The sequence below is a fragment of the Acipenser ruthenus genome, chromosome 24, assembly GCF_902713425.1.
Source record: "Acipenser ruthenus chromosome 24, fAciRut3.2 maternal haplotype, whole genome shotgun sequence".
NCBI lineage: Eukaryota > Metazoa > Chordata > Actinopteri > Acipenseriformes > Acipenseridae > Acipenser > Acipenser ruthenus.
The window spans coordinates 1,635,499-1,769,995 of NC_081212.1; the positions used below are offsets into that span (position 1 = coordinate 1,635,499).

A 134,497-nucleotide genomic window follows, 5' to 3' on the forward strand; every position below is an offset into this window, starting at 1 on the left:
ATGGCCCCCCCAATATTACAAATGTCAATATAAAAGCTTTGCAGGGCTAAGGGGGCCAGGGAAAGGCAGGACAGTCAGTGCATTATTTATTCAGAGCACTGAGAGGAAGCATTGTACCAGGGCTTGGAGGATTTCATTTAGACAGTACTGCAGTGACCTGAGGGTGTGAGGGAAACGCAGTGAGAACTCGACTTACATGTTTAAAGACAAGGGAACTTTATTAAAAACAAGCAAAACATCTGTCCCTGTTCAAAACCCCAGCCTGGCTCTCCCTATTCTGTACAGGGGTTAGTCCAGAACTGTGGGGAGCCCTGGCGCTAGTGAATACAACTATCATAAAAAATGAATAGGCTGTATCGATCAGAGGGTACTGACCCTGTGCCTGCTCCGTCCACAGCCTGTGAGGTTGTGGTTGATCACAGAGATAGAGAGAGCAGCACATTTACATTTTCTCTTTGGAAAAGGCTCCAACGCCACTGAAGGTCTGGGAGTCTAGCTTTCCGACCCTCACAATGTACAACGACAGTATCATAAACCTTGAAAAGACAAGAAGGGTTATAACTCCCCGTTGAAAAGGCTCTGGCCAAATCTGTAACTCCAGGAGAATGTACACATTTACTTTGACATCACTAACAGACTCAGGCTCGTTGCTGTAAGCCTCCGAATGATCCCGGGGGAGCAGCGTCCCAGTTAGGCTACGGCTTCATTGATTAACATTGGAGCAGAAAAATATTGATACTGCATCTGAGAATCGAGGAAAGGAAACAGGTAGCTACATTCACAAGTCAAGACTGGGTTATGAAAACATTGAAACATTTAATTCCAGGAGCCTCCTGAGGAAACAGTGCACTGTTTATACCCAGGAGTGCTGTAGATGGGTTCAGTTTGGGTGCAGAGAATCCTGGATCTAATTTAGAGAGCTTTGCAGCTGCAGGTCATTTCTCTCTCAGCACTGAGTAACGTTAAAGAGCCACTACCCCAGGGTAACTAACTGCTAAATAAATAAGAATGGGCATTGATATATACGCAGCAGTGCAGTGTATCAGATTAGATGAAATGGACACTCAACCTTGGAATCAGGTTAGGAGGTTTAACCAGTTGCAGAAGCCTTGATTCCTCGCCACCTGCTTGTGCTTGGCATGCAAACCCTGCGCTTTCGTTTTCGGGTTCAAAAGAGTCGAATGAAGGCTCAATGTGGGTCACTGCGGTCTTATTAAAAGTGTGTGTTGACTAGCTCACACTTCTCTTGCAATGCATATGAACGTCACTTCAATTCGAATTCTAAAAGAGCTGTGCTTCTTTTCGCTCATCTGTAGCCTTGTCTTTCTGCCACCTGCCAAAGCATGCCTCTTCCATTATGTTCTGCAACCTGGATTATAGAATCTAATTCAATTCAGCATCGAAGTGTACTGTAGAGAACTGCTGTTTGCAAGCAGTTGAAATACCATGTTAGATTAATCCTATTGGGGTTTATGTTGTCTCGAGGGATTGCTAGTAAAAAAATAAAACTACATTTGGAGGTTGATTTGATCAACCTATAGCCAGCCAGATTAAGCCACGGGTGGATTTTTTAGAGCATTTTACAGCACTGTGGTTTGCCACAGTATTTTAGCATTTTGACCATGTTTTTTCCATGGTTGTATTATGCATTTACCATAGTTTAGCCTGATTTGCCATGTTTTTTGCCTTACCATACCTGTCTGTGCTTTGCAATGCTTACCCATGCTTCACTATGCTTTCACTGAGGGATACTTTTATAAGAGGCAGGTTGATCAAAGCTTCCCTTTAATCTGGCAGACAAACAATGTCATAGAAAAATATGTGGAAGAAATAATGGGGACTAGGGCCCTAGACAGTGATGCTGGCTGGCAGGTGAGCATTATAACAAGCTCTGCCCGCCACTGCTCTTTATCCATTAGAAAACTAAATGGGCTTTAAGAAGCTTTGTTGAGCAGACTGTCACAGAAATGCAAAGATGAACAGAAAAAAACGCCTACCTTTCAGAAGGGCTTTCGCTTCAACGAGAGAAGATCTGCCCTCGCAAAAGACGGCACGGTGCCATTTACAATGCATTAAAACTGACTGAAAAAAATGTCTGACTCTAATTTAAAACAGCACTTGTTTCAAGCCTGTGTTTATCTGTGCAAAATAAACCAACAGTGATTGCTGAAGTGTGTTACATGGTCATTTACAAGACAAACCGGAATCTGGGGAGGTCATGCCATCCTAACCCACAAGGAGGCCTACATACCAAGCAATCCCACAGATAGCATCAGGGAAGCAGGGTAATGTAGAAATCCAGCTGGGGGAAAAGATATCTTTTGAATAGAGTCAAAGTAGCTTGATAGACTAATTACTGTTAAAGAAAACTTAATTAAAAACCTTTCAAGGGGCTTGGGTTTATGAGTCGGCACTAAATATAGAGTGAGGAATCGTGCGTGGTTACATTTTAATAAAGAGACGGGGGGGGGGGGGGGGGGGGGGCTCGCTCTGGGGCAATAGCTCTCCTACAAGAATGAGAAACAAGAACTCCAATCCAGATTAAAGTAAGTGCTGCATTGCTGGAACCCGTAACGGCTGTGTATCACACAACACTGTCTGTTACACTGGAGTCCACGGGAACAGGAACACTCACCTAGCACACACAGAAGGGGTTACTTGCATTTTTGAATGGTCCTCTACTGGAATACGTACTGTGTAACCAAGCCAGAGAAGAGGAGAGCTGCGGGCGGCTTCCTGATTAAAGTGTCAACGCAACTCCCCATTTATTTAAAAAACAACGGGGGCTGCTGTTAGCAGCAGCTGCTGGTGGCACGCCTAATGAAGGCCCAGGGGGACTCTGAGCCGAGGCGCAGTTAATTCTCTGATCCCCGACAATTAAAATGATTCATGGAACTTAGCCGAAGCACCGCTGTGCGCCGAGGGAAGCAATAAAAACAGAAGCCCTGATCCCAGCACAAAGTTTTGCCAACAGTGTTGAATACGGCTGCTTTTTCAATCTCCAGCATAACAAATAAATAAAATAAAAACTCAATTAAAAAAACAGATAACGGCGAACGCCTTCGAAAGGTTCTCTCGCTGAGCGGCGGCATTACTCTGGTTCTTCTTTTTCGCTTGTGTTTCGAATCGTACGTGGTCAGCCTGTGCAGTTCTTTCTCATTTTCAGCTAGTATTCTTTACTTTGCATCCACTTTTTTAACGTGAGCGCCGTCTTTTGATTTTCATCTCATCTTACAATGCTAAGCAACACACATCTCTCTGCAAACGTTCTTACAGATCACTGTCCTTCCAAGGCAAGTCCCAAGTAGTGCATTAAACCCAGACCATTTATTTTACCAAAGTCTCCAGCAAACTACCTTCCCGTCTACCGAGCACGGCTGAACGTTGCATAATTGAGTAAGCGAGGGGCCATACTTAAATCTATAAAAGCCTTGAATAGCCAGGAGACGAGGTCATCGACAGAAGGAAGCATTAGCCCCATGATTATTGCAGGATGTCCTCATTCTGAACTGCATTCACCTCCACTTTTACTGTTTTAACTAGAATACGAAAGCGGAGCCCACTTATGTTCAGCAAGGATCTGATGCGATTTCAGATGTACTGCAGATTATCAGTCTTTCAATCTTTTACATCGTAGGGGTGACAGGACATGACCTCCACGTGGTGTATTCTGTTTAGTATAAACGGCTGAGTGTTTTATATATAGTACAGGCAGTAGAGGTTGGGAATTCACTTTCTTGCTGCTGGGTAATAAATGATGTACCACACACTTCTGCAGAGGAATATGGAATGTGACATGATGCTCAGTCCTGCACACTTCTGCAGAGGAATATGGAATGTGACATGATGCTCAGTCCTGCACACTTCTGCAGAGGAATATGGAATGTGACATGATGCTCAGTCCTGCACACTTCTGCAGAGGAATATGGAATGTGTCATGGTGCTCAGTCCTGCACACTTCTGCAGAGGAATATGGAATGTGTCATGGTGCTCAGTCCTGCACACTTCTGCAGAGGAATATGGAATGTGACGTGGTGCTCAGTCCTGCACACTTCTGCAGAGGAATATGGAATGTGACATGATGCTCAGTCCTGCACACTTCTGCAGAGGAATATGGAATGTGACGTGGTGCTCAGTCCTGCACACTTCTGCAGAGGAATATGGAATGTGACATGATGCTCAGTCCTGCACACTTCTGCAGAGGAATATGGAATGTGACATGATGCTCAGTCCTGCACACTTCTGCAGAGGAATATGGAATGTGACATGCTGCTCAGTCCTGCGCTGAGCTTTGGCACAAAACAAATCTACCACTAAAAGGTTGCAGTACAGCTGCTCAGTATATTCACGTTCAGTACAGCTGCTCAGTATATTCACGTTCAGTACAGCTGCTCAGTATATTCACGTTCAGCTGTTCATTATATTCACGTTTTAGAAGTGTAGGCTGTGATACAGGGGAGGGATCATGGGGACTTGCTTCTCTGAATGATCCCCCCCTCCCTACCTGTTTTAAAGCTCAGAGAAACTCACCTGGCCCTTGCTAATGCAAACCCAATCCTCCCCCTCCCCAGCCTGCACTTAATTACCTCAATAGGGTTGGGGGGGGGGCTGCGTAGCTTCATCAGGGTCCACCCTGCTCACCTGGCCTCATCAGATCAGTTTCTCTTTCATGTCTGTTCTTGAGTTCCCATGCTAGGAGAATGCTGTGCCTTCCACAGTGTCATTGGTGGGATCTCTTTACCTGAACATCCCTTTCACACAAGAGAGCAATGCCACCTACTGGCTGCTTTCAGAATTGTCAATTAATATCAAAGTATGTTTTATACACTGTCCTGATCTACACACAGTTCACAAAAACGGGGAATGTTTTAAATAAACCCAAACCATGCAGTTTGATATTCAAGATATTCAAGAAAGAGATGCTGTTTCAATCTTCTGCATATGAGAAACCGCCCACCCCAACAACTTCTGCATTATTATTATTATTATTATTATTATTAAGTTTTTTTTTTTTATCCAGTGCCCATCTTTATGCAGGTAGAAATGGGAGCCATATAACCAGATCCATGTTATAAACCCTTATAAAAGTTTACCACAGTAACTGTAAACAGTGATCCTGCGGTGTTCCTATGCTTTACTGTGGTTTCCCATGTCTTTTAACATGCTTTACCATACATCCCAGGGCTCAGCAATGCTTACCTATGCTTTGCCATGCCTTCACTGTGCGTTAGCACACTTCGCTTTGCTTTTACTATGGGAAACTTTAATAAGGGACCACTTGAACAAACTGTGCACTATGCAGCACTATTACCCACTCCTGCTGTTTGTAACCAACGTGTCCTTGTTTATACAGCAGGTCAGTGTGTTACAAGCACCTCCCACTAATACAGATTTCCCTTCCAGTCTGCAGCCCTGTTGTTTGTAAAAAAAAAATCAATTTCTCTCCGGGTCTGTCTTTCTACTTTAAACTGTGTTTATTGCTGTGCTGCTAATACTGATTAAAACACAGAACTACTGACTAATATATTGACTTTCCTTCTACATGACAAAACAAGCCTCGCTTTCTACTGATGTGCAAAATGGATTTTCTATTGATTTCCCAGCCCAGTAATTTGTTTTGTTTTTCACGCTCTGGAGGTTTTGTTCATGCACAAAGCCACACGGCTGGGCTGAAGCTGCAAACCGTTTTGAAAAGTAAGGTTGAGAAACTCCAAACTCAGATTAATGTGAAGGAAATACTGGAGAAACGGTGGTGTGTACATCGTTGTCATTAAAAAAAAAACCTGTACCCTGTATATTAATATAGAGTTCTGATAGGGTAGAATACAGGTGTGACAGAAGGGACCTTACCCAACATTCCTCAGGTACGTGCTGTGCTGGTTCTGGCACACAGAATTTGAAACACTGCCACCTTGTGGCTGTTCCGTGTAGGGCTTTGTTTTAAGTTCTAGAGAACAATGTATCATCCGGTGGTTCTTCAGTAGATTTTATTGAACCCTTTCACAGTCCTGAATTCTTTTTTTGTCGAGCTGAAGAATCCGAAATTAAGTTATATTATTGAATATATGTATAGACTACCTCAGACTGGGACCTAACAGTCCCGTGAGGTTCCAATGTGATTTCCGAGGGCATACTGTATGTTAACATACCGGGACCTTGAGGTCCCTGCCAGGACTGAAAGGGTTCATAATTCTGTTTCTGCAAGAAAACTAAAAAACCTAGCAAGCCTGCATGGGAATTACCTGCAACACTCTTCATTACTGTACTTGTATTATCTCACTGCTTACATTAGGAAAAGCCCATTGATTTCATTAGTACTAAGAATGCCTTGAGCCCCTCTACAGTTCTGCTAAGATCTCTTACTCGTGACTACAGCTAATGTATTGAATTGCATTGGGAGTTGCTATTCATTGCCGTTCCTTACTTTCACATCACTAAGAGGTCATTGCAGAATGGAGAAAATATTTATTGGATTTCTTTAAAACTTGATTTTATTTGCCTTTTAAGCACCGGTAGGTACAAATAAAACGATACAGGAAACAATTTGAATAACAGGATTTATTTGTACTATATTAAAATGGTCTGGCAATCAACTTTTGTAACAAGCATCTTCCAAAAATGTTTATGTGTATATATATTATACACACACACACACACACACGTTGCACATAAATACTGAACAGTACATTTTGTTCCAAGACATATTTCCAGAAGTATAAACACTGTTTGTCTGTAACACTGGTGTGACTTACTGCCATAAATACTGCGCGGGTTTCTTAAACAACCTCCAATACTGTTCAGATATACTGACACTTTACACAAAAACACTTCCTAATTTTACCTTTAAAAGTCAAGGGAAATCAAGTAAAAGGTTTGCAGTGTGTCATTTTTCTTCAGGGTTAAAATAAAGATAAAAAGCGAGGGTAAAGCTAAGCCCTGCACGGTGTCCTTCGGTAGTGTACACTGCCAGTCACAGGCAACCACAGTCTTTGAGCGCGCGCACTTTACTTTATATTATCAAGCACACAGGACACTATTCAATTGCTTTTAACAGCAGCAGGTCTAAAGGTTGCTGTGATTACTGTTTATGAAAACCTGCATCAAACAGTCTCTTTAGTTTCTTTAAAAGCATGTAAAATGCCATGGAGGAGGAGCTCCATTTTCTAATAAGAGACTGTGAAGTAACTGCCCAGACGCTCAAACTGCCTTCAGACAAAACCTCGGGAACCTGGCATCGCAGCGTGCTTCTGTTTAAACCCCAGCCCCTCTTTGTTTAAGAATGCAGTGTGGTTTTTGACAGGGACGTCGGTTTAGAATCGCACTGCAATGGGATGTTCCGAAGGCAGTCTGGTTCTCTGACGACAGTTTGGTGCGTTGGGGCAGGCTCGGTGACTTCCGGAGCAAATCCCCCAGTTGATTTATTAATGGTATCACAAAAATCCAAAGTGTTTAATTGTGTTTAGAAAGAAAGCCGACTGATAGAATGTGAATCGAGAGTTATTCTGTAACACTTGCCAATGCTAGCTATTGAAACCCCTCCCCAGAACCATGTCAGCATCTGTTAAGACATAAAAGGACGTACAATAGTGGAACACCACGGCCTAGTGGGTACAATGTGAAAAGAGTAACATCCGAACTCTCAATCAAGGTGTTAAATCTGTTTCTTACAACCACCTAAAGGTTGGAATAGAATCAATTTTGTTGCAGTGGACTGCAGGGTTGGCCGCCTCTCCCTGCAGTGCAGATCGGCCGCGTTAGTGTTTTTACCAGATCAATCACAGCTCGTTGTGCAGCTGTGCACTGCTCGTCCTCAGCTGTTGCAAGCTGGGCTTCATGAAGATCCCCTCCATGACTCTCCAGAAGTTGTGCTGACTGGCTTGAGGCATGGCGTGGACCTCCCGCTGCCCGTTGATGGGCCGGCCGTACTGCTCGCCGGTCACTGAGAGCAGGGCGTCAGTGGCAGTGTGTCTGAGCCGGACCGCCTCCTCTCGCTCCCACACCTCCCCTGCGCACAGCACCGTCCAGTCGTCCAGCAGGTCCCCCTCGCCCTCGTCCCCAAACGCACTCACCTCCTGAAAAGGGACTCCGCAGTGAGAATGGGAGCAAGCTTAGGAGACAGGCGAGAAGCGGGTTTGACGCATTCACTAAGTTCTCCGCAAGCACTCGCCTCCAGTAACCCAACAAACAAGTCTGCTTTTTGCCTTTTGATATCTTTTAAAACACTAAGCCAATTGAAAAGGGGCGTACATATACAAAGAAAAAAATGCTAAGCAGGTTATCTCAACCCCTTAGCTTAAAAAAAAAAAGCATGTTACTGTAGCTTTCAAAAATAGCAAAAATGACTTACAAGACTGGATTTACTGCAGATCTTAAAATGCACATTTTAACGCTGCAGTGTCCCACTGTAATGTTAAGTCGTAGGATTATTAGCACATAGTTTGGGCAATTAGGCAAAACAAACAAACATATTAATCCACTAATGAAAAATGGATCAGGCATTGTCTAAATGAAGCCATCAATCTACATGGCTATTGCGGATTGCAGTGATCGTAATATGAATTTACAAGCATCACAGACCAGTAGAAGTGGAGCTCTCTTTTAATGAGTTTCTCTCCCAAAGGGGGTAGCCCGCCAATTGTTTTTTTCTTCCTCCTGCACCTCTCTTGACAAGATGAAATTGCTCAATAAGCACCGAGCATTTGCCTCTGGCATCAGCAAATGCAGAGACACCATTTCTCTTCGCTGTTACTGCTGGGGTCTGACATGTTGAAAAACAATGGTGAGGTTTTTAAACTGCCTTAAGTTGCCTGCGGTGCCATTCTGGTCAATATAACTTATTTCCTCTCGACTGAAAGAAATCCCAGAAGCACCGAAACACCCTCTCCACATAAAAGGTCAGCAGATAAACTGTTATCTCTCTTTTTTTTGCTATGCTTTTTTTCTGTCATTAGTAAAGAAAACGCACAGGGACTTTGTTGTATTTTTAGGGATTCCTTTCCTGAAATTGGTTTTAAAAGGAAATCAGAAGCTCATTGAAATGAACGCGTTTAAAACTACGAGAGAGGTCAAGGGGAGTAACTGGGAAAATATTTATATTCAGAAACGGAAAGTGCATTAGTTAGATAAACCGCTGCATGTACCTTCCACACCAAGTACAGATTTATCACTTTAGTCTTGAAAATAATAATTGTGTGAAAACAGGACTGATACATTATAGTTATGAATCAGTTAAACTAGGAAGAATTCACTGGTGGTGTGCTCTGTTAACAGTGTCTAGTGATTAGTGAGCAATATGAAAACATCACGTTTTTTAAGTCATTTTCTGACCCTTAAAGTTGAGGGAACACGGAGCCACTTTGCGGCTTGTAACTTGTTTTCAAGAGACTAGGTTTCAGGCCACTGCAGGGCACACCAGGGGAGACTTGGGGTTTGGTACAGCAACCTCAGACTAGTTCTCCCGGTCTCCTGGAACCAGGTTTCAAGCCGCTCTTCCTGAAAACGTGGCTTTGTGTTCCCTCAGGTTATGCGCTCCACACATCGCTGATCTTCAACTACGACTCCTCCCATTCTCCTAAAAAATGCTTCTGAATCTCTCTTCTGTGCGTCTCAAATGCATTTCTCTCGCACCGCTCGCCTTTCTGTTTCTTGTTTTATTTCTGCAACAGCGGTTTTAGGGAGAACCGTCTGAGACGCTTATCAGCAGGTTCTCAAATGAGATTCTGAAGCATTTCTCCTAGAAGTAAGTGCGCGAAGAGGCATATATTAAAAGCCCCTGATGTGGGGGCTGTGCGATTGGACACTGTGGTCGTGAGCAGACCCTTTTTTCTGCCTCTAACCCTGTCGTGTTTTTAGGGCGTTCATTTACCGCACCTGGTTGGAAGATAACGGGGATGAGAAGCGGTGGCTGTGCAGGTTGCGCCCGGTGTTGACGTGTGTGAGCCGGATGGTCTGTCCGCATTTAACCGCAGCTCCTCGCTGGCACACCGTGTTGCTCTTCCCCCGGACAGTCCAGTAGCTGTTGCTGTCGTCCACGGTGGTCACTCCCGTCACTGACTGCTGACCACTCCCTGGAATAAAGAGAGACGCAGATCCATTATCAGGTGATTAGGAAATGAGAACTAATTGATTCGCAGTTTGTGGAGAATTCGGGACAGGGATGATCGCGTTACCAACATGTCTATGTGTGGATGGAGTTCAGAAGAGAACAGATTATTAATATTAATAATAATAATAATAATAATAATAATAATAATAATGCATTCGCTCACAAGTGGTCTTTATAATTGCATGTTTTACTTACCAGAACCGTATCTGACGTCATGTGAATGCAACCTGACGTTATGCCTGCTGTTCAATAATTTCACAACGGAACCGCAAGTCACGAATCTGAGTTCTGTACCCCGAGACAAAGTACAAAAACAACACAATATGAGCGCGCTGAATACGAAACGGATTTGATTTATAGTACAATCCATCACGCTGTACCGCACCGCACTCACTGACCCGCTAAACTAAAGCGACTACAGTAACGCCAACGTCACCGGGGAGAAGCTTTGACAGCCGAGAAGGCGATGAAACTCGCTGTGTTTTAAACAGCGCCACCTCCTGGTCCGGCATACTCAACTGCACACCACCTAGGGTCTGTTTTTTTAAATTGCATATTTTGAAGTTTGTCCAAGTACATATTTTAATGGTACGTGTGGTTCCCTGTAAACCTAGGTTTTTTGTTTTTTTTATATACTTTTTTACCAAAACTATATTTTGTTTACGCGATAGTTTCACGGACGACTGCCTCACCAAAAATTGCCATTATGTAGTCCGAGATTATACACGACCAACCAAAGCATGTTTAACCCTTCCGCTCCTGTCCTATTTTCGGATTTTTTTGGTTTGCTTTCTAAGAAATCAAAACCCTGCGCTGTGGACGCCTGCCACCAGGTGGCGCGTCCGGCTTCTTTTCCAGCGTGAGGGTCCAGGTGCCGGAAGTTCCGTTCAGCTCCCTGAATAAACTCGTCCTGCTGAAGCTGGCAGACATTTTTTTCTTTAATATCTGTGTCGGTGGTGCGGGGCTGTCGCTTCTGAAATCGCTTTGCGATTTATAGTTTGATTTCCACGAGCAAGCCGTCGCACGCAAGGTAAATACAACACGATTTTTTTGTGTGATACAGCTAGTTGAAATCCACGTTTTTTTTAGACTCACAAGGTGGACAACGCTTTTAAATCCTGCGGTATTTGGTAATGTGGTGGTCTTGTTTTCAAACGTGTGTGTGCATTGCGAAAGTCAGGCCTCGTTGTTTGTGCTGGTGATGGAGGTGAAAAAACTGAATTGTTTTAGTAGCAGGCCGTGCTGTGCGCATTTAATAGGTCGACGCAGGTTTCTGTTCATTATTTAATGTCTAGACTACACCGCTAAACCCGATAGCTTGTATAGAAAATCAACCGCATTGATCGTGCTAGGTATTTATTGTGAATGCTGTGTCCTTTCTCGCTGTAAAAATCAGAGATCGGGATCTTATTAAATACTGGTTGCGCAGTTCTTTCGGGTTGTGATGTTATTGTTACATCATCCAACACACACCTCATCATGTTTGTGAAGCCCGAACTTCAATTCTGATCGCTTGACACGGGCAGGGTATATTTGTGCATCACCCCCGTAGTTGTTGGGTTATTTTTTAAAAAAAACACAACGTAATTAATATGCGGGTCTGATTCTCCCTATTGTATTGTCACTGCGGCACAGCTGAAATTAAATGTGTCATTACATATTTGCGCTTTTTTGCAGACTCATTTTTACCCTTCAAGAACACTAATGTTGCCAAAACTTAACAATTAACGTGGGTCATATCAGACTCCAGCGATTGACTGATAACACACTTATTTTACAGCTGATCTACCGTATTTTCCAATAACCTTAGGGTTAAGTGCATGCGAGACAGCATTTTGTGGTATCTTACATAGTTCAGTAAATACAAGGATGGAAATAAGACTCCTACTGCATAGCAGTTGCAAACATTCCAGGTTTTAATACAAGCTTGATTAGCCACAGTGTATAGGTAGCAAGCTTAGGTGTGTCTTATTAAACTTGTAGTGAAACCAGGAACGGATCACACTGCTATGCAATGGGAGTCTTATTTCCACCCCTGAACTAATTTGTCTTGGATGTGTACAGTCACAGTGTCAAACGTAGGCTTTACTGTTGTTGGAAAGACTTCCCATTTTATAACTGAGGTGTGATAGCAAGTCACAGCTGTGTGCTTGCAGTTTTGCAAAAAAAAAAAAAACCTCACGCACAGGTCTTCCATTCCTCAGCACCCGCCAGCATGTCAGCCTTCGTAGAGAGCGAGGCTGAGGAGTCCGAGGAGGAGTACGACGAGGAGGGCGACGTTCAGCCCAGGAGGACCAAGAAGTTTGCAGGAGTCCAGGGTAAGATTGTACTGAGCACTGTGACTTGGGAGCTGAACTGTGTGTGTTGAGAGTCCTGATGTAACGCAAAACATGTGTTGAAAGTCCTGATGTTACTCTGACCCATGTTTGTCCTCTTCAGAAGAGGAGGAGGAAGAGGAGGAGGAGGAAGAGAACCCAGAAGATCAGGACGAGCACGGGAACCTGCGGGGGCTGATCGACGATGACGTCGTGGATGATGATGAGGAGGAGGAAGAGGAGGAGGAGGATGAAGGAGCCAGCGACTCTGCGGAGGAGGTCGGGCATCGGAAGAGAAAACGCAGTACGTACCTCTGCCAGGCTCCGCTGGGCACGCGCTGAAAACGCAGTACGTACCTCTGCCAGGCTCCGCTGGGCACGCGCTGAAAACGCAGTACGTACCTCTGCCAGGCTCCGCTGGGCACGCGCTGAAAACGCAGTACGTACCTCTGCCAGGCTCCGCTGGGCACGTGCTGAAAACGCAGTACGTACCTCTGCCAGGCTCCGCTGGGCACGTGCTGAAAAGCTGTCAGAGTATCTGCTGGCAGCACAAGCGACCCGTTGACTGGCTCATCCAGGATTTGTGCAAACCCAGTTCTGTGAAACCAGACGTGTTTTCAACACGTGTTGCAAATAGAGTTTTCATTCATTCCTAAACCCCTTTCCCAGAAAAAGAAAAGCGCTGCCTGTATCGTCGTCTTATATATGTTTTAAATTATTTTTCTTTTTAGGTTTTGATCGCCTGGATGATGATGATCTTGACCTCATTGAGGAAAATTTGGGAGTTAAAGTGAAAAGGGTAAGAAGACATTGTATTTTGACACATTGGTTACTGAGGGACCATACATCTTTTACTGTTGCATTCATTGTATGTGTTTCTAATGCCAAGTAGTTTCCAGTAAGATTTCCTATAGTTTTTATACGCAGTTGGATAAGGGAGTGGTGTAGGTATTTCAAATTGGAATAATAGTGCAGTCCACACTGTAGAGCTCAGAACAGCAGTGCATTGGCAGGTTTATCTAACTTGAATTTATAAACAGCTGTGGATTATGTAACAGCTCAAGCAAGGGCACATTGAAAATCCTGAAGGAAGCATGGCTTGTGAATACAGCCCAGACACGTCCTCTCAACCAACGCCCTGGGATTCTATATGAAAATGATGTACGGGGGGGGGTGGGGGGTTGTGTCAGATTTGTTTTTTTTCTAGCTGAGTTGCATAGCCCTGCCGTACATTCTGACTGCATAGTATTAGAAATATTTGCATGAAAGGGACAACACAGTATTGCAGGTGTAGAGCATGACCAGTGCTTGAGCAGCCCTGCACCCAGCCCCTTTCCTTGAACAGATCACAGCCATCCATACAGGGATGTTTTATACCTGAGGTTGTAGGTTTACTAATAGGAGTCGTTCATGCAGCTATAAGGGTGGAACAGCTTAACATCAAACTCCCTGATCGTTTTAGTAATGTGTACGAGTCCTGAGGCCGGGGTTAGTTTCAGGCCGTTGTGTCCAGCCAGGAAGCGCTTGCTGATCTCCTGTTGCTTCTTGGCTCCTCGTGCAGCAAAAGTTCCGGCGTGTGCGCAAGATGTCTGACGATGAGGATGAGGAGGAAGACGAGGTTCGCGAGGGCCACGAGAAGGACCTGATCGCAGAGGAGATCTTCCAAGGGACGGAGGGGGAGGAGGGGGAGGTGATCGAGGGGCCCATCCACGGACACGAAGAGGATGAGGAGGAGGAAGACGAGGAATCCGGTACAGCGTCAATTTAGGAGAAATCCCCTTTGATCGCGATTTACATTACATTCTTAGAAATTTGAAAACAGTTTGTGTGAATGGACTTCTAGAAGTTAACCTGCCATTTGTTTAAAAAAAATATATATGCATTATAAAATGGATACATAGATAGGAAACTTAATGTGGTCCAATTGTGCACACAGTGACTGAAGGGCATATATTTACATTACTTTGCAGCATAGTTTGCAAAATGTTAGTTGTTGTCAATCATCTTGCATCACGTTTTGCTTATCGGTGAAAACGTTTCTACCTTTTGTGTTTTCAGATATTGATGACTTCATTGTGGATGATGATGGGCAGCCCCTAAAGAAGCCAAAATGGAGAAAGAAACTGCCAGGATACACAGACGCGTAAGTACAAATGACTTTTACTGCTTTAGATTTCAGTGACGTGCCTGCTTTGCGCCCCTTGTATGCAGTGCTGTAACTACACTTTTAAGCCGCTCAAGAGTATTGTTATTCATTCGTGTTGCCTGGAAGCCCTTCATAACGTCCTCTATGTGTGTGTGTGTGTGAGAGTGAGTCCAGCACTAGCCTGGCAGCAGCAGCAGTTTTCTGAGATGCTCGTCTCTGTGCAGGGCTCTTCAAGAGGCCCAGGAGATCTTCGGCGGGGACTTTGATTTCGCAGAGTTTGAGCACGAGGGCTATGACGATGTGGAGGAGGAAGAGGAAGAGCCAGAGGATGAGACGTGGGACCGGCCCAAGAAACAGACCAAGAAGAGGGTGGGCCGCCGCAGCATCTTCGAGATCTACGAGCCCAGCGAGCTGGAGAGCAGCCACCTGACTGACCAGGACAACGAGATCCGCTCGACAGACATGCCGGAGCGCTTCCAGGTGGGTGTGTCTGTGCGCTCGGGAGCTTGTGTCAGGGAGCCGTCACGTCGTGGCTTTCTGCATTGAGGTTATCAGTATTTGATCTCCCTTTACCTTCGTCTTCTCCAACTGCTCACAGACTAGTGTGCAATGAGGGAAAAGCCTTGCTGTGTTTTGAACAGACAGTTCATACTTGTGAATCTAAATGCATACTTCAGCTATAACGCACGCTTCCCTGCATTTTTATAATTGGAGGTGGTTTCTTTCCCAGCTGCGAACGATACCAGTGAAACCAGCAGAAGATGACGAGCTGGAGGTAGAAGCTGATTGGATCTACAGGAATGCCTTTTCCACACTTACCATCTCCATTCAGGTAATGGCCAGATACTCTTTACTGGGTCCAGAGTAACTTGCTGCTATGTAGCACCTGTGTTAATTGTGAACCATTGTCTTGAATGTTGAGCACATTCGTGTTGAGTGTTCTTGGAGTCTCTCTGTTCATTTCATTCTGGATCTTGTTTTCTGTATTACAGGAGAGCTCGGATTACTTGGATCGTGGCACAACCAGTAGCTTCAGTAGGAAAGGCCCCAGCACTATCCAGAAAATCAAAGAGGCCCTCAACTTCATGAGGAACCAGCACTTTGAGGTATGCCTGTCCCCAGCCACCATCTTTCTGGACGTTCAGTGAACTTTTCAGCTAGGTGGGGGGGGGGGGGGGGTTTATTGCAGTAACTGAGCTGCTGATGGAAACGTGCTCTGCTTTTGTTCAGAATGTATACTCTCGTGCACATTGCAAAACGCCTCTGCAAAATCTACAGGTCTTAATACAAGCTTGATTAGCCACAAGCTCAGGTGTGTCTTATTAAAGGCTCATGGCTTTATCTGTGCGGATCCTTATATCCTGTAATATTTATCTTGTTGTGCTGCACCTGCTTTGTTAGAGGCTTGGTTCAGACACGCACATAGCCATGTGCTTTCCTCAAGAGCTGTCTCGTTATTTTGTGGTGATGCTGGGACTGGTTATTTCGATCAGGGCTGGCTCACATTCTGCTTAAAGGCATGTCAAGTGCTGGAGCTTTGAAAATACCCCCCAGCAGGCTAAAGTTTTATGATCTGGTCCCGGCACGTTTATCGTGCCTTTTTAAAATTAAATGTTTTAAAGGCTCGAGTTTAAACCAGCCTTGCCCTGGTTTTGTTTCCCTTCGCTAGGTCCCGTTTATTGCGTTCTACAGAAAGGAGTATGTGGAACCGGAGCTCAATATCAACGATCTGTGGAAAGTTTGGCAGTGGGATGAAAAGGTAACTAAAACTGCGTGAAAACCCACGAGTTCAGCCACCCGCCCAAACCCACACCTGCGTGACGGAACCAGAATATCTCCTGCTTGCTTTTCACAGTGGACTCAGCTGAAGACCCGCAAGCAGAACCTGACCCGCCTGTTCCAGAAGATGCAGGCGTTCCAGTTCGAGCAGATCTCCGCTGATCCAGACAAACCGCTGGCAGATGGGATCAGACCTCTCGACACTGCAGACTTGGAGAGGTAAACAGGGACTGTTACTGCTGACGGGGCCACAGCTGAGAACCCCTGACGCCTCGGTAGCCGTGTCACTGTAGGCATGTGTTCCTGGATGGTATTTTACCTGTTGTGGATGTGATCCTGGAGTCAGTATAAAATATCAGATATACTGTGTGTGTATGTGTATCTCCCGCAGTGTGCTGTTTACAGCCTCTGCTAGTGTATCTGAATCCGTACTATTGGGTCTATATCTTACAGTAGATCGACTTTCATTTTCTCCCAGATTAAAAGATGTCCAGTCCATTGATGAGCTGAGAGACGTCTACAACCACTTCCTCCTGTACTATGGTCGTGACATTCCCAAGATGCAGAATGCAGCGAAAGCCAGTAAAAAGAAACTGAAGAAAATCAAGGAAGTTTCCGAAGAGGATGGTAAGCATCCTTTTGAATTGGTTCTGTTTCCATGCAGTCGTGTTCATGATGTTAAAAGGGATTCCTCTCTACAGGTGAGCAGGATGCTGAGGTAGAGGAGGAGGAGGAAGAGGAGGAGGAAGAGGGACGGAAAGGACCTGATCTGAAGCTGGCTTCTCGCAGAGACATGTACTCGATCTGTCAGACTGCAGGGCTGGGTAAGTCCCCACCTCTCTGTTTCTATCTTGGAAACCTATACTTCATTTTATTTATTTTGTATTCATGCGGCCGATTTTGTTTTGCGCAGACGGTCTTGCCAAAAAGTTTGGTCTGACTCCGGAGCAGTTTGGTGAGAACCTGCGAGACAGCTACCAGCGGCACGAGACTGAGCAGTTCCCAGCTGAGCCGCTGGAGCTGGCTAAGGATTACGTTTGCAGGTAAGGTTGCAGTGTACTGTACACTGAACTGCCCTCGCAAAAAAGATTGGATTTTGAGGGGTGTTTAACTCTAGTTACTGTGTATTGATTCAACCAAACACTAAAGACCCCGATCTCAGCAATAATTTAACATTAGCCAGTCCGTGATCAGTGCTGATCGTGGTCTGTGAAACCAGCTCGAGTTGGCAATATCTCCTATTGCATAGCAGTTTCACCCATTCCAGGTTTTATTAAAAGCTTGATTAGCCACAGTGTATAGGGTAACAAGCTCAGGTGTGTCTTTTTAATAAACTCCCAGTAAAAACAGGAATCGCTCAAATTTTTATGCAGTTTGAGTCTTATTTCCATCCCTGCAGCTGTAGGTCGTTTAAAATCTTCACTGCTGAGACTGAGTAAGCAAAGGCAATTTCAGAGCAGAACTCTTTCCAAACTTGCCTCTGTGGGTTCTGGTTTCTAACAAACCCCTGGGCTGTTACTGGCGGTTCAGCCCTGCTTCCTCGTGTACTTCGGTACAGTATCCTGTCAGTCTGACCGCCAGTGCCTTGCTCCTCCAGTCAGTTCTCGAGCCCGGAGGCCGTGCTGGAGGGGGCGCGCTACATGGTGGCCATGCAGATCGCACGGGAGCCGCTGGTCAGACACGTACTGCGACAGACCTTCCAGGAGAGAGCCAAGATCAACATCAAGCCCACGAAGAAGGGCAAGAAGGTAAGAGCTCTCAGGTTAAACATGCTGACAGTGATTTCTATTTGCAATCGCAGCTTAATCACAATCCTGGCAGAGAGAGTGCAGGCACGGCGTTTCTTTAAAAGGACGGGAGCTGAATTTATGGGCTGGACTGAGTAGAGCCATTTGTATGAAGAATCCTGTTTACAGTTTGAACCCTTTTTTTAATTGTAGGAAGTGGATGAAGCCCACTATGCTTATTCATTCAAATACCTGAAGAACAAGCCCGTGAAGGAGCTGAGTGGAGACCAGTTTCTCAAGATGTGCCTGGCAGAAGAGGAAACGTTGCTGGCCATAGACATCTGCATTGATATGAAGGGGGTAAAAGGGTAGGCATGTCGTTAAGCTGCAATGCAAACGAGCTTGCTGTTTTATAATGACGCTTGCAAATGAGATGCTAATCACTTCAAGGCTTTTGCCAGAGCAGTGCCCTGCTGTTGCTTTATAAATGATTTTTCCACTGTGCTTTTTTAGGTACAGCGAGCAGACGTATTTCGACGAGATCAAGCAGTTCTATTACCGTGATGAGTTCAGTCACCAGGTCCAGGAGTGGAACAGGCAGAGAACCCTGGCCATTGAGAGAGCACTGAAGCAGTTCATCTACCCGCAGATGGCCAAAGAACTCAAGAACAAGCTGATCTCCGAGGCTAAAGAGAACATCATCAAGGTACCCTTAATAAATGCGTTTGGAAGTACAGGGTTAAGAATACTCTAACGGCTTAAACAGAAACTCTTGAGCTGCTAATACAGGGATGGGAAGTAAGACTCCCATTGCATAGCAGTTTGCTCCATTCCTGTTTATTATTGGGAGTTTATTAGGACACACATATACCTAATCCAGCTGGTAATAAAACCTGGAATGGGTGAAACTGCTATGCAATCTGACCCTTATTTAGTCCCCTGTAATAGACAGTAACCCCTCTCTCCTGACTCCCAGGGCTGCAGCAGAAAGCTGTATAACTGGTTGAAAGTGGCTCCGTACCGTCCGGATCAGCAGGTGGAAGAAGACGAGGATTTCATGGACGACAATCCGGGCAAAGGAATGAGAGTGATGGGAGTGGCCTTCGCTCCAGGCAGGTCGGTTAAGCTGTCGATGCAAGCTTGCATGTCTGAATTGCTGGAGCTGCTGTATATAAACGCTGGTAACATCCGTCTACCCCCTCTGCAGGGATACCCCCGTGTTCTGCTCCCTCATTAACGGAGAAGGAGAAGCCACTGACTTCCTGCGCTTGCCGTACTTTCTGAAGAGGAGGAACGCGTGGCGCGAAGATGAAAGGGAAAAAAAGGTGAACGTTGCTTTTAATTGCATTGCCTTGCCCTGGGAAGTTGGGCTTGTGTGATCGGCAGGTCTGTTTTAAATGTGTTTTTCTGTTGCAGTATCTTTCGAAAGAGGCTCATGTGTTTATAATGTGTTTTTTTTTTTTTGTGCTTCCCAGTTGCAAGACCTAGAAACCTTGAAAAAGTTCCTGTTGAGCAAGAAACCGCACGTGGTTGCTGTTGCAGGAGAAAATAGGTAAGTACAAATGTAAATCTGTACATGCAATTCAGAAGTGTCTGTATGGAAAGAAGTGCAAAGTTTGTCATACGTTTTGGGCTGCAGCCTGTTCATTTGAATGCTTCATGCTCATCTGTATCAATCCCTAGGGATGCCCATATGATCATGGAAGATATCAAACGAACAGTCAACGAGCTGGAGCAGGAGCAGCAGATTCCCACCATCGGCGTGGAGCTGGTCGACAGTGAACTGGCTGTGCTGTACATGAACAGCAAGAAATCAGAGGTGAGCGAGCAGGCTGTGTAACACCAGGCTTAAAGAGGGTGGCTTTGAAACCGACGCCATTGTGGATCCAGCATTGCCTGCATAGTCTATTAAGCTGTGGAGCCATTTGAGCCACATGGAGTGCATAGGGATCTGCCATATATCCAGTCACAACACTGCAGGGAATACTGATGAAATGCTTTTTTTTTTTTTTTTTTTCATGCAGGATTATAATTGCCCCCCCTGTGAGTTTTTTAGGGGCCCAGTACATGTCTTGACATGTATACAGGCGGTGCATGTAGCAGCTTTTTAATTCAGTTTTTTAATTAAGCATTCCTGTGAAAGAGTGCTTGTATGCTTTCATAAAGCTGCTGCCGCCGCAGCTTCGGCAGCTCGCAACGGCGGCATTACGAGAGGTTTCCTCGTGATCGACAGCTAGCTTTGAGATCTTCTCGCTTGCTGTCGAATTGTGTTCTGTGATTCCTGGGGTCACGTTCTCTTACGGGTCTCCTGTTCACATGGTTTTAACCATCAGCCAATCAGTGACAGTGTCATCACATCTGGTACGCTGCTGTGTGTTACAATTCTCTTCATAACCGTGTTTCATAATAGACCAGTTTGTGGTCATATCTCAAAACGTTTATGGTTTTAAGGCTCCACCTTTTGTTGCGTTCTATATAAATATCTCCTGGAAAAATGTAGCTAACAGCTGTTCAGCAATGCACCGCACACAAGTCCTAGATCTTTCTGTGTGTTCTAGAATGACTTCAGAGACTACCCTCCATTGCTGCGACAGGCAGTATCGATCGCTCGAAAGATCCAGGATCCTCTGGTGGAGTACGCCCAGGTCTGCAGCTCGGATGATGATATTCTGTGTTTGAAGCTACACCCTCTTCAGGTAACTATTGGTTTTATTAATAATGATTATTACTTTTGATAAGCAGTAGGAGTTGTAATCTGATGCATTTGACGTTAATCTAACAAGTGATTTTGCATCAGTGTTTTAATGTATATGGGGAAAACGCACGGTACAGTATGTATTGAATATACACAGGATAGTTGTAAATTTCTCAAAAAACTGATTCTCAGGATATTTTTTTTTTCGGGGCAGGATTCCTGTACATTATTTTGCATGTTTAACATGTTTTTAAATGCCTGTTTTTTTTCATGGTCCTCTAGGAACATGTGGTGAAGGAGGACCTTCTGAGCGCTCTGTACTGTGAATTTATAAACCGAGTCAACGAGGTGGGAGTGGATGTGAACAGGGCTATAGCTCACCCATACACGCAGAGCCTGGTCCAGTATGTGTGCGGGCTGGGGTCTCGCAAAGGGTCTCATCTGATCAAGGTGAGGACCAGCTAACGAGGAGGAGTCTTAAAGCAGCGCTGCCCTAGGAAGAGTACAGTCCACTGCATGGTCTCTACCCGTTGATCTCACCTGCTTCATGTCTGTTTGCAGATCCTGAAGCAGAATAACACCAGACTGGAGAACAGGACCCAGCTCGTCACAATGTGTCACATGGGACCGAAAGTATTCATCAACTGTGCTGGCTTTATCAAAATTGATACAGCGTCTCTAGGGGACAGGTGAGGGTTGTTTTAACTGTCATATAAAACAGACCATGGGATTATGCACTGTCACAACCTTGTAAAAATATTGTGTGGCTGATGTCAACTTGTTCGCTTGAAAACCTGAAGATGAAAAATGCATTTACGTTATTAAGCCACTTTGTCTCCAAGCTAACATTTTGCATTCGCTGTAAGGAAAATCTGGTTTCCATCTCGTGACCTGCCAATCGTAGCTTCCAGCAATGTCAAATAGAGCAGTAGAGCACAAGGCAGGACCATGAGACTGTGTGCAGTCCCAGCTCTGCTCTCATTGGCTCCTGTCCCCGCAGCACTGACTCGTACATCGAGGTGCTGGACGGCTCGCGGGTGCACCCCGAGACCTACGAGTGGGCACGGAAGATGGCGGTGGACGCGCTGGAGTACGACGAGTCCGCGGAGGATGCCAATCCCGCCGGGGCCCTGGAGGAGATCCTGGAAAACCCAGAGAGGCTGAAGGATCTGGACCTGGATGCCTTCGCGGAGGAGCTGGAGAGGCAGGTTAGTGTCGGGCCGGAGTTCAGCTTTAATGCAGCGCCGTTTCTGAAGTCCGCTTTGTGTTGACTTCACCCCACGTTGCAGGGCTTGATGATTCGCACTAGCCCTGCACCCAACCCCGTGTTTCTACCCTTTAGCAGAGCCCTCAATTCTCAAACTCCTGCCCCTAGTCATGACATGAATACTCCTAGTTAAGGGAGGCTCTGAAACCCAGGACTGGGTGCAAGCCCTGCATGGCTGCTTTAAAGCAAGCTAGACAGGTTGAATATACAGTGTGTGCTGACAGTGGTTAATCTGTTTCATATTCTAACTGCACTCTTTATCAACAGGGCTATGGGAACAAGGGTATAACACTGTATGATATCCGCGCTGAGCTAAGCTGCAGGTACAAGGATCTAAGAGCCACCTACCGGCCTCCTAACACAGAGGAGATCTTTAACTTGCTGACTAAGGAAACGCCAGAGACCTTCTATATAGGTAAGAGAAACCGTTCAGTATTGATGTGTTTATACAATATGTGTTTTATAGCCAATTTGAAGCTAGATCAGATATGTTGGAACAAGAGAGTATTTAATAACTGTAGCGTTTTCTTTTCAGAGTTAATTTTAAACATTTCTCCCCGCTTTTTCTTTTTCAACACCTTGTGTAATTTGACTTTTTTTTAGCTTGTGGATACGATTGTAAATCCACACATGCGCCTTATATTCCTATAGCTAAACTCTGTTGAAACAAACACAAAGCATCACTCTTGTCATTTTGGTGTTTACCCTTTTTGCTCGCTGGCTCCCCCTGCAGGTAAACTCATCACCAGTATTGTGACAGGGATAGCTCACAGGCGACCCCAGGGCGAGAGCTATGACCAGGCTATCAGAAACGATGAGACGGGCCTGTGGCAGTGCCCCTTCTGTCAGCAGGATAACTTCCCTGAGCTCAGTGAGGTGAGGCCGACGCAGCTCTTATGGGAGACCTGCAGGAATTTGACTCCTGCAGTGATGTTTTCTGCGCCCCTGCGTCTCACCTTTTTCTGTTCTGCAGGTCTGGAATCACTTTGACAGTGGGTCCTGTCCTGGCCAGGCTATTGGAGTGAGGTCGCGAATGGATAATGGCGTTGCAGGGTTTATACCAACCAAATTCCTCAGTGACAAAGTGGTTAAACACCCCGAGGAAAGAGTCAAGGTAAGGAATGAACACGCAGCATTTAAACCCAGTTTGTAAGCAGCGCTGATTTGTATAAATCCCTGGATAAAATCATTATTTTTTAAATGTATGAAAGCAAGCGCTAAGGCTGCTGTTTTTGTGCCGCGTAGGTGGGAATGACTGTGCACTGCAGGATAATGAAGATAGACATTGAGAAGTTCAGCGTGGACCTGACGTGCCGGACATCCGACTTGATGGACAAGAGCAACGAGTGGAAGCTGCCCAAAGACACGTACTACGACTTCGACGCCGAGGCAGAGGATCTGAAGCTGGAAGAGGACGCCAAGAAGAAACAGCAGCGCACAAGTGAGTCAGGATCATTGCAGCAGCAGGGATGGGAATAAACCCGCGGCATAGCCAGGATTCACTGCCAACGTAATGAGGGAAACCCCTAAGCTGAGGGCTGGCTTAATTACAATCCGAATAAAACCCAGACCTGCTCCTTGTGTTAGTCTCCTCTCAATCTGTTACATTGTGGATAATAAGAAGAACCGATGTGACTGTGTCACTTTTGACGCTTGAACTGTGTAGTAGGGCTTATCCGTGTATTGTACAGGTATCCCTAACGTCTTGCCTGTATTTCTGCAGCCTACATAAAGAGAGTGATCGCTCACCCATCATTCCACAACATCAACTTCAAACAGGCGGAGAAGATGATGGAGACCATGGACCAGGGTGATGTCATCATCCGACCCAGCAGCAAGGGGGAGAACCACCTGACCATCACCTGGAAGGTGGGGGAAGGCATTTACCAGCACGTGGACGTCCGGGAGGAGGGCAAGGAGAACGCCTTCAGCTTGGGGCACACGCTCTGGATAAACAACGAGGTGAGCTTCCCATCCGTTACCTTGCGTTGGCCCCTCCTTCAGATCTCGCGGAAGCACACAGAGAATCGATTTGACCTGGCTTATCCGTCTTCTTGCAGGAGTTCGAGGATCTCGATGAGATCACGGCTCGTTACGTGCAGCCCATGGCCTCGTTTGCACGTGATCTTCTAAATCACAAATATTTCCACGATTGCAATGGTGGAGAGAGAAAGGTAAGGCATTTACTTAACGGGGGTAATGCTTAAAGGTACCATGCTGCGTATTTGATGTCAAAGATTTGAGCAGTTTTGGGTTTATGTATTTTGGTTGGGCAGATTTGTTGGTGATTTATTTACAGTTTTGTGTTTGGTTTCTTTTGTAGAAAATGGAGGAGCTTCTAATAAAAACCAAAAAGGAGAAGCCTGCGTTTATCCCTTACTATATGTCTGCGTGTAGAGAGCTGCCTGGGAAATTCTTGCTGGGATACCAGCCTCGTGGGAAACCTAGGTGAGTTACTGCATCTCTGTACGGCGCACAGAAGTGACACTGTCGATCCTTTTGTCTGTGAAAGTGTCTCCTCGGTGGATGGCTGATTGAATGAATGGCTGTGTGTCACTGTCTCGCTGCAGGATAGAGTTTGTAACCGTCACACCTGAAGGATACCGGTACAGGTCACAGGTATTCCCCTCTGTGAACGGACTCTTCCGCTGGTTCAAAGATCACTACCAGGACCCTGTACCAGGTCAGTGCAGACTTCATTGAAAATCAACTCCTAAGAGGCAGGACACTGCAGCAAAATTGCATTACATGTTGGTGGCACAAGTCTGCCATTCACGTCAGTACAAATTGATAATAATTTCATATCCTTTGCAACGCTATGATGGTGCTGCATGTTCTCTACACCACATGTGTGTTCACATGTTTGTTTATTTATTTATTTATTTATTTTGCAAACTCCTGCAGGTATTACTCCAAGCAGTAGCAGCAGAACTCGAACCCCAGCCTCCATGGGCACCACTCCAGCCAACATTAACATAGCAGGCAAGTAACCCACAACTGAGTTTTTTATATAGCTCTAGGAAGACCTTTCTGAACCTGATATTGCTGTTGAAGTGAAAACGAGGCTGACTGGCCATTTGAGAGATCTGGAATCTCTTCCAAGGAAAGCATGGAAAAGTTTTTGATGGGATTTTAGTTCACATATCCTTGTCTTATCCCAAACTCTCCAAACAGCAGCTTCATATTTCTGTTTTCAACCTTTTTTGTTTTAAGTAAGATTTTTCCATCCATAACTTCAAGCACTGAATCACGCCCGTCCTCAATTTTAATAATAAGGAACGTCCTTGTTTTTGTTCCTCCTCCAGACCTGACCCGTGCTGTGAACGCGCTCCCCCAGAACATGACGTCTCAGATGTTCAGCGCGATCGCGGCGGTCACGGGGCAGAGTCAGAACCCCAACGCCACGCCGGCGCAGTGGTCCTCCAGTCAGTACGGGTACAGCGGCAGCGGAGGGGGCAGCGCCGGAGGGGGCAGCAGTGCCTACCACGTACGCCACTTTCACTTGCTTCCTCTTCTGTGTGGTTTATCATGTAGAGTTATGAATGCACGGTTTTACATGCTTTCAATTCAGGTTGCAATTTCAGTACAAAAGCAATCCTGTTTGTTTGTTTTTTTATGCATTTTCTTTAGTTTTTCTATATTTTAACATAGATCCCTATAGAGCTTCCAGATTGCATGTGGTTATCTAAACTATACAGATATTCACAAAGTCCTATTAATGATCCTCTGTGTTCATTCGCTGGTTATTGCCTGATCCTCTGTTTGTTGTGTTTTCGGCAGGTGTTTGCCACTCCAGCACAGCAGCCTGTGGCGACCCCCTTGATGACCCCCAGCTACTCGTACACCACCCCCAGCCAGCAGACTATCACCACCCCCCAGTACCCCAGCAACTCCACCCCCCAGTCCTCCCACGGTCCCCCCTCCTCCTCCTCATCGTCCTCCTCCAGGCACAGGCAGCAGGCAAAGTGAGTCCTTGGAGCAGGCGTGGACAAAGTGGGCTCTTCCACTCCTCGTCCTTGTTCAGAATGAAACCTCCAGCCAGACCCTGAAGTCGTTCATTTAGATCATTTTACCTGTTAAACCTGGAGTGCACTGGCCCCTTTTCATTCAGTAAGCGTGTCATTTAGAACAGAGTAGAGTTACAATGTAGATTTAGCATGTATCCTTCATTGGAAGGGGAGAGGGATTGATGCAAAAATTTATAAAATCAATATTTTGAAGCAATATTTTAGAATATGAAAACACACAGTAGTGGTATTGCTCCAGTGTTTTTATTGCTAATCATAATCACTGAACCCCCTTTGATTTGTAGTAAGTTACAAAGGCAAAGTTTTACAAATTAGTATTTTTAAAATGGGAGCAGATCTGAAAGAATTGTTAAGTACCAATTAATTTATTTTTTATTTATTTCCCAGACAAAACTCTCATACTGCCGTGGACTGGGGTAAGATGGCAGAACAGTGGCTGCAAGAGAAGGAGGCGGAGAAGAGGAAACAGAAAACGAGGGTGACCCCACGGCCGTCTCCCAGCCCCATGATCGAGAGCACGCCCATGTCCATCGCTGGGGACGCCACGCCTCTGCTGGACGAGATGGACCGGTAGAGAGGAGCCGAGGGGAGACAAGACTCGCCATCGCGATGGACTGCTTCCTCAGGACTAAAGCGGCTTTATTTTGTGAGAGTGGTCAGCAATTAACTGAGGTTCTGATCCTTAAACACTTTGCAGAATATGTGAAATCATCAGTGACCAACAAGCACTGGCTTCTGTCAACGGACCTCTTATAGTGTGTCACTGAAATATGGTTTGCTTAGTTTTTTATTTTAAGGGAGAGAATATTACAACTTTTTTTTTAAAAATAAGAATGGAATTGCTGAAGAATTTACATATATTGTACATGAAGCAAGCTAATGCTGAATTGCAGTATAATATCTCGTTTGTTCCTAATCAGTGTCACCTCGAGCTATATAGAAATGTGCCGAAACAACAGCAAAACCACAACCTGTGCGCTTCGCCGAAAAGAGGCAGAACATGTCTTGGGATCTGTGTGCATGCATCATCAAAAACAATAATAAAAGAATTTCAGTACACGTTCATCGCGGGACTTTGCTTGTCGTAATAACACCCATTTTAAGACACTGAAAACGGGAGTGAATGGTTTTATTAAGTTAGTTACGTCTTTTGACAGCTGATTTCTAGTTCCGGCTCATCACTTGAACATTTTAATTTATAAAACTTTGCTGCATCTCGGTTGAGTCTCGGTTTTGGGCAGATCTCCCTGCATCAGTAGTAAAGGACGCTTAGCAGCTTTTTGCCTTTACAAACTCGTATTTTTTTTATTGTTTTCACTGTATGAAGTAGACATGCTTTTAAAAATGACAAGGCTGTTTTCTTTGGGGTTTTTTGAGCAACAAAAGTTTTCAAAGTCGTCTTCTTTCACCCTGTGGGTTGTACAATATCAGAAATGTGTTTTCCTTGCATTGAAAAAAAAAAGTCTATATAACACTTGTGAGTATTTAAGTTAAAGGAGATTTGCATTGTTGCGTTGTTCTTTATCAATGCAATAGAACATCTGAAAGTTGAAGCTTTAACGTCCTGTTCAGAATTCGTATCTGAAATTTAGTTTACTCAACAAAACCCTAATGTGGAACGACCTAGAGTGGCATATGAATTGTTCATGCTGTCTGTGCCGAGGTTCTCTCAGTTTGTGTTCTCATGTTAATCACATGTGCTGTAAGCTTGTCGTTCTCAGTAACGCAGGAACCGCTGCCTGCATGTGGTGCAGGTAGAAATCTTGAGACCCGGTTTGTGGTATATTACTGCCGTCATATTGTTTTGTTTGTTTTCCCCCTTGATGATAAAAGTAAAAATTCTACTTTTCAAAATAGTCTCCCGGCCTCCCCTTCTTCAACCTGTACTTGCAATGTGTTTCCATACAACGGTCTAAAGCAGGCGTGTCCAATCCCGGTCCTGGAGGGCTGTTCCACTCCAGGGTTAACAGCTCATTGGATTAGCTACTTCAGTCTCTAGATGCAGGTTTAACTGGTTCAGTTAAACAATTTAGAACAGGGTTGGAACAAAGGAGTGGAAGAACCGGCTTTGGGCAGCCCTGGGCTAAAGCAAACCCTGGAGTGAAATAGCCCAACCGTTTCAGATTTCTATTCATTTGTGTCTAAGGTACAATGTGGAATATATTAACATAGAGATGATCACAAACCAGTACAGAAGGGTTGTATGCATTCAAGTGGCCCTGGCAGTAATGCAACTGTGGGTAATTCAAAGGTTTTACTATTTAACCTAATGTTGATCACTCTTGCGTGATCGTTTTGAAGTCCAAGAACCCACTGTAATTACGTGTTAATGTTACCAGCCTCAGCGTACCAAAACCTTAACCTTGACTTACTACTCTTTATTACAATGTCTGCAGTCTGTTTCACTTCAGCATACAGTGATGCAGGGTGTATATTTCTCAATGAATAAAGCCATTAAGCATGACTGATTTATTTTTTTCTTAAGTATTCTTTGTAAAGGGCACAATGGTCTTGCTTTACAATAAAGGATCTATACCTTATTTTTCCCACCATTGACCACAATGAATGATTGTTCATTGTCTTCTACCCTGGGAAAATATGTGCACAGTGCTGGCATTCATTGAATTCATTCTACATGTAGCTGTATAAAGCCCTTCATACAGATTTCTGAATGAATGTATTTCAGCTGCTTTTTTCCATACTGCCAAGTCCTTACTGTGCCTAAAATACGTTTAATTGCATTATTTAAAGACATGGCAAAAGAAAAGGGATGGACCGTACATCCTAATGTGATCCCTGCTGGATAGGTAACAATGGTGCACTTCCATATGTGAAGCATTGTGTGCTATTAGACCCCTTTTTAAATGACTTGTTTATGCAGAAAAGGGGTCTCCAACCCTGGTCCAGGAGAGCCCCTATCCATCATCAGTGGCTAAGGATCTGGAACTCCTGTTCATCTTGACTAATTAAGCCAATAATTGGTTCAATTAAGTAACAGAATGGTTGAAACGAAAACCAGCAGTCCCAGTAGCTCTCCAAGACCAGGGTTGGAGACCCCTGATCTAGAACCTTGCTGTTCCTCCAGAACCTAGAGCACAGCAAACCTCAAGAAGCCATGCAATGGCAAGACATGGCCTTAAAGGGAGTGTATTGCTGAAACAGCGTGTGAGGATCCGGTGATTCTGGGTTTAAATACAGCTTGCTGCAGGAAGCTGGTTTTTATTTTTATTTTTTTCTTTGGTGCCTTGTGTTAGGAAATGCAAGTCAAACTGGAATTCATGTCCAGCATGGGGATTATCCTTCATTAAGGAATGTGTCAATGTTGTTGACCTTATGGGATAATCCCATTGCAGGTATGTGTGGTAAAGGGACTTTGACGCCCTTTTTGGGAGAAACAGTTACAACAATATATATATTGGTAATAATAATCTGACTTGTTGGTGAGTGATCATTTGTGCGTAAGATTGTTACTTAAAGCTGTCGGGCACAAGACCAATGGCATGTGTCTGGTTTACACCCTTTATTTTCACATGAAGGGAATGTAATCGTAGTGCCTTGTGTCTGCTGCTGCCTGTATGAAGAATTGTACTGAAGAGCACGTGTAGCAGGACCGCTCCCCATGCAGATGTCAAGACCAGTGTAGAGGCTACTTCCTTTATAAAAATACATCAAAACAAATGCAATCCAACTTATTTATATGCAATGCTGTTTTTATTATTGTTTGCAGAAGATAATAAATGTCATTAACTACCGGAAAAAAAAGAACAACTAGAGATCGCCGGTATCTCAGTTTACTCTTCAAGAACGCCTCAGTACATGACTAGCTGTCGTGACATCATAGCAGTCTTCCAAGGGAAACCAAGCTACCGCGGGCTCATTGCGCCTAGATAAGGGACATATATACCCGGGTAGGGTTTCCAAAAGCGGAGTGGCGTGTGGGTGGAGGAAGAACTCGGGTTTTGACTCTCTTTCTACCTTTCCGCCCGAGCCTCTTCCTTTTTACTGGCTCGGAAGCAGGCTCGGTGCGCGGCTCTGACCTGAAGTTGTTTTTAACTTTGACCACCCCTTCCTTGTGATCCGGGGCGGTGGTCTCTGCTGCCTTCGGGGGCTCGTCGTTCAACACCTCATTAAAGGGGTCTGGTTTCCCACCCAGGTCCAACTCGCTCCCTGCCAGTTCATTTGCGAGGTCTGTGTTGAAGTTTCCCTTGTCCTCTCCCACAAAGATGTCGACTCTTCCAAGTTTCACCTCTCCCACCGCGCTAGGGGTAACTGCCACGGCTTCCTGGTTTCCAAAACGATTCTGAAGTTTGTTCTTCCTTTTCAGTCCCTTCCCTTTATTTTTCTTGTTTTTCTTTGCTTTCTTCTTCTTTTTCTTTGTCTTCTTGTCAGCCTTAGCCGTGTCTTTCTTGGCAGGCTCAGTTGAGCTTGTGTGGGAGGTGGAAACGGTGGCCAGCACTTTGATAAAGTCTTCCGCTGCTGTGACAACGTTGCCTAGCGATGGCTGTTCCGGCGTCTCCGTGCTGGTGCTTGGCCTGGTTGGGCCAGCGTTCTTCGTGTTCACAGTGGTACTAGCGGTGGGTGAGTCTGGTGTGCTGTGTTTTGTATTTTCTTCATATTTCCCTTGCACCGGAGGTGGCAGTGTAAGTTCGTCGATCACGTCAACGCTGCCGAAGTCGTAGGGAACTGATGACTTCGGTTCTGCAACCGGCACCAAGTCGTATTTATTACACCTTAAAAAAAAAAAAAAAAACAGGCAGCTAGAAACTGTTAACTAGAAATGGATTACAAGCATTGCACGTGAGTGCGCACGGGCGGGTTGTTTGGAGGTATCAGGATCTAGGTGGATTGATATGTTAGGAAAACATTACATCATACATTGCAATCTACATCATGTCCCCTTATGGTGAGCATGGGAGAGTCTGTCAGTCATGAGCCTGGGAGAGTCTGTCTGAGAGAATCTGTCAGTCATGCATCTGGGAGAGTCTGTCTGAGAGAATCTGTTAGTCATGCATCTGGGAGAGTCTGTCTGAGAGAATCTGTCAGTCATGAGTCTGGGAGAAAGTGGGTAGGTTATCACCTAATTTAAATAGGTAGGTAGATAGTTGGAGCAATAAATTGATGAGATGGGTTTGTGTACAGATTTATAGGTGTTGATATAGATGTCGATAGGCAGATATATAGCCAGAGAGAGAATACTCACCATCCATACCACACGCGTTCGACACACTGCTCTTCGTATCTGAATACAAAGCATGGCACCTCAATCACGTTAAAGAAAGCCTGGCCAACCACTCTGGAGGCGGTGTCATTGACTTCCTTCAAGCATTCCTTCAGCCTGTGGGAAAACAAACAGTACAGCACATACTGCAGCTATGGACACAGTGCCGCCTACAAAGGGAGGAGGTTTGGGCTTAATTCATGCTAAACATCTGTAGACTAATCATCTACTGATTTGATATATTATCTCTCTCGAGATAGATAGATAGATAGATCAATTATTGTATTCAAATACAAATGTAATCAAATGCAGCATCCACTAAAAACTGAAATAAGGTTTCATATTTGCCGCGTGTGTAACCCTACCCCTAACCCTACAGCCACACCTTGGACGCTCCCAGGTGTAAATGGGTTGGAAACTCACGCGTTGTCGCAGTCACAGTGGCAGATCATGTACCACCTGTAGTTCCTGTAGCCATAGTTGGAGGTAAAAGGCTGGATGGTGTGCTGGCAGTGGTCGTGCACGCGGCAGCACTTGTCCGTTTCTGCAAACTCACCTGAGAATGCAAAGAACAAAACAGTTTTTTTTTTGTACAGCTGGTATTGCCGCAGCCAATTTGCAAACCGGGTGTGCGCTTTTTAAAACACGCATTCGTTTTGCAAAGGTGTGTAATTTGCATGCACATTAAAGGAACCTGCTGTTTCTACACACACACCCACACAGACACACACACAAACACAACTATAGATGCAAACCATATTCAGATTCTTTCGCACAGTAGGTATCTTACAATATGTTATTTTGCTACATGAATTACAATTCAACGTTTCATTAAAAGGCGTAATTAACTTTCGATTAGTTAGATTTTAAATAAAATATTTCAAATAAAATGCAGATTGTTTTGATGAAGTGATGCTCGTTTGGATACTAAAACCCTGATGTTTACACGCAAAAAAAAAACATTCAATCAAAGCGTGTGTCGCCTGCTATACTTAGGGGTGGAATCGAGAAAGCGTCCCTACACATTGTAGAGCAGCGCCCGTCTTTATGGCTTCATTTTTAGATGACTTACCCAAATCATCATAGTGCTCGGCGTTGTTACCAGCTCCGCACCACAGAGTACCCGGGTAGGTGAAACCCCGTTTCGTCCGGTGGAGGCTCTTGCCGGGCTCCTTCTCTTCATTTACATGTCCTTCTGTCCCTTTGTCCTTTTCTTGCAGGGGCGGAGGGGATGTGTTTGGGCTTTTGCGCCTGCCTTTGACCTGGAGCAATGCCAGACAATCCGATTTGGCTGTGGCAACATCAACGGAACTCGCCTCTTCCTCCGCTTCGTCCCCGGGTCTTCTGCTGTGCCTCTGACCGCTGAGTCCGAGCCTGCACAGGTGCATGAACGACTTCACCTCGATCTGGTTGCGGATGATCGAGCAGTCGACCAGCACGCCCTCCCGGTCGCGCACGGACCTGACCTCTTCAACGCCGTCAGACACCTCGTGCAGCTGCATAAACCCGTCCGCGGACTCAATGCTGGACCGCTTTGTGCAGAAAGTACCGTTGAGCATGTAATATAACCCGTTGCTGTCCTTCTCCGCTGCTGCGAGAAAGGGGCTGAGGAATTCGCCTCTCACAAAGTTTCTGTCCAGGTAGGACAGGAAGACGAACAATACTGACCACATGACTGCACCGCGCTTTCAGCACCACGAGCCACGGACAGTACCCCTAAACCGGCGGCGAGAGCCCGTGCGCTCCGGGTCCTTTATAAAGCACCTCTTCTGGTGGTCCGATTATTTAATACAGTCACATTTCACATGGGAGTGGTTTATTTGAAAATTAACCCTTTACTTACCGACCCACGCGTCGACTGGGCTGTGTTTCGGACCCCACGTGTTTTAATGTTCATAATATAAGACTTAACGCATTTTTTTTTAATTATTTTTGTCCATGGCATATGTAAATAAATACATATAGCCCGCAAAGAAAATTAAATATATATTTAAAAAAAAATAAAAAATAATACACTCAATACCAATCAGTATCAAAATATTACCGGCAAAGAAATGGTTAAATATGATGGAAATGATCTCCTTTCGGGTCATATGACCGCTAGTTACCTCTCGAGCCCCCCCCCCCCCACCCCCCACCCCCCACCCCCCCCCGTCCCCCCCGTCCAAACTCAAGATTTAGTTCGGTGACGTCCCAAGGAGGCGGGACTGCGGCGCTTTCCATGGTAACAAGAGATGGGGTGATCCTAAGGACCCACGAGATTGGGCATCTTTCGGGAGATTTGTTGTGCAGCGCGGGGCATTATCAGGTCGACTTTTAAAATGTTCTCCAATTTTCTTTCATTCTCTTTCAGTTTGAAATAATTCTAACCAATATGAGAACATTCCTTTGGTGCCACGGGCGGGTGACGTCTTTCAAACGTTCACGCCGAACAAAGGGCACTCCTGATTGAGACATTCGTCTAAACGGAAAAGCTCGCATATTCAAGAGCTGTAAACTGTGGCACTGGTCGCGTATGAATATGTCCTTTCGATAGCTTCTGTAAAATGCCATTTAACTTTCCTAACCAAGATGGTAATTAGATGAAGGCTGTGACACCCAAATATAATTCGATCTTCACATGTGGAAAATTTGCTGGAAAATGTCCCTTAAATCTGGTTGCTTAGAAAGCAATTTATAGACGGAGTGAGATGTCTCATTTAAAATGCAATTCTATTCAAATTTCTCAAAGTGTAATGCTTCACAGAAATGTGTTGGTTGTTGTGCCAAAACTATTTCTGTACGTTCTTTTTTTTTAAATTGATAATTATTCACCTTGGAAAATGAAAACTAATAACGAATTCAAGTCCTCAAAAATAACGTCACCCTAATTTAGTTCTATCTTGAGAATCGCTAATTGTGAAGAGACTTGGTACGGGCGTTCCTTGGCAAAGATTCCAAAAGACTATCTGTCAATTTCTTACCTTATTCCACGTGCTGTAAATATATGGGCCGTGGCTGGTAAGCTACCCTGACCCTGATATGGATGAGCTACTGAAGGCTATATCTCGGGGAGCACTTCTCACATCAGGAAGCTGTGATGACCTGTATCCTTCGCTCACGCCGTTCATCCTGCTCTTCCTGTGGTGTAATGCCTGCTTGTCATGCATTCAGCCCGCCCCCCTCACTGCACACGCTCAGCCCTTCCTTTCTTTGTCTTGTGGGATCCCTTTTGTGTTCTGCTAGGAGGCTGGGAATGCTGCTCTCAGCACCCAGGCATTGCCAGAGGGACGGGAAAGAACAGGGGGTGATGCAAAATCATCCGATGTAGCAGGCGATCGGGACTTCCCTATAGCAAACGGGGGATTAGAAAAGAAAAGAAGAAAGGGAAGAAAAACTGCCCGAAAGAACCCCAGAGCAATGCTCTTAACCCCCTGTTGGGATCTGAAATTGAGTCCCGCAGTAGCTGGGAGCTTTCTTTCTGTCTTTCCTGTGTTCAGAGTATCAACCAAAAGCACTTCTTAACTGTATATCAGCGAGGCAATGATAGCCAATATACTATGCATTGAGATCACTTTATTAAGCAGGCAAGCAAGCAAAATGTGCTTGTGCTTCGCAAGAGCCTTCAAATCCAACTGACAATATGTGTGCGTGTGTTAGTATACGTGTTTATGTAATAATACATGCATTTGAGAAAAAACAATAACTGTACACTCTGCAAGAAAGCCGTCAAATCCCCATGGAAACACGCCTGTTCTAGTTAAGTAATCAGGGTGATTAATCCATCAATTAATGCTCAATTCAGGCTGGTAAAATAAAAGCCATCATAATCCATAATCGGAATCTATTCATTGTTGCATCACTCCTGTCTTTCTTTCTTTCTTTAATCAAATCTATTTTCCCTATGCTTTATTGATGTTGTTGTTTTCTGAATGGTAGGCTGGCATGTGAAAATAGTTTCCCTTTGAGCTTCCATTAAGGAATCCTGTCTCTTTAACAGGGACTGTGGTTTAATTCCAGACAGCTTTTCTTTTTTTTTTTTTTTTTTTTTTTTTGCACTCTTTACAATAAGGCTGCCTGCTGGTGCCAGGGATTACTTGAGTTCATTGGCCTATTAAACAATGCACAGTGATTTTTATTACCTTTTGTGTTCAAGCAGGACGCCCAAGCGAATCACATTTACAATTCAAACATCAGCCCGCTGAACAAACCAGCAAAGGACAGGAGTGCAGCTGAGCTATTGTGTCTGACGCGGGTGCGAGGCTAGCACAGTCATCTGGAACGTTACATACACCAGAAGCAGCCGTGATGGCTGGCCCACTTCAATTCATTAGATCTGCCACTTCAGTTTCCTCTTTTGATTTGCTGGCATTACACTGCTGTGCACTAGATGGCGCTGACGTTTACGTGTTTATGGCAGGCAGCTAGAATTGAAGAGCGGCTTCTAAACTCATTGTCAAATCAGTAAATGATTAATTGGAATTAGTATAACTCGGAATGGTAAATGTCTTCAGAAGCCTACTCTTTAGGTTAAATGTCCCAGTTTAATGGACATAGCAAAAGGCATGTGATCATATAGAACATTCGCAGTTGTGTTGCCATGGAGAGCCTTCTAGCTTGCTGTTGTGACATCAGAGCACTAGGGGAGCTCACAGTAGAGTGGAGAGGAACCTTCAGCATGCTTGTGCTTGTGTGAGTGTTCTAATAGTCTTGCTCTAGCACGGGGAGGGATTTCATCACAAGGTGTACCTATGCAGACGTTTTTAAACCCCACCTATACGTCCTATTCCCGTTGCTTTATGGGATGTGGCCCTTCAGCACTGCAAAGCAAACCGAGACCTTTTTCACTCTTCCAAACGCTGAGCAGAGTGGAGGAGTTGCGCTTGATAAGGGATTCTCCCAAAAGATTTAAGAGAAGGTCTTCTGTGGTAAGTAAATCACGCACACAAACACTGCTACCTACAGACTGCTCTGTATACAGCATGGACATGCAGGGCCACGCTTCAGCAGTTCATCCATTCCTAATATTCACACACAAGCTTAGTGGTGCAGTGGCGCTTGCTTATCAGCATGGGGACTGCATCGCTTTCAAAGCAATCTGAAACCAGTCTCCCTGTCATTGCCTGGCTTCCATAGATACCAACAGCAGATGACAGCGTGCAGAACAGCATGAGACCGGCCCACAGCCTTCATCAGAGGAGACAGAGGAGTCTGCCTTCTTGTCCAGTAGGGGTCGTTAGGGCGCTTCGTTGATTTGCAAAGGCTGGATTGCGTTTTCCACCTGCTTCGTTGTCATTTGCTTTTTTTTGTTTTTTTAACATCTCCAACACATTTTCCTTTTTGGTTAGAAAATACAGCTGCTTCAAAGGTGGGGAATCTACAGATCTTGTGATGTGCGCGGACTTCTGAAAATAGCAGCATTGCGCAGGCTTCAGTGCGCAGTGGCACGGCAATGTGCTTCCCCACCTATGAGGCTATGAGGAGTCTTTCCAGAAGCGGTTCATTCTGGAATCTTCCCTCCCCAGGCGCCATCGTACCGGACTATCCACGAGCACCCCGACGAGGAGAATGACATGCCCGAGAAGCACGCGCTGTCCACTCTCTACTCCAGCCAGCCCGTCCCACAGCTACAAACACAGAGCAACGCTGCAGCGGGACAATAGCAGCAGCAGCAGCACGGTCTGCTGCGGCACACGTTTGGTTTTGCAGACGCAAACCTCCACGGACACGTTCAACATTGTGTTCCCTGATGCAGCATCATCATCACATAAGCACCCATACCCAAATGACAAACTAAGTGAGGTTTCCTTGTCTATCTATAAATAAATCTGCAAAGCACAAGTCTGACGTGTCTGTCATGGCATGATGATAAAACCAGCGAGACATTCTCTTAACATTGCTCCTGGGAATCACACACAGACCGAATCAGAAAGAAATAAGATGTTATTGTTTATTAGATCCTTTGTGATAACTAAGACATTTCTGCAACAGCAACACGTCTCAGGTGTCCTTTCCTCTCTTGGTTCTTGACTCGTTTAGTTTTCTTTAATGCAGAGTTTTTTGTTTGTTTGTTTTTTTAAAGTTAGTAAAAAGATGAAGTGCTGCTTCCAGAACCTACTCATGTCCTGTAAGCAACGTTCCACCTGTTTTCAGATCATGTGACCTACAGCACAGGAAATGATTGAGTACCAGGATGCAGCAGTAACTTTTTCTTATAATGAAAAGAAAAATCATTTAGCTAATGTTGATAAGGGGTGAGAGAATGGATTTTAGAGGAGGCTGTGTGGTCCAGTGGTTAAAGAAAAGGACTTGTAACCAAAAGGTCCCCGGTTTAAATCCCACCTGCGCCACAGGAGTCATTGTGTGACTGTGAGCAAGTCATTTAACCACCTTGTGCTCCGTCTTTCGGGTGAGACGTAGTTGTACGTGACTCTGCAGCTGATGCATAGTTCACACATCCTAGTCTCTGTAAGTCGCCTTGGATAAAGGCGTCTGCTAAATAAACAAATAATAATAATAATTTTAAACCCTTGCCTAGAAGTTCTTTACTTCTACCGGGTAAGTGATATTTACTGGCCTGCTTGTTTCTTTAAATATCCAGAGCGGTCCTGATTTCAGACGGGGGTGGATGGGTACCCCAGCTGCACGACACCTATTTTAGGGCTTCATGGAGTCCTGGCATGTGGTTGGCATGCCACTCGAGTGTCGAGTTCATGTCGTTTGCTATGAACTCACTGACAGCAAGCAGGCTGCAGGCTCGCTACCAGCGCAGGAGTTTGCAAACCTCCTTCTCGATCATTCGCCCTGACCAGAGCTCTCAAAAAACAACCGTAAGTGTCTTTGCCTATTCTGTTAGTTTAACTACGCAGCTGTCCGCTATTATGCTTTTTTTTATTAGCGTCACTATTTTGCTATCTGATTTTACACAGCAACGAAAGTATAGTTTGTTTTACTGTCAGCATGGCTAATGAGCCGAATGAGTGAACAAAGTGGAACAGCGCTTCTAATACGTGTTATCATCTGGTACCTCCAGTGTAACTGGAGTCAATTAACGTGCCTGGGTTTTTTCAGTATGACTGTGTTTTGTGTTATTGGCGTGAATGCCTCTTCAATACAGACACTCACAAGCCGTGTGAGGGGGGAAGTGCATTCGGCTCTTAATTAGTGAGATTAAAAGAAAACACACTGAGCTGATTTTAAATCCCTCACGGCTACGGGTCTGACACTGTAATCCTTTTCATATTTAAAAAGGCTTTGTGTTCCTGCACGCCAGGGTAGCTTTTTCAAGCGTCGTTACAGCAAACTTTAACACTGCTTCTGGAGAGGAATATTTCCTTTTTAGAAATGAAAAGTTATTAAACTACAAAACGGGGATGGAAATAAGACTCCCATCACATAGCACTTACTAGGCGTTTAATAAGACACAGCTGAGCTTGCTACCTACACACTGTGGCTAATCAAGCTCGTAGTAAAACCTGGAATGGGTGAAACTGCTATGCAACAGTAGTCTTATTTCCATCCCTGCAAAATGATACAGGAGACAGTGATAATGTTACTGGAGCTAATTAGGGTAGCTATAACTAATACCTTTTAGTAAATTGGCAGCTAAACCTTCTCTCATGAGTCCTGTTAGCTCCACCAGTGTTCTTTGACAATGATTGACAATGCGTTGCCAATGACAAGTGACCTAAGTGCTGAGTAACTAGGGGCACTGTAGGTTACACAAACAGACAGCTGCCCATCGCTCTGTCCACTCCTCATTCGAGATAGATAAATATACATCTGCCTTCTGATTGCGCTGTGTGGACACACAGCAGCCAGCCTGAAAAATAGCGACAGGCCTTTTAAACGTTGCTTAGGCTGCTGTGCTCTGCATAACGTAGAATAACCACAGCAATGACTCCATGTTACATAATAATAGAATGATATATTCCATGGATACTATAATCATATATTCCATGGGTGTGTTTTATTTGGGAGCAGGGCTCACCCTGAATGCAGTCCGAGTGTCTCAGTGTGTGTGTGCGTTCGTGTGTGTGTGTGTGTGTTTGTGTGTGTGCGTGTGTGTGTTTTATTTCGGAGCAGGGCTCACCCTGTGATGGATGTGTGGACAGTGCCTGAAAAGCGGCAGAAAGGCTGGTACTTGGACCTTATGGCACCGAATGTGAAGGGACCTAAATACGCCTGGCTCGATCCCTCCAGACTGTACTGTAACAAACAGGTACGGAGCCAGCATGACACACTGGGCTGGCTTCACTCACCCTGATCAGCACTAATCCTGGACTATCTTACCTGCATTAAAACCGGGCAGACCTAGACCACTGCTTCATCCATGGGCAGCAGTGTTGGAGTAGTGGTTAGGGCACTGGACTCTTGACCGGAGGGTTGTGGGTTGTGGGTTCAATCCCCAGTGGAGGACACTGCTGTTGTACCCATGAGCAAGGTACTTTACCTAGATTGCTCCAGTAAAAACCCAACTGTATAAATGGGCAATTGTATGTAAAAATAATGTGATAACTGTATAATGTGAAATAATGTATAATGTGATATCTTGTAACAATTGTAAGTCGCCCTGGATAAGGGCGTCTGCTAAGAAATAAATAATAATAATAATAATAATAATAATCACCCTGATTACTTAACTAGAACAGGCGTGTTTCCATGGGGATTTGACAGCTTTCTTGCAGAGTGTACAGTTATTGTTTTTTTCTCAATTGCATGTATTATAAGGGCGTCTGCTAAGAAATGAATAATAATAATAATAATAATAATCCAGTTCTGCACTGGCGCTTCTAGCATTTGAGTTATCCAGTCATTTTGTAGTTTGCTGTTCTTTTCCTATGCTTATATCCTGTACTATTTGTGCCAAGTATTTATCTTAGTTAACAAGTAATACCATGTCTGGTTGACTAGTGCAAAACATGAAGGGAAATGAGAAGATTGCATGCATTTGTACCCCCCTCCCCGATTCCTACAACCTAAGCTCCTTTTCTATGTAAGGGTTTGCAAGACTGCATTGAAGACCTGCTTGAACCGTTCCAAGGAGAAACCATCGACCTGGTGGCTGGGATTGATGCCATGGGATTCATTCTAGGTAAAGACAAGGACAGGAGGATATCAGGTTTGAGACGGAATGGGAGGAGAAGATTCAAACACTATGGCGAGACGTGAACCGATAGGATCCACGTAACCTGGTTTTTGAACGGGATCCATTTACTTTGCTATTTCTCTGTGGGTTCGCAGGCTCTGCCATTGCCACCTCTCTTGGTAAAGGGTTCCTCGCTATTCGGAAGTCAGGGCACCTGTGCGTGAAGACCCACTCCCAGGACTACACTGACTACTCGGGCAGGGAGAAGGCCATGGAGGTCCGCACTGACGTCTTAAAAGCAGGTGAAGGTTTGCAGGAGTTACCATTATCTACCAGGTCATGCTATAGGTGAACGTTCCCTGTCACTTATCCAAGCATCCATTTAGAAGATATCTACAGCTGATTAACAGACCGCATCTATCTAAGACAGGCACCAGTACAGCAGGTAGTCCAAGATTCGTGCTAATCAGGGTCTGTGAAAAACCAGCCGTAGGTGTTTTTAAAGATCCTGACTAAAAGGAAGAACAGTTTGTTGCAATAGCATTTGAACGGGACTTTGCTGGTGTAAAGCTTTTCGTTTTGTTACAGAGCATTTATAAGGTTCTTATAACACTGTTATTGCGAGAGTCTGTTCGAGAATATTCTCAAGAGAGATTTGGTGTAAATAGGTTGCCTATTCTTTTATTTGCAAACAGTTCAACTTTTCGATCTGCGTTTTTTAGAGAACGTGTTTTCAAAAATCTGCAATGAAACCGAAGCACTGCCCACGTGCCTGCACTGGGCCACACGAAGCGCTCCGGCAATGATATCCTCTGTCTGTTGGGCAACAGCAGCTGCAAGTCTGACCAGAGCAGGTCAGGTTCTCTTTGACTCAACTGAGAACCACACACCAAGTCGTCTTTACAGTCAGGCAGTGCGTCATCTTTAACACTTCTTCTGCCTTGGAGTAACAGCTTCTATTCAGTGCGACGATCAGCATGTAAAAACCGCCCCACCTTCCCTAAGAACGGTCTTGTTTCCCGGCTGCAGGGGTACGTGTCCTGATCGTGGACCAATGGGTAGAGACAGGAGGGACAATGAAGGCAGCGATCAAACTGGTGGAGCAGCAAGGTGCAGTGGTAGTAGGTGAGTGAGCTGCTTTGCAGTGAAGTAACGTGCACACACAACATCCAGCCCACGTCTGTGCAGTTAACTCCACGAGGTGGAGCAATTAAAGATAAGAAAACTGTGTACAATTGAAACAATTCTCACAAAACAAATCTAGCAATTCTACATGTACTTTTAACCCCTTAAGGTACAGAGGAGGAAACTGACCGTTTGGATGACCAGATCCAACCCCGTCTCGTGCACCGACCTCATTGCAAAAATAAGAAAGTTAGCATCATTTCTTTTTATTTGTGGGACACATATGTTCCTTCTGCAGGTGTTGCTGCTGTCTGCATTGAGAACAGCGAGGGAGGGCACTGGATCAGGGAGAGATACAAACACTCCCACTGCGTGCCTTCTCACTTGCAGCCCCAGTTCGACCAGCAGAGCCTGCACTTTCAAAGCCTTCCAGAGCATCGAGAGCCTCTGAACGCTGCCGGGGAGAAGCATCGAGGCAGATCCACGGGGAAGTGATGGATCAGTCTTTATTACACACAGAGAGAGAGAGACAGTGGCTTGTGCTTTACTGGAGGTGTCTCTGCTCCCCACGGGGGAAAGCCGATGCAATAATAGGTCAGATTCACAAACTTAATCAATTTAAAAAAAAATGAATGACTGTTCTAATCAGCAGTAATGTTGCACTGCCCTTTTTGTTAACTGAGTAAGACTTTTTCCTGCTAATCAAGGGCTATGAAACCAGCAGTATCAGAAACTCACAAGTCAAAGCTTTGCAAATAAGGACCTAAGCTGCCCTTTAATGAACATACAAAGTGTCACTTATCTGTATGGAAGAACCACGGTATTACTACAAGCATGCAACTTCTCGTACTGTGGCCACAACATCACTCTGCTTAAGGCTGCTTACATTGCATGTAATAGATTTAAAATGCGGCAATAGCGACATCTGGTGGTCGAATATTGTAATTATTTTAAAGATAATTTCTATTTTCTATATTGTTTGTGCACGCAGGCAGGGAATGGCATGTTAATCTTAATGCATCGCTTTTCAAGCTAATTTTACATTATAATATTTGAACCCCCCCGTTTTTAATAAAGCTCATTTGTATTTATTTATGTATCTGTGTTGTCACTTAAGGGATTCCCTCAAGACGGATTCAGTTTTTGCAAATTAGAGAAACTAAAAACTTAATTTTTATTTTAAGAGTTTGTTTTAAAATATGGAGAATCACAGCCCTGCATTGACAGCAGCCTGCCTGGGGTTGAAACACTCACACAAAACAATTCAGGGCAGTCCCAGTGAAATTACAATACAAGAGAAAGCAGACACGTTCCACTAACCTCTAAACCAGACACGAGTCTACAGGACAGCCACTGAAAGCTGCATTTTAAATTTGAAGGCTGCTGTAGAAAAAACACAGATTTTATCAATGTAAAAAAAAAGGTAGAACACTACGATCACATTTCTTTGATCAACTTTCAGGACCAGCTGAAACAATCAATTCAAATCACTGCTCCTAATTCCATCCAGATTCTATCGCTGTTCGGAATGTTCCGATCGGGTTGCTCCTTGATTCTGGAGTGGTGATCGATTCTTTGGTACCAAATCAGCCCAGTGCAATATAACCCACCCCCCACCCCGCGTGTCTCTTCACTGGCAACAGTTGGGTTTTTTCTTCTTGGAAGTCGCATACAGGTTGTCAGAATTGCTATTAATCCCTGTGGGAGAGGAATGCAAACACACATGAGTATGACAAGCATTTGTAATACTTCAAACTAAATATGAGGGGCAAACTGTCTAAGCACGGGCATCCGCACAGCATTGCAAAACAATACATGCATTACTACTAGCTGCCAGGAGATGGCGCTCACAGGCCTTAAACAAACCCTGTAGAGAGGATTCTTGCACCCAAAAGGAGTCTAGTTGCAGTTAGCCAGGCACAGCACGTGAGGATACGCAGTTAGCTGAAATACTCACGGATGACTTCTCCAATCTTTCTGGAGTTGGTCTTCTCCAGCTCGGACAGGACGCTGGCCTCGAAAGCCAGAGACGCCACCCTGAAGAAGAAGGAGTTGACGTTCTCGCCTGCAGCAAAGACAGACGGACTCAGCAACACACTGGACTACTCTGCTACAAATCACAACACTTACGAGTTTTTCAATACTAATAAGAAGCAATCCGAATACGTTTAAGTTATCGAGGAGTGAATGGTGAAATGAATAATTCCATCTCGATCTTTTCAGCCCCGATATCAGCCAGCCAGCCCCCCTGCCCCTCCCCTCTCACCTGTCAGTGAAGACACCACCCAATACTCAGCTTTGATTTCCTTCGCCAGCTGGATAGCATCTTCCTCAATCCGAGAGTACTGGGCAGGAGACTGCGGGAAACAGATTTAAACCGAGTCTTATTCTGTCTCGGGGATGGAAAGAAGACTCCCATTGCATTGCAGTTTGATCCATTCCTGGTTTTAATAAGACACACCTGAGCTTGTTACCTGTACACACTGCGGCTGATCAAGCTTGTATTAAAACCTGAAATGGGTGAAACTGCTCTGCAATGGGAGTCTTATTTCCATCCCGGCATCTGTACTAAATCGTTTTTGATGTGGTTGCAACACTAATACACTTACACTTAAATCTTTTTTTGTACCAACCAGAAACAGCAGCACAGAACTCGGATCATTTTCTTTAAGTGCATCTTCAAGCCACTGCCTAAAGTAAAAAAAAAAAAAATACAAATAAAATCAAATTAATCATCAAGACAACTTTATTCAAAACCATTTCGTTTTCAAGTTTGTGTGACTTCTATAGACTAAAGGGCATTCTGGAGGAGAGCCAGCCAATCCGGTGGACATCAGGCAAGTTGAAACATTGGATTCTTTTGAAGTCGAAACTGAAAACATCCTTTTTCGAATGTGTTTTTATAGAATCGGTTGCAGCTGGAGCGTATTTGTACACACGCGCTCTCTGGTTTTGTTGCTCTGGGATGCCATGGTGTGAAGGGCGCTATATAAAAACAAATATGTATTGCAGACAAGACTAGACCAGTAAGCGATTTTGCAAACCTGATTTCCTACTTACTTTGCATGATCCAAGGAGGCCACATCATTCACATCAAACACTATTATAATTGCTGCAATGAGAAAACAGACAGAGGATCGCTTAACACTGCCCACAAGAAACGCACCAGCACTGTAAAACCAACCATTGCATGCAGTAGGACCCGTACTTTGCGCTCCTCTGTAGTAGGTCGATGCGATGCACTTGAAGCGCTCCTGTCCCGCAGTGTCCCATCTATTCAACAGCACAAAGGGGTTTATTACAGTACACAGAGAGACATGCACATCCACTCATAACCCTGGTGGAGTCTCCAAGCTGTTAATCACATCAGCGTTGCCTAACCCTGGATTAATCAAGCTGTACTTACTAACATTACCACTTGGAATAGAAAACACAGCAGACTGAGGTCCGTGACAAACCAGGTTTATATATATATATATATATATAAATTGCAAAGGTGACGGTATTACGGTTATATAAATAGACGTGTCTGATGATTTCAAGGGTGTAGTGCACGGCTTTATTTAATCCATCATTGTGATTTCAGGACCTTTTCTTATTTTTTTTTTTACTTGCAAAAAGGTGAAACTCACAGCTGTAAACTGAAGGGGATCCCCATCACCTCGAACCTCTCCATCTCAAAGTCCACCCCGATGGTGGCCTTGTAGTTCTTATCAAAGGCATCCTTACAGAACCTGGAGGAGGAAACAAGCAGAAGCAGAGAGACCCTTTGAACCACCGTCACAGATCATCTGACAGAGAACAGAAACGCAGGTCAGCGAATTCAGATCATCTGCCAGAGAACAGAAACGCAGGTCAGCGAATTCAGATAATCTGACAGAGAACAGAAACGCAGGTCAGCGAATTCAGATCATCTGCCAGAGAACAGAAACGCAGGTCAGCGAATTCAGATCATCTGACAGAGAACAGAAACGCAGGTCAGCGAATTCATATCATCTGACAGAGAACAGAAACGCAGGTCAGCGAATTCATATCATCTGACAGAGAACAGAAACGCAGGTCAGCGAATTCAGATAATCTGACAGAGAACAGAAACGCAGGTCAGCGAATTCAGATCATCTGCCAGAGAACAGAAACGCAGGTCAGCGAATTCAGATCATCTGACAGAGAACAGAAACGCAGGTCAGCGAATTCAGATCATCTGCCAGAGAACAGAAACGCAGGTCAGCGAATTCAGATCATCTGACAGAGAACAGAAACGCAGGTCAGCGAATTCAGATCATCTGACAGAGAACAGAAACGCAGGTCAGCGAATTCAGATCATCTGCCAGAGAACAGAAACGCAGGTCTGCGAATTCAGATCGGTCATGTTGACAGTCGATCGCTACAATATCAATTAGTGAAAAAACTCTATTAGCTATTCACTTGCAGTTCTGGCAGCTCACCTGTTAATCAGACAGGTTTTCCCCACAGCCAAGTCTCCAACTACGATGACCTTTGAAATCTTAAACCTGCTGGGAGGATTAAAAACAAAGGAGACTGTTTGAGAAAACAGGCAGTAACTGCTAACATGTATAGTTAGGGCCCTTCCATGACTTGAAGGGCCCCATGAAACAGGGAGATAACGCAGGTCACAAAGTCTGAAACCATATTACAGACGCACTGCAAGTGCAGCACAGATCTGCTTGGACAATACCTTTTCATAGGATCGTCTGAATGTGTACACAGGTCGCGAGAAGTGGAAACTCAAGGTACGTTCTTACAGAAACACCTTACTTAAAGGCATCCCCCAAACAAAATAAAGCTGCTGCAGCTTTTTCTAATTCTTGCACCTATGACCCAGTACTTTCTACGAGCTGAAAGTCTTAAAGGAGGGAAATACACTGAACAATGTAAAATGAGGAACCTGAAAATGTGGGTGTGTAATTGCGTTCCAGAACACTGAAAATGTGGGTGTGTAATTGCGTTCCAGAACACTGAAGCCCCTGCTGGCGTGTGGAGGAGGCAGGACTGTGCTTGCTAGTGGTTGCCTGGATACGGGTGTTAAAGGACGCTGCCCTGGTTATCTTCTACAAGCAGTTTACACAGAGCTGGCATAGCAACTGTGCTGTCAACATACACCAGCAAACAGCGGGCTTCCAGACAGAGCAACTCAGCAAGGAACACAAACACGAAGCACGAGTTCAAAAGGGGCATGAAGCAGGGTTAGAGAGGAGATGAGCCGAGGCATGAAGCAGGGTTAGAGAGGAGATGAGCCGAGGCATGAAGCAGGGTTAGAGAGGAGATGAGCCGAGGCATGAAGCAGGGTTAGATAGGAGATCAGCCAATGGGGGTGCCAGGAGCCAATGGCAGCGATGGTTCAGTGCAAGTTTGAAACGGCGAGCGCTGTAAGTGACTGTGGTTTTAAAAGCAGTGACTTACCCCACTGTCCCAGTCCTCTGCTCCTGACAGGCTCCCTTCACTTTGGAATGGAAAGAGTCTTTGGTGTGAAGGGTGGCTTCCTTCGTGAAACACTGGAACACAGGGCACAGCTGAGTCAATATACAGCACAGGGGTGAAACACAAGCTGTATTTAAGCATTTACAGTATTTCACCCTTTATTGATAAAGATTTCTTGTAAAAAAAAAAGTTTGTTGTCTGCTTGACTTAGTTACCTCAAGAGATTTACCTAAGGTAAACACAAGTTCCTAAAAAACCTCCAGATTCAAAAAGCATTCATTTAAGATGACTTTCCTTGTTGTGTTCAAAGCGAATTAGAATTTAGGGAGGGGGGTTGACAGGATTCTTTTGGCATGCATGAATATACGGTAAAATGAATACACTAATAACAAATCAGATTTAAAAAATCAACTTGCAAGATCCAGCTGTTTTAACCCTGAAACAGAAAGAACAAAGAACTGAGAGAGAGAGAGAGAGAGAGAGAGAGAGAGAGAGAGAGAGAGAGAGAAGGAAACAGGATCCCAGCCTTGAAAGCCAATCCCATGCTCTCAGAAAGGAAGCCCAGAGAAACACGACCCGGGGGGGTGGAGGGGGGACCACACAGGGAGCAGCCGCTCTGTCTGGGTCTGCCGGGTGGGGCTGTGCCGGGACGGTGCCAGCACGCCCCGGGAGCTGGAATGTGCCGTTAATTTGTAGCAAGCCTGGACTGGAACTGCACAGAAACCCACAAAACCATTCCCACCTTTCAGAGAGCATCACATAGGGCTGGACGGAAATGAGCAGCATTACATTGCATACCCGACGACACGCAGCTAGATTGGGGGGGGGGGGGGGGGTTATTCTATCAGGGTTGAGGGTCAATTCCTTCTTAAAATCGATTCCCCTTCCTTCACTTGGAGGTGATGTTTCAGAGGCAGAACAATTACTGTGAATACCTGCGGTAGCTGGGGAATGACCCTGTCCCTTCTGACCGGAGGTAGAACACTCATCACAGCCAACGCCGGGGTCAGAGAGCTCTCCAAGAAACCACAGCGCGTCTCTGCAAAGGAGAGAAAACGAATCGGCACAAACGCATTACTGACATTCTGTACCGAGAGGTCTGTCCGATTCTCTGTGCAGCAAGACAAAGAAAAAACAAAAAAAACACACCAGAACCTGACAGTATTTCTGGAAAGATCTGCAACACACGGTGGCTGTATCAAGATCTGCCGACATGTGGGCTCATTTTCCAGCCCCCCCCTCGTGTGGTGTCAAAGGTGTAGTGCGCTGGGTGCGCAGAGTCTCTACATTCCAATTCCATCCTAAAATGAATCCTGGCTCCACACAGCTCCGGTAAGGATTACCAGGAGTTTCCAAACGGTGACAATATTCTACAGAAGAAACAGTCTGATTCAGTAGAACACACCACAGTCCTGCGCTGTATTACAGCGTGTCATTACTGTGTGTGTCTGTCTGTCTGTCTGTCTATCTGTCTGTGTTACAGTTTCCTGCTTCATACAGTCGATGCCAGCTGGCCCCAGTCCAGGGTAAATGGAATGCTGAAATTACTAACAGAGCGCTCACTGCCTCCCCTGTGCAGGAGGAAGCTCTGTATTATTTTCCTTGCTCTCTCTATCGTCACTGTAAGATACAGAGAGTCTCTGGCAACACAAACACTTGCTGTCCACTTAGTGACTGTGTGTTAGAAGGAGATACGTAGTAACTAACCAGCGGAGGTAGGGTTTGGACACTGGCTTTTGAAAAGAAACAAATGGGACGGTTTAAAACGAGCAGTTGAAAGAAATGTTTTTCCATTGAGTTTTGCTTTATTTTAGGCACCTCTGCCTTTTCCCTTTCTTCAACATAGGCCCAGCTTCCTGTTCTGCAGGTCAGCTTTACTAAAGGTCTCTTGCATACAGAAGTGTCTTCATTCAGCCAGCCGCATTTCCAGTGGCTCCCTGTGCGTTAGACCTGCCTGCCTGACCCTCCACCAAGCAGAGACACACTGGTAATACTCGCAGTGCACTATCGGACTAACATAAACAAACTGGGGAGTCAATACGGTCTGTTTCGTGAGGCGTCTTGTCTGTACATGGCTAAAGTATTATAATGCATTTGGTGTTTGGTGATCATCATCCAAAATGCGTTAAAAAAAAACGATGAATGTTTTTTAATTAATGAACTAAGACTATTTTTACGTTACAAATAAAACACAGCTGCTATGCTGTTGCAAAATACTGGCATCTGAGCTAACTGAAAAAAAAAATGGACAGCCTGTCTGGCGGTCTGTGAAACTGTTTTTTTTTTTTTTTTTAATCCTTGGGATTTTTCAAAACCGCATCCTGTTAATCCGATACAAGCATGTTTAAAAAACTACAACAACAAACAAACAAACAAACAAATAAAAAACTACACCCACAAACACTTTGTTATTTTACTGTTCAAAACTAAAGGCAACTATTAAAAAGGGTTTACGTTCAATCAGAAAATACCGGTTCCTTGAGCCAAAAACAACGGTGCTAGCTGGTCAACGGCGAAGGGAATACAGATTAGAAAAGAAAAAAGCTAATATGCGTTTTAAAAAAAAGAGTCGCGTTTAGTTAAAAGACGCCCCAGTTCATTTTAAGAAACAGTAGAGCCATTTTTATTTTGTCTACACACATTTTGCCAACTACTCCGCTTACCTCGACACACAGACCCAGATGTGTCTTAAACACTTCTGCAGGGTTTCAGCAATCCGCTCCGCTCCGTTTCTCTCCAGAATAGACCCTACCTTGCAAGAAACCTAATCCCAAAGTATCTGCTGTTTTTGATGAGAAGAAATGCGTCCACCCGCTCTGAAAATCACGAACGACCGCAGGGAGGAGGGTATGCTCAGTGCCTGTGCTCTGCAAACAGCTGGGTTTGATTAGGGAAGAAGTGGGAGACTCCAGCAGGCGCTGTCTGCGCTCTCTCCTCTCCTCAAAATACAGCCTTTCCAGTCAGACACGGGACCGGGAATGAGATGCGGTTCATGTCTGTGAGCGAAACAGAGACCCCTGCTGGCCGTGAAGCGTCATAGCAGATCAGACCGCGCTGCGAGACTGCAAGTGCACTAATGCCATTTATTATTTTATTTAAGAAGCGACTTTTTTAATATTATCTTTTTATCCTCCATATTAAATACGAGTGTCTCATCCAATTAAGTTTTCTATATGTATATTTAGCATCGGTAATTTTTTCTAGAAAAATTAATTGAGCACATTTTTTTTCTTGTCAGTAGAAACAGCAGTTTATTTAGTTTGTTTGGTTACAGCGTATTTAATTTTCGTAATCAAGTGCCTTTCTGATATATATATATATATATATATATATATATATATATATATATATATATATATATATATATATATATATATATATAAAATACAATTCCCAAGATCCTTCATGGTCTCCTACACGTGTACTCTCGCGATATATATACTCTCCAGCCCCTGTGATATACTTTGAGAAACCCCGTCCGTTCTCCCTTTCCCGCAAGATGGCTCCTAAGGCGAAGAAGGAAGGTCTGTACGACTCGGACATAAATCTCTGAAAATGTTGTAGAAATGCGAGCGTTTCTCTGTCTCTAGCGGTGGAAGGTTAAAGCAGAACAACACAGAGTCATAAAAATGTGAAAACCAGAGTAATATGTGTTAAAATGATACGGTTAGACGCGAGTGAAGTTACAATGGTGCTCTCCCATGCCTCCGTGTGTGTATATCTGAACCTGTATCGTTGAAGCTGTGACGTGCAGCTCACACAAGTTACAGCTTTTTAAAATAACTTCAACACTACGCAGTGTATGTTATATCGGGCTAGTTGGTTTATATTCTACTTTTTAAAAATAATTTATGACGACTAGTGCTTTCGTGTCTGGTTAACGTGATCGAGGCCTGTCTTCGGAAATGTAAACATGCTTATTTATTTTAAATACATTTGATTGGCTTTTCCAAACACACAGTTGCTATATTATATTTGAACCTGATTAATGGCGTTGATTTCCCATGTCTAATGACATTTCCCGGTGCCGGTAGTTCATAAATGTGAGCGCCTCTGTTGAAAAAAAAAAAAAACGTGGTCATGATTTGCCGACGTCCTGTGGCCTTTTAAGACTGTTACATCCCTCACAGTCAAAAGCTGATATTAAAAGCTAATTCTGTTAATATAACACGTACACGTGTCTACCAATTCCGACTTGCTTCGTGTAGTAGATTGGTCCGAAGATGCACCTGGCAATTCTGCCTCTATATGGCCACACTGCTCAGAGCGCTGTCTGATACTCATGAACTTGGCAGTTTTCAACTCGTTGTACAATTAAATACAAATCAGTTAAGCACCATCTTTCTGTATTTTGTAGAAGTATAAATACTCCGGTAAACATAAATAACATTCATCATACTCATACTTTGACGGTTTTTGTTTTATTTCCCTTTAAAAACTGCCATTTCTGAAAATATTACGGTCTCAAGCATATTCAAACTGGTAGAAAATGAATAAAAACATTAAATTAAATCTAAAACACACATTTTCAGTATAGTATAGTAACTGAAGAAGACATAACATGTGCAATGTAATTTATTTTTGCTCGTAGTGCTTTCTTGTAGTGATCTCAAAACAACGCACCAGGGCACCACCTGTTGTCTTGATAGTGCAAAATATGCATTTCGAACGGGTCCGCGGCACCGAGTTTTATTTTTCTACACTTTTTTAAACTCACGGTTGATGAGTCCTGGTCGATTTTGATTCATGTTTGTGTAATAAATTAAAAGTAGACAGTCTAAACTTTTTGTCAGTGTAGGCCCTAAAATGTACGTCATACAGAAGGGCGTTTTTTTCCGTTTTTTTTCCTTTACGCGATGATCTCAACACCTAAACCAATCAGGGCCGAGCTGACACTTAAACTATTGGTTGTTGAAGGTGTCTATAATAAAACGTAATTTAAATCAAGAGCCAATCATGGTCGACATTTTAGATATTAAGGCGTTAACATTGTACGCACTTCCTCGCCAGCTTGTAATTTTTTGAACAGCTCAGTAGAGTCTTTGTTATGATGGGGAGAGGAGCTCCCAACGTTCCATCAGCGAGTACTACTGGCGCAGCAGAGCAATACTTTATTGTACGGAATTAGGAATAGAGTTATTACATTTATTAAAGTTATTAAATTATAAAAATGTAAATGATAATTTATATGTACAGATTTTGAGTAATGGAGTTATACACGAAATATATGTATTTGCCGTTGCTAGACAAAATGATCGACCCCTGAAATATGCGTGTTGTGATATTTTAATCACTACTTCATCCTTAATTTAAAAAATCAAGAACTTAAATTTTAAACAAAAATGGTGTAGAACGTAATGGAATTAATTGAAAATAGAAATAAAATGCGTGAAATTAAGCTTAGACAAACTGCCTATCGTTGTACGGGGGGGTGAAACAGTGCCGCGGGTCCAGCAATGCTGAACATGAACTAGGTCATTTAAAATACGCTAGTACAGTAGTTGATATAGGTAAACAGTTAAAAACTATAGATAATGTTGATATAACATAGATCTGACATATGCTTGTGTGTGTGTGTCTGTCATTAGACTGCCGTTTGAGCTCATATCTCCTGTGTAGGTTGAATATTTTTAGGCTCGGTAGTTTTAACATGTAACAAAACGTCACAAAGTGGTCATTTGCATATTAATTAAATACTTATTTTATTTATTTTAACCATTGTTGTTTTAAACTACTCAACGGCAACAAATATGATAACAAATTATATATTATGCTTTAAATATATCAACTTTATAGAAATGACAAAGTTGCAATTGTGTAACAATTTACACAAGTTTAAAATAGATTAATATATTAATAAATTAAAAATGCTAAACACTTTATTTATATACAAATAATCACATTACCTGCCTTTTCAGTGGCAAATGCACTCTTTACAAATTCTTAACATGTAAAACATTGTTATGATGACTTTTGAACCCTAAACAAACACTATAACACATATTGCAAAACTGGAATAGTTATAATTTCTTAACAGACAAATAAAAACGCTTTTAAACAAGCTATAATATGTTATGTTGCGATACATTATAAACAAAACCCTTGCATTTAAAAATGACACCTAACCCATTTTTTTCAGTACAGATTCACTGCTCAGACACGTGTCTGTAGGTGCCACGCCTTCTGGGCAGTCCTGACACTTGGGTGAGATGCGTTTTTAGGGGCAGGTTGTTGCATTAAAAGAAAAACTAACTTTCAATTGAAAAACACGACCAAGCTTAGCGTAAACTTTTTCTTTAATTTTTTTTTTTTTTTAGATTTTTTTTATTTTATTTTTTTTAATTCAGAAAGCTAAAGTCAGTAGAGTGCAACACTTAAATCCAAGATGGCCGCCGAGAAGGAAAGGGTAGCAGGATTTGGTGCATAAAAAAGCATTTCTACACGTTTTAAATCATTTTTTATATATTTTAATTTTAGATATGTTTAAGTTAGGTAAAAACTGTTAATAATAACCTATTTTTTTTGTTTGTTGTTGAAATCTAAAAAATATGTGGCCACCCTACGTGTAGATTGTCGAGAGTGGTTGTCAATGAATTTTGCAGTTGGGGGGGGTCTTGTTGTCCACCACCTATAGTTTGAATTTGCTGTAGTCATGAGCATTGGATACATGTGTCCATGTTTCTAATGTGAAGATCAAGGCGTGCTTTAGTACAGAACATGAGCAGTGAAGTGACCCGGGTTTAATACAAGACCGTGCATGTACAGTACAGTGTGCAAGAGGTTAGACAGCCGTGTCTGCGTACCATACACGATGGCTCTGGTAATGTACTCGGTTTAAGGTGCAAATGATGGTATTAGCGATCAAAGAATGACTTGCTGTGATTGTGACTTAAACCGATTGATGCACCTTCACCGTTTAAATATATAAATCTAGTGTTCATTTAAAAATGTAATATGAGTTAGTTAATATGTTCTTGATATTTAAGCAGGTCAGATCCACTGGAGGAGATGCAGCCTCTCGTTTACAGGGATGACCTGCCTCTGTATGGGGTCTGGTGTGAAGGATTATACATGGGGAGGGGCTCATGTCATATTCCCTGGTAGCTGTCCCTGGACATTGATGTGGCAGGTTTTTGGAGTTGGTAGCGCATGAGGTTATTGGTAGTTTTGTAGTTTTAAAGGGTTCTACAGAATTCCAGATGATGCTAGGGTTTATGCAAGGATACCACTGTTTATTTCAAATAGGTTTTAATTATTTTTTTAACCCATCCAGCTGTCCCTGCCAAAACCGAGGCCAAATCCAAGGCCTTGAAGGCGAAGAAGTCTGTGCTGAAGGGAGTGCACAGCCACAAGAAGAAGAAGATCCACACGTCTCCCACCTTCAGGAGGCCCAAGACGCTCAGACTGAGGAGGCAACCCAAGTACCCAAAGAAGAGCGCACCCAGGAGGAACAAGTATGTGTGCATGACCCTGAAATTCACTACATTACAGCCTTCCAATCAGGAGCTCAGCATCTGTCTTGAATCTGCAAGACAGCACTTGAGGGTCTGTAACTATAGATTAAAAAAAAATAAAAATAACCAGTCCATGCACTGAAGTCTTTATAGGCTCCAGCATCAAAGACGCCTCTGCGGTGAGCCATGTGTTGATTTGCCAAAAGTAGACTTAAGATTCAAATGGTGAAGATTTCATGGACGCATTGCACACGACCAAATAGCTGCAACTACTGTTGATACGTTCACTAGATAAATGATTGAGGCATCTTTTCTTCTTTACGTTGGTGCAAATGATGGTATTGCGATCAAAGCATGATGCACAGTGATTATGAATTTTGGATACTGATGCACCCCTGACATTTTTCAACATTCTTCCTAATCCCTGAATTTACTGTTTCGTTTTAAACCCGTAGAAGGTGTCTAGTCTTATGGCAGGGCGAGTTATGTGCTAATTAAGGCTCCCGGTTGTAATGCTTAAGAACTACCCAGTTGCTCCTGAACTGCAGTTGATTTTGATAATTCCAATTTCTTTAAAGGCTTGATCACTATGCTATCATCAAGTACCCTCTCACCACTGAGTCAGCCATGAAGAAGATTGAGGACAACAATACCCTTGTGTTCATTGTTGCTGTCAAGGCTAACAAGCATCAGATCAAGCATGCGGTCAAGAAACTGTACGACATTGATGTGGCCAAGGTCAACACACTGATCAGGTACTACGCTGTGCTTGCATAGCTTCATGACTAGGAGTTGAGTGTCGCTGACATTATCTTCTAGTTTTCCAATCTTAATGTGCAATTGATGGAAACTTTTAATGTCTGATTCAGTTTGATGTTTTCAAAGGAACCACTGATGCACTAAATCTAGCACAGTAATGGTCCTTGTTAAATGTACATTTTTTTCATGAACTGTTTTTTCCTCAGGCCTGATGGTGAAAAGAAGGCTTATGTACGTCTTGCACCAGACTACGATGCTTTGGATGTTGCCAACAAAGTAAGTAACGTATTTAAAAAAAGATAATCGAAATGTAAAATCTGAGCGAAAAAGTAACTTGTTGAAAATTTAGTATAGACATATGTTAAGTTTTTTATTTATTGTGGTAACCATTTTAAGAGAAGCTGCTTTTGTTTTTGGGGAGCAGTGTAAATGCCAAGTATGTTGGTAAAATTAAGTTTACAATTCACTGAACCTTATAGTTGGATGCATGGTGACCTTTTCTCCCATTAGTGCAACTTAATGAAGGATCATTTTATTATAGATTGTAATTCTGTGTTATTGTATCCCTCCCAGGACTGTCTTCACTTTGCTTGCTTGTTTTATTTCTGATTTTAAGTGTAGCTGCACATATTTGTGTTTTGAGTTACAATCATAATTCTAATAAGAACCTAGGCATTCCTGTTTAATAAACTTTCAGTGTCTGATTACAATCTGATGTTTTCAAAGGAACCACTGATATGCAATGTGGAATCAAAAGATGTGCTGTGTTTTCAGATGTGAATTGGATTTGTACCTTCATGGAAATATAACTGAATGTCTCCAGGTTTCTCTCCTGGTGCAAAAGAGGAAAAAAAACCTGCTACAATACTAACAATGTTCTTTTCTTGCTTTCAGATTGGCATCATCTAAACTGTCCATCATGGAATGTACAGATAAAAATAAAGTTTGTAAAAATTTCAGAGTGGGCTGTGTCGGAGTCTTTTTGTATAAAGTGTAACTGGCACACACATGGGCAGCCTGCCTGACCCTGGGTTCGATTTTACTAGAGGTTTACAGACTACCTGGCCTTGCACTTTGCAGGGGTAGACAGTGCACCTCACCTACTTCCAGATGCATTCCCAGCAGTATTGCAGTAATCAAGTAAAGTACTTGTCCCTATGCATTAACCTGATACCTCTCAAGACTAGGCTGTCTTCACTACAAGCTGTTTAATTGCTTTGGCTCTGTTTGATAAGCGGTCATCGCATGGCTGCTATGAATGACTTCAATTGCATCTTCAAAGAATTACGAAAGAGGTTTGCTTTTATGCATGTATTTTTCATAAAACGTGTAACAAAGGTTATGGTGTCCCAAGCTAAGTGGGTACGTCAGAATTGTGCATGCACTAGAGGGCAGCAGAGGCTGAACATTTCTAACAAGCAAGCGCTTCATTTTAGTGCCTGAGTGTCCTGCTGACCTGAAGAAGCAGATTCTGATAAAGACGTCTTTGTGCTGCTCCCCCCTTCAGCGCACATGTTAACTAATGATTCTTTCTAAGAAGCAGTTTTTATTTTTGAACAGTTCATCAGACCAATTGGTATCCTGAATGTAACTGCTGGAGCCAATAAAACGATGGGTTGTCTCATGACTTTTGAAGACAGCTGCTTCTTTTATACAGATTTGTCTTGCTCTGCAATATTCCTATTTTTTTTTTTTTTTATTGATGCTCTTAACTATTCAGTTTCAAATACCTTGCCAGAGGCTACACACAGTCTTTCATTAAAGCCTTTATTCAATAAACCCTCCCCACACTTTAACATCATCTTAACAATCAAGATTCAATTAGTTGCACTGATGGAACGATGTCTTTACTTACTCTCTGTTCTTGTCAGTGATTTGAATTGCACTTTTTAAGTAAAGTGTAGACCGTTGCCAAGGGATCACTGGGTTTTTTAAAAATATTTTATTGCTCATGTAGCAGCATGGTCCCATGCACACATAGCGGTTATGAGGAGGCATGTCGGTGCCTGCCATGTTTATCCAATTCTCAAGAAAAGAGACACCAGATACTGGGAGGGGTCCTCCTGTAATTTGTAAGAATGATGTAACCAGAAATCAACCTTTTGTTTTACCGGTTCGGGCTTGACTTTCAGCAGGATTCCTTTGTAGGCAGTTCTGTTTCCCCCCCTCCCCCGATGGCTTTGCAAATCAGATTGCATAGCCTAGCAGTTTGTGCAGGTCCAGGTTTTTGCCACAAGACTGTCCTTAGTGTATGTGCAAACAGAAGCTCTTGAGAACAGCTCTTGTTAACTTCAGATACTGTGATTACCTTGGTTTGCAATGAATTGTAATGTGGGAATAGTCCTGTGCTAAGACCCCTGTGACACTGCTATTTCCTTGCATGACGAAAGCCTCCGGATTGGTTGGAAACACATGCAGTGTTGTGATGTGCTGAACCCACTCCCTCCTGCAGCTGCTGGCACAGAGAAACAGGATTCCTATTAAAGTGATACTGGAGTGCAAATGCTGCTGTGGCAAGCCAATTCCTTTCATGCAGAGACTATGGGTGGAGAATCATTAGAGCTGTTATACACTTCAAATTGAACATACTGTACATTTGTATAGAACACCCCTGCATCTAATGAAATAGATGAACCATGAATTGGTCTTGCATTTCAGGTCCCAGTAAAATCAAATGTACTGTGTGCATTATTATAATGTCAACTTTTTTGATAAAAACAACTTTTTTTTTTTTTTTGTATGCTCACACACACACACACGTCCAATTTCTTCACAGGAATATAGCAAATACAATGTAAAATAACCAGCAATGGAATGCATCACCCCTCTGGGCTTATTACAAGAAATAATAACACAGTTAGAATCACAATGTAACAACTGTACCGCACACAGTATGCACATCTCTGTCATCAGCTGTTTTATTCAGGGAGTGCTTTTGAAAACGAATCCTTGGTTTAACAATTGCTGTGAATCAGAGTGAGGTGCTGTGACTTGGTTACAGTGCGTTTAACCCGATACTGCCTAAGGTCCGTCAAACAGCTTCTATACTGTGATTACCAGAGCACACATATTAGTGTTTGTTTAGGATTTTCAAATCCTTATTTTGATGTGTTGCATGTACGCTATATTGGGCACAAGTAGAATTTTGCTTTTTTGTAATACACAGTTATGAGGCTTGCAGAATCCTTTAGGACAGGGGTGCCCAATCCTGGTCCTGGAGGGCCGGTGTCCCTCCTGGTTTTTGTGCCAACTATACACTAAATTGCTTAATTGGACCAATTAAGCTTCTAATAAGTGCTTGATTGGTCCAATTAAGTAATTTAGGGCACAGTTGCAACAAAAGCCAGGAGGACACTGGCCCTCCAGGACCAGGATTGGGCACCCCTGCTTTAGGATATGTGTTAGGTTTGGCAGTATAGGGTTAAAGCAACGAGTGCAATGCAACATCAGCCTGTAAGAAACAGGCCTGCTTCTTGTTTATATTACCTTACCTGGTAAACTATTCCAGGGATGGGAATATGACTCCTATTGCAGGTGTTACTACCAGCTTGATTAGCCCCAGTGTGTCTTACTAAACTCCTACTAAAACCAGAAGTGGATCACACTGCTGTGCAATGGGAGTCGTGTTTCCATCCCTGTATTATTCCATGCATCTGTTTGTAGTAACTTTACTTTCACTCTCTCTACTGTTTTAAATGGCAGTACTATGTAGTTTAGTCTTTTTCTGTCTAGACTAAAGCTATTTGAAATAATGTAACGTGTCTTCAGTGCTGGTAACACTTAGCCCTGGGAATTGCATCAGAAACGAATATTTTGCAGGTCAATGAGGGTGTTCATTTGGTACAGTGGATAGTGTCCTTTAAAAAGGCACCAGAGCGTAGTGTACTCCTGGAACCGATGCCCAGATGCATGAGGCACAGGGCACAGAGATACGCTGGAGGTTTGGCGTATTCCAGAGGTCAAGGGGAGTTCTTCAGTCATACACGAACTTGGCGCTGCTGTTGCTGGCTGCGCTGTCCTTGCCGCAGTGCGCCGCGCGTCTCTTCGGACGCAGGAAGTCGGTGTGGACGAGGCGCTGGAAGTAAACGAGGATCATGCCGTTCATGAACACCATGGTGAAGAGGAAGAAGGCGGCGTGGTCCAGGGCGTGGAAGTGCTGCACGATGTACCACGTGAGGTAGAACTGCGTGCTGAGGCGGAACGTGACGTAGGTCACCAGGTTGATGTACTTGTTGACGCGGTAGAGCCCCGAGTCCTGGGCGCTGGCCAGCTTGAGCAGCAGCCGCGTGTGCAGGAAGACGCTGTTCACCTCCACCAGCAAAGCGACCACAGTGCCGCCCACGTAGTGGTGAGAGTAGATTGCGTACATGAAGCACAAGAGCACCTGCGCACAGAAACAACACGCTTTAGGAGCTGGCAGTGGATCTGAATGGATGGTTATCTTGCACTAACTCATGTTATTTTAGGTAAAGCAGTCTGATCAGGGTCTGTGAAACCAGTCGATAGAGTCAAGTAGATCGCTCTACTGGATTCCTGCATTAAAGATCTGAGAGAAAAGTTTTAACAGTGCAACTCTTCCACAAAAAAATAATCACATCGGACTAATATGTCGATAGGGTTTAATCCAGGATCTCAACCTCAATTCACTGTTTTAAGAGCATCGAACCTACAGATATCTAACGGATTAGGTCTTTAAATTCCTAAACTAACAAGTATGGTTTTGCAACCTCTGCTCTCAAATGCATTTTAAGAAGAACCCGTTTGAACAACACGCGCTCGATTCCTCGTGTATTTTAAGAGGCTAAAGACCCCAGGTGGGCTAGTCGAGAGTCGCTGTCACAAGCCCAGCACGTCTTCAACCCCCAGCAACAGCGCTCTGCACCGTCACAGAATACATCCTCTGTCTTTTTCACACTGCATGACAAAAGCCGTTTTGTTTTCAAGCAAAGGGGCAGAAGAAACGGTGGCTCTGACAAATGCATGGAGTGCATTCATCGGGCTCCTGCAGTCCAGTAACAAGAGTACCTCCATTGTGTCTGAGACAAGAATCAGGATTTATCGTTCGTTGACCTCCGCCAACCAAAGCCTTGTGAATAACTGCAGAAGGCATTTTAAATTGCTCTTTTGTTCGTCTGTGCGTGTGGAGAAAAAATAACTGGAAGAGCTGTACAGAGAGGCGAGTACTAACGCACGATCTATAGATCACTGTGGAAAGGGAGCCGTTTCACTCTATATAAGAAATATTATTTATTTGTAAAGCAAAGTGTTAATTGACTGAATGTTTTAATTGAGATTTTTAAATGCCGTTGAGGTTGTGCCAAAGCCAATGGAAAACGATATTAAATCTGCTCGATTATAGATCTGCACGACTAATTACAATGAAACGACTACGAATCCACTTATTTAACAAATACATCTGGTCTGCCTTGTTCACCACTTCAATGGCGTGGTATTTTAACTGGCTACTAGAGGATGGAAGGAAAGGCCAGCTTTGTCACGTGTTCACCTACCATAGCGTGATGCACCAGAAACTCCCAAGATGCCCTGGACTGCCCGCTGAGGATGATGTCAGCTGCGTCCTGGACGAAGTACCCTGGGGCAGGCAAAAACCGGGACATGGTTCAATTAGAGATACTAGATACTGCATTCATTACCAATCATCAGAAGAGTGCTATTCGTTTAGGCATTACTGCAAAGAAATTGTGGAAGCATAGATCTTCTTAATACCTCCACTGTGCTCTTATTACAGAGTCAGCACGGGGCGGTTTGTTGAACCTAGACCACATCAGGGTAAGCAACGGCTGGGGTTTGTAGAGCATTTTACAGCACTGGGGGGGATCACCCTGGATTTCATCAGCACAATGGCTGTAAACCAGGGAGAGGCAGGAGCTGATGCAATCCAGCCTCAGTACTGTGAAATACTTCAATCAAATCCAGCCATGGTTTACCCACACAGCAGGCAGGCTGATCAGTCCTCGAGGCTGACATCTGTATTTTACAATAGACAATCCGGGATCCCTCTAAGCTCTGGCATGGGGGTGTGTATTCCAGATACTGAGGGGGCTGGGCCTGACAGCATATCAGCCAGAAGAATGTGTTTTTTTTATGAGGCTGCTCCCAGTTGGAGAGGGAGTTGGATGTGCTTTCGCTACCCTGCCCAATATTAGTCAAACAGTCTGTTAATGATTTAAACATGCGTCCGGCTGACTCTTTCTAATAGGTCCCCTTTCAAACCACTCAGCCTGGAAACAGACTGGAAACGACAGAGGCACTCTGGTTGTTAATAACAACTGGAAACACGACAGTTCTAAAGGCTTTGCGATTTTTTAAATTAGTATTTTTAATTGTTCTTTTTTAACTATTGCAATTTATATTTCTTTATGCAGTTTTATATAACGGCACAACACGTCATTTCCCAGGCTCTTTGAATAGGAAAATCCAGTCAATATAAATTGCAAGCGTGAAAGAAAGAAAGAAAATTTAAAGTTAAAAAAAAAACCCGCCTGCGTTGCTGTAGAGCTCAGACTGTTAACAAAAAACTTCCCTTACTATAATAACAGACCAGTCTGTATCCAAACTGCTTGAGATGACAGTAACAGATACTCTGCACACTGTATGTTCATTTACAACTCACTACACCAGGCCACACGTGGAGCGTGGTCTCCTACCTGAGGAGATGCACACCAGCAGGTAGTCCACAGTGGTGTAGGACGAGTAGATCTGAGACGTCATATCTGGAGATGAAAACACGCTGGGGAAAGAGAAGCCAGACAGTTACTCTTATGTTAGCTACAGCTACTTAAATCGCACGCTGGTTTTATATGGAGGGTTGCCCCATTCCCTTTCCTTTAGCTGCAGTTACAACACTTTACCACCTGGTGGTGCTGTGCACCAATGGAAATCCCCATCAATTAAACCAGTCACTTGGACGTGCCTCTTTGTATTTTAAATTCTTCTCATAACCCAAAACCTAACCCCACCCAGGCACAGACACGCCTGTTTTCAATACCCAAACCTACACTGAGCCTGCGAAACAGGTTTCCAGATTAACTCAGGATTGTCAATGAAGGAACGGGCACAATTACATTTCAGAAACAATTCTAAAATGGGTGCCTTAAATATAGTGCTGACCTGGACTTTGACAATCTGTGAAGGCTTGTTTTGTTTGTTTCTTCACTTCCTGCGCTGCAGGTCACTTTCTAATGCGTTAACCCATGTGACCTGCAGCACAGAAGTGGATTTGATACCAGGAAGAGGAATGTTAAACTTGATATAAAGCGCTGGGTTTGAAAAAAAAAAAAAACTTCAGTGCAATAGAGGGCAGTGATATTGTTGCTTGAGTTGATAAGAGATTAGAAAATTTGTTTTAAACCCTTGATTAACACTCCTTTATTAGGAGGTGGGAGCGCTGAAGTAGTTTCATGTAGGGCCATGATAGTTTTTCATAGAGATTGCAGGGATGGAAATAAGACTCCTATTGCACAGCAGTTTCACACGTTCCAGGTTTTACTACAAGCTTGATTAGCCCTGGTGTAGAGGTACTGTAACAAGCTCAGGTGTGTTTTGTTAAACTCATAGTAAAACCAGGAATGGATCACACTGCTATGCAACAGGGATATTTCCATCCCTGGATTGGCCCACTCCCCAGCTGAAATAGCAGCCGATCTGAACAGGATCAGAGGTGTGTGTGTGTGTGTTCAAGAACCGCCTGTGGAGCTGGGTGAACCAGACTGGCACAATGCACTGAAGGCATGCTCCATACCGTGATGCCTCAGCCAGCTTTGGGTACCAGAATGGAGTCTCTGCTGAGATCAGGACTGGTGCCCCAGAGGCCATAAGCCATGTTACCCCAAGTTACCCCGGTCTTTAAAAGAAACACAAATCGTATCCAGAACTTGAAACTCCCAGTCGCAAATTATAAAGGAAAACTGGAAGCGAGTCAAACGTAATGTTTCAGCTTCATTATACTCCTGCTGGCAGTCTTCTATCACCCCTCCCTTCCAGGTTACTTACCATAGCACAGCCCAAGGTCCGGTCAGTAAGGAATGCACCAGAGACACAGTCAGGTTCCTCCATCGCCAGCTTTTCACTTGGTCTTGTTCTACATGCTTTGGAATAGGCAAGTCCCTTAGCAACCTGTGCACCAACCTGAAAGCTACAGCAAACACGAGCACGGCCAGGGTGGGGTACTTCTGCAGTACGACTCGGAGTGGTTCCATACTCTTCTTCTTCTTCTTCTTCTTCTTCCTCTCCCCTCGTGCTGCCTCTGAGTCTCCGCAGACTAGGCGTGTGTCGGTGTGTAAGTTTTTCCGAAGTCCCGTGGCTGCTCTAGTTCCCCAGCTTTGCAAAATGACAGCAGAAGAAGTTCTCAGATTTCTCACTTCCTGAGCTGCTGCTGTAGGCTGGTGCTGCTGGGACGGCCCACAAACAGATCCAGCTCCACGACTTGATCACCCCAGTGAGGAAAGAAAAAGGGAGGGAGCACAAACAAAAAGACAAAAGCAAGGAGGGAGAGACTAAGAGGCAGAAAGAGAGAGGAGGGAGGGAGCAGGGCTAGCCCTTCCTAATGAAGAATGCATGGCATTCACAGAACACATTCTGCATAATAGGCATTACCAAATTACCAAAGCGCCAGTGTCTCTCACGCAGAACAATCCCGCTGTGTGTGTGTGTGAGTCTCCCATGGAGATATCTCTGGGCTCTCGCACTGTGCACATCTATTGGCCTGTAATCTGTCTGTGGATCAGAGTATCAGAGACACGGAGCCTGAGGTGGTAAAGCAGCAGAAAAGAAGCTGCATACTGTTCTATGCAAACAACTGCTCTGTTTTTCCAACGGGCTTTTTGTATAAACTGCAGATGATCCAGAGAGCTTATCGGTTTTGCATATTTTACAACCGATAACACAGTTTCACCCTCACCTGTGTGTTTACTGCCTACTGTCACCAATCAGAGAGCACAATGGAGATCGATGACCTCTCTACAGCATCTATCTATCTATCTATCTATCTATCTATCTATCTATCTATCTATCTATCTATCTACCTTACTGGAACGGCTTTCCATTTTACGATGTGGAATAGTTCAATTTCAAGAGAAAAATACTCATGCCTTCCAACCTTCTGAAGAAAAACATACCTAGATTTCCCATGGCCCAGAAAAACGTCTAGAGTTTCTGAACGAGGGAGATGGTAAATTTCTCCAGCAGGGAGCGGTGTTGGCATCTTATAACAGAAAAGTGTTGTTACTATACCTAACAGCAGAGGGTTGTGCAGTACAGGTTTTAGAGAGATCTTTTGCACTCTTTTGAGCTTCCGCGGATTCAGAGCTGGAGTTCAGGTCGTGAATGACGAGACGTTGTAGCTGCTGATTAATAAAATGTCTTTAATCCTTGTTTTGCAGTCTGCTGATTGCACTGGTGCAGCACCACAGCAATGTCTGAGTGGGTCAGAGGTGTCCAGGGGCCCTTTCTTGCAGAGTTAACTTTATGTCATCGGGGCTAATTTGACCTTTAACCCCAAAGAGTAAATTAAATGGAAGAAAGACACGTGTTAGCATTTAAAAACTAGAAACAATCACAACACATATTTAATTCAAAGGCAGTTGAACTGTGTTAGGTTGTTTAGTTCACATTTTGTAGCATGAAAGGTTTGAAAATCTACAGCGGCTCACTGAGGACATGTGTTACTTCCAGATCCTGAGATCATGGATCTCGTGATCTCCACATAACACTTCTCTATTTTTTTCCCCACTGCCCTTAATGGGACACTGTAAAAATCAGCCCCATTGTTCCTTAAAAGGCCAAGAAAAGACATGATGTTGCAATACCTGAATTGATTCACAAGAGGGCAGCAGTTACCAACAAAACCCTTTTGTTAACCCCTCGCCTTGTCTTTTATATATGATACTGCTCTGTTTCTTGTGTTGCTTTGACCCCAAAGGAGATGCCACCTCCATCTCATGCCACCTCACTGCCATGTGTCACACAGCAACATAAGGTCGATGGCAGTGCCAGGTTGGCTCTGGGTGGGTGTGTCTGTGTGATCCTATCTAGGTACATTATATAACAAGGGCTGAGATTGAGGAAACAGGAATCACAGCTAATCAGTTTGTTATCAGTGACTTTACCTGTTGGACGTCACCAGCTGGTTTCAGCCCACACATTGTTGCTATGCCAATCTACAGATCGATTCACCCTGACAATCCGGTGTCTCTGTGCAGCTGGAGGCTTGATTAATGCTTGGCAGCAGTGGAAGAATGAGGCACAGGAATCAGAAGGGATTGCAGAACTTCAATGGAACGGAATTCTGGGGGGATTCTGAGTTCCGATCCCAGCTCAGGCATGTCATTCTGTTAATTTGGGGGGATCCACAATGCAGTATGGTACAGTCCTGTCAAAATCTCCATAGCACTTGTTAATATTAAGTAAGCTGTATTAGAATATTTTCACTAGTATACCATGTCATGGGTATCCATACAGACTGGAGAATATTTCCAAAAAGGTTTTTTTATTAAAGATGAAAGACTACTTTATTGTAATTTAGCATTTTCAACAGGAGAACACGGTAACAGGGATGACAATGGAGAAGAGTTGCCATTTATCTAGAGAGAGAAAGCAGAATTTAACAAGAGAGGCTCGTGAATGTGAGGCTGCACAAAGCTGCTCACACAACAGTTCACCTCTTTTCTGTCTTTTACTGTTGTGTTTTGTTTTTATCAGCTCTCTATTTCCTCCTCACCAGTCATCAGACCCCCTCCCACAGTGGCAATAAAAGTTTACCCAAGCCAGCCAAGACCAATACTTCAAACCCAGAGCGCACAGATGAATACTGAGTGAGAGCAGAGGGCAGGAGACACTTCTCTACACAGAGTGGTGAGGGGATGGGATGGGTAACCCAGCCACATTTCCTTATGTTTGCAAGTGGGAGCTGATGTGAATGTTTCTGAAGATATAAAGCCATGACTCAATCATAGGCTATACTGTAGTGTTAATGAATACCACTAGACAAACACTTTCCAGGTGCTGCCATTCTATCTGCTAAGGACAGAGCCGTGGCCTTTGTAATGCTGTTAACAAAGGAGCCCTGTGAGGCTGTGGTCTTGTGTGGAACAGCACCCCACTCACTCTGCCAGCAGGAATAACAGAGGCGCTGTTTGGAAGGGGGTTTTATTAAGGGAGAGTTCGCTGAGGGCAGGCGTGTGCGTATTAGCAGAGTCAGTTCACTTGCGATCTGTGTGTCAGTGGAAGGGCTGTCCTGCTAGTCAGAAAGCTTAAACAAGCCATGCTTTCTGCTGTGAGAGTGTGTTGAAACGGGGCAGGCTGTGAGGCTGACATCAATGAATTACTCACACTCTGCGGGGCTCCACTACAGTCAACACATGCTCTGTATGACAAGGCCTTTCTTTAATGATAGTCTATCCTACCTTTTAAATCCCACACACTGTGCGTCTATTCAGGTGATCAAGGCGGGTCTGACCCTTATAAAAGTGTACCATGGTAAAAGCACAGGGAAGTGTATTGAAACACAGGTGAAGCACAGGTAAGCATTGGAAAGAATAACATGATCTGCAGCTGTTGAGATCAATTCAACCTCATTCTGCATGTTTATAAAAACAATGTAAAACCATGTGCTGTAGCTTGAGGCTAAGAAAGGTCTGATCATGAAGGGATTAATAAGCAGCTGAGGAATATCCATTCATACTGACGGATAGTCAAGCAGGAGCCTGAAGGGCTTGTTGCACTTAGGAGACTCCCCGCCCAAGTTTACCTGGCTCTTAAATAAAGTGCAGCGCCCCAGAGCTTCTCACCTATGAGCAGTGAAGCTGGATTAGAGGCGGAGCTTTTCAGTTTCGCTCGTCACAGTGTTATCCTAACACAGGAGGAGCTGGTTTTTTGCTGCACACACTTTACCTGAGTTGATTTCCTGTATGTTTTGTCAGCATGTTGTCATCAGACCGATACTAGCCTGCGTGTCTCTGTGTTTCTAGGACTGCAGTCTCTATCCTCTCTGGGTTACTGCGTAAACATTTCATTGATATTGGAGTGCAAGATCATTGGGGTTATCCCAGTTCAAAACTGACCAACACTATTTGTCGGCACTGTAATTATTGATAAACCAAAGTGCAGTAAAGCTTAGTGAATGTGTGATAAAGCATTGGCAAGTATAGTATAGCCCAGGCAGGTTTCAAGGGGCTAAAAATACCTTGAAGGGAAAGTAAACAAACTGGACTGTGAGCTAGGGCTGATAAAGTAGAATGCACAGACGGGTCAATGTGTCTGGATATTTCCATGTAAAAATGAAACATTGTGGGACAGCTTTAAGCACTGCATGTCAGTTTTGTAACATTACAGGTTAATTAAACACACTTAGCTCCTGTATACTAATACCACAGGAGACCTCAAGTAAACACACGGGCATGTCAGAAATGTTTCTTGAGTTCACGTGATTTCAAAAGGAGCTCTTTTATTGCCCACTGAAGCAGAGACGATTGCAGTTTTGAACGAGTCCCTCTTAACAATCCCCCCTGAAATGGGCGGTTCTTCTTTTCAGTTAATCACCGAATGGTTTGATCACAAAACAAGCCCTTTCTGTAGGCTCGAGTTCCCTGCTGGGTTTCTGTATCCAAACAAGTGACGAAACTCCTGCTATCTCAGAGCTTGTTTTCTCAGAGCCTGTGTTAATCACTCAGACCCCTAATCACACAGTGCCCACTGGCTGAGTGCTGAGTGCTGAGTGAGAGCCTCATTGAAATCCCGCCCCTTCTCATCTGGGACACTGTGCTGGAAATTCATTCCAGCAGCAGAAACTCGACTGGAAGAGCCACATGTTTAAACAAGGAAGACAGAGGTTTATTTGTTCTTTTGTTAGTCTTTTTATCTGCTATCTACTCTCTTAAGAAAGATAGCATCTCAGAGGGTGCTAGTTTACGCTTGTCTCTGACACCATTCTCACTGTAGAGCCCTCCGGCATATTCTTATCCATTTCTCATCACATCAGTAAAAGTGTGCTGCTGTATACCATGGTAAAAGCACAGTAAAGCGTAGTATAGCACAGTGCAAATGCAATGGCATTAAGCAACCTAAATCCCAAACATGTAAATAGCAGTACAGTAGAGCACCAGAGATGACAAGAAGACTCCCGTTGCATAGCAGTTTGATCCATGTCTGGTTTTACAATGAGTTCAATAAGACACCTGAGCTTGTTACCTGTACACTATGGCTAATCAAGCACATAGTAACACCTGGAACGGGTGAAACTCCTATGCAATAGGAGTCTTATTGCCAACCCTGGTAGACTGATGAAGGCATACAAGCTGAAAAGTGTCTACTTTACCTTAGAATTGTGATTGAGCGTTTTGAAGCTATGGGAAGTATGCATGTGTGTGCATATCTTAATGCTAGATCTCTGTCATTGCTACAGACAAATAACACAAATCCAATTAAAAACGAAAGCGATACATCTTTTTTAAAACAGCATGCTTTTTTTTTTTGCTTTGTTTTGCTTGCTTTGGCTGCTTTAGATCACACATCCATCTTGAGCCCACATTCAGGACACACTCTCTTAATCTCAAGGGTCCAGGCAGGCACAGCAAACACACACTTGTGCTAATGGAATCGCGCTGGGCTGGGGGGCTGAGAGGTCAGGCAGGAAGGAGCTGCCCCTCACTGCACTCAGGGGAGGGAGTGCTGGCATGCACGGGATATGGCTGATACAGAAACCGTCTTTGTTCCAGTTCAGGACACTTTATTTCATGACACCTTCCTCTGGTAGGATAGAGATTAGAGAGATGAGGGAGGCTGGGAGGCTGAGAGGAACTGGTTCAGCAGCCTCGCTTTCTCGTCAGCAGATTTGCATATAGCAGTAAGCGTCCCGGAACTCATACTGGAAAAGCAATCTGCACCCAAATAAATCTTTAAGTTATCAGAAAAACTTTTGCTGCACCCCTATAGAAAGTCTCCGGGTAATGCATTTTTAGGATATTTTCAATAGCCAGTAAAATCTGCACAAATGGGTCCAAAATGGTCCAAAATGAAATGTCATTCACCTAAATTGTGGTTTCTGGTCGGGTTCGTATCAGGGACAGTTTGTTTATCCCCCTTCATGGTAAGCCTCTTCGCTCCAGTGACTTTCTGCTGCTTGATGTCAAAGACGGTAATACTTAAGAGCAGCCTAGTGCTGAGAGCCGAGGAGTTAGCTGCAGTGTGCAAGCTGTTAGTTCACAGAATAGTACTTCTGAGGACTCTGCCCTTGACAGCTCACCTGGCAGATTAAACAGTTAAATATTAACCTGCTTTCTCTTACCAAAAGCCTGACCCCTAGTTTACACAGCTTCCACTGATAAGGTGGATTCAGGGTCTCCTGTGACTTCCCAGTCTGATATTGCAGAGTGACTGGCAGGACGTCGACCCACAGTTATGTTTAGTTTACCCTGACATAGAACTCAGTGGTGATTATTATCTGCATTCTTCCATAGCTTAGTTTTTACTGTAGCTGAGACCAGTTTGCTGGCATTCCACGAAGGTGCTTTCAGCAGTAGGGACTTCTCTCTCATTGGACGTGGAACCTCAGTGGTAGCACTGCCACGAGCAGCCTCATACCGTTTAGTGTGTTTACACTTACACCTCTGACCTGAGCCGGCTCAGAGCCCATTGGATTAAAACATTCTTCTGACTCGGGCCACCCATTTACACTTCTGCTGTGTTTGTAGCTTCCCTGGCCTCTCACTACAGGACAGGACCAGTTCTGTGTTAGTTGACTTGAGCAGAGATAGTACAGAAGCGAAAGACTGACACAGTCTCACCTCCTCCTAGATTTCTGACCCCAACTTGAAACGAAAAGACGATTTCATTAATCCAGGAATCAGAAGGCTCTCGAAGATACCACGTTACATCTGACATCTGACACCTGTTTCAGTGAAATAGTGAAAAGGCATTGTACATTGTGAAAAGGCATTGCAAAACACAGCCAAGTATAGTAATTCCCTGTGAAAGTGCATGGCAGCACATGTTTGAATTCACAGTGTAATAACCCTTTTCTTTGGTGTCCATTCACAAAGCTTGCTCTGTAAACACAGCCAGCTGTTGTGTGCATTGAGCAGCTGGGCACTCTGGTTTCATACAGTATCCTCGCTATTTGCATTCAAATACACCAAAATGCATTTCCTACCCAGTGATATCGCCCTGATAGAAGGAATACACTTTCTAGCAGACATTACAAACACCTTGTGTGGCTCCCAAGTAAAATTACTTTTAAATTATATTTTTAACAGTGTCACTAAGCATTGTAAATTAATCCAGTTTAATCCAATGTTATACTTCAGGGATGGAATTAAGACTTCTAATGCAGAGCAGTTTCACCCATTCCAGGTTTTAATCTGAGCTTGATTAGCCCCAGTGTATAGGTAGCAAGCTCAGGTGTGTCTTATAGTAAAACCAGGTATTAATATACAATTTGAAGTAACATAAAATTTGCATTTGCTACACATGCTTATAATGTTTCCTATAGGGCTGTCATTAGCATGTTACTGTTTAGTCAATGTATATTTTGCTTGACTACGACAGCATCCACCTTTGTTTGCAAAACTCTGTACCTATTCTTTATCTGCCAACGTTGCGATTCTCAAAGCTGGTGCCCTCGTCCAATTTTGTTCGCGCGCTTCTAAGAAGTTTGTCCCAGCGGCTCTCCTGTAGTAGCCTCGGACGTGTTGCCTGGAGACCGGGTGGATGTTTGTGTCAGACAGCAGACCGACGCTCACAGTCATGGAGAAATATGAGAAAATCAAAATTGTTGGCAGGGGAGCTTTTGGGTAAAATATTTATAGAAACTTGGTATTTGCTACATTCATTACAGCTCACTTTTCACGGCTTCGGAAGTCGTTTACAAGTTATTATTACGTGACTTTAAGTCTTTAGAAAAGCGAAACATAACCACACTACACGTCAACATTAGTCAGATATATGCACGACGTGCTATAAATATAGCTAGGCCTATAGGGCATACATGTGTCAACACAGAATTAATTTAACAACTCGCAGATAAGTCACTGTAGAGCCTTTATATTTCATAACAACGGTTTGTATAAAAGTTGTGATTCATGTATTTTCACGGGGGAGTTGTTCGTTTCACTGATAATTCACTAATATGCACTGCTTAATGACAAGATGCATATATGATTAAACTGTTATTAAAGTTTGCGATAACATGAGAACCAGGTGTATTGAGTGTACACCCAGTTTTATACCCTGTTATATCCTTTGTTAACAGCATTGTTCACTTGTGCCGAAACAAGACTGACCAGAAGCTGGTGATCCTGAAGGAAATCCCTGTGGAACAGATGACCCGAGACGAAAGACTGGCCGCTCAGAACGAATGCCAGGTCTTGAAGCTGCTGAACCACCCCAACATCATTGAGTACTATGAGAACTTCCTCGAAGACAAGGCACTCATGATCGCCATGGAGTACGCACCTGGTATGCTGCACCAGCACATTTGTACAACATGTAGGTCAAATAAAGGGTTAATATAGGGGTGCTGCTGTATAACTTCAGGCTAAAACATTTCCTGTTTGTTTCAAAGTAATCTAATGTCAAAAACCCAAGGTGCATGAACAGTTCTCAATAGGTGCACGAGTCCCACAAAATGTATTTTATTTTGCATTGAGCACTGGTACACTGTGTCGGGTTTATTTATGCAATCAAGTAAAAACACATTTCTTTTTAACCTCTCGGCACCTCCTGCAAGGAGGCACACTGGCTGAGTACATTGAGAAGCGCTGCAACTCTCTGCTGGATGAAGACACCATCCTGCACTTCTTTGTGCAGATCCTGCTGGCTCTCTATCACGTCCACAACAAGCTCATTCTGCACCGGGACCTCAAGACCCAGAACATCCTTCTGGACAAGCGCCAGATGATCGTCAAGATTGGAGACTTCGGCATCTCCAAGATACTTGTCAGCAAGAGCAAGGCTTACACTGTGAGTCTGCGAGATACTGGTCCATCTTGTGACTTCATGACTGGATTAGTACAGTACTGTAGTGCAAATGAAATGTCCACTCTCGTTTTTCTGTTGCTTTCCTAACTATTTATGACTTTCCAAAGAATAGTATATTGCATATCAGCGAAGCCTCCAGTGTGTACTGACCCAAGCTCACTGATGGTATGCATTAGTTACAGAGATATGTAAGAGACCATTGCAATGTAGTGCAGAGTCACAAACATGCAATTCCACACTTGCGGTATCGGAGATAGACATTGCAGAGTGAACAGGTGTTGCAAGAATTACCAGCACCTGACCACCTAGCATACATGCAGATGCAAAACTAAAATGCCACTTTGTTGTTACCCAGAGCTGCTTTTCTTCTCCTGCAGGTGGTTGGCACCCCGTGCTACATCTCTCCAGAGCTGTGTGAAGGGAAACCCTATAACCAGAAGAGTGATATCTGGGCTCTGGGCTGTGTGCTCTACGAACTGGCCAGTCTCAAAAGGGCATTCGAAGCTGCAGTAAGAAACTTCCAGTAAAAATAATAATAGTTATAATTCTATAAGAACATGTTATGTTTCGGATCATCTTTTGTCAAAGCCCACGCTATCCAATGAATGCCCCTGTGGTTCAGATGATATAGATGCAATGCCCATCTTTGGTGGGGGTGTTTTAAGTTCTAGAATTTCGTGCACAAGTAAAATGGATTTTAACTGCAATATGTTGCCAGTATGTAATATATTGTCAGGCACAGTTTTTTAATCCTTGTGTTTTTTTTTTCCTAGAACCTGCCTGCCTTGGTGCTGAAGATCATGAGTGGCACCTTTGCTCCAATCTCGGACCGGTACAGCCCGGAGCTCCGACAGCTCATCCTGAGCATACTCAATCTGGACCCGTCCAAGCGGCCTCAGCTCAACGAGATCATGGCTCAGCCCATCTGCATTCGGCCCCTGCTGAACCTCTACACAGACATCGGCAACGTCAAAATGAGGAGGTGAGGAGACCCAGCAGGGAGTTACAGCTTCTATAAAAGTGTGTGTGTGTGCGCACGCACCAAGTAATCCAGTAATGATCAAAACTAGTTTGTGCGCTAGCCGAAATGTCTGTTGACTTAGTTTCTTATAAGTTTCACCATACCCTCATATCGCCTCCAGTCTTGTAATGAGCATGATGACCTGACTTGTGTCTGCGGTTTCGTTCTATTAACAGGATTGAGAAGCCGTTGTCTTCAGTTCAGGCAGGGTCCCACGGGCGGCCAGGAGGAAGGGTGCCCAGCGCCAGATCTAGGGGTAAGTGAAGCTCTCAGATCAGGGAGTCCGGTGCATGACTTTCACTTTTACATACATCTTCTCATAATGTCATTTTCATCCATGATTTCAAAACGATTAATCAGAATTGTAAGCTAAAGCAATCAGAAACGAAGTCAAGTAGAGAAGCGTTTCGGCTAGTACCTTCCTCAGTGCAGAAACGTTTGTCTACTTGACTTTTCTGCTTATCATAATACCGTATAATATGTTTGCATTGGTTTTCATGAGTGAGGTATAGACATGTGGTCTTGAATACTGGTATAACTGTATATTCCTTGCTTTCCATAAAGAGTAATTCAGGTGATGAAACATCAGGTCTGACTGTACATTTTTGTATTATTTTTTAGGTTTGGGGAGCTCTGGCTTTGGGAAGACGGGTCACCCCCCGCCCTTGTCCTCAGTCTACACCTGGGGCAGTGGGATCACCACACCCCACCGCCTGCCCATGCTCAACACAGAGGTCATGCAGGTCTCTCTGGGTAGAACGCAGAAAACCGGGGTCACCAAGTCCGGACGCCTCATCACCTGGGAGGTGAGACACACTCAGTATACTTTAGGCGTATGAACAGAAGAAAATGTACAAACGAGAGGAGGCTATTCAGCCCATCAGTACTCACCCGGTTCCTAGTAACTGTTTAATCGTTGTCAAGTTGGGGCTAGGTAACCCATTCCATACCCTCACCACTGTGAGTAAAACAGTGTCTCCCGTCTCTGCTCCTGGATTGTGCTTAAAATATTGGCTAGAGCCCATTTTAGTTTGTCCAGTTTTACGGTTATGCCCTGTCTGTATAAGAGCCCTCGGCAACACATTGCTGCCAGTATTTCAGTACAGTATCGTAGGAGAATATTTGGTGTTTTGTGCAGGCTCCGTCTGTGGGGTCAGGGGACGGCTCTCTGCCTGGATCCGTGGGGCACAGTCAGACGCAGTTCATCTCCAGGTTCCTGGAGGGTCAGTCTGGAGTCACCATCAAGTACGTCTCCTGTGGAGATCTGTTTACTACCTGTATGACAGGTAAGAGCAGGGCACGCAAGTTCATGGTTTATCAGGAAGTAACTTACGAGAAAATGATTTCCATTCAACTCTGAAACTGCACAATGCATTCCTGTTTCTACACAAATTACAAAGTAGCTGTACATTTTGTTCCTAGATATTCACTGCAGTAGTATCTGATGTTATCTTAAATATGAATTGTTACATTGCAACAATTGTAAGTCGCCCTGGATAAGGGCATCTGCTAAGAAACAAATAATAATAATAATAATTGAGTGATTGTCAGTGTTTTAAATAGACACATTGTCTGTATGTACTGTACCGGTATACACACAAAGGAGACAGCGATTACTGTGGCATGTCTTTTGATTGAGCAGAGCTCTGTAATCAGTGTGTGTCAAAGCCTTGGTATTTTGCATGCAGAATTGCATCTTTTTGTTATCCACCCAGGATGTCAGCCGCAGACACGCTAACAATGAACATGTAATACTTATCAAACATTTGATTGCGTGCGGGGTGTGTCGACAGTAATTCACCTTTAGTAACCGGGGTGAAAGTCCGCAGTTGAAACAGTGAAAGCTCTGTTTGTGTCAGGATTCTTTGTTTATTACTTTAGTGTTTTATCTTTCGCGCCTAAATCATAAGATACAAAAAAATGTCACGGTCCTTTTGATTTCACGATTCAGACCGAGGGATAATAATGACCTTCGGGAGTGGAAGCAATGGCTGTCTCGGGCATGGACATTTTAACGATGTTACACAAGTAAGTAACTGGCCCTGTGGGTTTTGTGAGGAGAGCACCCCCTCTGTATGCTGTAAGCTTTAACGTTGTCTTCTTGGTTTTGCAGCCTAAGATAGTAGAGGCCCTGCTGGGATACGAACTGGTCCAGGTGTCATGTGGTGCATCACATGTTTTAGCAGTAACCAATGAGCGTGAAGTGTTTTCCTGGGGAAGAGGAGACAATGGTATGTTCACAGAGCAAGGAGCGGGACAATGTGTTCCAGTGCTGACCTGTGTCATGTTCTCTTACTTTCCCACTGGGCAATGTGCTTTGCTTTAGTTATGTTTATTTTGTCATTTTAAAACTACAAAGACAAGCGGACGTGTTGAGAAAAAAATCAGCTGACCAGGGTAGACGCTGAGTCCGAGTTTGCCTGCTTGTAGTCTTGAGTGGTTCTGGGTCTCCTTTGTTACGGACGTGAACGCTCTTTCCTCTAGGTCGCCTGGGCCTTGGCTCTCAGGAGCCCCATAACTCCCCCCAGCAGGTGCCAGTACCCCCCGAATACGAAGCTCAGAGGGTCCAGTGTGGAGTGGACTGCTCCATGATCCTCACCACTGGACAACAGATATTGGCTTGTGGAAGCAACAGGTAATGCAATAACACAATACAACACCCGCTTATGTTATTATAATAATGTTAACACAGTGCTCTCCAGTTCCAATGAAGCCCTTTATACAACAGATGGGGTGTGACCGTGGCTCCCACTTGCACCATAATTCCATTCCACTGGCACTTGCAATTCTCTGTACATCAGTACGCAAATAGCAAGGCCTCTTAACTACTTCATAAAGGAGGACTGTGATAATAATAATAGTAATAATAATTCAATTTTATAGGGAGTCTTTGATGCAAGTACCGAAAAGCGCTGGACAACAGTGGTAGGTTAGGCAGCTTAAGGCTAGTTAAAAAGCAGTCTGAACACATGAGTTTTTAACTAGAATATGGTCAGGGATTTGATTCCACAAAGATTAGTGGGAAAAGCCATACACAGGGAAGGAGCTGAACAGAGAAGGCTCTGGCTGCCTTCATGTTTCGTATGACTAGCGAATTTCTAACTTGTGCTTAATACAGTATTGAGACAGTACATACTGTAGATGTTACATCTCGGTGGATCGATCATTTAATACAGACTGCATCTAAAAAGGCGTGGCTTTGTTGGAACATTCTTTTTGTAAAGACATCCTGTGGTGTCCTGAAGCACAGAACAATGCAGAGAGGCTGCATTCTGATACAGTGAGACATACTAGGGGGTTTACACTTCAAAAAGAGGGGATGGGAAGGGTATCTCCGCACTGTGACTGGCTCTGTAAAGTTTAGCTGTAGCCACTGGCTTGGGTGGAAACACTTTTCTCGTGAGGCAAAGGTTTGTCACCATGCAAGAAGCAAAAAGAACAGCCTTGTTCTTTTATTCCACGTTAAATATCAGCAAAGAAAAAATGTTCCAGGAAATGCATTTTTTAAAGATTATTATTATCTTTAAAAACGCATGCGGTTATTAAGAGCTCTTCACACATAATAAAAAAAATCATACTTGTTTTATTAAAAAATATGTATTTTTTAGGTTTAATAAACTGGGTCTGGATAAGATCAGTGCAGCAGAAGAAGAGCCCCCCTCCGAACAAGTTGAAGAGGTCCACACCTTCACCCATGTCCAATCAGCTCCTCTGAATGTGGAAAAGATAATAGACATTGATATCGGAACAGCCCATTCCGCTGCAGTCACAGGTGAGGATAATTAATCTGCTGTTACTCTGCAAAAGGTGTTTTATAACATTGTCATTTATATTTTCGTATGAATTTCTCACACACAGAAAAAGGACAGTGCTTCACCTTTGGCAGTAACCAGCATGGGCAGTTGGGCACCAATACCCGCAGAAACAGCCGCGTGCCCTACCCCGTGTCAGGACTTCAGGGGGTCAGAGTCACCATGGCTGCTTGCGGGGATGCCTTCACTGTTGCCATTGGAGCAGGTACAGTACAGGAACGGACCTGGCATCTTAACACTGCCCTCCTGCCACTCTAGGGACACATTCTACATGGGTTGTGCAAGGGAGAGAAAGGGCCAGTCTAATAAAAGAAATACTCACCCAGGCTAGGGGGTGTTCAAGGGGGGTTCAGCTTCAGCTTTCTTAAAGCAAACGAAAACAACAAAAGAAAACAGCCTTGTAGGATGTCTTGGCACTTTACAAACACAGCACTGTTCAACTGAGCATTTCTGCACAATGATTCTTTTTTTTTTTTAATCTGAAAATTGCTTGTTAATTAACTATATCAAAGCAAAGTCTGCTTCTCTCTAATATCTTTTTAAACACTGCATCGCTGTCTTGCTGGTGACTCACTGCCCAAAAACAGAGAGGTCGATTCAGCCGCAGCGGAACTAACACACGTGTGTAGCGGTTTTGTTAATCTCCAAACGTCTAACGAGGTTAGGCCAGGTTAAACTGGTGACATGAAAGGATTAAGCAGTGTTGCCGCTTCTCAGCATGGGGCGCACTCTAATTGGATGTGCACTGAGTTCTTGCTGTGCGTCTGACTGTGTTTGTCCCCAGAGGGCGAGGTGTACACCTGGGGGAAAGGGGCCAGGGGTCGACTGGGAAGAAAGGAGGAGGACTGTGGAATTCCCAAATTAGTCCAGCTGGATGAGAGCCACCCCTACATTGTAACGTCAGTGGCGTGCTGCCATGGGAACACTCTGCTTGCAGTCAAGCGTAAGAAATATTGATCTGTTTATCTATTTATCTTCATTACATTAAAAACATGCACCAACCGTCTTTAAACAGACTCCTCCGCGTAAAACCTTGTTAATAACGAAGATCAAATGCCAGGATGGAGGCTGTCTGCATTAATGCATCTTAATTCAGTGTGAAATGTGTGTACATACATACATACATACGTAGAGAGAAACAGCTTGTATTTTTATAAGATATTCTTCAGAATTCTTTCTTTAATTATCTTTTTAAAGTTTCTTTTTTTGAAAGAATACAGCCGCCAGTGTGTTTACTGAATCTGCCCCCTTCCCTCCCTCCCTCTCCCCAATATCAAAGGGCCGCCATTGGAAAAAGTAATTAACCCAAAAGTAAAATAAGCTGCAAAGTTTCCTTTTGAAGAAGCAATAAAATGAACACAGTGGGGGTCCGACTAGAACTCTGTGCTAATCAGGACCTGGGTGGTAACATAAAACCTGACAAACAACCAGACCAGAGTATTACTGGACAGTCTTTTACAAGCCAAAGACACTGTTTTAATTCAAACAAAATGCAACCGATTTTATTGGTAGTTTCATTATAAACAAGAAAGCTACATTTGAGGGGGGAAAACTGGGCTATTTTATTGAACAGGAGTCGTTAGACCCAAAAGATAGAGCACCATTCATGAACACGTCACCACAAACAGAAAACCCTGATACACATATCCCAGCTCTCCAGCTTTTACAGAAACACAGGCAAAATCCCCACAGCCCATTTGAAATAGCAGCAGATTTAGTGAAGATTAAACAACGGAATCCAACCAGTAAGACAGAACTCTGTATTCCTTTCGACTGCATGCTGTCCATCATGTGAACGACAGCACAAAACATGCCGAGACCGGCATTTAAAACCACTCGCTTCTGGAGACAGCTTCTCAAACCTGGGAGAAGACCTAGCTAGTAGTTGAGATGTTCACACTTTTGTCTTTATGAAATAAAAAACGTTTTTAAATTGAGTGTTGTTTGAGCTGGGTGTGGGGGTTTATACTAGAAAACCTGTGTACAGCAGTGGAAAATTAAAAATAATACAAATAAAACGAGGGGTAATTTAGTCAAGGTTTTTTTTTTTGCTTTTTTGGTTTGTTGTAGTTTTACGTTATTTGAATTGTCGTATTAACATTTTTTTTCTCCTTCCAGCTTTGCTGGAAGAGACAGTTTCCAGGTGACCCTGCACTCATCGTAACAAGACCTTGCTGCCAGTGTCCTTTAACCTGGAGCCAGGAACTTTCCCATGGCTTTATCAAGCTCCACAGTCTCGCCTGCCTTGAGATTCTACACTGCAGAAAGCCCTTGCTTTTGAAGAATGCCAGCTGCACATTGAACACTGTGTCCTTGGTGCACAGAGATCTTTTGTACAGACTACAGTTGCATGGCAGGTTGAGCCATTCCAGCTTCTCCTATGAGCCTTGTCCTGCATAGCATGAGAAGCTCAGGTGAGATGCAGTTGATTTTCAGCGGGATGTTTGAATTTCATTGATGCTCTTCCCAGCCTGTGTGTGGCCCCTGTGTGGCCCCCAGGACCTGGGTGATCTCTGTTGGCACGCTTCACCTGCAGACACACCCAGCGTGAATCTGCCAATATCTATCTGCTCCCCTTTCCATTCCTGACAACTTGACCACCTTTTTTTGGTGCATCTCATAAAAGCTATAGAATTGGGACATTCTTTTTAGTCACTTATTGATCGTATTTGTGTATTGGTTTCCATTCATTACTGCCTGATAAGCCATGTTAATCATGAGATCAATTGTTTTTGGACTCGGATATGCTTAGTGACACATGCAGAACAGCATGATGAGTCAGCAGCATACCAAGCTGATTCTTGTTCGCTGAGTTAAGCCAGACGGAAAATCGAATCCCACAAAGTCCCTGCCTTTATATATGCTGGGGTGGAGGGTTGCTTAAACGATACCTACAGTTTTAATAATTATAATATTATACTGTACCAGTATATGCATTTCCATATTGTATTTAGCAGAAACCTGTATTCATAGATTTACAGTGTTGTCTTTTCATACCTTTATACGGTTCTCTGTCTATTTTTAAACAGGATTTTATACTTTTAAAAATGTACTATTTAATGCAGGTAGTGTTTTTATTGCCGCTGCGCTGCTTCTAACTTTGTTAATAAATATGTATGTGTTTACTTCATTCAGTCAGGGTGGTAGGGTTTTTTTGGTGGGGTTTTATTTGGTTTTTCTTTCATTTTTTTTTCAAGTGTCTTTTCTCTCCCCCCCCCCCCAACCCGATTCCAACTCAGCTACATGCAGAATATAGAGAGGTAGCTTAAATCCAACTAGTGTTCATTTAAACAGAGCAAATAGGATCAATATTATCTTCTACTGGCCACTTCCTTCAAACTCCCCCCGCCCCCGGCTCCGATATCTCCCTGACTCAGGGGTTTGCGAGGTAATTACCATGACTCTAACGCACATCTGCTAAGCAAGAGCATGAGATATTAAGAAAAACAAAGGAAACCGTCAGAATATTATAACTAGTGGGAAACACCTGCATTTAACGCACCGTTTAAACGTCATTTGCATGCTGTTTTTGAGCAGCCAGGTATGAGAGACAAGGGGAAGTTCCCGGGAGAAATGGAAACCCACAGAAAGAGGCAAGGAGCGATTGCAAAGCCCTGTTCATAGAGGCTGTGTAATCATTAACGTTAGCTGACATGTAAAGACGTTCCAGCTTTGTAGTGCACGCTGACGAGCAAAGGGAACAGTGATTTGTTTACTGTTCCCACCTGGGGTTGTAGTCATGTGACAAAGACAGTCTGAGTGTCAGAAACCCAAAGCAATGGCCAGATGTACAGGGAATGTCACATGTGTTAATAGGAACTGAGTCCCAGTATCATTCCCCTGGACAGTCTGCATTTCTGTTCTTTTCTTAACACTTGATTCTTTAAATTACTCCCATCCCCCAGAATATAGCTAGAAACATTATTTTACGATGGACATGCAATGCTGTATGTTACATTTTACACAGTGGCATCCCTTTCGGGGTCTGGCATACGAACAATCCACTCATTATATTCAGCAGGAGAGCTCTGCCCGGATGCTATCTCAAGAATAACCAGGAGGGACACCAGCCCTCCAGGACCAGGTTTGGAGACCCCTGCTTTAAACACACCATGTCATACAAGCCTGGAGATGTTTAAAATAGTTTGTGTGAACTCTATGGAGCTTAAGAAGCCCTGCCAAAACTAAACATATATGCATTACATGATAGATACATAGATAGGACCCTTAACGTGGTCCAGTTCTACACACGGGGACTGAAGGGGATATGCGAATGAACAGCAAGTGTGACTGAACATCATAACCTGCGTACATTCAGAGGTGAGTCACAATCCTGTGGCGGGTTCATCTCCAAGCAGAGACAATGACATCCTCAGCACAGTCTATGTAAAAGGGAGTAGTTTTTTCAAGGGGGAATCCTCTTTAGTCTCTCTCTCTCATATTAAATATATCTAGAGAGAGAGAGAGATTGTTAATCGGAGTTGTTAGTCGGATACCTTGCTGGGACTTGCAGATGAGTGTTCTGGCTGGCTTGCTTTCTTGCGGGGCACTGTGGTGTGGGCAGAGCTTGCTTTAGGTTCTAGAATCAGAATCACCATAGCAACCTTGTTGATGTAACTCAGCATCACAAGACCTGCTGATGAGATGGTATCACTACTAGAGGTGCTATCTATAATTCAGACAGGTTTATTACAGAATGCATATATGCAAACCTTCTGTAAGTTTAAATCCTGCCTTAAAGCTTAAAAACTGAAAACGTGCAGTTTTTTTTTATAACAGTCATGTTCTGCTTATCAAACGCTACACAATTCAATATACATTCACTGCAGTAAACTTACATATGAAGCAGTTACCTACGGGTGGAATGATAGACATGCAGGTACGTGGTCCTGTTTTCGTACAGATAAGCTAATCGCTTTCAGAGCTACCTCCAGAACGTCGAACTTCAATTCAGAGGTTCTTTGGAAGGAAACATGACGTCATAGAGGCTCCGTGCCAAAGCGTGCATCGTGTTGTGCAGTTGACACGTACTGCAGCCGCCCCCGCCCCCCCGCAGTGCACGACTACAAGACATACCCCCTACTAATCTAGCCGTATACCTGCTATTACAACCACTGGACCTCGGCAACCCTGTTGAACCCGCCTCCGCTTAGTTTATTAGCAAGTTCTGCATATTGCACGTTTATTTTGTGTGCGTGTGCTTGTTTAAAGAAACTATTCCAGCTATTCTTAGGATAGTTGTTAATTGCATTCATACGTGTATGTGTTCTTGGCATTCTTCCTTCTTAGTTTGCAGTTCACACCCACGCATTGTGACGTATTTACCTGGAGTTCTCGGGAGCTTCTGCCAGTCAAAGGGCTGCGTGGGTTTTCAAACGCAGACCTTGAAATGCGGAATTGAGGATATGCTGTATACAGATGCTCACTTACCGGCGCCACATTACTGAGCGTTATGCATCATTTATATTTATCGTTATTGCTAATTCTTATTAAATAGATAAACAATAAATACCCCGCGTTGCTTATGAACACAAAACTGTGTTTTGCTGATAATGTACTCGTTTTTTTAATTATTTTGCTCAAGTTTAACACATTGATCTATAGCTGTACCCATTGAGTTTCAGTTCATTGCGTTTTTAGTGGGGTCCGGCAGTTAATCTAACAAGACAAACAGCCATTCGCCCAAACAACATCCCTTAATAGCTATTAACAAATTAATACGGTGTGCGATTAAAAAGAGGGCAGTTAAAAAAGGTCGTTGTTTTAATCGAGTCCGCCAGGGGGAGACATTCTCCCAAAGGACCGTTGACTGTAACGTTTCTGGTCCCAGTCAGCGCTTTGTGCGCATTACTGATAACGCTGTTTAGAAATCTTCCTATCAGGGAAATGTAATTATTTACTTACTAAAATTCAATAAAAAAAAATGCACATTTAACTTAATAAGGAGCAAATTACACTAATTCAATTTATTACCGAGATTAAACGCCTATACCTGCAAGATATACCATAAAATTAAAATGTGTATTATTATTATTATTATTATTATTATTATTATTATTATTATTATTATTAATAAAAACAATTAAATAGCGTTTTGCATTTACAAAAAAAAAAAAAAAAATGTGTTGCTTAATTTTCATAGCTGCCAAAACCACAATCCCACAGTGACACTTGGTCAAATTATGGGGTTCTCCCTAACAATGACACGACTAGCGCTAGGACCCAGCGAAGTGCACCCCCTCTCAGAGAAACGGGAGGGAGGGGCCTGCTGTACCTTAAACAGATGGGCACGACGAGGAGGGATCGAAGACGCCAGTTACCATCGAACCAGTGCGGACGGGATCCGCCGTACTGTAAAATAATCACTAATTACCCGTTTAGAAAGCTTCTCAGACCGAATACCCGTCTTGCTGTTGAACGCCAAGGGACTCACAGTCAGCCGGCTTGATTGTAACAGCACCCGGACCACCTTAAAAAATACAGAAACAGAGAGAGACTTTGACACAATTATCGGGTCTCCCATCTGCCGCTGTCGTTGGATATTGGACTGGGAATTTGCACTGTCGGAAGAACACCGACAAAATACACGTTGCTGTTCTTTTTTTTTTTTTTTTTTTAGGTTAGCTTGAAAAAAAAATACATATTGATTTTACCCAAGAGTGATAGCCCTTTTTTCCTTCCACTATGCCCGGGTTTGATTACAAGTTTTTGGAGAAACCCAAGCGGCGGTTTCAGTGCCCGCTGTGCAACAAGGCACTGAGGGACCCGGTGCAGGTTTCCACCTGCGGACACAGGTTCTGCGATACCTGCTTGCAAGAATTCCTAAGGTAAGATTTTTGTATTGATTAGAAATACGGAGTAGAAGGGCAGTATAAAAGCCATTGAACGCGCCGTTGTTGGTGCTGCAGTGTATTGGAAGTCGGGTCGGTCGTTTCTTTACGTGCAGCGCTGTTAGTCTCCTCCTCAGCCTCTCCTCTCAGTGTTTGCGCAATGGCCGTTCCAATATGCAAGGCGATAAAGCAGCGATTGTTTGCTGTGTGAGTTTGACACGGGAGACCTTCAGACCGGGTGGGGGGCGCTTCGCTTCCAGGAAAGGCGTGTCTCGATGTGGCGCAGGTCACCTGCTGCACGTTACCCGTAGCAATGAAAGGCATCTTTTGAAACGGAAGCATGTGTGTGTATCTCGCTCTCGCGCCATCTATATATATATATATATGACATGTGATATATACACGTTATTATCCACAGCTACACCCTACAGGAGTAGCCACAAACAAACACATAAACTAGTGTGTTACCTGAGCACCACTGTGCAGTACAGGGCTTTCGGTCTGTGTTGCATTGCTTCATTTTGCTCCATGCGTCTTGTTTGTGGTCGCGCTGTGTGTGTGTGAAATAGTCACTCAGAGCTACCAATCTTCTTGAACCCAGGGGGTTGCAAATACTGTTTCCCAGTCACTCCATTCTAATGTAAATGCATTGACCCCCCCCCCCCCCCCCCCCCCCCCCGTTAAACCATTCTGGAGACATTCCTCCTAAAAGGACCAGAAGGGATATCTGCAGACAGCAGGTTCTTCCATAACGTTCAGTGACTTTGAGAGCCTTGTAAACAGTGCTGTTGTGAAACACTGAGGACTGGAAGAGGGTTCTAACTCTCGTACTAGAAGCACGAGTAATGGGGTAATGGGGTTGGGTCTTGTATCCTGTCCTTGTTCGCTATTACAGTACAGTATTCCTGTTTGAATCGTCTCTCTGTCATACTGCCCCAGCCTGCCTTGAGGGACCCCTGTTCTGTAGGGAGTGAGAGGGAGTATGCCTTTTGTTTTGGCTTGAAAACCCCTCTATCTGTGTGGTTGTTTTGCAATGCCGTTGCTGAAGTAATTGAGGTCCTGCATGAAGATCCTGAATTCGTATAATTACCTCCACAGTGCGATACACAGCGGGCGATAACATTGCAAACGCGTCGCTGGCTTATTCCAGTTTGTTTTCATTCTTTGCTGCTGTTGTGTGACACGGCTTGAGTTTTTTTTTTTCAAAGTGCTTTGAATACACGCAAATGGTGCCTGAACCCTTTTTAATCTGGAGGAACTGACTGCGCTCGTCGGTTTGGCATATTCAAATGAACCCCAGCTGATGGTCTCGGGTGCTTTGCTCTGTGAAGCAGCTCTGTAAAAACGTGCTGTAACTCCGCTGTATCAGAGCTGTGGAGAAGTGCAGTTCTACCATCAGGATCGTTCAGAAGTGTGGTTTCTACTGGGAGTGCTGTAGCTTTAAATCCACAAACAGTCTCGACTGATGTGTGACACGCGGCATGCTTTCTATTTCAAGTGCTAAAAATAGTACCGTGGCCACAATTTCCCTTTCCCATTGCATCCAGCATGTTGCATTCACCATTGCGTGCAGCGGTCTCATCCCGTGTCAAATAAAGACATTTCTGTCCCAGTTGAGTCCTGTAATAAACCGGTTGTGAATGAAGTCCAGAGTTACTGATTAACAGCATTTCGTTCATGTGTTTAAAAGGGTAGCCTGTTGTGCTGGCAGAATCGCTACCATAGCTGACAGTACTATTCAATGCTCTCGTTTTTAGGTCTTTAGTGTTGGTTTTTACCACCACAAAGCCGCAGTGAGCTGATTCTTAGAAATCCACCAAGGGTAAAGCCAGAGCACAATGCCTCCACTTCTTCAGATTTGAATGGCGAAGTCTCCTGGCTTTCTGTGGGGGTAGCTGTCATGGTTTCAAGGACAACTGGGACCCCTTTTCAGCTGTACTGTTCTCTCGAAATAATAAACATACCGGCAGTGTTAAGGGAATGCACAGCACCCCTCCTCCCCATCACCCCGAACACAAGGACTGTGCTTCAAAGAAAAGTCTATGTAGATATGAGCATCAGCATGCGTTTGTCCACGCTGGCGTGAAATCCTTTGTTCTGAGGGTATGGGTGCATTGAGAACGAGCAGCTTCGCACAGCTGTGGGGATCAGCCCTGGAACGGGTAGGAAACTGTGTTAAATAGCGACGCTGCTGAGATCCTTAAAACAGAAAGAGCCGTGCTTTGTGAACAAACGTTCTAAAAGCAGCATCTCTAACAGAACGTGCATGGGAGGCTTTTAAGTGTAGTGGAGTCCGATTTCATAAAGATAGCGCTGCAGCAGAGAGAGAAACGGTGCCTTCTTAAATAGTTCCACCCACGTCATCTGTTAATCTCATGTGATGTTTTCCATTTTGCCTTGTGGCTGTTCTACCATCTGCCTCTCTTGTGCACCTCATCCAGCTGATATGACTTCAGCTAAGCTCTGTCTCAGTTGAGCTCAGGAGGAAGTCCGGAAAGTGTCTTTCTCATTTATTGCGATCAATGTTCTTTTCCCTCTTAGACGCTGTCTCGTTGATGTAATATCAGTTACCTCCAGAACTCTCACAAGGTTGGCTGTTGATGATGATGATGATGATAGTATTGATGCTCTTACTCATGCACCAGGGGAGCCGGCACCACAGAGGGGCAAACGCAGAATCACATGCAGCTGCTGAGCCCCTGTGCTGCTCGCTTGAGCTGCATCATGCCCTCATGAATGATCCTGCGGGAGCTGGCAGGCTGTAAATGTGGCAGCCAGGATGCAGCTGCACAGGGTAGGGAGAGGTAGGGGGAGACTCTGGGAGAGGAGCTGTCTCTCCTGCCAGGGCTTGAAGCGAGAGCGATGCATTCGGGCTTGCTAGTGGGCTGGGCTGTGACGCAGGGGATTTGTGGTGGTGGTGGTGGCGGTGTCCTTTTTTTTTTTTTTTTTTTGTACAGTACCTGGAAAAAGTTACACTGAAAAACTCTATTCTGCAACAGAAGTTAAGTCGAAACAAGCTGTCGTTGAAATGAGCAATCTCGCAATCAGGGCTGTGGTCAGGTGATCGCCAGGCTTGCGCAATGTGCCGTGTCAGCATCACAGCCTGGGGACTGCCTGACAGTGCTCTGCTAGCCTTTGTTTTTAAGATCGTCTTCGCTGTTTCTGAACTTGCTCTGAAAGGTTGGCAAAGGTAGTTTTCTAATGACTAGGTGCTACATAACAAACAAGGTCAGGGTTATTCCACCATGCTGAAAATCTGGAAAGAGAAATATTGACTGGGTTAGCAGTCAGTATTGGAGCTGTAGGGCCTAAAAGGAATTTTGAACATGGTTAAGCTTTATAGGGGCTCATGTGGATGTCTCGCCCGACCCTCACATCCTGCCTGGGGGGGGGTTACAGGGACTCGTGTGGTTGTGTCTCCTGACCCTCGCATCCTCACATCCTGCCTGGGGGGGGAGGGGGGCGTTACAGGGGCTGATGTGGTTGCCTCGCCCGACCCTCGCCTCCTCACATCCTCAGATTTGGGGATTTACCTCCCTGTTTGTTCAGAGGCAATGATTAAATGGCTCTGGGGTGTTTTGCTGTATATGTTATCTTCACAAAGGGTTTGTAAGTTTGCTTTGACTGGCTGGTTCAGTCTCCCTAATTCTTCACTAATACTCAAGGAAACAAAGTTAAGGCAGATAAGCATATTAAGAGTGTCTTTCTTTCTGTGTGGTTTTTTTTTAAATAACGCTCTTCTGATTTAGTGTTTGTAGTCCTGGATAAATTCCCTAATTCCTTGGCTCTTGCACAGCGTTTTTATTTCAAGGCAAAAGTTAGTGAGACTGTCCTTGACTGTCCTTGGAGTCTGTACACAGATGTGACTTTGAGCCAAGTTGACCCTGACAGATTGTTTGGGTTATATATATATTTTTTATTCTAACCTGAAGCCAGGGTCGGAATTGGAACTGTTTTTCAGTTCCAATTCCTTTATAAAATCAGTCCCCCATTCCGATTCCCTCTTAATCAATTCCAGCACGTCACTGATCAGAATTGCAATGAGCAGCATTCTGCAATTGAAGACGCTGTTTGTTAGTCAATTAAATTGGCTTCAAACAAAAGCATTTGAACAAGCCCAAGAATTATGTCTCTAAAATATCAATTCTAATGATTTGAATTGGGAATTGATTTTAAAAAGCGTTTTTATTTTTTTAGGATACACACTTTTTTAAAATGTAGTTCTGTATTATTTTTGTCGTAGTGTATTGAGTAGTGGAGTGTGATTTGTAAAGGTTTTGCAACACTGAGCACATGGTTTCGTTTTACTGCAAGATTAAACCTCCCATGGAGGTTTAAGAAGTACATTGCAAGATAAGCAACGAGGCGAAGGATATGTGCATATGCATCAATGCATCAATGCATCAATGCCAGCATCTAGAAGGGATAACCTATATGCCTCGGGCCTCCCTGTAGCCCAGCTTGGTTTGTAGCTTGGCCAGAAAATTTTCATTTTTTTTTTGGAAATGGGAAAATCCAGTCTAGCATGCCTTTCCATCACTCTAAATGTCAATTAGATGATTAAAGCATCAGCAGCAACAACACAGAGGTGTGTGTGTGTGTGTGTGTGTGTGTGTGTGTGTTGGAGTTGAGGCAGGCAGAAAGCAAGTCATTGATCAGAACGGAACGAACTGACATTATTGTGATCACCCCCAAGCCATCCCTCCTCCCTGTGCCGAGGTCATGGAGAGGGAAGGGTTAAATTCCTGAGGGCCAATCGGTCCTGGGATTCCCAATCGGGATGCTAAGGAAACGCTGCAGTTTTAATGTTTGGGCAGTTTTGATTTGTACCATAGGAATTGGCGCCAGCATGCGTGTTGTGTTGCTGCACACGATCTTCAGTGGAATCCTGTCAGGTTCATATCAGATCTAAACACGCATATCCATATACAGAATTCCGACAGTTCAAAAGAAAGTCGGCTATAAACAGTAAACCCCCATTGCCCTCGAAGGATTTTCTACTTTCTCGTGCCTTGTTGCTGATCTCCCAGTGTTGTCTTTCCAGGTGCATTGTTTAGTATTGGGAGGTTCTGCTGCTCACTTTGTGTTTCTTTCTCTTCTGTTCCTCTCTGCTGCAAACCTGCTAGCAGTTTCAAGGACCCTAACGTAAGCACGGCCGTGCCACATCCATTAGCCTTACCTGGGTGTAGCAGAACAAAACAAACAGTCCTGTGCACAAGAGTTTCAGCTAATGCCTTCACCAGTGTGATCAGCTTTCTTAAAAATAAAGGCATCAGTCATAACGTTAATCTTCGTAACTGTGTTTCTTCTAGTTTAAAGCCATTCCGAGCTACATTTTGAGGTGTGTGTGTGTGTGTGTGTGTGTGTGTGGTTGTTTGTTTTTGTGTGTCCTTTTGTGTCTGTTCAAGAAAACAAAAAGAAAGTGTGTTCCGGCTGAACAAGCCTGAACTTGTCGCTTTCTGAAGAGGCTTTCTGTGTGTGATTGAAACTTTACACAAGTGAAAAGGATCTTGAACCCCACAGAGGAAAACAAAAGAAACTATTTCAGCTATGCTTCACGGCACTTTCAGCCTGCCCTGTGGTATGTATATCTGTTTCTGCAAAATGTAAACCACTTCTAAGCTGCTCTGGTTTCTATGTTTTTACAGGCAATTGCCCTGGGAGATGCAAGATTCATCCATAACTATAAAGGAAAACCTAATAATAAGATATAGAAAGTCTGCATCATCTGTGTCCGTGAAGTAGCTGGGGCTGCACAGTGACCAGCTCCCTCCCTCCCTCCCACCTCCACCATCACATCACCCAGGCATGCAGGGAAGCCCTAGCCAGCGAGGAGAGCAGCTGTGTGGGTGTGAGAGAGAGGAAGAGGGGGCTTTCAATACGGAAGGCCACCTGTCACTGTGTTCTTGAGGGATGAGTGTGGAGAACAGGTGTGGAAGCACAGGGAGACCAACTGAAACTCCACAATAGCGTGCGTTTATCTGTGTGGAGCAGCAATCCTGCTAACCACAATTTACCACAGTGTAATTATATACTTTAAAAAGCATTCAAATATATGTATGTATGTGCCGATAACTGATCATGCAAGTGACCAATCCGACGCATGCCAAAGCACATCAGGGATGACTCAGCATGACAGGAAATGCAGAAACAAAATGCATGCTCATGGGTTACACTCTCCCCCTGAGTGTCTGAGCATCAGCAGCAATGCAAGCGGCTGTCAGATAAACCAGATCAGCAAGGCAGGTGGAAGAGAGCAGCCTCGTTCATCACCAGCACTCCCCTTGATTACAGGCTGTGCTGCTCGATAAAGAGCAGAGACTCCGGGCGAGGGCGGGCTGGGTGCAAGGTGCAGGGGTTAGTGGTTAGGGATGGGCTGTGGCAGAACAGTCTGTAGGATCAAGCCTCCCCTTCTTCAGCAGAAGTGAAGTGATTAATTCCTTAATGTGTATGAACTGTTAAGTGTTTGTCAGCTTAAGGGGTAGTCGGGTTTTCAGTTAGTAATTCTAACGCTAATCGCAGAATAGCTTTTCCAGCCCCATTCCCTTCCTTATCTCTAAACAGGAGGAGTCTCCAGCAGCATTTCACACTTCCCTTTTAATCCAGTGCATGGAAACATCATAAACTCCAGATCAGTGTGGGGGTGCAAAAGAACAAGATAAGATGCTGTTCGTGTCATAGTGTGCTCCTGTCCCATAGAGCCGCTAGTCTGATATCTCCTGTGCTGCGCTAGTAGCTAGTAGTCAAACCCTGGCTTTTTAAACCGAGCAGAAACACAAAGGTCAGCCTGTCTGTGTGTTCGCACACCGCTCAGCAGGTTAGAGACTGAGGAATGTTTTATATGCTGAATCTGTTTCATTAGGTCTCTGTAGCGATTAGAGACAGCCTAGAGCATAGAATAATATAGTTTATTATGGTTTAAAAAATAATTTGTTGAATTTTACAATAATAATGTATTTGTCAAAGCAATTGTCTGCTTTGTGCATCAACTTCCCCTAAAGGTCAAAAATAAGTTGCTGAAGGAAAAACTTGCAGCAGTGACTGATGTGATCTGGGATGTGCTTCCAGATCTGTCTCTGTTAGTCCGCGAGGGAATGCCGTTATTCCAGTTATCACTTCGCTGCTTGAATTACGGGAACATCCCTGTGGCACTTGGAGTGTGTTGTGTAAACTGATTTCTCTTTCCTGGTCCTTCCAGTTTTAAGATTTCTATTCAGGTGGTGCTCTTTCGCAACGCTCCCTTGTGCGTTATTGTGTAACCGGGCGGAGGCTGGGCGCGATATATACATGCAGAGTTCTAGAATGAATGCAATCTGCCTGAACTTAGTAAACTGTATAGCTGCTGCATTTGCAAGTAGAATTTGGAATCGCCTGAAGTATTGGCAGTTGCTATACAAAAAACACTAGCTGTGTGTTGAATTGCACCCTGGTTATTAGGAATTGAATCCAGGTCCTGGAATGCCTGTGGGCAACTCTGTGTATGTTGATTGCCTAATAATAACCACATGACGCAGGAAAAGAGTTGTCCTCTACGGGTCCCTGAGGAGAACAGACAGAAAACTAGCTGTTTCCATTGTTACAGATCCTGCAACAAATAACAAACACAATAGACCTGTAGCCATGCATGAGAAAACGAGAAAGAAGGGTTTGAATTTACAACAGTGTCTTTACAAAACAGTGGGCAGGCAGGCCAGGACCAGCAGACAAAAAGAAAAGAGCTCTTTCAACTTGAGAGACGTTAGGGAAATTTTACATTCTCTGAATAATAACCACGTGTGACTCAGGGAAAGGAGCTGGTCTTTGTCTAGGACACTACAATCTAAAAAGAAAATCCACAGGAGAGATGCTTTAAGATCCGAAAGGGTTGTCTTGTGAGTCTCTGACAGGACGGTCAGCGTATTGTTCACCTGGAGGGTGGCTTTGAGGGCAGGGCCATTGAAAACCTACGAAGAGCAGCCACTTCCTAGCGTCGGTGGAAGGGCATCTCAAAGAGAGAGAGAGAGGATTGGGATTGGTCTGGCGAGGCTTCGATTTGAATTTGCAAAGAATGTGAAGTTTGTGGGGGTGTTTGAAGGTGCCAGAGTGTGAGCCATCAAAGTGTAGAAAGACTCCTGATGTTTGAGTGGTGTTCTCTCTCTCTCGCTCTCTCTCTCTGATGATGACTAATGAGCACGCTCACTCTGGGCGCTGCCTTGTTTTAATTATTTATTTTTATGTAGGTTGTGGAACAGGTGGTGGACCTGGAAAGTTGACAAAGTCAATTGGCTAACCATAAAGATTTATTTTTTTTCATCCGTCACATTTATTTTTATTGCGTGTTAATTTTTTTTTTTTTTTTAATAGTCTGGGAGTGATGAGTGAGAAGCACAGACAGGTTTTGCAGGCAATGCTTCCAGTTGTAATTAACCCCTGGTCTGCCGTGAGCAGTGCCTTCCAGTAAATGCCTGTGACCGATGAAATGAAACCGTGATTGCGATTTGAAATGTGCCGGCGAGCTTGGCGTTTTGCTTGTGCAGCTGCTCTGCTCAGAATGAGCTGGCTTTTTAATCTAAAACGGTTCTCTGTAATCGCACCCAAACCTGGACCCGCATGAGTGAGCCCGCCCCCTGATGGAATGGAGAAACCACAGAAATGTTACATAAATAAACCCCATCCCAGACAAGCAAGGCCGAGAACTGAAGTTCTGAATTAAACACAGCTGAGTTGTAGTGTATTGTAACATAGAAATGAGTTACTCTCTTGTTCACTGGAGTGGAAATGGGAATATGGATTTTCACCAAAACTCTGTTACATATTTTTGTTCTGGCACCCAGATTTTGGTACGTAGCGAGTGGGGCCTACAGTTCCTTTTTAAATCCAGGCCCTCTAGTTACCGAGCAACCCCCACTCTGAGCCCTGTGTCTGAGGGCCTCTCTTGTTATGCTACACCTCAGAAGCAGACGGTTCCCTCAGGTTACCAGAGAGAAAACGAGTTGTTTTCTATACTAGCTGTTTCCATTGTTCCAGATCCTGTAACAAATAAAAAAAAAACAGACCTGTAACAATGAAAAACGAGAAAGAAGGATTGCAATTTACAAACGGGCCTTTACAAAACAGGGGTCGGGCTAGGACCAGCAAACAAAACTAAAAATAAAGAAAAGAGGTCTTTCATTCAACGTGGTGAGACGTTTTCCATTCACTGAGCACCGCTTTCTGAGTGACACATTTTTATAATCCGCTTCTAGTCAAGCAGTCTCTGGGGGGAAATCAAGTCCTTCGCAGGCTTGCCTAGACTCTGCATTGGGAGCTCATGTATTATGTGTGTAAATGTTTTATGATTGTCAATATGAAACAGAAGTATCTTAATATCACCTGGAGAGGACCGCAAAGAATACTGCAGTCTTGCCCAAGGCAATTCTAATCAGCAGTCACAGTGGATTTGTAGTCCATGCTTCAGGTAACGAAGCACTACTCTGGAAAGTCAGTCTTCACTTCTAGTGAGTAGGGTTGCCTCCTGTCCCTGTTTTCCTGGATCGTCCTGGTTTTGAAGATGGTGTCCCAGGATTTCAATATGCCTTCCCAGGACACTAAAAGATCCTTTGGTTTTTATCTTAAAGATTCTTAAAGATTCAGTACCTTAAGATGAACACAGGTTAAATAAAGCTAGATGGACTATTACTAGTAGTGAAGCACTTGACCTATTCTGCCTTCCAGCATGTCCTCCCTGCGCAAGGAAACCTCTAATTCTGATACTGCATCATAAAAAATTCATAGTGAATTTGCATAGAGCGAGAGAGGTTAGTCTGGGACTGGGTTGAGCGTGTCTGTCTGTTTCTGATTACATTCATTTCAATTTGAACATCATCCGCTTGGAGGAAAGCGGTGTGTGTTGTGAAGTGAAGCGTGTAGAGAGCTCGGTGTACAGGAATGAGCCAGTCCAGCAGATGCATGCTAATGAAGGCAGTGGTGCTTTTGTAATAAGTTGTTCATGCCTGACCGAGCCCGGGGATGAGAATGAAAGATGGGAACTTTGCATTGAACCCCAGTTTCTTTTCAAAAGCAGGAAGTCTGTTTTGAGAGTTCCAGATTTCAGAGCTGCTATGACCAGGGACCCCCACAGGACAGCACCTCCAGCGATGCTCCTACCCTGTGAAACAGACGCCAGTGAAACCGCTCTGCAGTCCAGTGTTTGAAGTAAATTGATTCGTACACCAAGGCTGCGAAACGGCAATGCCTTGTAATGTGGACTATTCCAGTCTGCGGAGAAGCTGTAGCGGCTGCCTTTTCATTTATTCTCGGAGAAACCAGTTATACCGAGTGCCGAGTGTAAAGCATTGGAAACGTGGTTTTGAATGGGAAAGGGGGCTCTACATGATGATGATGATGATGATGATGATGATGATGACGTGGTTTAATACATCATACTTTTAAAGCATGTGACTTGTGGAGGTGGTGGTGGTTGGGAAATTGAGAAACGGACAGTGTGATTGTAAAGCTTGAAGCCTTTTTAACAACGTATTTCGGTTTCGCTGGTGGTTTTCTTTCGGATGGGAGTGGTTTATCGTTTACTTGCAGGGTTAGTTTAATGAACCCAGTGTGGACTTGTAGCGTATACAGTGTACGCAGTGTTTGTGACGCTTGTGCGAGGTTTCTAATGTACATACGTGATAAACAAAGAGAAAGCGCTCTCTAAACAAAGGGACCGTGCGTGCTGCAGCTGGGTTTATTTGTGGAACATGTTTTCGAGGGAGAATGCTGGGTTTGCAGTTTTCTCATAAACACCAGTGTTGATATGGTTCACGGGTAGCGTAGCGAGCCAGTGAATGTACGCAAGGCTGAACTCTTGCTGGCTGTTGACCTGGGTAAAGATCAGCGAATATGCTGCTGTACTCAAACAGTGGGCAGTAGGAGCTCAGGAGTAGGCTTTAGCTGTTTTAGCTGCGTGTCACTCAACAGTGTATCATGGATGGAGATAATAACAGTGTTTTGCTGGTTTGTGGACAGAGCGTTTGGTTCAGATGTTGATTGCCGTGGTAACGCAGAGTGCAAGGCCCCAATTAGCCTTGCTCTGAGTCTTCACTGTCAGTCACTGTGCAGGACTGTGTTATTTAATTTAACCTCTTTGAATGGGACTGACAGTTTTCGGTTCTTTCTCAGATAACCTGCTTAGACATACTGTACATTAACCCTAAACAAAGCTCTCCTGCTGCTCTAGATTCACTGTGGCACTCCTACCTTGCAGCCCTGCCTAATTGTGTTCAGTCCCAGCAGGGTAGACTCTTGTATTCTCTTTGATCCTCTGAGCTGCAGCTCTGAGAGAATTCCCACTTCCCCCATTCACAATCAATACAGGCATCAGCAATGCATAGGATCCTACTGTCTGAGCTGGGTAAAGGGATCACTGCCTTACATCCACATTTATAACTAACATACCTGCATGTAAGCCCCTCCCCTGTGTGCCTCTGCAGAGCTGTTTAACCAGGCTTTGAGCTTTCAGGAGTAACGTCTTGCTGTGGAAAGCTGGCTACCTGCTAATGTTAATATGGCTTGCCCTGATCAAGATGGTCACCCCCTGTTCAACCCATGCTTCTTCCCCACCTCTGCCCTGCTGCTGTGCGATCCCCCATCTCTCCAGAGGAGCTTTTAGACCAGGATTTCCTCTACTAATCCTCAGAAGGGTTCATTCCTTGATGAATTGCTAGTGTCAATGCTTGAACAGAATCTAGACCTAATTCTGTCCTGTTCATGGAGGGGGGAGGGTTGTTGTCTGATCTCTGCTGTTGCTGCTAGTGTAACACAGCAAGCTTGTAGAGGGGGTGCAGCGTGGGGGTCGCTGTCACGTGCTGAGTTGTGTCGGCTTGGGGCTTTTAGTGTTGAGACGCTGAGCTAGCAGCCCCAGTCACTGGCCAGGCCATTTGGTAACAAGCAGCTGAGAGAGGCAGCAGGTCATTGAGATTCCAGAACACAGTGCGCTCCCCCGACAGACAGGCAGGCAGGCAGGGTGAGAACATTCTCACCTCTAATGGGTCGGCTGCAGCTTTTAGCACATCAGCTCAAGGAAACAACACCTTTCTGCTTTCAGAGCCTTGTTTAGTTTATACTTTGAGCTCAGAGGCAGAGTAACGTGACTCGGTTAAACAACACCTCCCCGGCTTTATTTCAGATAACATGCTCCTAATGCTGCCCGTGATTAAACATCATCCGAGTGCTGAGCATCCCCAGCTCTGAGGCCTCCAGCTTTCCCTTGCAGGGCTAGAAAGCCACCCGTCCCAGTTCTTGCAGAATTACAGGCAATCCCACCAGATTGCATTGCAGAGCGCAGCAGGTGAACGAGACTTCGCTTTCAGAAAGCTCAAACAGCCGAAATGTTGTTGCTCATTGTGATTAAAAAAAAAAAAAAAAAAAAAATCAAACATTTTTCAACACCATAGCCCACTCCGACACAGACACTTGTAGCATGTTGCTTGATGTGCCTTCTTTTTTTAAAGGGTAATTCAATCGTTAATCCCAAAACAGTCGTGGGTTGCATCAAATCATCACTGTGATGAAGGCACTGGCTTGAATGTGTGTCTACTTGTAAACACCCAGCGCCATTCCCATCCGAGAGCCGCACTCCTGATCTTGATGAGACTTGCACCTGCTTCCGGCTCCCCACTGGAGTGACAGGAACCAGGTGCTGACCCGCCTCTCCAGGGCGTTCCCTGTTTGCTCAGCGAGGCAGGTGTAAAGGAGCGGTGGACCTTTCTTTCAGCAGAGTGACGAGGCATTTCCTTTCCGTTTCTAATCATCAGGCTGTCCCCCTGCGCACACATGCAGACACGCGCAGGGTGCACGCAGCCTGTCTCCCTGCACACGCATGCAGACACGCACAGGGGGCACGCAGCCTGTCTCCCTGCACACGCATGCAGACATGCGCAGGGTGCACACAGCCTGTCCCCCTGCACACGCATGCAGACACACGCAGGGTGCACGCAGTCAGTGCTGACTGCCGCCCCGCTCCAGTGATTGCTCAGCCGGCTGACCTCCTCCTCTGCAGATGCCTCCTTCTTTCCATTGATTTTGAGACCTGCTGCTGACAGGTGAAACTGTCCTGACTTTGTTTAGAATACCAAGCAGGTGTTGGCGATCATCAACAGTCCTGTATGCGTTTTTATTTTTTGCAGAACAAAAACAGGCTTACGGGACACGATTGGAAATGCATTCTAATCATGTTTGTACTGATCACGATGATGAATTAATGAATGACCTTTTAATACACAGGCTTTACTTTGCACGCTACTAAAGCAGCTTGGCATTTGCAATCGTCTGGTATACCCTGTGTTGCACCCGAGGCTTGTGAATGAACAGTTTTAGGTGCTTTTAAATGTCAGAGCCTTTCTGTATTAGCCAGGCGTACAAATTGTCAAATCTTCTACATTGGGGTGCCATTCGCTGGGTTCTCTGGTATCCTGGCTTGTTTAAGCCTTTAATGCCTGCTAATGAACTCTCTCTCTCTGAGGACAGATTTGGAATATTGTGCTCCTTCGACCGGAAGCCCCCTTTCAGTGCGAGAAGCTTTGCAGCTCATCGTCTGATCCCTTTAGTGAAGGGGGGAGGGGGTCCTCTTTGTGCCACTTTGTAAAAGGTACAACAAAACCACAAGCCTTGCCTTCTTTAGAATTACAGGATGTTTTAAAAAGATGGGCAGTTTGCTATATGCTGTATTTCCAACCTCATTTATAAGTTAGTGTGTGTTTTTAGAAACATTTTGAATGCGTGCTTCTTGTGTGCTGGCGTTATTGTTTGGCAGTTTTAATGACACCTTCAGTAGCTCCGGGGTTGTGAATGCAGGGAGTGAAGCTGGGAACAGCAGGAGCAGAATTCCAGATTATTAGGAGAGCTCCTGCTGGGATAAAACCGGGATTCGTGTTAAACCCCCGTCGAGAAGGAGAAGAGAAGGGCTTTGTAGTGAGCTTGCAGGAAAGCTGAAGAGGGACGGCAAGGCCGTGTGTTGCATGCAGTTTCAATCAAAAGCCACTTTTCGGTGTAATTGGTGTAAGATACAAGATTTCTCTCAAGATGTCAAAGTATTAAATGTGAAGTGTTTTCATTGATACAAATTCTGTATATAAAGACCTTCTCATATTTAAAACATGTTGAGATGAGAAGGGCGTTCCTCTCTCCAGGTAATCGATAGGCTCATTTAAATGTGGACCTTGTGACCTCTGCTGTATTTTGCAGATTTGCTATGGAATGGAGCGTTATGACTGCGGCTGTGTGTTCACTGATTAGCAGCACTAAGCAGATTTGGTTCAGGCTGACCCGGATAATTAATGCAATTGCAGACCATATGATTTGAATCTTTGTCAGGCAAGGATAATTAGGAGACATGTCCATGCAATTAGCGCTCGGGCTCTGGCTGCTGTCCTGTCACAAGCGCTACACAGCCCTGAAGTGACACACGTTTCCGAGAGGCAGCTGTGGGGAGGCAGTGGCATGGAAAGCGAAGGGTGGAAGTATGCAGCTGAGAGCGCTGTAGGAATGCACTGGCAGCCTTGGCATTGGACGGGCAGCCCTTGAAGCATGACAAGAGGTTTGAAATGACACCACAACAGAGCGCCCCTGTGAATGACCCAGACTGGTCTTTAAGACAAGCCTGAAACCTCTAACTCTGGATATTCCTGTTCGTTCCTTGAGATCAGAAAGTGGCGCAGCAACCTGGCAACAAAGGGCAAGTTGCAGGAGACCCAATACTCCTTGCAGCTACATAAAGTGCCTATGACACGTCTTTTTATTTGAATTTTTTTTAACCTTCGGAAATCGCTCAGGGGAAGAAAATAAACTCTCTTCATTTCTTTATAGATGGCTTGCCTAATAATAAAACTCGGTAATTGCGGGAATCAATCCTCGTAGAGGAGGGGAAAGAGCAAAAACATAAAAGCCAGTGGCCTGGAAAATCCATTAAGTCAGGATTTAGGAAGAGAGTCGGCACTGAGGACGTCTGTAGCTCGGAGCCCCGTGGAAAGACTGTTAATAATCCAATTCAAACTCAAACCCTTTCCCTCCCAGTCGTCCAGTTCTGATCGCTCTGGTGTGCTTCCACTGCATCAGGAATCCTCTGTTTCCGTTGCAGCGCTACACTGCGTTGATCCCTTTAAAAACCACCGCGGCATTTCGTGTGTGCCCTCGCTAACCAGGTGAGATGCAGGAGGATGATCAAACTGTATCGGTGTTGTTCGGTTGTGGACAGAATTTTTTTTTCCACCTGCTGTGTGCTGTCTGTCTAGTTTCAGGAAAGTAAAGCAAGCATGCTTCCCTTTCAGATGTCTAATAAATACAATGTATTTGAGTTGCGTGCACTTCCAGTTTGAACCCTAACGTGGTGTTTTTCTGCTTCTTTCACAGTGAAGGAGTGTTTAAATGTCCAGAAGATCAGCTGCCCCTCGATTATGCGAAGGTAAGGAACGAGACGAAGTCCTCTTCAAACCTTTACATATTCCATTTGTTCTATTCATCATTTCTGTGGCCCTGCTTTAACCAATAAATCTGTCGGCGTCTCAGTATACACGAGAGCTGACAAGGACCTCCTTCCTTGTATTAACCTTTTCACTGAGCTCGGCACTGCATGCTGAAAACTCAACTGCTTGCTTGCTCGATTACGAATGAGATGAAAATAAAGTTGAGGACACCGAAAAGAGGGCTGAACACGTCAACCTCCCGGACCCCCACACTGCTGCCCCGACAACAGGGACCCTACAGGGCTGCTCAGCCCCTGTGCCTCGTTGCTTTGACTCTGCTCGTTCTTCACCCACAGTTCTGGTAATTGTAATAATGAGGTGGCTCTGGGAGGTTGTGGAGATACTGCACGTCCATTATTGAGTTATTTCTAGTTCCCCGTTCAGCCCTCTAAAATAAATACACAGGCACATAGCAGAATTTTCACTTGACTGAGCTCTTTGTGTCTTTTAAATATAATCGTCTTTTCATAGCCTGTGAGAGGCTATATTTAAAAAAAACCAAACAAACAAAAAACCCGTTTGCGGCTATATTTATCTTAACAGCTAAAATCTTAAAAGGCATTCTAAGCTTCCATTAGAGAGAAATAAAAAACCCATAAGGGCATTAGGCTTATCTGTTAACATAAACTTGGCTGCGGTTGGGCTCAGGGTTCTGTGAAAGCATTCAGTGTGTAAGTGTATTATTATCTCAAATGACATGCTGGTAAGGCTGAGCCAGTAAGCAGCTCCTCAGAATGAACTCCACATTGAAGTCTCCTTAATTAGAACTTTGTAGAACATGTTAATCTCTTCTCGCATGCCAACAGCCCTTATTCCAGTGAAACAGATCCTTTAAAACAAGGGTGCCTGTGTAATACGTATGTGTATTTTATATTTTATATCGTGTGAAAGCAGATTTATTCAGTGTTCGCACAGTGTGGTCTGCCCTGAACTATACAAATATCCCTTTTATAGAGACATTAAGTAACTCTCCAGACCTCAGCATGAACCAATCAGTGACGGAACATTGATACAATACGCATGTACTGCACGCATAGTTTCTAGATTTGGTTTATACTGTTTGCTTGTCAGACTGCGTGAGTTTCATTGAAGCGCTGCTAGTATGTGCAAAGGAAGGGGTAAGCGTTTTATATTCTTGTATCCGGTGGAATCGCAGTCATTGCCAATCTCACTCAGAAACCGCTTTTGCTTTGAGTTTTGAGCTGAAGTGGAGCCTGCTTGGAGAGCCTGGGTAGAGCCCTCTACCTGGCTTTGTAAAAGAGAGCTTGCTTCAGGTCCTGAAATCCCACCAGAGCACTTTCATTGCCCCTAATGTGTGTGGAACGGTGCTGAAGCACTCAAATCAAAGGCTTTCAAACTGCATTTCTATCTAGTATATATTACTGTGCTGTAATTGCTACGCCAAAGCCTTTACAATTCAGTACAAAAAGTAAAGGCTATATTCATATCTGTTTTTTTTCTTCAGCCTTCCCCCTTCCTTTGTCCTGCAGGACCGTCCGAGAGCCACTTGATTAAACATAATGCCCTCTTTCTCTAGCCCTCAGTCACGGCACTGACTCTCCTGTTTTCAGTGCTGCCTTCAACCCTCTTGTGTTTTGTAAGCCTCGCTCAAGACATTCAGACTCAAAGCATCTTCTTTTCTTCTTTTCTTCAAACCCAGCTGATGTTTTGACGTCGGCAGCAGTTGAGACAATTCCCTTTCTGTTTTTGCCATTTAAAAAGCAGGGGGGGGGTCTGGTTCCTGTGAGGAGCTCTTTGTCCGGAGGGTCCTGGGAGAGCAGGGTCAGGGATAAGGAGTTTGGGGTCTGGGAGAGGAGAGCTTTTGATTCACAGAACTCGGGCAGGGTTGTGCTTCTTTTGATTTGGCCGTATAGGTGGCCTGAATTTTAAATCTTTCCCAAATAAACCGCAGACTTCTGAAGCAACGCTTCTCAACAACAGAGAAGAATCCAGTTCAGACGGGCCGGTGGGGTTTCTGTTGGCCTCCCTGAGTGGTCTGCTGCTCGGTATAAAGAGGGAGGCTGCTGGAGTCGGATCCACTTCACCTCCTGCCAGTCTGGAGGCGATTTCTCCTTGCTCCATATTCCTGGCCTCTCTACCGCACAGCTGATGACAGAGAAACTGAACCAGTGGTTTAACGGACTCCCTCCTGAGTATTTTAAAGGCAAGGGAGGGGGTTCAGCTGCACAGAAACTGAGGAGATACAGCCGTTCCTTAAAAACAGCCGTCACTTCAAAAAAGCATGCACGCGTTGACTAAAAAGTGATCCAATTTTTAACGTGCTTCGATTTTGTGTCCCGTCAGAAATTATTTAATCTGGGTAAAACATTTTAAGGTTTTTAAATGTAATTGTTGTGATTTTTGTCTGCACTGTATTTAAACACATTATTTTTTATTCATTGATTCATAGTTAATGGAAACAAACTGTGAGTAAATCCGATCTGGAGCCATGCCGCTGCATTAATTTGGACAGGAGTTGGGCACCATAAACAGGATGTAAAATTCAAAATCAGAAACGCCTGTTATTTTGGATCTCACTCAAGCACAGTGATTCTGGCCCCCTGCATACAGCAGCATGAATAGCTAAAGTTATTTTTTGTTGTGGTACTAATCTGGCAAGTCGACCTGTTCAATCCTTGCTTAATCAAAAAGAGAAAAAAAAACATGCTTAAAACAAAGGGGCTGGACTCGCCCAGAGCCACGTGTAGCTGTTCGCATAGCGCTGTGGGTTACAGGACAACATCAATTATCTTCTTTCATTAGAGCATGAACAGCTATAATTGGCTAGTTCAGCACTCCAATTTAGCTTGGCTGTATTGAATGGCACACCAATTATAATGATTGTACGTTTGCACAAAACGACAGAATTTGAGAAGCCCTGAGGATTTAAAATCTTCATACCTGAACGTATGAAATTGATTATGGTTATAAAAATTGTAGAGCTCTGTAACCATGCATAAATACTGCTGGATACATGAATTGGTGCTGTCCTCTCTTGTGTTCCCGGCTCGATACAGCGGCTGTGTGATGTGGCCCCGTCACAGCTGGCCTGTGTCGGACATGTTAGCTGTGCTGCCTGGGGTCTCACGCGGTGACGACATTTATGGAATAAAGACCAGCTTTCGCAGCCAGGTGGTTCATAGCTCTGCCAAGTGAACTGTGAACACTTCCACACTTGTGCTGTAATGGGAGCGATCCAGGTTTTTTCAGCATGACGTACCGTACAGATTATTCCAACGCAATCGGACATGCTGCAGTTGTCCGGACAAGTGGCCTTTTTCTACTGGAAGTCCGGGAACAGTTACTGTATCTTCATCTACAGTGCAATACAGAACAATAGAAGCTGCATTAGGTCATCCGTTGCTGTTGCATGGAGGTCTTCTTTATTCACTTCCATGACTGCTATGATTTTATTATTTCTTTACCGCACAAGAAGTCTCCGTGGAACCCCTTGACTGTGTGAGCGTTGCTGGGGGTTGACGGGCACATGTGCTGCTCCCTGGCTTCTTACCCCCTCCTCTCTAACCCCAGTGCGTGCTTCTTCCCCCTGCAGATCTACCCTGACCCTGAGCTGGAGCAGCAGATCCTGTGTCTCCTGATCCGTTGTATCCACAGTGAGGAGGGCTGCCGCTGGTCTGGACAGATGAAACAGCTGCAGGTAAGGAGGACACTCGCTCGTCTGCATCCGCGCTCCTGTTCACTCTGGAACACACTGTTTAGCTAGCCTGATCAATGCATTGTGAACACATTGAGGCAGACTGATTATACTGTATGATCAACTGTATATTGACATTCTCTCTCTCTCTCTCTCTCGTGTGACCAGTCCCACTTTTCGACGTGTGCCTTCAACGTGATCCCGTGCCCCAACCGCTGCCCGATCAAGCTGACGAGACGGGACCTCCCGGACCACCTCCAGTACGACTGTCCCAAACGCCACCTCAAGTGCGAGTTCTGTGGCAACGAGTTCACTGGAGAGGCTTACGAAGTGAGTGGATGGGTTTTTGAGGTGTATGGGTAGAGCTCATAGAGGAAGCTGGCAGAGCACCAGCCCTGCTATCCATTCCCCATCATTCACAAAAAACAGCCTTGCTTTAAAAACAGGGCACACTCGCTCGCTTTCCAAGTGGCAGTTTTTAGGCTGCACACTGTAATTAGACACACAGCGGTGGCGTTCTGTCGTCTTTACAAGAAACAAATGGCAGTAGGCAAGACTCCTCTTATAAAAAGAAATCTACAGTATATCAGGTGCATTGGGTTTGTTTAGGATCTAGTCACATATTTCTAGCAGTCCTATCTGTAAAGTACATATCTTTTCTCAATATATACCTCCATGCATCGCTCTGTTCCAGATTTCCTTTGCCTCGGGCTATCCTCCGAGTTCTGTTTTGAAAGCGTCTCAGTTTAATGAATGGAATCAGCTGTCCTGTAACCCTCGGCATATAGAATGTGTTTTCTTTTAGAAAGAGGTGGAGTCTTATTAAACCGCATGCCTGCTCACACACGTTGCTACATACAGAGAAAGGACCCGACTGTCTAATGTTGTTTTTGCTATTCTAGTCGCACCTGGAACAATTTTTGTACATGTGCGTGTGCATGCACACTTATGTGGGTTTAACTTATTAAAATCCTATTCATGTGAATTTTATTATGAGGTCTCTTTTTTCTTTTCGGTAAATCAAGTTGGACCAGTATTAAGCACTCCGTTGTCAGTGGATAGACCTTACCAAGCATTTCATTGGACTGTCAGTTTGAAATAGCTGGGCACTTCACGAAAACTTGAAAGGGCTTCTCCATTAAAATTCCCTTTTGATGGCAAATTTTCAGTTTTAATTGCGAAGGGCCTGGGGTCGCTCGGCATGAATAACGCTACAATATATTTGTATTGCATCTGAACCCGAGATGGAAATAAGACTCCTATTGCATAGCACTTTCCACCCAGTCCAGGTTTTCATACATGCTCGATCAGCCCCAGTGTGTATAGGTAACAAGCTCCTGAGTGTCTGATTTTAGACTGCTAGTAAAACCAGGAATGGATCAAACTGCTGTACAAAGATGGTCTTCCGTCCATCCCTGTGGAATGTTTCTCTCCAGTTGAGATCTAAGCCCTTGCCCTCTCTCTCCCTCCCTCTTCAGAACCACCAGGGGATCTGTCCGCAGGAGAGCGTGTACTGTGAGAATAAGTGTGGGGCTCGGATGATGCGCAGACTGCTGACCCAGCACAGTCTCAGCGACTGCCCCAAGCGCACCCAGCCCTGCAAATACTGCGGCAAGGAGTTTGTGTTCGACACGATCCAGGTAAGGTGTAACGCAGAACACGCACACACGCACGCACACGCACACTCTGGTTCCTTCTACTGACGCAGCACCGCCTATTATTTATTAATTAATTAATTAATTTATTTATTTATTTATTTATTGATTGATTGATTGATTGATTGATTGATTTGGTGTTGTTATTATTATTTATTTCTTAGCAGACGCCCTTCTCCAGAGCGACTTACAATCATAAGCAAATACATTTTATAACAAATGCAAATACATTTGTTATATTTAGAAATAAGTCATGCAGGTACTGTACAAAAAAAAATGTATATGATTTATGTAACTTCTAATTTTAAAACTGAAAATCGATTTTTAAATTTCATTCTTCAAAAAATGTAAAATAGAATGTGTGTTACTGTAGAGAACAGTAACACACTCCCTTGCCATATATACTCTGTAATGTTAACATACGTGCACAGAAGACTGTGACATACCTCCCAGATTCTGTTTGTTCATTGTGCTTTATAACAAGTGGAGGGCTGTTGGGAAAACGGTCATATGATGTAACACATGTCGCTTGACCATTATCCAGCCTTTCCTCTATCGGTGGATGGGTTGTCAAAGTGATAAGGGTTTAGTGTTCATTCACTTTCTTTATGAAGCGACCCCTTCTTTCCCATACAGGCATTCATTGCTTACTAACACTATAGACAAGAGTGGCAACAAGCCCAGGGAACAGGGAGTAGTGAGGAGGGGGGGGGGGGGTAAAGAAATAAAGAAAGCAGCATTCAGGGACACTGCCAGCGCTCCTGTCCACCCGGGTAGCTTTCTGACGGTCCTCTGTCTTGTATTCGCTGGCACGCTTTCAGCAGCACCTGTGCTGGCTCTGAATGCCTTTTACAATAAACTTGCTGCCAGTCGCCCCAAGTCATTCAGCACAAGGCATCACTAGCAGGGCAACAGGGAAAAGGAAGGGCTGATTTCTTCCATCAAACCGTTCTGAACCCAGAGAATTGCGTGCGGGTTCATTATTTTCTTAGATTAACTCTTTTTGTTATGCTTGCAACTCGGTTGATATTTTCTTGGTTGCTTCATTTTGTATTAATTTATGTTTCATCCACAGAGCCATCAGTACCATTGTCCCCGGTTCCCAGTTCAGTGCCCGAACCAGTGCGGAGCCCCCAACATCGCCCGCGAGGATCTCAGCACTCACATGAAGGACAGCTGTGGCAGCGCCCTGGTGCTGTGCCCCTTTAAAGATTCCGGCTGCAAACACAGGGTAAGCATGGCTCTGAGCCCGTCGCACCCGCTTAATAATAAAAGCTGTTCAGGGTTTCTGAACTGATTTTGTACACCCGGTAAAGTTTCAGAACCAGAGGGTTGACTTGAGAGTCCTTCATGACCTTCTGAGTTGTTTCTCTCTAGTTTTATAGCATCGCTAGTTTTCCTGGTGCAAAAAGCTTGGGATAAGTAGGGCCTGTTATCAGTGACTCAAAGACATGACTTTGCTTTACTGCTTGCGTGCGTGTAGTACAGTGATCTAGCCATTAATCACTTGGTTCCCTTTACCCATGCTAATGATGCCTACAGTAACTGGCATCATGCTAGTTCCTTGATATGACATTCCTTAGCGTCTAACAAGTTCCTATTGTTCCCCCCCCATTTCATCGCAGTGTCCCAAGGTGGGACTGAGCAGGCACGTGGAAGAATCCATGAAGGTCCACCTGTCCATGATGTGCAGCCTGGTGAGCCGGCAGCGTCTGGAGATTTTGGACCTGCGGAGGGAGGTGGAGGAGCTGTCCGTGAGCCACGACGGCGTCCTGATCTGGAAGATAGCGGACTACTCCCGGAAACTGCAGGAGGCCAAGACCCGGAACAACTTTGAGTTCTTCAGCCCGCCCTTCTACACCCACAAGTACGGCTACAAGCTGCAGGTCTCAACCTTCCTTAACGGGAACGGCAGCGGGGAGGGCACCCACCTCTCCATCTACATCCGAGTCCTGCCCGGGGAGTACGACAACCTCCTGGAGTGGCCCTTCTCCTACAAGGTGACCTTCTCGCTCCTGGACCAGAGTGACCCGTCCCTGTCCAAGCCCCAGCACATCACGGAGACCTTCAACCCCGACCCCACCTGGAAGAACTTCCAAAAGCCCCCGAGCACCAGGAACTCCCTGGACGAGAGCATGCTGGGCTTCGGGTACCCCAAGTTCGTCTCTCACGAAGAGATCAAGAAGAGGAACTACATCCGGGACAATTCCGTCTTCCTCAAAGCCTCCATAGAAATCCCCCAGAAGATCATTGCATGAGAGTTTGCGTTGCATTTCAGGAAGGACTGTCTGTGATGAGACATGGGAGCCCTCCCAGGACGTTAAGCCAAACCCTTACAGGCAGGTGAGCCCGTTTGCAGAGCTCGGAGTGGCAGCAGATGATGCAGATTTGTTTACTGGTTCTGTACCTCAAAAGATCCTGCACAAGTGTCCTCCAACTGATCCACCAAGACTTGAAGCTCTAGGCTCCAGTTTCTGGATATTGATGAGCTGAGAGACCCAACTTACTGGAGGAGGAGCATGGCATTCACAGGGAACTGGTGTGTGTTTGATATTTAATGGAAACACTTCTAGATTCTACAGTGCCTAGAGTTGTGTTGCTGTTTTCTATTCAAGAAAAGTAATGTGCATTTGAACAGGGCGCTGGAGAAAAAATAGGCTTTACATTTTTTTTTTTTTTAGTTCATTCTTCTTTTTTTGTCTGGATATTTTTTAATGCAGTTGGAGCTTATTGAAGAGAATAGAAGGAGCCCTGATAAAACATCTGAATTCTCCACTTAGTGAACAGCTACATGCATGCATGCACAGTGAAACACAAGCACACACAAACAGAGCCATGTCAGGCACGGGAGTCCAAAGGTGTGTTTTTTATACATTAGAAAAAGACCCTGAAAACCAAAATGGCCAAATATTAGATAGTAATGTATCATCAGTACATGGTTCAGATTAACATACAAAATGTGTGCAGGTCAAAGATGTGTCATTTACATTTGATATCTATGTATGTGTGTATACAACATGAGATAATAGGTGCTATTGTAAGATAATATGCTTTTGTGGGGATAACGATACCTGAACTTGACACACCGCTGACTCTGCTGTGTACTCACTTTGTGAAATAAGCCATGAAACGGCCCGCAGGGGCTGAGGAACGTGCCGTTTCCAGATTCACGTGTGTTTGAATGAGCAGGGACAGGATTCTGAAAGGGAGACGCAGATCGAGGAGTAATGTTGAACGCCCGGCAATCCTGGGACCCGTCAACTGCACTGGAAAGGTGAAAGCGTGGTGATGCGTCACACGAGTTCCACTGAGCGTCGTTTGTCGTGAGATGTGAAATGTAGACGCTGACGTTTTAGAAATGAACAGGCTTGGTCTGGTTTACTGTTGCAGTTTTAAAGTTGCTTTTCCAAGCACGGACTGAAATACAATTGCTGTGGTTCTGGCAGCCTATCGGCGAGCTGAATTTACAGTCGGACTGGAAGAAGTCCTAATCGGGCAACTGGTCTGCTCATCAAAAAGGCAACATTTGAACTGTAAAAAGAGAATAACACGTTAATATAATACTGTGTGTGTGTGCATACATATATATTAATGTATAAAAGTTAAAGCACATTTTCTGTACTGTTTCTATCATAGTTAACATTTTACAGCAATTGAGAACACTGAAGATTTTTTGTAGCCATATTTTTCAAACCTGAAGTAAGTGGTTTCTATGGTTAGAAGTTTTATACAAAAACCATATAAAAAGGGAGGGAGGGGGAGCGTGATAGTTTTCCGAAGAATTTTGTTTCTAATTTTCGTTGTGTGTTTTTTTTAAAAGATCTCTCCTCTATTCTTTCTCCTTGTGAAATGTATTTATTTGTAAGGCTATGCTGTTGATTTAGAGTGACGAATTGGTTAGGATCGGTTGAATGATTGCTTGTCAAACTGTTGTTTTGAAATAAAATATTACTCCATAAGTTAGCTGTGCGGCTTGTTTGAGTAACATGGGGAGTAAGCAGGGAGGGAGACGGGGTATTGAAGTTACACACACAGCCACTGGGAAATCGCAGAACCTCCTTTCGCATGCTTCCGTTGCAATAACAAAGCTGTGTAAACGCACAATCCTAGCAACGCAGCGATGTCAGCTGTGATCAAACAGAGCTAACCTGGGACTACCTACAATATGCCAAGTCTATGTGTATGATTTTTTTTTTTTTTCATACAGGTCTACACACAAAGACAGACATCCACTAACAATGATCTCCCAGGTGAAATCACTGCCTAGCTGCACGCTGACTGTCTCATGCCCTCCCCCAGCAGCTCAGGAACAGCACGTCAGTGTAACGGACTGAGGCACCAGTATTTGACAGAACCGTGCTAATGCTTTTCCTGGGTAATGTGCAAACAGACCCTTATTGGTCAAACAGCTTTTGGAGCGCAAAGTTGTCATCTCAGCACTTTTCATTTGAACTCCTCCTGAATCACACTGAGCCTGGTTTTGATGCAGGCCCTGTGTATCGCTGGCAGTTTTAACAGCCGTCTGAGAGTTGACCTAGTCCTCATTTCTCGCCCGTTCATTTTGAAATTCTTGTTTATTTAAAAGATTTTCGCAGGGGAATCCCGCCAGGAAGATGGTCTTTTTCCAAAGAGGTACAAGACCAGATTGAAAATAAGGTGAGGCTTAAAATAGATGTTCAGATTACAAAAGCATGCCTTCTGAAATCCTGGAAAACTGTACTGTAGTTCACATTTAAAGCATTGATTATTTTAATTTAATCAAATGCAATGCAGGTTGTGGCGTCAATCCAGCAAAGCACAACAAAATGATATTCTTAAAGTTACAAATGTATTAACTAATTTATCTGCATGCTTTATGTTTTTGGCAAGTAATGGATGGATTTAATATTCCAAAGCGCGGCGTACTTCATGGAAGTGCAGATGGTAATTAGCTGGCTGCTGGAGTTGAAGGAAATCATTTTCAGTTTATTCTTTGTATTTATTTTTAGCAGATTCGCACAAAACAAACCGGGCATGGTGAAAACACCGTGGGTCTGTTTAGTTGTGTATATGACTGTGTGACGGCCCTTCAAAAGCCACCTGGCTTCCTCAGGACTGGTAATCGCTGTTCCTTAGAATAGGATGGATTTCTTCAGTGATAAATAGAGCGCGAGGCACAGCAATTTGTAGGGATCACAGCTGGACGGATTTGCAGTGCGTTGAAGTAAACGCCTGAATTAATGCTGATGAAGGCTTCAGCATGAACATGTGTGCGGAATGCAATGCAAGGTGAATTCCAGCACCCCTATCCTCAATTCAGGACTGTTTCTGTCTGATTAATTTAAAATGGGTGATACATTTACTGCAAATGTACAAATAAAAACTCAGATGATGCCAGGACCAAAAAACAACGCACGCAAGTAAAAAACAAATACAAGTTCAAAATCAGTATGATACAAAGGACATGGAAAAGTTAAACAATCCTGCAGTTTTTGTTCAAAGAAATTCCTTCTGTGCTCCGTGCATCCCGTACAGAATCCAAGGATCACTCTTGCAACTCTGGAGCACGGCGTGCGTGAACTCCTTCCTTATCCTTGTGTCGGCCTGGCATAGTCCTTGGTTTTATGGTCTTGCATGTCTTGCTGGATCTTTGTATGCTGTAGTTACAGGGTGATTAGAAAGTAAGTTTTCCACATCAATGATATATATATACTACACCCCCAACACAGTGTTTACAGAGCACTGAAATCTAAGCCCAGTGTAACGGCTTTGGTCTTTTCTCTGGGGACACAGAGCGCTACGGGATCAAAGTGAGGTGTCTCTGTGCTGGATTTACGACTGGCTGCTGCACAGTAACTCTGTCTGCCACACATTGAGAGGACACCTGGCACAGCAGCAGGGGAGCTGCAGAGAGCAGCATGATGTTGGGGTTCTGCTGTCTGGGTAAATAGCAATCTGCTAGCATTGTCACTTCAGGTGCTGCACTGCACACGGCTTGCTGCACACAGTAGCAATGTCCCATTTGAGGTTCTTGTTCGGCTGAAGTGAACCTACAGTATTTTTTTCACAGTCATTTTACACTTTCCCTGTGCTTTTGCCATGGTTATACTATGTATTTGTCATCATTTACCATGCTTTGCCATGTGGTTTTAATATGCTTGCTATGCCTTTCTGGGCTTTACAGTGCTTACCTATGCTTTACCATGCTGTATTTCACTTTTTAAAAGGGAAATATATACATTATGTCGTGTATTACTAGAAACCCTATATAAAACGTTATAAATTCAATGACAAACGTTTGTATTTCGTCCATAACTTCAAACATCGAGGAAAACATGTTTTGATAAAACGTTCATCCTGTTTTGGTTGAAGTTCTTCATGAGCCCTTGAATGCTCATTGGACTCCTGTATTTAATCACTGGTATCCCCTGCACTGGTCACTCCTGCTGGAACACTGTCCACAGCTCCAGGCAAACACAAAACACACACGTCCGAGCACTTAACAAGGAGCAGACCGGTTACTTCTCGAGATGATTGACTTGGCTGTTTCAAACTGAGACACATTTGGAGGGAGAAGTTCAAGATTCAAGTTCTCGGAGGGTGGGGACTGTGAGGTAAGCCACGCCCCGCTCGGATCCTGATTGGCTGATTGGTGAGGTTTAAAAAATATCCACTCTCTGCAGATTCAGATGTTTAAGCAGTGATCATGCACACTTTAACATTACTTGAAGCTAATCCAGACAGTGGGATTACTAATGCATTACAAACTAATGGTATGGGAGCTGCAATTAAAATGGATGTCGAGCATAACAAATACAACAGTGAAGTGAGCGTACAGTGCTCCCTTTACTGATGTTGGATATTTCATTCAACGTTGAATGGGGGAATTGATTTATTTAAAACAGCATCTCTTTCTTTCTTCCTTTGCAATAGCATTTCCAAAGAATGGGCCTTTTCCTGTCCCGTGCACATCAAGCATTCTTCAGCGTTGTAATTCTGCACAAGCTGCAATCGGATTTTGATTTAAACAGATTGTATTCAATCCATTCCTGCAAACCGCTTGAAAACCCCGTCTTCAAAGCACTATGAGCCACACGTCCTCAAATCCTATTAAGAATGTCGATCTGCAATTGAACGGTTCAGGAAACTCAAGGAGATTATGTTGCTGCATTTCATTTTCTCTGCTGTTTGTTAATAATTGATTACTTTTTTTACGGTACCAGTAACTGAATTTCTTAATATTTTTTAGATTTATTTAGCCACGCCGGTCCTTTTGTTCAGTATGCCGATCGTTTTTTCATTTGATATTACCTGCGCTACCATCAGCCAATGAGGCAAATCGAATGCATTTCACGGCCAAATTCAATTTTCTCTTAACACACCTGGTCTCAGGACTGAGGAGGATAGAATGTTTCAGACATACGATGTGAATATATGAATACAGTCTTCCATCTCAAAGCTACTTAGGCTCACTGCGCTATCAGGATCAATTACTAGGCAACATGTACACTACAATGGCAGTCAAACATGATGATTTTACTGGGCATTTGTTTGTTGTATCCCAGGAGTAACATTAAGCATAATTTAAACCGGTATTCAGGTCATAATAAGAGTGTTAGGGGAAGGCATAGTAACAGTGGGACTGTTTAAAGACACAAGCGTGTGGCCACACAAGTGTGTCACTCCAGGCCATTGTGGAAATGACTGTGGAAGTGCTTTGAATGGGCTCCCCTGACGCTCATAAATGCCTGTTTCTCCATCTCTCTAGAATTGCTCCTGGTTTTGCCTTTAGGTATGGAGGGGAATGTGCTGCAGAGTTAAACACTGTCCCATAATGCTGGTGTGTTTGTGCAGTGTAGAATGTGTGTTTTAGCTGAACACAAAGCAGACACACAGACACGCTCATGCACCTGTCAAAGAGCTCCGGGATCCCTCTCCACGTGAGGCTCTTGTGTGAGTCAGCTTTCCAGTGATAGCGGCGCACGGTAAATGATTCAAAACCAAATCTATACAGTGTGTATTTTTTCAACAATGTTGCAAAAGTGATGTATTAAAAACCCTTTGATCTCATTTCCACAGCTCTGCAATCACACCCTGCATCTGTTTCCATTCTTAACTACCACAGAGATCTTGAAACACAGCCACACACACGCACAATCACACACAGAGACACGCACGGACACACACACACACAGCCACGCACACACACGCACAGACAGACACAGAGACACGCACACACACGCACAGACAGACAGACAGACAGACACCGACACAACACACACACACACACACTAACAGATGAGGTAGGGTTTGTCAAGTGCCTCTGCCTCTTTCTGATCGGAGAATGTGTTAATGGATAGAATGGTAGGCTGTGCGTATGTGTCTGCATTTGGAATGAGCTGCCTTTCCCACCAGAGACTACGAGAGGCGTTTGCTCTGATTTGAAGATTAATCTCTTTAGCAGTTTGCTGGATAAACGGCACTAAATCTTTGAACTGCCAACAGCCTGGCTGCTTAGTCCTGCTATTAAACAACTAACAGCTACCTAACGACCTGCCGGTGCAGCAAGAATCTTTGGATTGGCAAAGCAACTAAAAAGAAAAAGAAATAATTTAAGCACACAGACATGAGAAACATCCGGACCATCTACTTCAGAGCAGATTCGCTGTAAAACGTACTGCCATTATCATTCACTGCAAGAAAGCGCAAAACAGCCATATATACTAATACTAATAATCATACTGCTAGGAGCTAGGAGGATAAAGAGGATTAGGGCTGAAATGCTAGAGCACACAGTCCAGCTGGGTGCTTTACTGTGTGCTGCTGTTGTTTTATTAATGTTTAAGGCATGTTTTTTTTTTTGTTTCTAAACACTCAAGTCAAACAGTGCTTTGGAAAACGAGATCGGACTTATAACCCTGTCTAAAACAGCTGGCAAAGATTTCATGACCTGCGAACTTCATCTAATTAATCAGACCGGGCTTTTACAGTCCTTAAAACTGTCATGTTTCGTGAATTGGGCCCAACACACTGATGAAATGGGAAATATAAAATACTGCACTGAATACACAATGCAACATTGTTCTGCCAGAACAGTCACACCTTATTGTTGCGTGCAGAAATGTGGTATGATTTTAGCATTCTTTTTAAAAATCCTGTAATGCCTTACAAAAATGCATACTGACTCTAAGAATGCCATTATGTGGAGGTGCTGCAATAGCAGAGCAGAGATTAACCTTGTGTGTAGCGAAGAACGAAACATTATAACTTGTAAAAACAAGTCTCTGAGATTCTCAGCTCCAGTGTTTTTTTTTTTTTTCACTTGTGGTTGTCGTCCTCTTATATAACTACAGTAGTCCAGGAAGGTTCAGAGTGCATGCTCCCCTAATCCAATCTGAGGAAGGGTTGACTTTACAAGATGTGCCAATGGATCTGCTATTATATATAATCTAAATCTGTTACATCCCAGCACTAATCCCCCAGAGTAACACCTGTAAACTGCTTCATCATGACAACACAGGCGAGGGGAAAGTAAAACAATGAACGCGTGCAACACCCACAAACCCCTCCAGACGATTACAAATTAATGTGAACCATTCTTTCTGGAAGAGCCTGAGCAAAAGGCCTCTCTGATCCTCCTGCTCTCTTATTTCTTCACAACAATCCCTATGTGGAGATACTGCCCTGAGGCTATGCCGGTTTCAAGCACATCATAAATACTAGGTCTGCTCTGCTTGGTTGTGTGTGTGTATATGGAAGGTGGAGGGAGTGGTTGCTAGGGGTGATAAACTTCACTCCTGGTTTCTGGTTGGTTAAGGCCAGGGCAGGGAAACCTGCCAATCGGAGACACAGAGAGTCTTGTTGCCGAGGCTTACCAGGCTGTTACTGAAGAGTCCAAATCTGCGACACCTTTAAGGGTGACCCTGCGTATCATGCAGCAGCAGCTCGAGCTGTAATTATATGTGATGTCACTGTAATGGGCAGGTTCCCCTAAATCATTTAGATGAGCCCCATGCAAGAACATGCAAAATGCAAACGCAAATGAAGACAGCTGGATATTTCTGTAGCCTGCATTAAGAATTCCACTACTGGGACTGGCTCAGGGATGCTAGCAACAGATCTGGGCAATCCGTTAGCTATTATGGCACAGGCAGCTGTGCAGCTATACCAGCTTAAGGACATGGCTATTGACTAGCCCTTATCATTACTGAAGAACTTCAAATAGCCCTTGTTTTTTTTTTTCACATGATCGGAGAATGTTTTGGAGTTTAGCAGGTTTAACAGGACTCAGTGTTTACAGCACTAATTGTGGGATTCCCAAAGCCCTGTGCACTGGATGGCTTATTGCACCCAGGGCCAGTGCTGGCACTGCATTGAGTCTGACACAACCTCGCGGAACAGGAACAAGCCAATCAAAGCAGCTCGCCCAGTCGCAGCTGTCTGGCTTTTTAAATTTCATTCCATTGCTTTACAACAAGGCCCCCCCGATGCACCGCCCAGGGTATAGGACAGACTTGCGGGAGATGTAATCGAGAGCCCATGTGAAACTGTCAAACATCACAAAACCCCTCTCTGGCCCCGAACATCCTGTTGTTTAAAACACAAAACACAGGACAGATGTGAGTGGTCTGCACCGTACAGTACCTAATGCATGACCGTCGCCAAACCGAATTCAAAATGTTACAATAGAAATGCATCAGCTCTGACGTGGGACAGCATCAGATAGAATAAACACTAAGCCACTGGGGTCTGTTCCATAAGATCGAACTGACGCCTGGTCTAATTACTGTCATTGTTTAAATAGCGCTCCCAAACATTCAGCACTTCACCTCAGTCTTTTTGGTGTATTTCTGCCTGTAAACAAAAAAATCAGGAAGGTTTAGATTTGAATGCTTTTTAAATGTATTCAGTTCAGCTGGTGTTGAGATCACTTGAACAGACCCCATTGTCTCCTGATTACGTGGGTCTCCTTTATAGTGGTGTCTCAGATCAGCCCATGTGGCATTCCTGTGGGCTGTTTGTAGAATGCGGTCGCTTCCTTGATTGAGTTACCAACAGAAAACTGGAGCTTAATCAGATTTCGTAAATCTGAAAACCTCAAGCTTTTCACAAGCCCTAGCTATGCACTTATTAAAGACAGTAATGGGCTCTTTACGTGAGGGCGGCAGGCTGAAGCTGGGTTTAAAATGTTGTGCTCGCTATCTAAAAATAACTGAAGATGCCCGTCCCTGATAAAGGCTTTCTGCGTGCTCGTATTTGCTCGCTTCTGACCCTGTTTGGCGAGTTGTCCGATTCCCGCAGTTTAACTCTTGGTTTGACAGCCAGGCTGTGGTCAGCTTCTCTTGTGTTGAGAGGACAAATGCCCTTAGCATTTGTGATTTTAATTCAAGGTTTAACTGGACATTACCTTCTACAAAAAAAACTAAGACAGCTTATTATAAAATCTCAGCGTCATGTTGCTTTTGCTCTGTGTAAGCTATTCAGATTCCTTGTAAGGCTGTGTAAAATACCATATGAAAGACAGCCAAAGCCCACCCCACTCCCAACACAGCCTCTCCCCTTTACAGACAGGAGCCCCAGCAGCAAAAGGCAGGGTAATTAAAAGATTAGAACAGCTCCCTGTGTGACATTTGTAATAAATCAGGAGTGGGGGAAAATAATTACTTTGCGATTGCCCCGTCCTTATCAACCTCGAAACAGCACCAGTTCATAGGATTCAACGAGCCCGCCTGCTGCAGAGATGAAAGCCATTCACAGTGTCCTGCAGTCACCGAATGAAAGCGGGCTTGTCATTTCTCTGTTTGTCTTTGCAGTAAAGCAGGGACCTCGTGGGCTCTGTCTTCTGTCTGCCTAATTGACATTTGGTTACATTTTTTGTAATGAGTATATTAAGTCGGAGCTCCTCTAATTGATCATGTCAGCGCGCCCTGTTGTCGTGTTTTAAGATGCATTTAAATAATTGTGATTGTCAATGGAACTGAACCAAGCGGGGAAATTAAAACACAGAGTCTCATTAGTGGAAATTAAAACACAGAGTCTCATTAGTGGAAATTAAAACACAGAGTCTCATTAGTGGAAATTAAAACACAGAGTCTCATTAGTGGAAATTAAAACACAGAGTCTCATTAGTGGAAATTAAAACACAGAGTCTCATTAGTGTCTTGTGTTTCTTTGCGCTTGTCTCCAATGCCGTAGACACCATATCACTGAAATAATGTGTTGGCTGCCATTCGTACAGCTTAAGATGGACTTAAACAGTCTTAAGTGCTGACTGGCAACCTGTCATTCATAAAAAAATGTGCAAAAACACAAAGTTCTGAATGAAATCTCAGATCATTTCTCCGGTTTTAAATGTCCTTCTGCAATCAAAGACCACAAGATCATCTCAATTAAGATAAAAATCCCAGTTACTATAATCATTTTGTTATGTTCCAGTTTTTTCCCCCTGGTTCAGATTAACTGAATGCCATAGTTCTTACTACCATTCATAAAACACAAAGCTTGGGTTTGAGAATGCAAGTAAACAACTTCACCACACAGCTCCATCAAACAAAGGCTCAGAAAAGCACGCTGTATAAACGCCAAGACATTTGTTCCAGCAGTAAGAATGTTTTCTCACAGTGATCCCGGGGACAGTGCAGACTGCAGGGCTTCTTTGCTGGGGTCTCAAGCTACTGCAGGGTTTCCTGTGGAGCTCACACTCCCAGCGGTTCCTTATTGGTGCCTCCAACAGAAGAAAGTCTCCTGCCATGTGAAGAGACTGGCTCGACCGTGCAAACCCACCCACAGCAAATCTGGCTCGCATCGTCTTTTTTAACTGGAAGAGTCTCCATGCAGCACCACCCCAACCCTCTGTGGCGTTCCCTCAGTATGGAGTTACTTCCAGTTAGAGAAGCCTTGAAAGCCTGTTGTAATTAGCGGAACACTGATAATCTTCTATTTCTGCCAGTTGCTGGGATTGCTTTAGGCTGGGAGGGTCTGTCTCTGATCAATCGCCGCCTCTCTCGAACAACCCTCAAAGACTGTAGCAGCGCAACAAGACCTCTGAGTTCTGTGAACCCTGTACTCTGTGTTTCTACCTGCCTGTGTCTCTCAGCACTTTGATCCCTGTCTCCTTATCATGAGCATCCCAACTGTGGAATATAATAGCATTAAGAATGTTATCTGCACGAGTGAGTCGAGAAACCGTGACTGGAACAGATATTTAAAACTTCAGGAGAGTACAGCTTTAAAACTCTTACTAGGCAGCACTTCTTGGAATCAAATCGTGTCTTATTGGTTCTAATTAAGAGCTCGCTGTGTGGTCCTTATCTCAATAGTGAGCCCCATGAATGCTTAAAGAGGCTTTAGCGGGAGGCGATCACACAAGCCAGCCCTCTATCGGGTTCCTCGACTTCAATCACCAGAAATTAACTGCCTTTCTTTCATGACCAGATTAAAATTCACTACCAAGCAAAAAAAAATTAAAAATCTATTCATGACCATTAAGAAGCATTAGCACAACATTAAGGGGGCTGAACTCTGATGAAGCAGCGGCTGAACCCTGTCTGGATAGTGTGGATGTAACGGGCTCTGTCAGTGCCGGGAGCTGCTTGGAAAGTGCTGTGTAGATCTGGGTTACGTTGGGGTTGATGGACCCCAGGGGAACACTCTGTCACTTCACCAGCCTGTCACTGTTCTTCTTTAAAATGCTCTCAGGAGGAGTGTCAGCATGTGGCATAAAGTATTTCAGCAGATCTTACAAACTTCTGCATCAAAGTAAACAGACATTGCACCACATGTAGTCTGCTCAAGGGTAAAAGTCTGAAACTTTCTTTTTCTTTCTTTCCTCAAGGAGAATTGTTAATGTTCTGAGTGACTGAGTTGTTCATCATGTATATTTCAGTTCCAGTACAGGTTCTGCAGAACCAATTGCAAACCTTCTACAAAGTTCATCTGGGCTGTTTGCTTGTTTGTTTTTCTTTGGTAGCAAATATCCCTCCCAGTGTGGACTATTAAAGTGCTTCTCCAGACGGCGCAGGTCATTATTTTTGTTCCATGGAGAATGAAAGCCGTTCCCCTCAATGTCACCCCTGCACTAAATCCAGCCGTGTCAACAAATAGGTGAGCTGTTTAACTGGGGCTGGAATGCAAACAGTAAATATTTGGGGAATGATCAGCCCTGCCCAGAGCTTGAAGGGCTTTCTGTTACACAGTTACCAAGAATAAACAGAGCGAGAGAGAACGGCACTGTAGCTCATAACCCTGGGAACGGAACCCTATGCTACCTATCATTGAAACTGCACTGCCACTGTGGTGCCGTTGAAGGTCATTTAGTCTAAAGGGTTACACTGGAAACCAGGGGTGGCCAACGTTAGCCCTTCCACTCCTGGTCTTTGTTCCAACCCTGTTCTAAATTCTTTAATGGAACCATTTAAACCTCCATCCTGGCCCTGAAGTAGTTACTGTAATTATATCAATTTACCTGCTAAACCTGGAGTGGAATGGCCCTCCAGGACTGTGATTGGACACCCCTGGGTACACATTTTGTAATCAGTGTGTTCTTGTGTTTTGGAGTTAAGAAGGGGAAGCATTTTAAATTGTTCTTGACTCTAAAGCATCAACAAGCATTAGCCATGTTTTTAGCTTAGGATTTCTTGGAAAAACCAATACATTGATGTAAATCTTATCGGATCTTCCCCGAACTTACAGTATAAACAGTAAGTCCCAACAGTCCCAACATGTCAATATTAAAGCCTAGGATTTGCAGATAAATCGGCATGCAGAGTGACTTCACTACCGGCTTGAACGCAGTATTTTTAGATTTAATATCTCAAAACATATGTTAGGAAAATAATATCATAAATACCATAAACCAAGGCACAGGACGGCTGGCACAGATCACATCGGGTCAGGGAGCATCCCTTATGAAAGCATCCCTTTTCTTTCCCATGCTTATACAATGCATTTACCACAGTACCACATAGTTTGACGTGTTTCTTATTTTTATTAAGCTTTTCCGTATCTCGCTTTTCTTTACAATGCTTCCCTGTGCTCCAGCATGCTTTCACTGTGCTCTGTTACACTTTGCTGTGCTCTTACTGTGAGGAAACGCTTAGACCTGGGTAGACCTGGGATCACAGTCTGGCACCTGACCCAATGGGTGATCCAGACTGATTCAATGCCCAGACACTGGCACACACTGAAGCCCATATCCAAGACAAATGAGTGATGCTCCACAAGAAACAGTCCCTACCCAGTTTGATGTGCAGGGACTCAAATCATTTTTTTTTCCTTCCAGATAACCCTGTCTTACTGTACTGGGAGAAAGAGCATCATCGCAGAGGCAGGTTTAAAACAGTTCTGTACATGCTTCCCTTATTCTGACATTAACCCAGCAATGGTGCTTCCTAATGCTGAGCCATTGTGTGAGCTAACACAGCGTGACTGGTGGGCGTGCTGTCACTCAGGCACTGCCACTGTGCAGCTGCAGCAAGCTGACTGTCATTTCATTAGCCCTTGTTGATCTCCGATGCTCTCTGATGACACTGATGGATGCCTGTGCCGTTCCATATAGCTGCACTTTTCCAAGCCAATTATTAGCTCATCATTTTTCTTTTGGGTACAGCAGATCCTGGGGAGGGACTCAGCCCTTCAGTGCTGCGTTTCTCAATGCAAGCAGCTGTAGCCCTTGACATGTTTAAGAGAACACTTCCATTTATTAGGTGCCCTGAATACTGCTATTGAACAGAGGGGTTAACTAAGCCACTTGTGTACGGACATTAACCGAGACAGATTGTTGAACAAAGCAGCGCAAATTCACTCCCCTTGCGAGTATGTAAATGTTGCTAAATGAAGGGTTGGTGTGGGTTCTGGATTCGTTCTTGGTTAATCCATCATGCATAACTCCCTGCTAGCTGCTGCTGTTTTTTTTTACCAGTATGAAATTAATTAATCATCTAAATAGGACACATGCTTGCTGTACTGTTTCCACAATATGCTATATTCCAGTTATTTCTTACTTGTCTGTACCAGGTCTGTTCAACGTACTGTGTTGCCAGGACTCGGAGAAAGTGTTTTCCAGTAGCCAGTAGCCAGAAGTCAGGAGCCATGTGTTGACCGGTCAGTTTGTAAGTAAATACATTTGAAATTTAAGTGCCGGGTTTGTAGCTGTGAGGTTCTAATGTACAGTCCTGTAAACACATTTTCAAATCAATGTACCAACAGAAACTTTTGGGTTATTAAAAGCTGTTGGTTAACAGCAATCCTTCATTACATAGAAAAAAAACCCCTCAATCTTACCAGATGCGGAGCTGGCTACAGAATATGCAGCTGCACAGCAGTATAATGACAGACTGCCATGAACAGGGGGGGAAAAATGGGGAATCGGAAGTTGGGACTAATTAGGCTCTCATGTTGCAGCTGATGGGAGGTTATTCCGACCCCTGTAATTACAGTCAAGATAAAAAGGGTTCACATCCCCCCGGCCTCTTTGACTTCGTGGTGCCACCAGCTATTTCCAAAGCTAATTTAGTTCAGTTCTGTCAAGAAAAAAACCTGCTGCAGTGCCGCCTGTAATATTACCCAATGACAAGCCATCCAGCGCAGGCTAATCCCCAGCGCAGCCTTACAATTAGCAGAAGACAGTTTGTGGGAGCCTCTCAAAGACACATGCAAATTGGAAGACTCTCTTGGAGAGGGTTACCTTTGAAAGCCAGACTGCTGTCGCCTTTGTATTCAAATCGGACTCAAATTAAAATCTGTGCTTTTCTGCCGTCCTCGTCAACAGCAGTGCAGGGACTTGCTTTAACTCCGCGGGGCCCTCAGACAAAGAGAAACAGACGCACAGCAGCCGTTTGCAATGCAACTCCCACTGTGCTGCGGTCTGAGCCATTCCTTGTTTTATCATGAGCTTAATTAGATGCACAGTATAGCCAGCTATGGACCCAAGCTGCTTTGCCATGTCTTATTATCCACAGAAAGACAGACGCACTAAATACATCGATACAAGGAGCTATACTCGCAAACTCTTTGCCCATTTTATGACCAGCTAACTGCTCTCGGACTTATAAACTGCACAGTCCGCCCCGTGCATTATCACCACACTTCTGCACGCTGTCGCCATGGTGTTACTCTCAATAAAGAGTCTCACTCACAGTGTCTAGCATTGAAATTAGCATTCAGGTGTACATATCCAACGAGAGCAGCAGCGCTGTAATAGACAAACAGCTGACTGATTTTGGGGTAGTCTAGGCAAAGTTGCGAAGCAGGGGGTGTGGAACAAGGGAAAGGCAGAGAATACATGAGGGATTGGCACAGCGTGTAATTATACCCGCCAGAGCAGCAGGCAGAGCTGATGAAACACTGTAATTAAGTTAGGAAAATCATTCCGGAACAGTTGTTTATATATACGGCCCTCATCCACGCTCCAGGAATGCTCGTTTTCATCACAGCAGCTGGTGCTTTTTATCTCCAGTGCTTCCTTCCTCTGTGTGGCATCACCGATTGCAGGTCCTTCTCATTGAGGCAGGAGGTAGGGTTTTAATCACTGGGGCAGACGGCCTCATTGAATTAATCAATATCTGCTTAATATTATAAATCGCGTCCTGATCAATCAGTTTATTAAGGGCTTGTCAAAATTCCAGTAAATCTGCTCTTGTGTTTATAGATGTCACCCCGTGCATAGAGCACAACACACCACTGTTTATGCTAAACCGTAGCTCCCCGCTGCAGTTTTTGTGAGTCTCTTATAACAGAAATCTTTTTGCACAGCTTCTTCCACAATGCATGAGATTACTAACATTAAGAAAACGTATTCCCTTTTAACAACAGCACTAGGGCTTGATGCCAGCAGGGGTCTTCTTCATACAAATCTACATTGATAACGGAAGCACAAATTCAGATATTCTAGGGATGGGCGGGCGTTTAAATCAAACCTGGAGCTCCCTTAGCTAGATTAAAGCAGGATGTTATGAGCGCCACATCTGCATGCAGTCAAGATCAGGGTTCATTTTGTATATTTACTGAATAGCAGATTTAACCTGGAAAGTAGCCACATGAAAGCGGGTCTTAATCCCGCTGGGGATCTGCTGGAGGCAGGCAGGCAGAAACGAGATTCAATCTGAGATTATTAACAAACACATGCATCACAGTGGAACTTGAAATGGCAGGCATGCACACAGCACCAGTCACATGCAGCTCAGAAACCGAAAATACATCAAAACAACTCTGCAGAACACGTCAGAGGGCATGATTCATAGCCAGGCTAGACACATCAGAGGGCATGCTTCATAGCCAGGCCAGACACATCGGAGGGCATGCTTCATAGCCAGGCTAGGCACATCGGAGGGCATGCTTCATAGCCAGGCCAGACACATCGGAGGGCATGCTTCATAGCCAGGCTAGGAGTTCCAGCAAAACCCATTTCAATGTACCACCGGGGGTGCCTGCTTTCCTGTCTTCTCCGTGCTCTTCAGAAAACATCACTGGACTCGTTGTATTTTACTGATGGTTAATCATGTGTATCTCTCTGCTAGCAACTGTTGTTATTTAAATCATCTACATCGGACACATGCTTGCTATACTGTTTCCACAATATGCTCTGCTCCAGATATTTAGTTACTTCCTGCTTGTCTGTTGCACGTACTGTTCCACTGATGGTTTTCACGAGCTTTCCTCTTACGGTGAAAGCAGAGAAAAAAAACGTGTTCTAGCACAGGGGAGTGTTGCACAGCATGGCAAATGCATAGCACCCCTGGAACAGCGTAAAATAAATGTGCAGTTTTACCAAAATGGACTTTTGAAAAGCAGGCTTATCTCATCCTGGGGGAAAAAAGCATTGAAAATGAATAAAACATGCTGTGCTTTATGGAGGCGTTCCTCGTTGCGGCCTCGTTATGTTTCTGTCTTTTTTTGTTTGCTTGTTAATTTCTCAAAATGCCGCTGCCTTTCAGATAGTCAAAGTCCATTTCATTTTCTCTGCAGGGATTTTCACTGGAACCCCCTGCAGGCTGATATTTCATCAGTAATCGGACAAAGTGGACTGAATCTGAAGGCGTTCCTGACAGAGAGAGAGAGGCTGGCTGTGTATAGTGCTGAGCCAGCGTTACTCCTCCCTCCCTCCCTCCCTCCCTCCCGCCTCCCCCCCTGTGCCCAGGGGACCCTTCAGCTGGGGCTGGACAGAGAGCAGGCTAAAAGGTTAACCCACACAGAAAATCTCCAGTGTGTGCTCAATAGCAACGCACAGTACAGCTAGGTATGGACCCAGACAGCAATGTCTTATTTTCCACATACAGACAAATACAACATATACATAGATACACGGAGCTATGCTCTCAAGCGTTTTCCCATTTTATGAACTGCTAACTGCTCTCGGACTCATAAACTGCACAGTCCACCCGGCGCATTATGACCACGCTTCTATATGCTTCCCCCATGGTGTGACACAGTAACTCTCAATAACATGGTAATTATACATCGTTTTACATGACAAGAGGAATCTCCTTGACTCTCATGAGAATTCCAAATGCCATGTACAGGGACGTCACAAAGACCCCCATTGACAGAACAGCAGAGCAAACTGTACCCACATGACTGGAGTTAAACTCAGAGCAAAGCTGCACTTAACTATTCTACAGGATCCTAAAATGACCAAAGCGCTTGTCACCTAATAGCTGTAAGTGCTTGTAGATCATGTGTGAGACCATAGTCTACAGTACCTTGATCCATCTTGGATTTTATAGGGTTAGGTTCAGGGTATCGAATTTATATGATCCCACATCCTGACACCATCTGAAGTCTGTGTGCAGCAAAGTGTTGTAAAACTCAAATTACTCTTGCAAATCTGGAAATGTTTGGCTGACAGGTGCCGTTAAATCTAATGTCATTCTGCATCTGTTTCATGAGCATGCTTCTTGAGCTGAAACAGTAGCTGAAACCAAGACACTAAACACCTACGCACGCACAGGACAGAAATTCATATTTGTGTTGTTTTGTAGCAGCAATAATGCACCCCAAAACTTCCAGACCTGCTGAATGACCCCCCAGGCTGACCCCCACCCCCTTCCCCTCCCCCCCGCAGCACAGTCTGATCGTCTCATCTGTCAATCAAGCCTGCCACAGCGAGGTGTGACTGACAGCTGTAATCTGATGGGTGAGTAATGCGGAAGGGAACGAGGTGAATAGAGACATTACCTTCTGTTCTGTGTCATCTGGACTGGATTTGGGGTTCACTTCAAATACAGGGAGAAGGTATAATGAAATACATTGTTTTTCGCATTCTTCACTTCGACAAAAATAATTCAGGACTGAATCACTCAGTGGTAATAAGACACAAACAAAATGACAATGCTGGTAAATGCTGGTGGAAAGTCTTTGTCAGTGTCCTGTGTCTTGTTTCATGAACACACGCAGTACAGTCTCGGATGGGCTGCTCCGAGTTCACTCCTTGTCTGTCCTGCTTTTCCCCCGTCCCCGGGATGTTGTTTGCACTGCAGTGTTAATAAATCTTTCCTGTCTGCCGCTGGTATTTGTTTGGATTAAATCAAAACAGTGAAAGCACACAGCGTCTAATTCCAGGTTCACACACCAGCAAACTGTCAATAAAGGACAGAGAAATTGGTTTGCGTGTTTGAGGAAGAGCTTGTGTGTCTTGACCCTTGTAAAAGGGCATTGCAGCACACTGTAGTACAAAGAGTAGGAAACCCCAGTTTAGTGAGGTGGAAATGCACACAGTCAGCGTGGCTGAGCTAGGATTCAAACCAGCTCATCTCTCCTCTGCTTTCCATCTCAGCCTCCACTGGAGAAGGTGCTGCAAGGTCCCTAGGATTAAAACCACGTCTTCATTTAGGAAACTTACTGGCCCCGTTCAGAAAGCTCACTTTACACCACTACCTCTTACAGCTCCAGCTAGCCGGTTTCCTGATTGATGAGGGGGTGCCTGAAATGACAACCTTGTAAACAGGGCAAGGATAAACAATAGTAACTCAGGCTGTGTCACCTTGTACAGTAATCACAGCCTGCAACCTTGAGACAGTGTCCGGGTACTGATGTGATTTATAAGAGGGAAAGATCACCTCCCTGCCTGCCATCCGTCTTCATTCTCAGTGTCACTTTAACCCTCAGAATGACCATACCTGACCTCAGAGTGCAGGGGGGGGGGGTTAATCTGCCCTGTCTCTGAGTGCTCACAGCTCCAGGATTTATAGGGGAAGAGGGAAATTCAACTGTAATTGTCTCGGTAGCAGTTCTCACTTTAAACGCTGGTCGGAAAAAACAATCTTCTGACCTGAGGGTCTTAAAACACAGTGACTCTGGGGGGCTGTCCAATTCATCTGAACTGCGATGGATCAGAGTCATCGCTGCTGACATCGTTACAGGCTTTTAAAAGACAAAAACATCAGTTATCACCAGTACTGTTCTGCAGGATCCATCCCTCACAAGCCATGCCTTATCACAAACACACTGAAACGAGGGTCCTGCAACCCTATCTTCTAATTCCAGCAGCGTCTGCAGACACGGTTCACAGTGCAGATGGACGTGTTCTTCCCCTGATACTCTGCGTAAACACCCATTTCCTTAATGAAGCCCCGGCCGGGCACGACCCCTGCCCCCTGCCTGTCGAGTGACTAATCAAGCCTGCACCGTCGCCGCAGCAACCAGCCCCAGCGTTACTGTGACAAGGGAAGCCCTAGACTGCGCGTCTCCGGACGCAGCCCCATTCTCAGGAAGCCTGCAGCGCTCATTGGAGGAGCAACCTCACGGGAAAGTGTCATGTTATTTACAGACTGCAAAAGGTTTCATCATGTAGCTCGGAACTACTGTAACTGCTGCTTGAAAATCAACTTCCAACCCCTGTTTTATTAAAAGGTAATCATTAACACTTTAAAGGGGGAACCTTTTTAATATCTAAACTGTTCCAGCTGAGGTCTTCTGCACAGTAACGTAAATCTTTATTTTTGTGTTTAAAAGTCCTGGATCATAAAACATTCATATAAGTTCCTCTAGGGTAATCAGAAACACCTCACTCTTACATGTGGTTAGATGTCATCTCTATTATATCCGTTTCTGAATTGTTCAGTTCGTTTGCTGTTATTAATTTCAAACAAGGGCAAACTGATCACAATGCGCTGCACGGGCTGCAACACTGCCCCACCGTCCCACTCTACAACCGCTAGCAATGCACAAGTTGGTTTGACGTGGTAGCACTAATACGATGGGCCGCGGTTTCTATTCACTTCACCTTGTTTGTCTAAATGGCTGTGCTTTAACCATGCTTTTACTCTTTTCCTTTGCTTTTCTTTCATGATATTCTGCAGCTTTCAAAAGAGATGTTTTATCCCGCAGTTTACAATCTCACTGTCTCCCGACCCTGTGGTTCATTCATTATGAAGAAGGCTTGAACTGGACAGTATTGAGTACTGAATGGTGCATTACTGGAGAAAGAAGCTAGTGAGCATTATCAATCGGTACAGCGATGCTTTATAATAATCCAGCTCAGCTCGCTCCTGTATCAGCCAGGCTGCAAAATGAGAAATGATATCGACTGGCAACACGCCATGAAAAAAGAGCCTGATTGTGGAAATCTACAGTCTGTTGAATAGCTGGGATCAAGCCCTGGAGAGCTAGAGGCAATTATTATAGGCTTGAAATTGCTTGAAAAGGCTTAACGGCACATTTGGAAACCTTCTGGGCTTGTGGCATTTCAGTGTAATGGTTTTAATGTCGCCCTAAGTGAGATAGCCCATCACCACGGTAACATCTAAGGCTGATGGTGTGCAGTGGGATACTCATGGGTAAAGCAGGACGTTATGAACGTTGTGTATGATGTGTTAGACTAGCATGGAGCTGCTGGAGAATGTTCGGCAGTGTTTCTGTACAGCCGTGAAGGAACAGTCCATTTAAGGGTGAAACCTGCTGTTTTTTGTTTTCAATAGTTATTGTGTTGGTTTACAGTGACAAATGAGTAAGACTTTAGTTCACTCAACCCAAAACAGGCTGCAAACAAACATAAACCATCTTTCTGCAAACCTGGGCTGGCTTACCTCGCTGCTCTCAGAGGACTGGAGCAGATCCAGGCCGGTGTTGCACATATCCCCTCCCAGCTTGACACTTCCTTGGCAGGCATCCTTCTGAAAGGTCCCTGGGGGTGTGAGAAGTGGAGGAGGAGTGGATTCAGTTTTGTATCTTTCTCAATGGCCTTGATGAGGTCTGCATGCAGAGTGAAAGCACATGATACAGACCGGAGAATTGAAAGTGCTCAAAAGCAAAGCAAGTCACACAAACCTGCCAGTGTCTTTCAGTTTAGAAATCAAGAGGTGCATGCTTTGAATTGAATTAAATATATATATATATATATATAGTGGCTAAAAAAACACTTCCACTTTAAGGTTGTATTGTTTACCTTTGAGATTTGTGAACTTTTTTCTATGTTAAATGACCAGTAGCAATGGCAGCGTTTACCAGAATGAGTCATACTGTTGAACTTTTAGGACCTCTGCATGCGGATATATTTGGTAACGAATCTTCCCGGGTTGACAGCATTTCGTTTACCTAAAACAGCAGCATATCTTATGGGAGGTGAAGCATCCTGTGATGGCATATATGATAAGGACCTTGGGATGTGAGACCACAGCACTTTGCCAGTAACAATCACACCAGAGACCTACATTTGTATTCCCCACAGGTTAGCATGTGCTTGAGGCAGGCAATCTGGTTCCCAGAAACAAAGGAACAACATTGATTCTGTGGAAAGAAGTCTGAGTCACAGAACGCATTCTCCGGCACACTTTTCACAGTCACGAAAACTGAATGCAAAATATTATTGCTTAAATCTTCAGATTTAGTAATAAATACTGCTACTGGTACTACAGCTGCTAATGGACACGGCAGCACAGTATTGAAAAAATTCAATAACGCAAGCAGTTCCACTCTGTATTGAAAGGAATGCTTTGTATTGCAGTAATCTGTATTTCAGGGCTGTCTTCTCTATGTCATGTGCTATTCAAGCTATCAGTAATAGGCTTCTTGTAAGCGTTTCCAGACCCTATAATGTCATATTCCAGGGATTCTCAGAGGCAGACAGTCAGACACTTTATACATAATTAAAGACCCCAGCCCGAGTTCTGAATAATGTGCTTTTTATTCCTTAACAAAATGAATGTGGCTTCTTTTCAATGCAGTTATTACCATTCGCCAAACTCCCCTTCTGGATGTGCTAATGGTTGCTAATGGGCCTCTGGTCTTTGTCCCCTGCAGTGCGATATGTCCCGGTTAGGGTTCAGTTACTCGCGTCCCAGCGGTCCACTGCACTGCTTGTAATTGGGAAGTTCACACTATATGAAATGTGACGTCTTGAACACATTTATGATGAGAAGTGGCTCTTCAGGACCAGGGCTGGCTGTCCCTGCTTTAAAGGATCCCTGTGTAAGCCGTAACATTCATCTATCTTCCCTTTTTATCTTACAAAAAGAACAATGCAATACTTTGAAAACTGCAAGGAACTCAACTGAGAGCGACAACTGAGAAGTGTGAAGCTTCAGTTTCATGCAAAAGGGGATTAGGAACAGGATATGAGCGCCCTTGATTTTATGCAGGCTATTCATTTCACAATCGTGCTTCATGTTTTGTTTTGATGTTTCCAAACGGTCCAGTAAAATGAAAATGTTACTGCTAAAACGCTGACATGTTTTCTTACAGCCCGCGCCGCTTTAACTCATGCATTTGACCTACATTCTGTATTTGAATACAGGAATCGAATCAGCACATTTCTCTTCGTTTCTAATCTATAGAAGCAGCTGGTAGCGCTAGCTCCGTTCCATACGCATCCACTCACTCACTTCACAGGGGTTCATGAAGTTCAGGCGTCTCCCAGTGGAGGGAATCGGAGCAGTCTTGTTATTTAAATACCTGGACACTTTGCAAAGGGGATACCAACACTATAAAAGATTGTCTGGGGGTAACCTCTAAATATGAATGTGAATTGATAGTTGCCAATATGTCCTTCATAGAAAATATCCATTTGATTCTACAGCTCTAAGTAGACCTTATAAAGAACAACATTAGCTGGAACAAAGTGACCTTTTGTTGTTTCCCCTCTTAGATTTTAATCAGCCACGAGTGACCTTTCATGAGACTAATTCAATTCCCCAGGGCAGTGAGGTGAAGCATCTGAACACAGCGTGTGGGGGGGGTGGGGTTCCAAGAAGGAACAGGGCAGCTTAGAACAAAGGGTTCGTTCTGGAACCCTGAAGGTTCTATGTGGTGATAGAGGGTTCTATTTAAAATGTTTTGGAATCTGAAAAATTACAAGAACCTTTTGCACTGGAGTAGGCTGTCAAAACAATGACAAGGCACACAAATACAAGATTCTGTATTCTGAGCCCAGAATATTGAACATTCAGTATTCTAAAGTCTGTACCCGAAGGCTCTCTGGCTGACGGTAGCATGCACAATTTCAAAATTAAATATGTTCGGTATACTGAACAAAAGGACCGAGGCGGATACAGTGTTTTACAGCGCGAAATCTTTTGCTTACTAACTCCAGCTGCAAAAAAACATCAAAACCTTCTGTCTTTACAACCCTGGGAAAATAGTTTCAAAAGCAGCCCAGTTTCATCCACCCATATCCACCTCAACTATCTGCTGCTTGGGAACTGTGCAGAGTTTGAATCCGTTTGGTCCTGTGGTTTGAGTTGTGGGCTGTGAGCTAGCCAGGAGGTTTTCAAATCCTGGCTAAGGCATTGTCCTATTGTGCAGAAACCGCTGAGAACATGAGGACATGAGAAAATGTTTATCCCTGTGGGTGTCCTTTTGATCTGACTAGGCGCCTGGCCAGTCTCTGTCTACCTAACTCAAGGGAGCACCAGAGCCAATGCGACGCTCCCTGACTCTCTGACTCAAGGTCATGCCTTTACCAGGTGAGCAGATCAAGAAATGTTTTATTTTACGATATAAAACTAGCAAACTCAGAACAATCCGTAACTGCTCCTTCCTGCAACCAAGCTGTTTTTTGCTTTCCTCTAAGAAAATGTTCAACGTTCTAAGCAAAGCAATACAAATCAATCCAGCACATTCTCACAAGCTCTCAAATCATCAAGCACAGCTAAGTGACATAGTTATTGAGGATTAGGATCAAAATACAAACTTCCTGGGGGGGATTCATTCAGTATTTGACTGTGTCAGGAAGCGCTTTTCGCTTTTTCAACGAGCCTGACTCAAAGCAGATGAAATGAACATGCCATGCGTTCACACAGGTTACTTTTAATTAGTAATCTGGCTGAGTGAGATAACACTTTATACAAATTGGTTGGGAAAACTTTCAAGTGGGCGACTACCCAAGCATGCACAGAAAGCTCCCCCTTCCACCCCTCTCTCCAACAGCTTGTCAGCTTGGTGACACTCCTGATTTTCTGAGCAGCCCCTGTGGATCTCCGCTCATTGCTCTCCCAGTGTAAAACGCGCTCATCGAAGGAACACCAAGTCTGAAATAGGCTCCGGTGCAGCAAAGATTACTCTTCCCTATCGATTATTAAACAGAGTCAGGATTTCAGCATGGTCACTTATGTGTGAAAGATGATTCAGCTTTTGTTGAGCAACATTATCTACCCGTCTCCATATAATATAATATATACTGGAGTTAGACCCTGATATTGATGTGATACAGCCTTCTGAATTTCATTGTATCAGACGCATTGTATCAGACGGTTTGTATCACATTAAAATGGATTATACTGTTTAGTTATTCTTATTTGACTGTAAAAATGTAGTACAGTGAGTAGAGGACGCTGTGTCAGTCAGAAGCATTCAAAAAGGTTTTTTCAGTCTGCACTGGCCTTGAGCTAACACTGACTACCGGTACTTAATCTCCATTGCTCAGTAACAGAAGCACATGCAGTTAGAGGGGAGAAGTCAGTCTGCCGGCGACATGGAGGAGACTGCGTAATAGCTGCAACCTGATAACGTTCGCATTGTTGAGCTGTCAGGACACATTTTCATACTGCGAGAATTTTGGGGGGGGGGGGGGGGCCACAGGCCTCAGTCTGCGGGAGGAGGATAATAAAATGAATTTGTCACAGTCGCCGTGCCTGTATCTCATGCTGTCAGAGCGGGACCCGCACTTAGAGCTTCGTTTCCTCTGAAGCCAGTAATCCCCTCTGTCCCATGTGAAGAAGATTCCACATTTGTCGTGAGTGGAGTTTCACCTGCTCTCCTCTCACTCGAAGCAGCTGTAGACCTGGTTCAGAGCGCTCCCAGCAGCTCAGATGTGACACTTCTTTCCATCTGAAAAGTTCCAGATTGCATTCCCTGGCTGTTCCCACACATTACCCTTCAGCTCCCAGCATTCCTGAAATGGAGTGTGTTCCGTTTCGACCCCCCCATGCAGCTCACCCTGACAATTCCGAGGGCTCTCACGCAATATAGATTGTTACAAAAAAAACCAGCTAAATCTGATCAGTATTATGACACCAAGTACCGTCTCATCTTATCATTGTCTGCTCTGTTTGCAAAAGTTAATCGTGTTTTTAAACGTGGAGATGTTCTTATTTCATTTTTTGCAAAGTCCACAAACATTCTAAAACAGTGCACTCAATAAAAACTCAAAAGACAATCAGCTCACAGAAAAAAGGTACTTTTTAAAACAGATGAGGGTCAAAATTCTCATGGAATAAAAACTCAAATTGTTCATTAGAAAAAATGGTATCAAATTGATGGTTTGTAGCTCCAGTTAAAAATGCAATCTGTGCAGTTTGATCTGTAACAGGACGTGCTCTTCTCGCGTGCGCGTTTGTGTGACAGCCCTGCTTAATTAACAGACTGTTTGATGACCTGCTTTGCTGCTTGTCTCTTGTGTGCCGGAGTCTGTCTGCCAGCTAACTCATCCATCTTCGCAATTGCTGCTTGTTTTGTACATCTCCTTTTACTCTCACGATAGCCCATAATTACAGCTCTCCTCGGGGGTTAAGTCTCAAGAGCTTCCTTTCTTCTAAATGTGTCACTAAATGAAAGGCATCCCCTGTGGAATAGCAGGTGAAAGCTGCCCTTGGCTCCGGCAGAAAGAGGTCTCATCTACTTCAACAGGTGCTCGTCCTACAGCTGGTGACCTCACCGCCTGTAGATTTGCAATACTGGCGTTCCCTTCCACTGCGCTGCCCTGGTGTCCAGGACTGTGAGAAGCTAGTGGACCACCAGAGAAACAGAACAGGAAGGTCACAGACTGTAGCCCCCCTTGGGATTGATGTTAGGAGTCCATCCGTACTGAAGGGATGCCTCTGTATCTCTGCAGAGCCATGGGCAGGCATTACCAGCTACGGCATGTGTTTGGAACAATCTTTGAGACGTCTTCCTAAAACATCTGATCTCAGTAAGGAGGTCTCATATAATTCAAACTGGGACTGACCTGAATCAGTCCAGAAGGCAAATGGTCTTTTTGAACAGGTGGTCTCCTGAAACAGACTAAACTAGTCACGCAAGTCAAATGGTTGGGATAGAATGGGCAGCAGTGCTGGAATCGTGTTGTCCTGTTTCATTGCTCCGTGGGGGCCTCTTTAATTAAGGCAGGGAAGGATTATTAAAACCGAGCCTAAGTGTTGTGCATTTGTGGAAAATTGGAGGCTTTTTTGGATCAAATGAAGTGTGTATAAACCTAATTGCTTCTCGCTGTTAAAGTGCTCTTTTAGGCAATAGAGCCTTGTAATGCTTCTTGCCCTTTTGCGTCATTTCAGCTCCGCAGCGTTATTTACACTTCATGGACGGCAGTTTAAATCACTGTGCTCCTAAAGCATGAACGTTTCCAGCTTTCTAATGAGCAAAGGAAATCCAATGCACTTTTTAAACGGAGATGAAATCCTGTTACTGCTGCTGACAATCTGAGCAGTTGCTCAGCCTTCCTCAAAATGACAGCAGTTTGCAGTGCAGTTTAACTGCAGGTCTCGCCCCATCAGTTCCTCTCGCAGCAGCACCTGTCCCGCTGTGACTGCAGGCCTGCTAGGTTCCTGTCCATGCCATTTGAATCCTCGTTCACGCATTGGCATGTGGGCTGGCACATCCGATCCCAAGGCTAGGAAACACTCAATAAACTGAGCAAATCTGATTGACGAGAGCATGAATTCTCAAGCACTGAGGCCTTATGAAGAGAGAGAGAGAGAGAGAGAGAGAGAGAGAGAGAGAGAGAACATGCAGATTTCACAGGTGGGAGTGAGCAGGCTGACTATGGAGTAGCATGACACTGATAAGGGTGAGTCCTCTTGACTTCTGCAGGTTTGTGGGGGAGGGTGCGAGGGTAGACTGTGGTGCTCCCCAGTATAAACACTCAGGCAACATTAACTTCTTCAAAGCTGCTCTGTCCAGCACTTTTCCCGGTTTCTTGCACATGCCGTGCATCAACCTAAACCTAACCAGGCTTGTTACAGCTGTCTTGTATTACCCTTCTCAACTGTCCTTACCAGGGGGCCAGTATAATACCTAATGCATCCCTCAGATCTCTCCCCCTCCAACTGAGCCTGACTGTCCCATCTGGACCAGGACACTCCAAAGGGGGCTTTATAAGTTCATTCTAGGCAGGCACACTAGCCAGGGGTGAAGGGATCATCACACTGCTGCAGCATGCTTTGCTACACTTTGCTATGCTGTGTTCTACTGCCCTAACCCTTCACATACCAGTCCAGGGAGTTTATTGAGCTGAGAGGGACTGCGCTAGAAAAACAGAATCTCATCCAGACTCCCCCCGTGTGTGAGCAACTGCAGCCTCCGAGCGACTGGCACCGTGTGAACGGCTGCGGGTGACTGGAGGGCTCTTCATTCAATGTGACAGTGTTATTGTGCGCCCGCTCTCCTGTGTGAAACATAAAGGATCCACCAGGTTCTCTCTCAGAGCTCTCCCTTTGTGTTCTAAGAGTTTGGTCTAGGAGGGTTATGCTGCTGTTGACACAGGCAATTTTTTTTGCAGGTTTTAATGCATACCAGACATTGCTTCGTT

At 44.2% G+C, this 134,497-nt stretch overlaps 9 protein-coding genes and 3 non-coding genes across 13 annotated transcripts; 8 read left to right on the top strand and 4 right to left on the bottom strand.

Moving 5' to 3' along the window:
* Nucleotides 1-6,543: 6,543 nt before the first annotated feature.
* Nucleotides 6,544-10,539, bottom strand: LOC117429208 (stromal cell-derived factor 2-like). Its single transcript, XM_034048474.3, has 3 exons — nucleotides 10,301-10,539; nucleotides 9,871-10,067; nucleotides 6,544-8,072 (listed from the first exon to the last, which is right to left on the bottom strand). The coding sequence occupies exons 1-3, from the start codon at nucleotides 10,473-10,475 to the stop codon at nucleotides 7,776-7,778; spliced, it is 669 nt and encodes a 222-aa protein (XP_033904365.3). The 5' UTR covers nucleotides 10,476-10,539; the 3' UTR covers nucleotides 6,544-7,775.
* Nucleotides 10,540-10,976: 437 nt separating this feature from the next.
* On the top strand, nucleotides 10,977-28,526 carry LOC117429634 (transcription elongation factor SPT6). Its single transcript, XM_034049383.3, has 37 exons — nucleotides 10,977-11,135; nucleotides 12,310-12,423; nucleotides 12,545-12,724; nucleotides 13,152-13,219; nucleotides 13,982-14,171; nucleotides 14,479-14,563; nucleotides 14,791-15,046; nucleotides 15,297-15,398; nucleotides 15,559-15,672; nucleotides 16,236-16,325; nucleotides 16,422-16,564; nucleotides 16,824-16,972; nucleotides 17,047-17,169; nucleotides 17,259-17,388; nucleotides 17,943-18,093; nucleotides 18,286-18,440; nucleotides 18,586-18,778; nucleotides 19,049-19,188; nucleotides 19,280-19,397; nucleotides 19,548-19,624; nucleotides 19,756-19,891; nucleotides 20,631-20,768; nucleotides 21,050-21,217; nucleotides 21,329-21,456; nucleotides 21,768-21,975; nucleotides 22,302-22,449; nucleotides 22,768-22,910; nucleotides 23,008-23,148; nucleotides 23,280-23,475; nucleotides 23,758-23,996; nucleotides 24,095-24,208; nucleotides 24,358-24,482; nucleotides 24,605-24,717; nucleotides 24,939-25,016; nucleotides 25,340-25,521; nucleotides 25,815-25,999; nucleotides 26,450-28,526. Exons 2-37 carry the CDS (start codon nucleotides 12,321-12,323, stop codon nucleotides 26,634-26,636), a joined length of 5,196 nt encoding a protein of 1,731 aa, XP_033905274.3. The 5' UTR covers nucleotides 10,977-11,135; nucleotides 12,310-12,320; the 3' UTR covers nucleotides 26,637-28,526.
* A 1,225-nt stretch (nucleotides 28,527-29,751) lies between these two features.
* LOC117430507 (protein PROCA1-like) lies at nucleotides 29,752-33,048 on the bottom strand. Its single transcript, XM_034902726.2, has 4 exons — nucleotides 32,353-33,048; nucleotides 31,704-31,836; nucleotides 31,263-31,397; nucleotides 29,752-30,792 (listed from the first exon to the last, which is right to left on the bottom strand). Exons 1-4 carry the CDS (start codon nucleotides 32,951-32,953, stop codon nucleotides 29,946-29,948), a joined length of 1,716 nt encoding a protein of 571 aa, XP_034758617.2. The 5' UTR covers nucleotides 32,954-33,048; the 3' UTR covers nucleotides 29,752-29,945.
* A 4,935-nt stretch (nucleotides 33,049-37,983) lies between these two features.
* On the top strand, nucleotides 37,984-42,132 carry LOC117429898 (adenine phosphoribosyltransferase-like). Its single transcript, XM_034907511.2, has 6 exons — nucleotides 37,984-38,089; nucleotides 39,345-39,480; nucleotides 40,260-40,353; nucleotides 40,503-40,649; nucleotides 41,377-41,472; nucleotides 41,771-42,132. The coding sequence occupies exons 2-6, from the start codon at nucleotides 39,358-39,360 to the stop codon at nucleotides 41,965-41,967; spliced, it is 657 nt and encodes a 218-aa protein (XP_034763402.1). The 5' UTR covers nucleotides 37,984-38,089; nucleotides 39,345-39,357; the 3' UTR covers nucleotides 41,968-42,132.
* Nucleotides 42,133-42,643: 511 nt separating this feature from the next.
* Nucleotides 42,644-50,031, bottom strand: LOC117430245 (ras-related protein Rab-34-like). Of its 2 annotated transcripts, none has more exons than XM_058998004.1 (11): nucleotides 49,575-50,031; nucleotides 47,847-47,950; nucleotides 46,894-46,985; nucleotides 45,918-45,986; nucleotides 45,105-45,206; nucleotides 44,681-44,745; nucleotides 44,533-44,584; nucleotides 44,082-44,163; nucleotides 43,739-43,829; nucleotides 43,430-43,537; nucleotides 42,644-43,170 (listed from the first exon to the last, which is right to left on the bottom strand). In XM_058998004.1, the coding sequence occupies exons 2-11, from the start codon at nucleotides 47,898-47,900 to the stop codon at nucleotides 43,103-43,105; spliced, it is 783 nt and encodes a 260-aa protein (XP_058853987.1). In that variant the 5' UTR covers nucleotides 47,901-47,950; nucleotides 49,575-50,031; the 3' UTR covers nucleotides 42,644-43,102. The 2 variants fall into 2 exon arrangements, with proteins under 2 accessions (XP_058853987.1, XP_058853988.1); XM_058998005.1 differs by having other exon boundaries at nucleotides 45,918-45,983; nucleotides 49,575-50,029.
* A 277-nt stretch (nucleotides 50,032-50,308) lies between these two features.
* Nucleotides 50,309-56,083, top strand: LOC131700487 (large ribosomal subunit protein uL23). The gene is made up of 5 exons (XM_058997897.1): nucleotides 50,309-50,435; nucleotides 54,185-54,365; nucleotides 54,944-55,120; nucleotides 55,331-55,400; nucleotides 56,019-56,083. Exons 1-5 carry the CDS (start codon nucleotides 50,411-50,413, stop codon nucleotides 56,031-56,033), a joined length of 468 nt encoding a protein of 155 aa, XP_058853880.1. The 5' UTR covers nucleotides 50,309-50,410; the 3' UTR covers nucleotides 56,034-56,083.
* LOC117430958 (small nucleolar RNA Z17) lies at nucleotides 53,750-53,819 on the top strand. The gene has a single exon (XR_004548609.1). It is a non-coding gene; the product is annotated as a small nucleolar RNA Z17 (small nucleolar RNA).
* Nucleotides 54,691-54,759, top strand: LOC117430959 (small nucleolar RNA Z17). The gene has a single exon (XR_004548610.1). It is a non-coding gene; the product is annotated as a small nucleolar RNA Z17 (small nucleolar RNA).
* On the top strand, nucleotides 55,200-55,265 carry LOC117430956 (small nucleolar RNA SNORD42). The gene has a single exon (XR_004548607.1). It is a non-coding gene; the product is annotated as a small nucleolar RNA SNORD42 (small nucleolar RNA).
* Nucleotides 56,084-58,423: 2,340 nt separating the features above from the next.
* Nucleotides 58,424-63,638, bottom strand: LOC117430374 (TLC domain-containing protein 1-like). Its single transcript, XM_034050363.3, has 4 exons — nucleotides 63,138-63,638; nucleotides 61,793-61,875; nucleotides 60,635-60,717; nucleotides 58,424-59,508 (listed from the first exon to the last, which is right to left on the bottom strand). The coding sequence occupies exons 1-4, from the start codon at nucleotides 63,341-63,343 to the stop codon at nucleotides 59,098-59,100; spliced, it is 783 nt and encodes a 260-aa protein (XP_033906254.3). The 5' UTR covers nucleotides 63,344-63,638; the 3' UTR covers nucleotides 58,424-59,097.
* Nucleotides 63,639-70,782: 7,144 nt separating this feature from the next.
* On the top strand, nucleotides 70,783-80,041 carry LOC117429502 (serine/threonine-protein kinase Nek8-like). Its single transcript, XM_034902601.2, has 15 exons — nucleotides 70,783-70,930; nucleotides 71,389-71,594; nucleotides 71,866-72,098; nucleotides 72,494-72,625; nucleotides 72,890-73,098; nucleotides 73,314-73,393; nucleotides 73,759-73,943; nucleotides 74,276-74,423; nucleotides 75,089-75,165; nucleotides 75,251-75,368; nucleotides 75,622-75,772; nucleotides 76,746-76,909; nucleotides 76,996-77,154; nucleotides 77,734-77,892; nucleotides 79,068-80,041. Exons 1-15 carry the CDS (start codon nucleotides 70,848-70,850, stop codon nucleotides 79,094-79,096), a joined length of 2,133 nt encoding a protein of 710 aa, XP_034758492.2. The 5' UTR covers nucleotides 70,783-70,847; the 3' UTR covers nucleotides 79,097-80,041.
* Nucleotides 80,042-83,227: 3,186 nt separating this feature from the next.
* On the top strand, nucleotides 83,228-108,524 carry LOC117429503 (TNF receptor-associated factor 4-like). Its single transcript, XM_058997898.1, has 7 exons — nucleotides 83,228-83,776; nucleotides 99,143-99,194; nucleotides 102,809-102,913; nucleotides 103,079-103,240; nucleotides 104,389-104,550; nucleotides 105,641-105,796; nucleotides 106,191-108,524. Exons 1-7 carry the CDS (start codon nucleotides 83,634-83,636, stop codon nucleotides 106,821-106,823), a joined length of 1,413 nt encoding a protein of 470 aa, XP_058853881.1. The 5' UTR covers nucleotides 83,228-83,633; the 3' UTR covers nucleotides 106,824-108,524.
* The last annotated feature ends 25,973 nt before the right edge of the window (nucleotides 108,525-134,497 follow it).

Bases quoted from the DNA above. Each gene is read 5' to 3' on its own strand.
- LOC117429634 (XM_034049383.3), top strand. From the start codon at position 12,321: ATGTCAGCCTTCGTAGAGAGCGAGGCTGAGGAGTCCGAGGAGGAGTAC. The intron at 18,441-18,585 runs GTAGGCATGTCG...GTGCTTTTTTAG, and splicing joins GATATGAAGGGGGTAAAAGG to GTACAGCGAGCAGACGTATT. The intron at 26,000-26,449 runs GTGAGTCCTTGG...TTTATTTCCCAG, and splicing joins AGGCACAGGCAGCAGGCAAA to ACAAAACTCTCATACTGCCG.
- LOC117429208 (XM_034048474.3), bottom strand. From the start codon at position 10,475: ATGGATTGTACTATAAATCAAATCCGTTTCGTATTCAGCGCGCTCATA. The intron at 10,068-10,300 runs GTAAGTAAAACA...TCTTTATTCCAG, and splicing joins TGACGTCAGATACGGTTCTG to GGAGTGGTCAGCAGTCAGTG. The intron at 8,073-9,870 runs GTGCGGTAAATG...GTCCCTTTTCAG, and splicing joins CCCCGTTATCTTCCAACCAG to GAGGTGAGTGCGTTTGGGGA.
- LOC117429898 (XM_034907511.2), top strand. From the start codon at position 39,358: ATGGATGTGTGGACAGTGCCTGAAAAGCGGCAGAAAGGCTGGTACTTG. The intron at 39,481-40,259 runs GTACGGAGCCAG...TTTCTATGTAAG, and splicing joins GACTGTACTGTAACAAACAG to GGTTTGCAAGACTGCATTGA. The intron at 40,650-41,376 runs GTGAAGGTTTGC...TCCCGGCTGCAG, and splicing joins CACTGACGTCTTAAAAGCAG to GGGTACGTGTCCTGATCGTG.
- LOC117430374 (XM_034050363.3), bottom strand. From the start codon at position 63,343: ATGGAACCACTCCGAGTCGTACTGCAGAAGTACCCCACCCTGGCCGTG. The intron at 60,718-61,792 runs GTAGGAGACCAC...TGCCTGCCCCAG, and splicing joins GCTGGTGTGCATCTCCTCAG to GGTACTTCGTCCAGGACGCA. The intron at 59,509-60,634 runs GTAGGTGAACAC...TTCTGTGCGCAG, and splicing joins TTCTGGTGCATCACGCTATG to GTGCTCTTGTGCTTCATGTA.
- LOC117430507 (XM_034902726.2), bottom strand. From the start codon at position 32,953: ATGTGGTCAGTATTGTTCGTCTTCCTGTCCTACCTGGACAGAAACTTT. The intron at 31,837-32,352 runs GTAAGTCATCTA...TTGCATTCTCAG, and splicing joins CGAGCACTATGATGATTTGG to GTGAGTTTGCAGAAACGGAC. The intron at 31,398-31,703 runs GTGAGTTTCCAA...GTTTTCCCACAG, and splicing joins CACTGTGACTGCGACAACGC to GCTGAAGGAATGCTTGAAGG.
- LOC117429503 (XM_058997898.1), top strand. From the start codon at position 83,634: ATGCCCGGGTTTGATTACAAGTTTTTGGAGAAACCCAAGCGGCGGTTT. The intron at 83,777-99,142 runs GTAAGATTTTTG...CTTCTTTCACAG, and splicing joins TGCTTGCAAGAATTCCTAAG to TGAAGGAGTGTTTAAATGTC. The intron at 104,551-105,640 runs GTAAGGTGTAAC...TTTCATCCACAG, and splicing joins TTGTGTTCGACACGATCCAG to AGCCATCAGTACCATTGTCC.
- LOC117429502 (XM_034902601.2), top strand. From the start codon at position 70,848: ATGTTTGTGTCAGACAGCAGACCGACGCTCACAGTCATGGAGAAATAT. The intron at 70,931-71,388 runs GTAAAATATTTA...CTTTGTTAACAG, and splicing joins GTTGGCAGGGGAGCTTTTGG to CATTGTTCACTTGTGCCGAA. The intron at 75,369-75,621 runs GTATGTTCACAG...TCTTTCCTCTAG, and splicing joins CTGGGGAAGAGGAGACAATG to GTCGCCTGGGCCTTGGCTCT.
- LOC117430245 (XM_058998004.1), bottom strand. From the start codon at position 47,900: ATGAGTGTTCTACCTCCGGTCAGAAGGGACAGGGTCATTCCCCAGCTA. The intron at 46,986-47,846 runs GTATTCACAGTA...CCTGTGTTCCAG, and splicing joins TCATTCCCCAGCTACCGCAG to TGTTTCACGAAGGAAGCCAC. The intron at 45,987-46,893 runs GTAAGTCACTGC...TAATCCTCCCAG, and splicing joins CAGAGGACTGGGACAGTGGG to CAGGTTTAAGATTTCAAAGG.
- LOC131700487 (XM_058997897.1), top strand. From the start codon at position 50,411: ATGGCTCCTAAGGCGAAGAAGGAAG. The intron at 50,436-54,184 runs GTCTGTACGACT...TAACCCATCCAG, and splicing joins TCCTAAGGCGAAGAAGGAAG to CTGTCCCTGCCAAAACCGAG. The intron at 54,366-54,943 runs GTATGTGTGCAT...ATTTCTTTAAAG, and splicing joins AGCGCACCCAGGAGGAACAA to GCTTGATCACTATGCTATCA.